General features: G+C 43.1%; 1 protein-coding gene, 10 non-coding genes and 1 pseudogene across 11 annotated transcripts; 9 read left to right on the forward strand and 3 right to left on the reverse strand.

Moving 5' to 3' along the window:
• Positions 1-14315: 14315 nt before the first annotated feature.
• trnar-ucu (transfer RNA arginine (anticodon UCU)) lies at positions 14316-14408 on the forward strand. Its single transcript has 2 exons — positions 14316-14352; positions 14373-14408. It is a non-coding gene; the product is annotated as a tRNA-Arg (tRNA).
• Positions 14409-30085: 15677 nt separating this feature from the next.
• Positions 30086-30194, reverse strand: LOC148811908 (5S ribosomal RNA; annotated as a pseudogene).
• Positions 30195-48849: 18655 nt separating this feature from the next.
• Positions 48850-48943, forward strand: trnav-uac (transfer RNA valine (anticodon UAC)). The gene is made up of 2 exons: positions 48850-48887; positions 48908-48943. It is a non-coding gene; the product is annotated as a tRNA-Val (tRNA).
• A 3753-nt stretch (positions 48944-52696) lies between these two features.
• Positions 52697-53864, reverse strand: LOC148811910 (uncharacterized). Its single transcript, XM_088908706.1, has 2 exons — positions 53601-53864; positions 52697-53353 (listed from the first exon to the last, which is right to left on the reverse strand). The coding sequence occupies exons 1-2, from the start codon at positions 53862-53864 to the stop codon at positions 52697-52699; spliced, it is 921 nt and encodes a 306-aa protein (XP_088764832.1).
• Positions 53865-61088: 7224 nt separating this feature from the next.
• Positions 61089-61182, reverse strand: trnai-uau (transfer RNA isoleucine (anticodon UAU)). The gene is made up of 2 exons: positions 61145-61182; positions 61089-61124 (listed from the first exon to the last, which is right to left on the reverse strand). It is a non-coding gene; the product is annotated as a tRNA-Ile (tRNA).
• Positions 61183-66584: 5402 nt separating this feature from the next.
• trnaa-cgc (transfer RNA alanine (anticodon CGC)) lies at positions 66585-66656 on the forward strand. The gene has a single exon. It is a non-coding gene; the product is annotated as a tRNA-Ala (tRNA).
• Positions 66657-67972: 1316 nt separating this feature from the next.
• On the forward strand, positions 67973-68045 carry trnat-ugu (transfer RNA threonine (anticodon UGU)). The gene has a single exon. It is a non-coding gene; the product is annotated as a tRNA-Thr (tRNA).
• A 17191-nt stretch (positions 68046-85236) lies between these two features.
• trnal-aag (transfer RNA leucine (anticodon AAG)) lies at positions 85237-85318 on the forward strand. Its single transcript has one exon. It is a non-coding gene; the product is annotated as a tRNA-Leu (tRNA).
• A 5196-nt stretch (positions 85319-90514) lies between these two features.
• Positions 90515-90602, forward strand: trnay-gua (transfer RNA tyrosine (anticodon GUA)). The gene is given in 2 exon segments: positions 90515-90551; positions 90567-90602. It is a non-coding gene; the product is annotated as a tRNA-Tyr (tRNA).
• A 3570-nt stretch (positions 90603-94172) lies between these two features.
• On the forward strand, positions 94173-94254 carry trnal-uag (transfer RNA leucine (anticodon UAG)). The gene has a single exon. It is a non-coding gene; the product is annotated as a tRNA-Leu (tRNA).
• Positions 94255-97542: 3288 nt separating this feature from the next.
• On the forward strand, positions 97543-97615 carry trnak-uuu (transfer RNA lysine (anticodon UUU)). Its single transcript has one exon. It is a non-coding gene; the product is annotated as a tRNA-Lys (tRNA).
• A 33120-nt stretch (positions 97616-130735) lies between these two features.
• Positions 130736-130809, forward strand: trnat-agu (transfer RNA threonine (anticodon AGU)). The gene has a single exon. It is a non-coding gene; the product is annotated as a tRNA-Thr (tRNA).
• The last annotated feature ends 13370 nt before the right edge of the window (positions 130810-144179 follow it).

The raw sequence follows: 144179 nt of genomic DNA on the forward strand, positions 1-144179 counted from the left end.
TCCCAATAGCCTCTGAACACAACTATAAAGTTTACTTTTACAGCGGTAAATCTATTTGGTAATAAACAAACAAGCCAATAGCATAATACCTTAACGCCCTCGCCCAGTGGTGAGGAGGAAGCGCACCTAGGCGCTCATAGTACCGCAAAGCAGGCTGGGAGTTGTAGCCGGGGGGAGTCTGAGGGTCAGCAGGATGATATGTATCTGCATACGTAAATATTGTGATAGTAGTTTTAGTGTCCTGTATAGCTCTATAAGTGTATAGCCCGAAGTTAACGAGTTACCACCCTAACCACGTGTAAGTGTTCTGTCGGTCTCCTCATGTGTGTATAGCCTGTGTTTGGTTTTTGTGTGGTTTTGTTTGGAGAATAAAGCCGTCGCTTGGTTTACGATCATGTCTCCACTTGTCCTTTGTCCTGAGGGAACCTGAAAAATGTTACATTGGTGTCAGAAGCGGGCAGGATGGACAGACCATGGCAGACATTCACTGATTTTGTCAAGCGCCGGCTAACCCTAAAAGAGACTGAACCCACCGGCAGCGCACATACAGAGCCTGAGCAACTCCTGGGTGTGACAGGTGGCCACAGCCCTTACCAGGGCTACCCAGTAGTGGTCTCGCTGGTAGAATTGGGGCGACTGCCCACTACTCCTGCCCAGTGGATGCCCAAGAGAGAAGATGCCCTCCCTGCCGGAGTCGGCCAGCTATTCCCACACCCGCCAGCGCGGGTGCGACCCAGTCGCTACGACGGGGAAGCGCATGGGAAACCTACGAGGCGCAGTTCCAGCTCGCGGCCCGGACAAATGGCTGGAACCGGGCAGAGATGGCCGGCCACCTGGCAGCGGCGCTGGAAGGAGTGGCCTGCCAGGTTCTCCTGGATGTCCCAGAGGAGGACTAAGGTGAATACGCGGCGCTGGCAGCAGCTCTCCGGCTGGGCCCGGTCGCCACTGATGTCATGTTCCTCGCCCGCTGAGGATACCCGGTTTTCCCCCGGGAGGCGCAGCGGGAGATGGCTCTTCAGGCCTTTCTCAAGGCCCTCTTACCCGAGGAGCCGTGCCGAAACAGGGAAACAGGTGCTTGCCTTCCGTCTGGGTACAGCGACGGTGCGCCTGCTACCTTGCACCCATCCAGGAGGACTGCATCCTGGGGCTGGACCTGCTGCAGGGAGTGGGGACCGGTTTGGACTTGGGCCGGCAGGAGTTGGTGTGGCAGGAAGAGCGACTTCACCTGGTGGAGGGCAGGCCCGGCGAAGGCCGAGGGACGCGGGCTTGCCGGAGCCAGGGGAAAAAGAGGCCGTGGCGGTGGCAGTCGCCGGGGCGGACCGGGCCTGCGAGCCGGGGAGCGAGTGTGCCGGATCCTGTCCCTGAATCACCCGGGGGGTCTGACAAGGCGGCGGTGGCGGTGGCGGGGGCCGAGCATTGCGTGGAAGCGAAGCGCGCCATTGAGGACCTCTACCAGTGAAGCGACGAGGGCCTCGATTGGGACCAGCGGCAGCGGCTCCAGGAACTACTTGCCCAAAAAGAGGACCTCTTTGCGGCAAGGGATGAGGACTGCACCCGCGCCGCCCTGGTCCAACACGACATCAACACTGGCGACGCTAGGCCCATCTGCATCCCACCGGGACACATGGCTCATGCCAAGCATACTGCTCCGAAAAAAAGACGGCTCATGGAGGTTCTGCGTGAACTACCGCAAGCTGAATGAGGTCACCTGGAAAGATTCCTACCCCCTGCCGAGGATAGACGACGCCTTGGACTACATCACAGGGTCGACCTGCTTCAGCTCCTTTGACCTCCGCTGCAGCTACTGGCAGGTACCGCTCGCTCCCGATGCTCGACCAAAGACGGCCTTTTCCATCGGCCAGGGCCTCTGGCAGTTTACTGTCATGCCCTTTGGCCTGTGCAATGCCCTGGCGACTTTCGAGAGGCTGATGGAGAGGGTGCTGGCATTGGTCCCGCTGAACCAGTGTGTGCTGCATCTGGACGACCTGCTGGTTCCAGGCCTTGACGAACCTCCAGGCGGTGCTGGCCTGCATCTGCTGTGCTGTCCTGAGGCTCAACGCCCACAAGTGAGAGCTCCTGCTGCGGGAGGGGACCTTCCTGGGACATGTTGTTGGACCGCGAGGGGTGGCTACAGACCCAGGTAAGGTTGCTGCAGTGAGGGGATGGCCGACTCCCCGCTCCGTCGCAGAGCTGCATTCTGGGGTTGGCTTTGTATTATCGGAGGTTCGACCGGGACTTTGCCAGCATCTCTCCCCCACTGCACTGCCTCACCGACAAGGGCCGCCGTTTCAAATTGGACTCGGGCTGCGAGACGGCTTTCGGCCGGTTACGTGAAGCTCTGGTGGGGGCCCCCGTGCTAGACTACCCCGATCAGTGGTTACAGTATATCCTAGATACCGACGCGAGTGTCTCGGAGGTGGGCGTGGTGTTGGCGCAGGAGGGGCCAGATGGGGAGCGGGTAGTTGCCTACTACAGTCGGGCTTTGAATAAGGCTGAACGGAACTACTGCGTGACCTGTCGCGAGCTGCTGGCGGTGATGGTGGCGGTCCGCCACTTCAGGCCGTACCTGTTCAGGCCTCATCTGGCTGCTCTACTTTAAGGAGCCGGAGGGGCAGATGGTGTGATGGATAGAGGTCCTGCAGGAATACGACTTCACTGTCGTACACTGTGCGGGATCTCGCCATCTCAATGCTGACGCTCTCTCGTGGAGCCCCTATGAGGCCGCGGACTGCTGCTACTGCGCCCAGCGGGAGCAGTGTGAGGGGGCCGTCCGCACCGTGGCGGAGTCGAGTGCCGTGGCCACGGCCCTGGAGGGGCCGCTGGGGGTGGGTCTGTCAGACTTGGCGCAGCGACAGGCAGCTGATCCGGATGTGGGGCCGGTGCTCTGCTGGAGGGCAGCAGGAGCGCGGCCTATGCGAGAGGAGCCTGCCCCACACCCAAAGTCCGTCAAGGCCCTCTGCGCCCTGTGGGAGGCCTTGGAGGTAAAGGATGGGGTGCTGCGCCGGGGTTGGCGGGCAACCATCAGTGGCGAGTGGTGCCACAGTCGCTCCGCGGGGCTGTGCTCCAAGTGGTGCACGGCCAGAAGGAAACGTGGGGCATTTCGGCTGTAAAAAAAACTTCTTATTGGGGTCTTTGCCACCGGGACATGGAGCGGTATTGCCGAACGTGTGCGGTGCGCGTGGCCCAGAAGGGGCCCCCCTCCAACAACACCAGGTGGGGACTCCTATGGAGCAGGTGGGGGTTGACGTTTTGGGCCAGTTTCCGCGCACCGAGGCCAGAAACTGCTATGTCCTGGTGGCAGTGGACTATTTTACAAAGTGCCCGGAAGCCTATGCCCTCCCGGACCAGAGTGCCCCCACCGTGGCCGATGCACTACTGGAGGGGATGTTTGCCGGGCTAGGGGTGCCGGGGGAGTTACACAGTGACCAGGGGCGTAACTTCGAATCCCAGGTCTTCGCCAGTGTGTGCCAGCGCCTGGTGATCTCTAAGACGCGGACCACCCCGCTGCATCCCCAGAACGACAGGTTGGTGGAGCGGTTCAATCAGACTTCAATTGGTTTGAAGAGTTTTGCTGTGTTTTTGTGGGTAAGGTGAAGGACTTGAAGTCCATCGGGGTCTCCCCGCACAGGTTCAAGTCCTGCCAGCTACAACAATCTCCTTATGTCATCGTGTGCCTGCATAAAAATGGAAACGCACTACTCTACTTTTAAAACGCAAAATTGCTTGAAACCGCTGCCTTGGAAACAAATTCTTCAGCTTCCATGAATGACATTTCACAGCTGAAAGCAGATAAGGATGCTTTTAGTGTTCGTGTGTCTTGTGCCCTACTTCCAGCCTTTGAAAACCTAATTAGTAAAGCTGAAAGAACCGACTCCATGGGTGTTGGTCGTGCACAAGGAGGAGCTGTGACAATAGTAGACCAGGAGTGAGGATGGCGCAGATGGAAACTCGTTTTCATGTGCTCCTCTGGAAGGAATGAAAATAAAAGTTGAAACCCGAAACAGTAGTAGCCATAAGAGTAAATGCCTCCTAACAGCTAGCAAGCGCTCCTAGTTAGTGTCATGGTGTGTATCCCTGCCTGTCATATGGGAAACCGGGGTTTGATTACCGACGGGGAGACAGGTAGCATTTTTACAATCAGATTCCAATCTCTAATGCTGTGTGTGAGAGTTTACGTAACTTTCCTTTTCTCACATTTTCTGACGACTATTCCAAATGGGCGCCCTGTCAACTCCTAATACTTTTCAAAAACCTGCCTGCGTGTTTGATTATTTTTATTTTAAAAAAGTTCAATATTGATCATAACTAAAGAAATTAATGATCACGAACAAAAAAAAGGGCTGAAGATGCGAGTCACTCTTGAATTAGAGCTGGGTGACACGGGCTTCTGTTCTGATATGGTTGTACGAGAAGCAAGAGGAATCTCTTCTCTCCTATGGAGCATGAGCTGAATCAGGAGTGAGACATTTCGCGTGTTCGTGCATATGTCCACGCATTAACCTACATCGTAAAACTAAAACTAAATTAAAAACTAACATTAAGTTATCAGAGACATTAAATTATATACAAACAAGAGACAGGCAAAGTAATAATTCTACATTAAGTGTCCTAACTAATTGAAATGACCAAACTAATTGAAATGGTCTGATTCAGAGCCTCTGCAGTTCGTGCTAAGTAGAATGACACCAGTACTGAACCCTCAGCACCGTACTGAGCACAAGTTGAGCTGCTCTCCATCTTTGCTACCCACGGGATTTCATTCAAATGGAGCTCAGAGAAGGAGCTGATCTCCAGACAGTAGTGTTAAGCTGTCTGCAGTCTCATGCGAATTTCGACAATTTACCCAAAGTGTTTTCTATAGCTTTCAGGTGCGGTTAATTTATATAAAGGAAGGTAAATCGTTTTAACGCAACAAAAGCCAGGCAGGAGTCAAACATACAATTTCCTGATCTGAAGTCAGACGCGTTATCCATTATGCCATTGGTCTTACATCGCTCAATTGCACCATAGTGACCTCAGTGCCACTAATAGTAATACATACTGTATTTCTGATTGAGCGCTGAGTGCAAAGGTTGAATAAGCTTTGCTCCTGCCATCGATTCGGCGTGAAAAAACACAGCATTAAAGTTTCACAGACAAATGCAGCATGCCGACAAAACCAATTTTATAAACAACTACGGCACACTACGATTCGCACTGACTCTGAAAAATGATCACGGCAGATGTTGTTCCCTGCATAACGCTGAAGGGACCAAAGAGCATTGCTGTTGGGAAGACAAAATGAGGCTTTTTTCTGCCTTGATGTTAAGCTAACAAAGACTATCTTGAAACACCTAATTCAGTCTCTCAACAGACTGTCAAGCAAAGTTTTTACCCATTGAACTCGCAATAGAAGGATGGTCTTAACCCACAAACACTTAGCAGCAGCAAAATTCAAACCTACCCCTGCGAAGAAATTGGAGCACAAACCCAGCACCTTAGACCACCCAGCCACACTCCCAACACCTTACTTTTTTCAGAGGACGCCGGGTTCAGCTCTTGGTGTCCGACGCTTGAAAATGACAGCACCTTCGTTTTCCGAGATGTTTCCTATCACTTCTTTGTCAGCTCTGAATATAGTTCTTCTTTGGAGCAGGCTTCACACCTTTTATTTAATGTATAAAGGAGGGCGCATTCCTAAACGTGTAATTCCTGTTTTAGAAATGTTTTGGGCGGTGTGTTTTATATAGTATTCTGATTGTATTCAAAATAACAGTATTCTGATTGTATTCTGTAGACCTGTGTAGCAATCGTACTGGATGTGACATGGATTCTGAAATGTTTCTTGAAAAGGTATTTAGGGTTGCTTGAATCTATAACAAAAAAAGTGACCTGAAACTTCCTACAGATGCAGCCATTCAAAATGGGTGGGGTATTTTGCGGTATAAATTTTGAGCTTTTAGTTTTGAACTGTGTATTACAGCATGTTAATCATCAGTCATTAAAAATTTGGTATATTTTATGAAAGCAAGATTGCTCAGTTGGACAAAAGTACACAACCTACCTTTATCAGAAATATTTATGCATCAAAGCCTTTACCGAAGATATTACTAATAGTATTAATAATGAATGACTTTGGACAAGCTGTAAACTCAAAGTATAATTTCTTTAGCACATTTGTACAAGCACTTGGAATCTGTCCAAGCCCTACTTTGTCAGGCATTCTCTTTTACTGCAACGGACATAAAAACTCCCTTGCTTTTAACGGGGCGTTTCATAATTTCTAACTACGAAAATTATTTAAACTGCGGCACTTATCATTCAACCGGAGCTCAAAATATCACAAGGATCCTCAAGAGCACAGCAAAGACTGTATTAAAAGATACTTGTATCAGATACATGATAATCCAGGCTTTTTTATCAACGCTTTCTTTTCCGTATACCAGATATTATGGAACCACTTCAGAAGGATGTCAGCCAGCCAGATTCCAGGAATCGGTACTTTAAAGAAAAAATACACACCATTTCCATTTCTCCCTTAACATTTTAAGCATTGAAGTCTTTAACTAACATGTGAAATAGCATGTTAAAAAGTGGTAGTTTTAAGCTTTTCTGCTAATATAATATGGAATCGCGTATCTAAAGAAATTAATAACGATATGATTATATTCGTGTACTGCGACATTTCTTTGAAAAAATAGAATAGCAATATTATGGACAATTAATTGACTTTTATATTTCTAAATATCACAACATGATTGAATTTAAGTCATTTTAATAACAATGAACAGTCACCTATGCGTTACAATATAAACATTTATATTGATTTAAATCGCATTTTGATTTAAATCGCAAACACGTGTTTAAATATATGTGTTTTTTTGATTCACAATCAGACAAATGCAACATAAATTGATATATTTATCTTCTAAATATCTTAATAAACTTTCAGCATAGCTTTCTCCCCGTTTAGATTTATTTTTCTTGGGATCTTGGGATCAAACGTGGAAAGATTAGATTGTAATCGTTTTTATTTTTTAAATACATTTTAGAAAAGTGTAATCTATACTAAAAAGCTGTACACCACCTGCTATAAAGATACATATTGTAATACTTTCGGGCTCAGATAGGACGGACACAAGAACTCAGACTTGCGGAGTTAAATCTCAACAAAACCACAACAAATCTCAATATCTAGTATGAATTATTTGTAATACAAACCAAAAATAGCCCGCAAACTCACTCAAATTCCTCCAATTATCATAATCCCGCCCCTTATGCAAAACCAAACCCTCCTCCCATCCCAGTTTATCCTCTTTATCATAAACTAAATCCAGCTCAATTTTCAACATAAAGCATTACACAAAATCAATACCTCAACACTCTATACTCAACAACGATAATTCACAAACAACCAGAACATGTAACTCCACATTCCCAAATAGACCTAATTTCCATAGCCCCATCCCCTAATGCAAAACCAACATCCCTCCCCTGTTCTCTCTCTCCGCTGGCGTTTGTAATCGTTTTTATTTTTAAATAAATTTTAGCAAAGTCATGTATTTTTAAAATCTTAAGATTTCTATATTTATGTCTTTATTTAGTGGTTTCATTAGTGACAAAGGCTAAACTTTCTTGGAAAAATGTCTTTTATGTAAACCATGTTTGCTATTAATTCATTAAGGGCTAGAATATGTTCATTGTCTTCCAATGAAAGAAGGGTTCCTTTTGCCGTAGTCGGGTTGACATTAGAAGCTTGCCACGCCCGGACTGTTACACCAACGCATTAGCATGTTAAAGCGATTTCATTGAGGAGCCTAGCTTTCTTAACTAGTAAGTAATGTACTTTTGGAGGGGGGAGGTGTCTTTAGCTGGAAATCTTGCCCCCTTCTACTTTGAAAATACCTGTGAAACCAGTTTAATTCGTCACAGCCAACACTCCCGCAGAAAGGGGGGTTGTACTTGTTAATGTCTTAGCCGGAACACATCATTATATCTCATTTTGTATTTCTATAAAAAAATCGTTTGCCCAGCCTAACAGTATTGTTGTTATTGTTTTTATCCTGTAAAGCGCTTTGAGCAGCACAGCTTTCTCACCAGTTAGATTACTTTTTGATACCATCCTTACACAAAGCAGAAAATTCTTGTATTTTCCGATGACATACAAGTGGAAAGATTACAGATTTTAATCGTCTTTTTTCTGAACCAGGGAAAATCTGATCATGTTTCTCTATAACAATAATAAAAAACTTTATTTTACATATCACCTTTAAAAGTGGCATCTCAAAGCAATACAGTAGATGTAAACCACAGATTACAAAGTAAATACCCAGACAAGCGCAAACGCGTTTTTAATAAAATGCTTTTATTCATTCAGCAGAGAGAGCGTAAAACCTGGGCATAACAGCTGTTCCTTTTTCTGATCACCCGCTCTCTGGATACACGTCTCACCTGTCCTGTTCTTTGTTTTCCTAATTTGCTGATTATGCCTTCTGCGATCCACTCCTGCCCTCACACCTAAAGAAGACTATTTTAAATTTATTTGCGTGGTCCATTGTGCAATTAACACTTGTATGTGCTGTCCTTAAGGTGATATCACATAAAGGTGATATGTAAAATAATGTTTTTTTTATTGTTATAGAGAAACATGATCAGATTTTCCCCGTATCAGAAAAAAAGATCTAAAGTATACTAGTTTGTCACTAGTATACTTTTAATACAGTCTTTGCTGTGCTCTTGAGGATCCTTGTGATATTTCGAGCTCTGGTTGAATGATAAGTGTAGCAGTTTAAATAATTTTCTTAGTTAGAAATTATGAAACGCTCTGTTAAAAGCAAGGGAGTTTTTATGTCCGTTACAGTAAAAGAAAATGCCTGACAAAGCAGGGCTTGGACAGATTCCAAGTGCATTTTTGCAATTTACGTTGCATTGTGCTGCTGTAATACAGTTTAAAATAATTAAAAGTCTAAACAGTATCAGCTTTATTTATGGGTTGCAATTTTAAAAAAGTCAAAAACCGCACTCAAAATGCAATTTAGAGCTTTCTGGCAAGAGGAGACACCCAAATTAATAATGTAACATGCCACTGCATGAACAAGGTTATACTGCTATTTCCTTAGATACGCGATTAAAAAATATTTTTTATTACATTTTTAATAAAATGCTTTTGTTCACTCATAATCTGACAATTTCAGGAAGACTAAGGGAATTGTCATCTGTTGTGAAAGCTCTGTGAGCTCTGTGACTTTGAGACCACTTGTTATCCCAGGTTGTTTGAATTGCCACAATTCAAATAGAGAAAAAAGAGCTGACTGACAAGATTTAAGATGTGGCTGTCAATGTTGGATTAAAAAAAACACATTGCCCGACGTTAGTTGCATTGCTTGAAAAATAATTTTATTTCGAGAGACTGGATAAGTAATTCAAGTGTTTTTTTTTTAACTTCCTGAAAAACAAATGATAATTTAACTATATGTGCAAACGTTTTATGATATGTCGCTGTTGTGAATGTCTGTGGAGTGTATCTTATTTGCCTGTCTGTCCTGGCTGTGCTCTCTCGCTTGCTCGCCCTCCCCTTCTCTCTCTCTCTCAATTCAATTCAAGGTGCTTTATTAGCATGACAGATCGGTACAATCAGTGTTGGGTATTTACTTTGCTTTGAGATGCCACTTTTAAAGGTGATATATAAAATCAAGGCTTTAACTTGCTTTAACTCCGCAAGTCTGAGTTCTTGTGTCTGTCCTATCCGAACCCGAAAGTATTACAATATGTATCTTTATAGCAGGTGGTGTACAACTTTTTAGTATAGATTACACTTTTCTAAAATGTATTTAAAAAATAAAAACGATTACAATCTAATCTTTCCATGTTTGATCCCAAGATCCCAAGAAAAATACATCTAAACGGGGAGAAAGCTATGCTGAAAGTTTATTCAGATACTTAGAAGACAAAGATATCAATTTATGTTGCATTTGTCTGATTGTGAATCAAAAAACACATATATTTAAACCCGCGTTTGCGATTTAAATCAAAACGCGATTTAAATCAATATAAATGTTTATATTGTAACGCATAGGTGACTATGCATTGTTATAAAAATGACTTAAATTCGATCATGTTGTGATATTTAGAAATATACATTTGTTTGGTGCGAGTGAGGTTTTATTTAATCTCTGACCCAGGGAAATGTTTTATTTTTTCAAAGAAATGTTTGTTGAAAAAAAAGCCATGACTCCAGCAGGATTCAAACACACAGCATGTGTGGTAGGAGTCAGGAGCCTAACCCACAGTGCCACCAGCAAAGTCACATGCAAAGTGATGAAAAAGCACTACAGAAACATTATCAACAGACAATGTACAGCGTGTACTATTCTTGTGTTGCGGTACATGAATATAATTATATCGTTATTAATTTCTTTAGATACGCGATTCCATATTATATTCCCTTTTAATCAAATTCTAAAAGTATGCTTGTTGACTCCAGTATCACATTAGTTAAAGACTTTGAAGCTTAAAATGTTAAGGGAGAAATGGAATACTGGTGTGTATTTTTTATTTAAACTACAGAGACCAGCCATATATTGTATGTTTATGTTCCAAAATTAATATCGTTTATGGCCTTCACACGCGTTACAGTATGCTCCTATTCTTTTTATGCTCAGGTATTAAGATTTCCCTTCAGTGGTAAAATTCCATATGAATATTCAACGCTAAAACGGGCACAGTAAAGACATTTACTGTAAATCTTTCTACGACCGACCAACGGACCACGAGTGCCCCTGTCGGTCAACCAATCACGTACCGCGGTATTTTGCGTCATCGCGCGTCACAATGTGCGACGCCGTAGCCAATTACCTCCGGTACGTGTCTGTACCGCGCACTTTGAATGGCTGCATCTGTACCTTCCAATCACTGATGTCGCTCTCCCTAAACCTTAACGTGATGTTTTGCAGATGTGCAGTGTGCCTTTACTCCTGTATTAAAAACGACCTCTGTTGTCGGGCGGAGTTGAAGAAGAACTAACTGCACAGAAAAAGTATGTAACGATAAAATGTTTCTACACTTCAGTCCCTTTAAATCCCTGCTCACACACATTGGTGTGGGGAGCGGGCAGGTAGAGAGCTTTTCCAGAAACTCATGATGTTTCTCATGGGGTGTTACCTGCAGTAGTATCTCTCTCCACGCCTTTGGAAAGAAAAGAGTGGCTCCAGTGCAGGGTAAGGTCAGAACAGCTGGTCTGATTGTCTTAGAAAACAAGAAATTAAAATCAACAGGGAAATTGAACAATACAGAAATCAGCTCAGTATACAATAGGAAGCAAGCAAACAAAATGCACAGCAAAAATCGTAGTTGAGTAAATTGGTGTAAAAAAATATTTGTAAGCAAAGGAGAGCCCGTGCTGCGTGTGAAACACATCAATAGTTCAGCATTTCTGAAACATTTAATTGAATTGACAAAGAAATCCTCTCCTTAAACTTCAAAAAAGGATTATCTGTGGAGCCAGCAGGCGAAACACTGCAGTTGCCCGTTTCTCACAGGTGTTTGAAGTTGTGGATAACATTTAGTTAAACCTAATAACTGGTTGGGCCACCCTTAGAAGCAAAAACTGCAATCAATCGTTTGCGATAACTGGCAATGAGTCTTTTACAATGCTGTGGAGGAATTTTGGCCCACTCATCTTTGCAGAATTGTTGTAATTCAGCCACATTGGAGGGTTTTCGAGCCTTAACCGCTTTTTTAAGGTCATGCCACAACATCTCAATCGGATTCAGGTCAGGACTTTGACTAGGCCACTCCAAAGTCTTCATTTTGTTTTTCTTAAGCCATTCAGAGGTGGACTTGCTGGTGTGTTTTGAACTTAAACTTGAACTTTATTGCCATATGTAACCGGTACTGGTACAATGGAATTCTTACTTACAGAAAGTCTCTCGATTGTAAAACAAGTGTAAAAAACAAGACAAAGTGCAAACAGTGCATCAAGACAATGTACAAACAAACAATAGACAATGTGCAAGTAAACATGTAGATAGTTTGAATGTAAACAATACAGACGTGTAAACAATGACTGGAGATGTGCAATAGATAAGAAATCATAAAGAGGTAGATGGTGATGGTGTAGGTGTGGTCCGAGGGGGATGGCTAAATGTGTTCGCCAGTCTCACTGCTTGTGGATAGAAGGTATTGAAGAATCTAGTGGTAAGTGTCCGTATGCTCTTATATCTCTTGCCTGAGGGCAGTGGGGTGAAGAGCTCATGCCCGGGGTGGTGACTGTCCTCTGTGATGGCCAGAATTCTACCATGGCAGCGGTCCTCATAGAGCTGTTTAATCTCGGTGAGACCGCAGCCGATGATCTTCTGGGCCATATTGACCATTCTCTGTAGTGCCTTTCTTTCTCGCGAAGAGGTGTTACCATACCACACAGTGATCCCGTTGGTGAGGACGCTCTCGATGGTGCAGCGGTAGAAGTTCACGAAATAAAAGCGCTGCTGAGCCTTCTTCATGATAGAGTCAGTGTTCACAGTCCAGGTTAGATCTTTAATATGAATTCCCAAAAACCTAAAGCAGGTGACTGTTTCCACTTCCGTTCCATCAATACTGAGTGGGCTGTGAGTGTATGGCCTGTGTCTCCGAAAATCCACTATTAGCTCTTTCGTTTTCTTTATGTTCAAGTCCAGGTTATTGCTATGACACCACCTAAGCAGCTGTACAACTTCATCCCTGTAAGTGGACTTGTCATCATCACTGATCAGTCCTATTATAGTGGTGTCATCGGCAAACTTAATGATGCGGTTGTTGCTGTGTCTTGCTGTGCAGTCGTGAGTAAATAGGGAGTACAACCTTGGACTCAGACAGCAGCCTTTTGGGGTTCCAGTGCTCAGGGTGAGTGGTGTTGATGTTTTATTGCCTATCCGCACCACCTGTGGTCTCTCGATAAGAAAGTCCAGCAGCCAGTTGCAGACAGAGTTGTACAGACCTAATCCCCTGAGCTTTGTCACCAGTTGACTGGGTATGATGGAATTGAATGCTAAACTGTAGTCCACAAACAGCATTCTCACATACGAGTTCTTAGTGTCCAGGTGTTCCAAGGTTGTATGCAGAGCCAGGGAGACAGCATCATCCACTGATCTGTTGTTATGGTAGGTGAACTGCAAGGGGTCCAGGGACTCTGTGATGGAGGAGTTGATGTGTGACAACACCAGCTTCTCCAGGCATTTCATCACCACAGATGTTAATGCTACTGGGCGGTAATCATTCAGGCATGTCACTTTTGTCTTTTTGGGGGTTGGAACAATAGTGGTTTTTTTGAAGCAGGTGGGGACCATGGACTGTGACAGGGAGGAGTTAAAGATGTCCGTAAGCACTGTGGTCAGCTGGGCTGCACATGTCCTCAGGACGTGAGGTGGTATCCCATCAGGCCCTGCAGCCTTACGGATTTTCACCCTGCTCAGAGTCTTCTGCACGTCCTGCTCTGAGAGTTTCAGAACAAACTCGCCCTGCACACTTGCTGTCTTCTCAGCATTGCCCGTGTTCAGAGCATCAAAGCGGGCATAGAATTTGCCCACTTTGGATCATTGTCCTGCTGCAGAACCCAAGTGCACTTCAGCTTGAGGTCACGAACAGATGGCCGGACATTCTCCTTCAGGATTTTTTGGTAGACAGCAGAATTCATGGTTCCATTTACCACAGCAAGTCTTCCAGGTCCTGAAGCAGCAAAACAGCCCCAGACCATCACACTACCACCACCATATTTTACTGTTGGTATGATGTTCCTTTTCTGAAATGCTGTGTTACTTTTACGCCAGATGTAATGGGACACACCTTCCAAAGAGTTCAACTTTTGTCTCGTCAGTCCACAGAGTATTTTCCCAAAAGTCTTGGGGGTCATCAAGATGTTTTCTGGCTCATCAGTGGTTTTCGTCTTGGAATTCTGCCATGCAGGCCATTTTTGCCCAGTCTCTTTCTTATGGTGGAGTCATGAACACTGATCTTAACTGAGGCAAGTGAAGCCTGCAGTTCTTTGGATGTTGTTGTGGGGTTTTTTGTGACCTCTTGGATGAGTCGTCGCTGTGCTCTTGGGGTAATTTTGGTCTTTAGAAATGGCTTTATAAACTTTTCCAGACTGATAAATCTCAATCACTTTTTCACACAGGGCCATGTAGGTTTGGATTTTTTTTTCCCTTAATAATAAAAACCTTCATTTAAAAACTGCATTTTGTGTTTACTTGTGTTATCTTTGTCTAATATTTCAATTTGTTTGATGATCTGAAACTTTCAGTGTGACAAACATGCAAAAAAATAAGAAATCAGGAAGGGGGCAAACACTTTTTCACACAGCTGGCTTTGTGGCGCAATGGAGAGCGCGTTGGACTTCTAGGCCTTGATAGAATGAAATCATTCAAAGGTTGTGGGTTCGAGTCCCACCAGAGTCAGGTGTCATTTTTATTGAACCTTTCGAAATCCTCTAGGGATTGGTGTTGATCAAGTCAAATACAGGACTTCTTAAGAGTCCACAGTTGAAAATGAACCAGCAGCCACAAGAAAGAAATTAGCACTGGACTGTGATCACATCACTCCTGTCCTGGAGTCCTTGCACTGGCTTCCTGTCAACTTCAAAATCCTCAAGCTCACCTATAAGGCTCTCCATGGCTTAGCACCTCAGTACCTGTCTGGGTTATCGCCCTACTCCCCACCTGACAACCTCCGCTCTTCTAATTGTGTTTTCCTATCTGTCCCCCAGTCCATCTACACTCTATGGGTGACAGGGCCTTCTCGTGTTTTGCCCCAAAGCTCTGGATCTTTATCCCCAAGGATATCAGAGAGTCACCTTCTCTAAACTCCTTCAAATCCAGACTCAAAACCCTCTTCTTTAGAAGAGCCTTTAATGAACTATTCTTTACCCCTCTGTTCCTACTGTATTTAATACCACCATCTATTGTCTCCTCTAACTGTGTATTCTCATCCTGCTTATCTTGTGTATTTTTTTAACTTTATTGTTGTCATTCTGTAAAGTGCTTTGAAAAGCCACCTTTAAAGGCGCTATGTAATGTAAACATTATTATTATTAATAATGAACAGTGCATTTAACACTGAGCACATGCGGTCCTTCTTTGCAAAGGATTGCAAAGGTTGGGAATTAGCTTTTCACTCGTGTTGTTGAAGACCGTATCCTGGCTGTGTTGCAGGAAATGTCTAGATGCCATCACTGGATCAAGGAGAGGATCAGGGTTTTGGGAAGTCTTTTTGATGCCTGACACTGTGTGTTTCCTGGTTGTAACGGGTGTCATTCTGGACCTAAACAACAGAGAACACCATTGAAATCGCTGAACTGCCTAGCGGACACTTTGTCGCCTTCTTCTGACCTGTAATTCATGCGATTCTCTGAAAACATGGCACGTTGTATCTGTGCTACCTTTATGGAGGGTGACCACACTCATAAGGATCATAGATTCGATCACAAGCATCTAAAAACGAGAATGAGAAAACGACATCACGCTATAAGGCTGAATGGCACGAATTCTCCTGTTCCTTCTGCAGCAAATGTGAGTTTTTTTGCTTCTTAACACTGAGATAGTTGGAGATATTTGGCAGCTGTGGGATTCCAACTCAACCCTCAAAGAGACTGGAGCTTTAATCCAGCTCTAAATTAAAAACTGGGTGACTAGTAAGGGCTGGTAGGAGAGGAAAGGAATAAATGCTTCTTTTTTGGACAAATTTAATTTTTTAAATCTTAAATTAAATTAAATCTTTTTTTATTTTTTGGATAAAGTAGACTTTATCTACTAAAAGAAGGAAAGAAATATTTGATTATTATTTTTTCACCAGTTGTTTTGATCAAATTATTGTAACACGGTGCCATATTAAGGTATAATATGTACATGAACGTCGTGTCTGAGTCGATGATGGCAGCTGAGTATCGCTGGAGGACAGTTCATCTTGAGTGGGTAAGCCTGCATAATGAGGGAGAAGAGATCGGCCTCTCTGACACAGTGTCCAGTGACACTAACCTTCTGTCCTACTGTTCTCTGCTAATGTAGAGGGTGAATGTTTATTTAGGTGAATGTAAGGTTTCGTTCTTGTTTCCGAGCACTTTTTTTGTTGCTGAAAATTAATCTTTTAATTTTCATTTGAATGAATTCCGATATTGTCACCTAATTCTATACATTGTTTCATCAGACTAGAACATTTAGAGGAGCTCAATTGCCTTTATGAATTGCATAGTGATAGTATTTCTTTCCGTTTAAATACTTCAGTCAAAAATGTAGAGAAGGTGCTCCTGTTTTCACCATTATAAGAACTGTGATGCACCAGTAATATTTACTCGTACAAAAGGGCGGAGCAGTGTCTCTGTGGCTCAGGATCTGTGCCTGTGACTGGAAGGTTGCCAGTTTAAATCCTGCGGCCGGCAGAGAAATCCTACTCCGTTGGGCCCCTGAGCAACGCCCTTAACCCCAACTGCTCCAGGGGCGCCGTACAATGGCAGACCCTGCGCTCTGACCCCCAGCTTCGCTCCCTGTCTGTGTGTCTGTGTCTCCTTGGAGAAAAGCTGGGGTATGCGAAAAGACGAATTCCTAATGCAAGAAATTATATAGGGCTAATAAAGAAACATTAACATTACACGTACATTAAAAGCATTGTAATCATATTGTTCTGTTCTGTAACAATCTTGAGTGACACAAACCTTCTGTTTTACTGCACTACACTTCTCCAGAGGCCAGTTCAGCACACAAGGATCCTCAGTCAAACAAACACCGCAATCGCTTGATAAACGCCATTTCTCATCCTTTCTCTTAGTGTCGGTGCTACTATTGTATGCAAAGGAGGCAACTTGACAATGAAATCTTAAAGAGAGTCTTCATGAAGGTGTGCGTTGGCAAGCTCTCCACTGGCAATTGACTGGGCTTGTGAAGAAACCAATCTCATTCAACAACCATGCAAATTGCACAGCTTAAGGCACATGAAGCGAAATCTGTGAGCTGATTGACACAAAACAATGTCACTTCACATTATCTGCAAAGTTGTTTTGCTTGTCTGACCACCTCTTCCTACTTTACAGTGAGCACATATATTTCAGTTGCTTTCCCCCATGTGGAGATGTATCCATTGCCAAAACTGCTGTCTGATTATTTAAATTATCTGTAAAACTGTTACATGACTTAATCTAATTGTAAATTTATAAGACGGTCTATGAGACATTTGTGAGAGTAGCTGAATCCCAGGGCTGGTATGGAATCACACACAGAAGGGTCTTCTGTGTGATCTGAGTCCCACTGCTCAGAGCTACAGACTGGTCAAATGGTCACTATTGTAGACATGACCATCGGAACATCGGCTACAAATAATCAATATACTGATCATAGTGTCACTACTGGTGTTTATTACATAAATACTATATATAAATAATAAGATAATTCCACACTCATATGTGTTATAAAACATTTATAAACATTTTGGGAGGCTGACATACAGTAAAGAAAGTAATACTGAAGGGCTGGAAGTCCTGGAAAGCGTTAATAGAACCTCCTTGCTTTCGACCTGGAACAGAGCCCACAACTGACAGATCAGTGACCCCTGAGCCCAGTTCACAGAGTGGAGAATCAGGAGCTCTTTTATGTCTCTAAGAGGGCTGGGAGGAAGGATAAAAGGGGGAAATGTGACATGAGTCCAGGCTGTTCTGTCTGATATTGTTCATGTAGCAGCACTGATTGTCTGAATATCTTCTGGTTCTGGATTGTGAGGATAGAGAGCAGTACGGAGTTGAGATCCTGTCTGAGTGTGAGTCTGAGCTGGGAATCTGACTGAGAAGAGAATAATGATTTTTTATTCTGCCTGAGAATTTTCCTGAGAATTTTTCCTGAGAATTTTTCTTCTTTTCCAAGTGGTGTTACATCCCCTTCAGATACTCTACACAGACTGCCAGAGAGAAGAGGAGAGAGAGATGGACAGATAAGAGCACACACAGCAAGAGACACATACGTCTTGATTTACTTTGAAGCAAGTGTTCATTTCTTTTCTGGAACAAGTTGTTTCTGAACTTCAAGAAATTCATACAACTTCTGAAAGATAAAATACAAATCTTGCTTCTCAGGACAGAAGAAATGCTGCAAAAAAATGCCAGTGATTTGTGAAAAGCAACGGGAATGTGTTCCTGTGCAGCTGTTAAACAAAGGGCTGGTGGGTCAAACGCACTCAGGGATGTGCTTCAGACTGTGATGATGTAAACATAATCTCCGCTAAAAATTGAAGTGATTTCTTCGCAAACCCTCTTGAATGTCGCAGGAAATCTTCGTATTTTACTCGTGTGCAACTAAAACAAGTAAACAATTCAGTACCTAAGTCAATGTCCAAGAAAACCATCTTCACGTGTGGAATTTTTCTTTAACTGGCTGTTGGGAGAATTCATTTACACACCCGTTGTATCCTTAGCAAAAATATTTTAAAATTAGAACACAGATTTGTTGGAGAACTTGACAATCCCTGACAATCATTATTAAATGAGCATTATACAAATGTGCGTTGATATTTTTAATATGTACCTTAATTGGAATATATATACATACATAATTGCTTTGATATGGATGTTCATTTGAAGGAATTGAGGAAACTATGAAGGATCGCAGAACAACCAAAGATACATTTGGGCATCTGCTATTGGTAAAGATGAAAGAGTACCTTAAGTGTGAAGCTTTCATACACACGAGATAGAAAAACAGTTTTAATGCACTTCATTAAATTGATGGTGTGCTTATCAATCGTGCATAAAGTGTACATAGCAGAGGATGGTTTCGATCCATCGACCTCTGGGTTATGGGCCCAGCACGCGTCCGCTGGGCCACTCTGCTGACGGCTGTTATAGTGATTCAACACAACTGCTCTATCTTTGCTTTCTAAAAGTGCGCCCGAGATGAAAAGTCTAAACGGTAAACGCAGACGTCACTTTGAGTGCTTGGTCTTTCATAGCACAAATCATCACCCGCTGCTCTACATGGGTGTGTCTTCAATATCGTTGAGAACCAAACCTTCTGCTTTCCGAGGCAACTGATTCTTTCGTCGTTAATTCCCAAATCTTCAATGAGAATCAGTGAAACGAAAATCAAACACATGTACACACTCGTGTCCTAACCTGAAAGAAAAATCTACACCCACTTTATAATACTGAAAATTATTCAGGAAGTACAGCAATGTTCTAAAACCAGCGAATGCATCTGCATACATAAAATGTCAATTTTTCAAAAGTAAAATCTTCAGCTTTGAAAGATTACCATCCATATATTTTCGTTTTTCTCTTTTTTTACATAACACGCTTTCGAGAAACAAACTGTCTTTTAATTAAGGCTTCATTAGAAAATGTGTATCGTGGTTTGCCAAGTTAAAATCGGCACATCCCAGTGGGCAAAAGATGTAGAATATACGACTATTAAACGCATACCTTAGACGTGTAAATGTGCTCCGTAACTGGTCTAGAATGAAATTCTAATATACGTATATCATTATACGTCAATTAGACATCTATGATTATATGTTTATTATACATAAATGGTTGGAGTTCTATTATACGGATAAATTTAGAAGACTATTATACATATATAGTTAAAGGTCTATTATACATCAAAGAAAGATTTTTATAGGTGTAGAAACTAGTAAATAAAGCCAATGATTTATTTTAGAAATTTATTCTTAAAATATACAATTATTCACACCTGAAAAATATGTAGTTCAAATTATACATTATATACAATATTGTAATCAACAAATGTCTAACCATCATAAAAAAACACAACTAGTAAACTTCAGTTACAAATTCTAGTAACATGGCAATATATATATATAGTAATGACAAACACAAACTAATTACATGAACATGTATTTAACTCAAAACCACATTTCGATTCAAATATAAATTTTAAAATTTACAACTTCTTTATTTCCACGAAAATATTATTAATGTAGCACAAATGCTACTTTCTAATAAAGACAGAAAGAAACTGTTTGTTTTGTGTCTCATGGTGATCCTCCTCTCGATACTAATGAAATGTTTAATATGATCCCTCGAGAAAAAAAAAGGAGTCAATTTCCGCCTGGAATGATTGATGCCCCATCAAACATTTTGTAATATCCCTGGAAGTTTATACAGTAGAATCCTGGTTCGTGGCTTAAATTCAAGGTAAACAAGACTAAGGAAACGAGTTGGAAACTTAATGTCGAAGTGGCATTTAAATCACCCGGAACATTTCACTACATTGGGCAGTATGTGCCAGAAAGCCTACCGCCATCCCTTTGATAGCTCAGTTGGTCGAGTGGAGGAGTGTTGTAGAATCAGCAGGGTGTCCTTAGGTTTCTGGTTCGAAGGAAGGTGCTTTTTGTGTACTTTAATCAAAGAGTTAAAAAAGCGAATCTGTTTCATTCAGACATTGATCAAAAGCTCAATAAACGACGAAGTAGAGGTTCCTGTTCTGAATTCAGCCCACGTCTGATTGTCTTATTTTGGCCAAGATCTGAACTTTGAATTAAGGGACTACTCTGTCTGCTTTGTAATTCAAAAATACATACAAATGTCAAGTTTTTTGTAGATATAAAGGTGTTCTCTGTTTTCAAAGGATAGGTACTTAATTGGCATAATGATTTGGTATTGATTTTGTATCGTTGTATTATAAAGTTTGTGCTTTCTGTGTTTTTATCGTATTGTGAACTTATTTTTTAAACAAATGCTTACAAAGGCAAACACGGCACACATCTGTTTATACCAGTGATGCATTGTACATTTGTATTAAGTACAAGCTACTGTGCACTTCTGGGAGTATAACAGGTTCGATATAAAGTGGCAAAAATTTAAAAGGGGAAAATACCCCAGACTGCGTGTAAAGCCCTCGTTGTGACTGTTTTAGATTGAAATGGCGTACTGTGCACGAAATGTTGCAGAAACACAATCTGATATTTTGATAATTATTATTTTAATAATTTGATCAAATAGAGGCCCAGGATCCAAATCTTCAGTTCTGATTTTTTTAAGTGATACCTTTCCTTCCTGTCGTGGAAGTCACACGATGTGAGCAATTGTTTTTTTTACGTTACGATCCAAAGAGCCTCAGACGCACTGTAACCAAACCAGGATGGATTCTGCTGGGAGCCGGACTGAGCTCATTCTCACTCCCTGTGCTAAAAGCAGAATTAGCTCTTCCCCGAACATCGTCTACAGCTGCTGGACGGTGCTCTGAGTCTTACTGCTCCGGCAATTACTTTGACGAAAGACAGATCACTTGTGCGCTTTTAACCTTCTCGCAGCTACAGGCGAGACTGAAGCTGGAGATGTGAAGGCACCCGCTGGTACACATTCTCTAACTTTCACAATCGCGACAGACTTTGCTTTTTTAAAAAAAAGTAGATATAGCCCTGAAAAAAGCATTAGCTTTATCAGTTTTTACATTAATCTATTTTGAATCAAAGTTTGATATTTTTTTTATTTTTATTGCATTTTACATTACAATGATAATAATAATAATTATTATTATTACGTACACTTATATAGCGCTGTTCTGGATACTCCACTCAATGCGCTTTACAGGTAATGGGGACTCCCCTCCACCACCACCATTCTCCTGAATGATCACAGAGAGTCAGGACCTCGGTTTTACATCTCAGTCGAAGGACGGCACCTGTTTACAGTTTAGTGTCCCCGTCATTGTACTGGGGTATTAGGACCCGCATAGACCGCAGGGTGTGCGCCCAGCGACAGAAACCAGACGTGTGTCGGGCTCGGCTGCGAGCAGGACAATGACGTCACGGGGACAAAGTAGAGGAAATCAAAATGGTTCTATAAAAGACCTGTGTCAGCTGTTGGTTTGCAGTCTGGACTCTAAATCCTCCGATCCGATTTTAAATACCTGAGCTGCGGCTTCTTCCGAGTATTTATTCGTATACTTATTATGTGTAAGTGTATAGATGAAACCTTTCATATATTGTTCAGTTTAAATCAAAATGCTTTACTAATACAAGAGAGAAGTATAGTATGAAGGATGTGACAAATTTGTGATTTCTTGGAACAAAACGGTTTTTATTTGCATTCGAAATGAAGCGGAATTTTAGCGCGACACACAAACCCTTTGTCTTTTTTAGTTTTTAGAGTGAACAGACATAAATGTAGAAAACGTGTTTTTTTTTTAGTACTACAATAGCAGGGTCAGTGGCGTAATGAATAACGTGTCAGGCCTTGCGTCAGAAAATTATAAGTTGGACTGCCGCCTGGCTTGTTGCGTTTATACCACTTACGTTCTTTTATATAAATGAACTCCACCTGAAAGCTATAGAAAACACTTTGGGTAAGTTGTCTGCAGCCTCATGCGAATTTCGACAACTTACCCAAAACACTGGACTGTCTGGAGATCAGCTCCAGCTCTGAACTCAATTGCAATGAAAAACCATGCGTAACAAAACTGGAGAACAGCTGAACTTGTGCTCAGTTCGGTGATGAGGGTTCAGAACTGTCGTTGTTGTAATTAGCACGAACTGCACAGGCTCTAAATCAGACCATGTCAATTAGTCTGATCAGTGTAGGACACGTTAATGTAGAATTATTAATAGGTTTATTACCTTTATTACCTTTACCCACCTGAACTAATGTAGAATTATTACTTGGTCTGTCTCTTGTTTGTATATAAATGAATGTCTCTGACAACTTAATGTTAGTTTTATGATGTAGGTCAGGCGTTGACATATGCACGAGTATACGAAATGTCCCACTCCTGATTCAACTCATGTTCTATAGGAGATTGGTGATTCCTCCCGTTTCTCGTACAACCATATCAGAACAGAAGCCCTTGTCACCCAGCTGTGATTCAAGATCAACTCGCATCTTTATCCCTTTTTTGTTCGTGATCATTATTTTCTTTAGTTATGATCAATATTGAACTTTTTCTAAATGAAATGACAATAATCAAACATGCAGGCAGATTTTTGAAAAGTATTCGGAATTGACAGGGTACCCCTTTGGAGCAGTCGTCAGAAAATGTGAGAAAATGAAAGTTATGTAAGCTCTCACACAAAGCATTGAAGATTGGAATCTGAGTGTAAAAAAGCTACCCGTCTCCCAATGATAGGCAGGGATACACACCATGACTCGAATAGACTCAGCGAACTTTAACACCTATGATATTACGAGTGCTTTGCACGTGTTGAATTTCAAGAAGGAACTACTACAACAGTTGTGGACATAATTCAATACCACCGGCAAAGTCCAATGCCGGCAACTTCTGAGAAAATAATGTTCACTCATGGAATTTGGTCTTTGAATGGCTGGCGGGAAAATTCATTTATACTCCTGTTGCACCCTCAGCTGAAACATGTTAACATAACAACGCAGATTTGTTGGAGAACCTGACAAGAATTATTGGGTTAGCACTGTATGTATTCTTGTATATTTACTTTAATTTTAATATAAATGTAAACATGCATGCTGTATAATCTATTGTAATTTTAAAATATGTTAGCTGAGGATGCGAGGGGGGCTATTATACCTTGTGAAACACGCAAGGAACTGTAAAAAAGGCTGGTATTTGAATAAAATTATCAATCACAAGAAAACCACAATTTATGTGGTACTATCATCAATATCCTTCAAAATCTACGTTCAAATGAAGGATTTGAAGAAACTATGAAAAAAGCAATGGTAGTAGCAGAGGATTTTGATTTTTGCTCTTCAAGTCAGTAGATCACCATAGAGTTGCACCCCTACAAACAGCACAAAGGATGAAACCCACCTCCTTCATTATTGCTATGTTTGTGCCGGTAAAAGTAGCGTTTGTGCTATTGAAAGCATCTCGGAAGATGAAGATGCAGTCACTTCCACATGTCATGATATCATTAGATCCGACAACAAGAGCTGAAGCCCCCGGCATTTTCCAAGCCAGCAATGTGAGGAAGATGGGCATGGAGGAAAGTAGCGTGGCCGAGCAGTCTAAGGTGCTGGATTTAGGCTCCAGTCTCTCTGGGGGCATGGGTTCAAATCCCACCGCTGCCAAATGTTAGTGTTTTAAGACCTGCAATACGATCAGTAAAAACGCTTTTTGTTAGGCTGCGGGAGGTGTTTAGAGATAGACTTTCTAAAAGACAGGCTTAACATCAAGGCAGAAAAAATATTTTGTTTTCTCAACAGAAATTCTCTTTGGCACGTTCAGCTTTATGTAGGGAACAACATCTGCCGAGATCACTTTTGAGGCAGTGCACATGATAGTGTACCAGCAAGTACATTTAATATTGGCTGTGGTGGTGAGCTGCTTTTGTCTGTGAAACTTTTAATTCTTCATGCCAAATCGTTGGCAGGGGTAAAGCTTATTAAATCTTTGAACATAGCGCTCCATCAGAAATACTTTGTTCCTGATCAAAAGAGATCATGATCATCATGAATTCACAAACAGATGCAGCCATTCAAAATGCGCGGGCGATACCGCATTATTTTGCGGTACGCTGTACGCAGTCTACCGGTAAATAGCACGAGTTACCGTAAATTCTCCTATAATACGACAAGCAAAATAATAGTATCCGGAATTTCCGCAAGGTGGAGCTAATAACGCTCAACCTCTCATGTTTGAGCTGTGGCCATCAGTCTTTAACGAAGATATTACTAATAGTATTAATAATGAATGACCTTGGACAAGCTGTAAGTGTAAACTCAAAGTATTGCCCTGGTCAACATTCTTTTTTTCATTGACCGTCTTTGTAAAAGTAACACCACAGCATTTCGCAATCACGCATTTGTTTCCAATCATGCAAAGTACAGTAATTTTTGAGAATCGATTCACCATGCCTTTCACATGCTCATAAAAGAGATTGATTTAGGAACATAAACATATTACCGTATGAAAACTGTACTGTATACAATATGTATATGTATATTTAATGTCTTAACTGTGCCCGTTTAAGTATTGAATATTCATTTCTAATTTTACCACTGAAGGGAAATCTTAGTAGCTGAGCATAAAAAGAATAGGAGCATACTGCAACGCGTGTGAAGGCCATAAACGATATTAATTTTGGAACATAAACATACAGTATATGGCTGGTCTCGGTACTTTAAAGAAAATATACACGAAACATGGTTTCATTATGACCAGAATCGGTCTTGAGATATTTTTAACTTGATTTACAGTATTTGAGAGGTATGTCTTAACACCGATACTACAGTGCTTAAGTACTGCTCACGTTAATGTTTCTAGGTTTATATTATGCATTTCATACGGTCAAATTACTTTTGAGCAAGTAATAAGAAGCGCGAAACGGTATGCGTTTTAGTTTCGTTTTGTGCTGGGACCCGTGGATTGATTAGAGATATCAAGTACATACAAGTCATTTTTTAAATGTTGTAGTTTGTCTTGAAAAAATGTTACGAGTACATCATCTATCAACAATTACACAGGTTATGTTTCCATATTGCGGATTTTGGTTACGTAATATTATTTTCTAGATTTCATGTTGTGAATATATGATTTGGGCAAACAGAGCCGCAAAGAAGTACATTATGGGTTGTTGTTTTTTTTTTTTGCAGTTTTATCTAGAACAAGTGATGCTTAAACCTTTGTCTGATTCTTGTGAAACTATCCACACAACAGTTACAGTACCTAGGAGTTGACTTCAGTGATGTCACTGATGGGATGTTTCTAAAAATCCATCCTCTGTAAAACGTCTTCTCTAGTTGTCCTGCATATGTATTCGCTAATGAAGCTGTGTGTTCTGAGCCTGGATCTCTACATTTCTGTATGAACCAGCTTAGAGGGCTAAAGACAGCTTGCGTTTAAATTGAGTGTAAGGCAATTTATGCTTCTAAAGTCATGGTCAGCATTTATTATTGTACTGTGCTGCAAACTTGTTCTGTGCCTAGTCACATTATTTTATAGCGTTTTTATAGCGTTATCAAATCCGGTGGCACTGTGTGTCAGTTTCCTGACTCCCATGTCACATGGTCTGTGATTGAAACCTGTGAAACCAGTTTAATTCGTCACAGCCAGCACTCCAGCAGAGAGGGGGTTGTACTTGTAAAGTAGAAGCAGGCGAGATTTCCAGCAAAAGACACCTCCCCCTTCTTCAGGTGTGAGGGTCTTCTGCTCAGAATGAAACGCTAAAATGTAATGTAGGCTCTGAATGGGTTCAATTATGATTTGGGCTTGATTAAGGTCGCTGCCTTTCATCTAAAACCCTACTTGAATCCTTCTAAACTAAAAATCAGTGTTAGTGAGTTCTAAATAAAGAGGTATCCAGGTAACAGTGAAACGGGAGGATAGTCTGGGGAGATCGCCCGTTTTCCATGTAAATAGTTCCCTGGTTCCACACCCCTTGGTGTTTCTCTCGCTCTCTCTCGGGTCACCTGATCATTAGCTCGAAAGATTTCAGTGCTTTGTGTATATTCTAATGGTAGTGGGGGCAGGGTGTGTGGGAACAGGTTTGGTTGAAATTGCATTGGAGATCTATGATCTTCACACCTGAAACATTTTCTCTGAAAGCATTTTCTTCGCAGTTTAACCGATCTTGTTACAGCATGTTACAGTTTACTATTATTAACCATATTAATTTTAAGTGCTTAATGTAAAATCTTGTAAAAATATATTTTCATTGTTCAAATATACATTAAGTCTGACTATCATATAATAAGTTAAATACAAAACTAAAGAAAAAATAGGGTTAAATATAATTCAAAATATTTTGCTAACAATGTTAACTGTTTATGAATAATAAAATGTATTAACTAAGGAGTAGGATGGCACAGTTGTTAGTATGTTTTTTGTTTTGTTTCTTTTTCATAAATACAACAGTAGTACCTGATGTCTCAGTGGCTTTCAAAATTAAATTATGCATGCAAACCTGTGAACTAGAAAGATAACTAAGATATCCATCCTTTTATAATGGTGGCGAAGTGGTTAGCATTGCTATCTTGCAGCACTGGGGTCCTAGGTTCAATTCCTGCCATCCTGTGTGTGTGGGGTTTACATGTTCTCTTTGGGTTACATGGTTTTTCTCCATATGTGTGATATGACTCCCTCTCGCACTCCAAAACATACTGGTAAGTTAATTGGTTTATGGGAAAACTGGCCCTGGTGTGTGTGTGTTTGTCTGTCCTGTGATGGACTGGCGCTATGTCCAGGGTGTATTCTGCCTTGTGTCCGTTGCTTACTGGGATAGGCTCCAAATCCTCTGTACTGGATAAAGAGATTAGAAATGGATGGAAGTAAAGGCACTGTGTGGATGGAACTATACACAGTGTTAGAAACCCACTATGAAATGGCAGCATCTCACTGAGAATAAAATATCTTATAGTGCTGGCTTAAGGAAACAGCCTTTCCACCTCTCTTGCACATCAGTATCCATACCTAGTTATTTAAACAAATTGCCTCTAATTATAAACATCTTAATATGCTGGCTCTGTGGATCTGCATCAGCTATGTTTGCCCATTCCTTCAATTCATGTGCATCCAACACACAGTTCAATGCCAGCAACTACACATAATCTAAAATACAATCCTTATTTCAGTATCTATGTAAACATATAGTCTGTTAACTTCATCATCTTCATCAAAAGTATGCCTAACCCCATTAGGAAGTGTTCTTGTTATAAGTGTATTCCTCAGCTTTCCCCAAATTATCTTCTTCTTGCCAACATCTCTAGTCTTTTATCCTGCAATAACTCAGCCAACACTTAAATCTCCAAAAGCTGCTTGTGTTAATTTCTTTAAATCACAAATATCATGTGTAAATACTGGCCATGTAATACTCTGCATTGTGGAATAATAGTTTATTTTAAAGGGAACTAGAGAAACTAAGAACTAGAGAAATCAAGAAAGGCTTTTTTTCTAGAATTAATAAATGCACATCCTGTTCACTGGGGAAATTAAATCCACACTGAGCAATCTTCAGTATGTTCAGAATATGACAGCAAGAATCCTATCAGGGATGCATTACACCTGTTTTCAAGTCCTTGCACTGGTTACCTATCAGATTTCGAGTCAACTTCAAAATCCTTATCCTCCTTATATACTGTCCTACAACTGTTATTATTGATCACCGAATTATTGTACTTGACATGACTTCATTCAGCCTTTCCTGAACGTCTATGACAGGCAGAGAGAGTGCTGTTTCTGGTGCGATCTTTTGGAGCTGACATTTCACTGTTTTAAACGAACAAGAAATTAGATTGCTCATAAATCACTTATTCTATATAAACACAGCGTAATTGCCCTCCGAAAATCCTCTTTTTCTTGTTCGTTTTAGAGACCTTGATCGAAACTGATTTTAGATGTCAGAAAGGATTTATTTTCTCTGTATTTCCTACATTGCTTTGTCGAGATTTTAACTTTATATCTAACTTTATATCGAGGCTCAGATTTCAACTATAAATCGTACAGTAATTAATAGCAGTAAATACTGATGTTTTGCACCCTCTTACCACAAAAATATATGTTTTGTAGTTGGGATTAACTTTATTTCGTACGCGTAGCTACTCCGATTCGGACACCGAACAGTTAAAGATGGTGGCAAATCAGACACCCAGAGAGGGGGGGGGGGGCGTCTTCTCGCCTCCATAACTAAAATGCCAAATAGGAGTGGCTGAAGCGACATACACAGTCGTGTAACTGACAGTTTGAGGTAGCCTATCGTGTAAATTTCGCTTTGTTGCTGATAGGTTAAGCTTTCGAAACTCTGCCCCAAAGTCATGTGACTGATTTTTCGCCCTGTTTCGTTGGTTAAACGCAATGATCACAAGCACCACCATGGTAACTGGGATTTGTAGTTTTTAATTCCATTTGAATTATAACTGTACGTACTGTCTTCATATTTGGCCAGGGCCTTAAAGAGAAGGCGCGCCAAAAAATGTCGGTGCCGTCGTCTCCGCTTTAAAGGTACCCCCGTGCTGGAAGAATTTGACCTCAGAACGTTTGCCCAGCGTAGTTATAGTGGACATAAAAACAAGAGTTCGCTGGCATTATATCCTAGAAGACACAGACCGGCGCCAGACCGGTAAATGCTTGATGAACTAGGGATTGGACAGTTTCCAAGTGCTTGTACAATCGATGGAAATGTTCAAATAAATGTGCAAAAGAAATAAACAAAATAATCATTTATTTCTTTATCATATTGGCTAGCTAATGTCCTCTCTTTGCTAGTTAGTGGCTGTGTTTCTGTGTTGGGTAGCAACGGGTGACTGTTCTCAGGCGGAAGATGTAAACAGCTTAATTTTCGTGTTAAATAATTTTAAAAAATTAAAATGCATTCTATACAGCAATCACATATTTGGGTACCGTTTCATAAAACTTTCATGCTTAAAATGTTTAGGGAGAAATGGAAGACTGGTGTGTATTTTTTCCTTAAACTATCAAGACCAGCCATACACAGTACAGTTTATGTACATACAGTAATGTTTATGTTCCTAAATTAATATCGTTCATGACCTTCAGATGCGTTATGCTCCTCTTCTTTTTATGCTCAGCTACTAAAATTTCCCTTTAGTGGTAAAATTCCATATAAATATTCAAAACTAAGCGGATTGAAACGTGCACAGTAAAGACATTAAATGATTAAATCTTTTCACTACCAACCAATGCACCACGAGTGCCCCTGTCGGTCATTTTGGCCAGCCAATCACTTACCGCGGTGCCCTACGGTGCCCTGCGGGTTGGTTACTGTACCGCGGGTTTTTAACGCTCATTTTGAATGGCTGCATCTGTATTTCACTTCAGCCTTTCACTCTTGCTTCCTTCCAATGAGGACGGAGCTGCGGGAGAAAGGGCGCTATAGAGGATCGCTGTGGAGAGCTGCTGCTGTGCTTTGACATCTGAGCTCTGTGGAAAACGATCTCAATACAACTCTGAAAAATGCGACTCCCCGAACGCCAGCCGAACAAGTCTCCACAGCCGAAGCGCTGTGTCTCTTTTCAGCTGGCGATAAACCTTTCCTCGATCCTTTGCGGACTTGTAAAACTGTTCATGATCAGAATAAAAAACGCTCACGCTAATACACAAGCACCCGTGTCTCGCCAAAGCTGACAAATAAACAGACGGACAAGCCGCACTGCACGTGTGAACAGGGGAATGAGCGAGCGAGCGGGGATAGGGCGCCTCCTGCGCTTAGAAGGTTACAGCACCTGGTATTCCCAGGAGGTCTCCCATAAAAGTACTAACCAGGCCCATCCCTGTTTAGCTTCCGAGATCAGGCGTGCTCAAGGAGGTGTGGCTGTAAGCGAGAGCGAGGCTCGCTGGCACCCTTCTTATAGAGAGGACAGCTCCGTCACCTCTTTTACGACACTGCTTTTTTCCCTTGCGTTTTTCTCTACTTCCCACGTTCTCTCTCTTCACTGCCTTCGTCCCCGCTCTATTTCACTTCAGCCTTTCACTCTTGCTTCCTTCCAATGAGGACGGAGCTGCGGGAGAAAGGGCGCTATAGAGGATCGCTGTGGAGAGCTGCTGCTGTGCTTTGACATCTGAGCTCTGTGGAAAACGATCTCAATACAATTCTGAAAAACGCGACTCCCCGAACGCCAGCCAAACAAGTCTTGAAGTGGAAATCTAATAAGTAAATTGATTCTTAAAATGTAGAGAGCTTTGCAAAAAAATATACTGGGGCTTTTAGATAATATATTTCAAGGATGTAATTGCTGTGCTACAGTACGTGCAGAATTTTAGAAGACAGTGCGTCAACAAAGTACACTGTTTAGGTTACTTTAGAAGACAATGTACCAAAACAATATATGCTGTCTGGGTCGTTAGAATTAGCTGAAAGTAACTGATAAGCTTTGAGTAACATATCTAGTGCTTCTTCTTTCGCTTTTTGATGTAATCTGTTTTCTCTTAGGGAAAGGGGAAGTTTTAGAAGGGACAAAGCGCTGAGCTTTTTTACAGCGCAACGTCTTATAAAAACCCTGTACTGCTTGTAACAAATTGAGTCTCTGGTTGCACTTTGCGAAGTGGCAGCAGGGCTCCCAATATTGCAATATTGAAATAAAGACCTTACTCAGGTGAGAACTCTCTCTTGTGGCTTCCTTGATAGTTATATTTCCATGACACCGGTTTTAATGTCTGTAGATTGTATCTTATTTTTATTTTTTGTTTTGTTTCATGTTCATATTATGTGTTTTCACCCAGTTGACTCCAGTTAATAACAGTTCACCCAGTTAATAGCCACTTTTTATGCGCGAAAAACGGGTGATCTTTCTATCTCGTGATCAGCTTAGTATCTTTCTGTAAGTTTTTTTCTTCTTAACTAAACGTTTAAAATACATGAATTTCATAAAGACAACACACGTTTCGAACAGAAAAAAAATCATATTCTGTTCTCTTCCTGGTATGTATAACAGATCAGCAGGTCTTATTTTCCCAATTGCTTTTTTCCACTGTATTTATCATATTGGCTAGCCAATGTCCTCTCTTAGCTAGGTAATGTTACTTGTGGATGTGCTTCTGCGTTGCGTAGAAGCACATGTATCCATAGAAAGTGTATTATACTACTATTTGAGCTACAGTACATAAAAATAATTATATCGTTATTAATTTCTTTAGGTACGTGATTCCATATTATATTCCCTATTAATCAAATTCTAAAAGTATGCTTTTGTTTACTCCGATAACGAGCACATTCACAGAAAATGTTAATGTCTTATGACTTTTCACAAAGTATATAAACTAAATATGGTCAGAAGGAGCATGTAAAAACGTTTCCGAAACGTGGTAAAATCTTACTACATGTAAGACTTTGATGCTTAAAATGTTTAGGAAGAAAGTGGAATACTGGTGTGTATTTTTTCTTTAAACTACCAATATCAGCCATATACAGTTTACACTATATGTTTATGTTCCTAAATTAATATAGTTTATGGTGGTGTATCGTGGTTGTAGAGGTTTGATGGGTTTACTGAGACAATTATTAATTGTAGCAGTAATCACGAGGTTGTTCGTTGTGGCTTTTAGAAAATCAATCGTCAGAACAACTAACAACGCACACACACGGGTTCAACACACGAGATACATTTATTCATATAAATTGTGCACCAAACATATACTAGTCTGCCTGGATACGAGCGGCAGACCTTACTGTGAGGGTTATCAATATACAAGGTATATAATCTCGAAGAGATGCCAACACAAAGAGATACACAACAGAGAATATATGTCAATATATATCGTTCGGTTACCAAATCGCTAATCAGTGTTATTACCCACTGTTACTCTAAACTCGGAAGTAAATACATTACTCATGAATTAAATTGATAACAACTTGTGTTGAGGTACAATTGAATTCTCGAGACACAATGTAGAACATGGGGTTTACTTATCCACTGTGTATGGATTTGGAATTTCCCGGCACGAACACCAAACCAGCTGACAGGCTCTGTTGCAGCCTCTGTTCCAGAGGTTGTCCAATGGGCGTTGTCCCGGCGTCCTCTGGCTACCGGCCGAGCAGTTGAGGTACAGCTCGGATTAGGACGGGCGGAGGAATCTGACTGCGGCGCGCAGGGCAGTCGTTGCTCCGAGGAGATCTACCAGCAGTCCAGCTGGCTAGTAGAAAGTCTCTATGCACAGAGTGTGACCGCGAGTCCTCACAAGTCACTCTTTTGCCCGGGAAGAAGCTGATTTGTTCCCGGGCCAGCGCTGCTTCTGAATAAGCTATTCAGGTTGTCGACGAGGGTCCAACTGTAGGCTGCCGTTGATCAAGCGTAGCATTCACGTTGGTAGAATTCTGAGTACGTACGGGATCCTCGGCCTTGCGCTTAGAACAAAGTCCAAGTCCCTTTGCAGACAACAGCAGTTCTCACATGATTGTCTCTGAGGATGCGCGAAAATGGCCAAGGAGAGCCCCGATCTGAGCTTGCGCTCCCTTTTTGACCAAGACACAGATGTGTGCTGATTGGTTGAGAGTTTGGCGGGTATTGGAGACCCACATGGTATTACCACGCCTTGCCAGTCCCTGATTGGTTGATCAAGGTGAGATATGAGTCACTTACTCTTGACACTTAGGAATGCAGTCCAGATGTCCATTTGGCACTCCCTAGACAGATAGGCGCCAATGGATGACCATTGATCATGATAGCCAGGCTTAGCTAAGTGCATCCCCATCTGGGAGCTGTCCCTTATCAAAAGAAAACATCTTAAATCAGCCTGCATGAATACTTTCTCTGTGGCTGCACCACAGAGATGGAGGGTGAGATGGGGCCTCATTTAGGACAGCATACCACCGCTTAATTCTGTCTTATTAACAAGCATTGCCGCTACAACGGCATCTCTCCTGTCAAACTTCCTCCTGACGTGTTTGACAGGATCTGGGCCGTGGTGAACAGTGGGAGCGAGCCTTCCCTGCGGCGGAGCGTGTAAACTTTCTCCCCGCGCTGCAGGAGTTGTGTGCGCTGCAGCGGTGCCGAGAGAACAGCACAGAAGGTAGCAGGCTCTGGAGAGCGGGTAAGAGACGGAGCCTTGTGGGCAGGCGAGCAGGCCCGTTTTTTGGAAATTGCTGAAAAGGCTCCGGTGTTTGTTCGGTGTGTGGCAGGCGCACGGCGCGAGCTTGCGTAGCGATCTGCCGGTCTGGTGTTATGCAAATGAGGCCGAATTGCGTCCCGGGACATGCTGCGAATGGGCATTGGCGACTGCAGATGTGTAGGAAACGGCGCGCTCGTTTTCTCGTTTTGCCCACCCTTTTGAGTGTTAGTGTGGCGTGTGAGTGTGCGAAAGAGTGGGCCCAGCAGGAGGCGGTGTTGTGCGGGGCGAGGAGCTGGCCTAGGCTGCGCGCTTTGTGCTGTGGGTGCGGGCCGCTTGCAGGGGTTTGTACAGCTCATACTTACCTGGCAGGGGAGATACCTTGATCAGCCTGTAGGTGGAGTAGTTGGATTGTTTTCTTGTTTTGTGAAAGTAGTGTTTGTTTTGTAGTTCATGAAATTGCAACTTTTGGATCCTGTAAGAATGCTGTGCGTTTTGAGCTTTTGGATGATCTCTTCATGGATCGTATGCAGTTCAGCAGAAAAGTGTTGCAGAAGGAACTTGGCTTTGAACCTCGGCACTTGGATTTCATCTTTGCTCTCCCAGGTCAGAAAGCATTTGAGGTTGTTTTTGCTACCTATTCTCTGTTTGAACAATGTGTGGATGTGTTTGAGGCAAAAAGAGGGAAAGTTCCTGCCCTTGAGAAGATCAACTTGCAGTCTCTGACACAGAGAGAGAGGAAAACGGTGCATGTTGTTATGTTCTCGGAACTGGCAAAGACGGAGGACATTCACACCTGGCTTAACCAGTACTGCACCGTCCACCATGGAACTGAGGTTAGAGATGTTGACTGTATAAAAACGGGAGCAAGGAAATTCAAGGTTCGCTTGCTACCGGACAATGTAAATGGAGGCTTAAGGCACCTGCCCTCTACAATCCGGCTGGGCGCCTGCAATGGCTATGTTTTTTATGTGGGACAACCAAAGGTGTGTCGGCGCTGTGGTGCTGTGGGACACCTGGCATTGTCCTGCACTGTGAAATGCTGCAAGACCTGTGGCAAACAGGGACATTTAGCCTCTGACTGTTCAATGCTGCCAAAGTGCAATTTATGTGGCTCGGAAGGACACGTTTTTAAGAACTGCCCTCACGCCTACGCCAATAAACTCAAAATGAGAAAGGATGAGGCAGTGCTTGTTTCAGCCAAACCGGCCCGAAAATCCAAAGCAAACAACAAGTCAAACAAAGAACCCTTGTTGGACAAAGACTCTCAGCCTCCAGCCAGGATCAGTCCTGCTGTGGCTCCGGGGCCGGTGGAAGAGAGATCCACTACGCCCCCACAACCGCAGACTGCACCAGACAAGCACGAGGGTTTGAAAACCCCCGAGAACAGCGAGGACCCCTCCCCCACTCCTGCTCCTCAGAACGAGGGCCAGTGTGGGGTCCCCCAGTGGAGCGGGTCCAGCGAGGATACCCAGGATTCAGCGGAGCTGCTTTTCTCAGACTCTGCAAGTCCTACAGATGTCCTCCTCTCCTCCATCCAGTCCATCACGGAGGATCTGCAGCAGCTGGTGGGTGAGAGGGAAGAGGAGACTGGTGCATCGGCTGCACCCCTTTCCCCTCAGTGCTCCCAGGAGCTGGACTTGAGGAAAAGGAAAAATGACTCTGTTTTCTCCCCGAGCGAGGAGGAAGGAGAGCATGGCGATGGGAACAGCTGGAACCCCTCCACCCCTCCCTCTACCCCCTTCCTTGAAATAGACTCCGTGAACGCTTTTACTGCTGCCACCCTGATGAAGGCTCATTCAGAGGATGGCTGGCAGGAAATTGGTAAGAAGAAAAAGAAAAAGAAGAAGGTAACAGGTGAGACAGAAGAGAAATGTGTTTTGTAAAGACTGGTTCCACTTTCTTATGTAATATGGCTCTAAACATAATTTCTCTTAACACCAGAGGTATCAATGAGAGAGTTAAATGCCAGTCTGTCTTTGATTACCTCCAGCAGAGAGAGGGAGATGTGTTGATGTTGCAGGAGTGTGCTTTAGCCTATCAAGAGAGGTATAAAAGCTTTGAAGATAGGTGGGATAAAGGGCCTTCTGTTTGGTCAGGGGACAATAACAACAGAGCCTCTGGCGTTGCCATTCTTTTCAAAGGATGGGCATTCAAATTGAAAAGTATTCAGAGGGTCATAGATGGCAGGTTGCTGTGTGTGGATGTGGAATGGGGGACCGTTAACCTGCAGCTAATCAATGTGTATTGTCCTGCTGACGTGGGAGGAAGGGTGGAGCTACTCAAGGCACTCTCCCCCCTATTGTTATGTAGCACAGACGTGATAGTGGGAGGGGATTTTAATTGTATCTTAGAGCACACAGACAGGCAGTCTAGCTCTCCGATAAAATTGGATTCCAGCTCACTGGCCCTGCAAAACTTAGTTCAAGACTTTAAACTCTCAGACACATATAGATGTATATATCCCACAACAGCAGGATATACATGGTCAGGGAGGAATAGCAGCTCCAGAATTGACTATTGCTTTGTCTCAGAGAGAGTGAAAGTTGTTGGGGTCACTCTTCAGCCTGTCTTCTTCTCAGATCATCAGGCTTTAGGGTGTAGAGTGGAACTCCAGGGCGGGACTGTCTTTGGCCCAGGCCTCTGGAAACTCAACACAAAGCTGCTAGAGAACGAGGGGGTAGTATCCCGCTACAAGGAGAAACTATCACAGTGGCTGTCCTTGCAGTGTCTGTACGGGTCAGTAGGAGAGTGGTGGGAGGAGGTGAAGGTGAGGACAAAGGCCTTTTTCATGGCTGAGGGAAGGAAGGCTGCTGCCAGACGGAGAGGAGTGCTAGCCAGGAAACAGAGGCAGCTGCAGCGTCTCTACACGATGCTGCACAGTGGCTTCGATGTGCTCGAGGATATCACCCTTTTAAAAAAGGACATCCGGAGCATAGCCGAAGAAAGTAGTCGAGGAGTGCTGTTAAGAAGCAGAGTGCAGTTCTTGGAAGAAAATGAGAAGTGTACTCGCTTCTTTTTCAGGAAAGTGGTAGGCTCCAAGTTTGTCATGGAAAGTGTAGTTGATGAGGAGGGACGAGAGAGAACAGAGCCGAGTGCTATCCTCTCCTGCACCGAGGCCTTCTACTCAAGACTGTACAGCTCTACAGAGGTAAAGGATGAAGAAATTCATTTTTTTACCTCAAAGCTAGAAAACGTTTTGAGTGAAGAAGATAGGGAAGTACTTGAGAGGGATTTGACAGTAGAAGAGCTGAGACAGGCTATGGAGAGCTTACAGAAGGGGAAAACTCCGGGTGCTGACGGGCTCCCTAAAGAATTTTATTGCACCTTTTGGGATCTGCTTCAGGATCCGCTACTGCTCCTATTCGAGGAAAGCTATAAGACAGAATTGCTGCCTGACTCCTTAAGAGAAGGCACTATCTCTCTCTTGTTTAAGAAAGGAGCAAAGAATGACATAAAGAACTGGAGACCCCTCAGCCTGTTAGGCGTGGACACTAAGATCCTGTTCAAAGCCCTTTTCCTGCGCCTACAAAATGTAGTGGCCTCACTGGTAGGGAAAGAACAGACTTGTGGGATAGCAGGACGCCTGATGAGCGACAACCTGGCCTTGTTGAGGGATGTCTGTCTGTACTCAGAGGATCGCTCCCTCCCTCTGTGCATTTTAGGTGTAGACCTAGAAAAGGCCTTTGACCGCCTAAACCGGCAGTACTTAACATCGGTACTTGAGCACATGAAGTTTGGCCCCATCATGAGAAAGTGGATTAACCTGCTGTACACAGGTAGCAACAGCAGAGTAATGGTTAATGGCAATAGATCACGCCCTTTTGAAGTCTGTTCAGGGGTGAGGCAGGGCTGCCCATTATCCCCCTTGTTATTCGTTTTGGCTATGGAGCCCTTAGCCTGTGCCTTGCGCAAGGATCAGGTCATTAATGGGATACCAGTGCCTGGAATTGGGGGAGGAGAGGTAAAGACATCTCTATACATGGATGACGTCACCCTCCTCCTCTCTGACAATGCCTCAATTAGCAGAGCTCTGCAGTGCTGTGATCGTTTCTCTTTGGCTTCCTCTGCAAAAATTAACAAATCTAAGAGAGAGATTTTTTATCAGAGCTGGAGGGAGCCAAAAGAAGGACATGATCTCAGGCTGCAAGAGAAGAGAATTAAGGTCCTGGGGGTGTATTTTGGAGAAGAGATGGGAACAGTAAATTGGCAGAACAAATTGCCAATCTTAAACAAAAAACTGATGCAATGGAAGGACCGAGACCTCACCATGACAGGGAAGGTGCTGGTCATCAAAACCGAGCTCTTGCCTGTCTTGAATTTTCTGGCTTCTACCTAAGGCTCCCAATCCCACACCGTGTTGCGGCGGTGCTGAGGAGATTGATGTTTCAATTTCTATGGGGTGGGAAGCAGGAAAGACTCAGAAGGGAAATAATGTACAGGCCGCTACCCTCAGGGGGGAAGTCTGTCCCAGATATTGCTACGAAGCTGCTGTGCATTTTCCTGGCCTCTGTGCTGAGAGGCTTTGCAAAAGCACCTGCAGCGCGTACCTGGACTTATTTTTCCAGGCTCTGGGTAGGTAGGGAGGTGTTCAGAGTGTGGGGTGTCAGACCCAAGCTGGATGTCCCACTCTCTGACACATGCCCTGCAATTTATGGGACAGTTAAAAGTTTTCTAAGATCTCACCCAATTGGCCATATTCCCCTCCGAGATGTCAGCGTCCAAAAACTGGAAGATTTCGTTGCACCCCAGAACAATAGGCAGACCCCTGTGGGCATTTTAACATCAGCCCAAACAAGGAAGGTGTGGAAACACACATCCTCTAAGTTTCTGTGCAACATTCACAGAGATTTAGCCTGGAGTGTCGTCCACCAGTGCTTACCGGTACGAACTTTCTTGTACCGCAGGGGCCTCACCCCCAGCCCTCGCTGCGTTAGGGTGGGCTGCGGCGAGGAGGAGACTGTGACCCATCTCCTGTGGTCCTGCTTTTTTGCTAAGGCCTTCTGGGCACAGTTTGAAGATTGGTTGCAAGCTCTCTCGCCCCAATTTACCCTGACCGCTGCTTTCGTCATATACGGCATCTCTCCTGTCAAACTTCCTCCTGACGTGTTTGACAGGATCTGGGCCGTGGTGAACAGTGGGAAAGACGCCCTGTGGAGAGTGAGGAACATGGGGCTGTTCAAAGGCATCGAGGTCCCAGTCAAGGCAGCAGGTAGCCTGGCCCTGTTCATCACCCGAGAGAACTATTACCTCAGAGATCTGTGGAGAGAAGGGAGGGAGGAAGCAGAAAATCTGTGGGAAATAGAGGGCATAGAAACTGTGAAAAACATTATCATGTTTAAGTAAAGAATGTGATTTGCACCAGAAAAAAAGAAATTGTTGCTATGTAACTGGTACCGTGTCAAAATGTAATGAGATGTGATCATATATACTGTTTTAAGTATGTATATTAATGTAAAGCTTTCTAATTTGTGATGTAATGTATTTTTTTGTGAAAAGAAAATAAAGTTCTTAAAAATCGTTTCTTAATCGCGTCTCCACTCGTCCTTCATTCTGAAAAGAACCTGCAAACGCTACAATATCTATAACACACGTGAAGAGTGAATCTGAATTAATCAGAATGCCTCGCTGCACCAGAATTGTTATTTACGTATTTTAAAAATACATCTGGTACATCTGAAGACAGAATAAAACCCAGAACTGTAAAAGGACGACAGACCATTAAACTGCAAAGGAACAAGTAATAGATTTATTCCATGCTGAAAAAATAATTGCAGAATAATTTTAGTTTCGGTGGTCTTTCTGATGTATGAGTTTGGAAAACCGTCTTTGAGAACACAACATTCGGTGCTCGGTACCATCGAGGTGTAAGAGGGTCAAGGATGAGTGGGAAACTTTGTTAATAAGGAGACAAACACCGCCCAACATGGGACTCAAACCCACGACCCTGGGCTTAAGAATCTCATGCTCTACTGACTGAGCTAGCCAGGCACCAGTGTTCTCATAGACGGTTTTCCAAACTCATACATCAGAAAGACCACCGAAACTAAAATTATTCTGCAGCTAGGGTCACACATTCTCCCTTCCCTTAACGACAGACTACTGTTCTTTTAAATTTTCTCCATTCATTGGAAGTTTCATTTCACACCTCTCTGCACCCATTCTGACTTTAAACCTCTTGTTTGGCCTCTCTTTCTGTCCCCTGCTCCCGCCTCTCACTCCTCCTCCCTCCCAACCTTTGTTCTCCCGCTACTTTACCTTTGCCTACTGCCCTGTCTCTCTCACACCTGAAGAAGGCTCCACGGCCAAAACGTTGTGTTCTCTTTCTTCTTTTTTTTCAGCATGGAATAAACCTATTACTTGTTCCTTTGCAGCCTACGCATGCTGACGCAGCTACCCACCTGAACTAAGACCATTAAACTGTCTGGTGATATTGCTGCACGGGGCGCAAGATCACAATAGAACACGTTATTGTAAAAAAATGTTAACATTCGTGAATTAGTATTTTTTTTAATTATACCAAATGTTCGTTAAATAATGAATGATGTTTTTCAGACCGTAAACACTATTATATGAAAAAAAAATATTTACTATATATCCATTTAACTTGCTTTTTAAAAAAAAACATTACAATACGGTAGATAAAAATTGTTGTTAAGCGCTCTTGTATTAAATATACTCTACCAGCCTTTTAAGTCATGTGTCAGAAATAAAGTGTATAAAATTCGCTAAATCAAACAAAACACAAACGCTACGAAAAAGAAAAAAATGCATTTATCCTGCAATTTTATCTCGTTGAAACGTTTTTTTTTTCTCTGTGGCACTAACGGGCTAACGGTTAGGATTCCTGGTTTCCTGATTACATAGAAATGTGTCTCTCTTGCCTTACGATGTCCAAATGATCAGTTCAGTGTAGAAAAGAGCAACGTAAAACCCCGTCAGGTGTGCGAAACGTATAAATGAAAGAGATCGCTTTATTTCTGCCCGCTTTCTCACTGAAGCCCTTTGGTGTGTTAATAGAAGGTTATAACCGCTACACTGCGCAATGTGGGGAGTGGTGACTTGCAAGCAGAGTTGACCTTTGAGAATAGACTCGTCTCGGGAATATATTTCCACATTTTGAAGAGATTTTCTCCATTTCTGTAGCCTGATTTCCACTATTGCTAGAGAGCTGTAGAATCTGGAATCACCTATCTGGGAACAGTGTGTAGATGACAGGTTTGTGACTTTCTCATGAGCACGGTATATGAATCCATCAGATTAAAGACACTGTGAGCATTTGAATAAAATAAACGATAGTTTGTCCCAGCTCGCCGCGATGGTGTAGTAGTCAGTACTTTGTGCTGTGATCGCAATACCCGCGCTTTGAATCCGGGTGACAGCAGCCCAAGACAAGAGAGTTTCCTTCGTCTATGTTATTTCAGTGAAGGGGGGCATGCGTGTACAGCGAACGATTACGAGTTGATGTGTTGCCCCATTTAAGCAATGTGAACCAACACTGTTTTACAAAGGAGCACGGTCTGATCTTATAGTTGATAATCTGGAGACCAGACCGACCTCTTCTCTGACGAGAAGAAAAGGTCAGGAGCCGCAGTATTTAATGTAAATAGATTTCATTTTTTTTCTGTGGTGCAACTAGTACCAAACACTTAATCTTGGGGTTGTGAATTCGAGCTCCACGCTGGTAAGAAATCATATAGGTTATGATAAATTTACTTTTTTAAAATAAAAAGTCATATTATAAAACTTTCCCGATACCAGTTTGCAAGTGACATGTTCTTTATAAAAATAATCTTTAGTATGGGATCAATAACCGCGCCAGAACAAATATCGGAAAGAAATCGCCTGTCACTAAGGAATTTAAGTGAAGTAGAGACATAATCAGAAAACCTACATATAGGAAATGTTAGTTACTGTGTATGTGCTTTAGCGTTTTCTTTTATATACCGAAAAAAAGTTCAAGGCGTTCTAGTCGCTGTACTCTTCGTAGATAATGTCAACGAAATCACAATACAGTACAGGACACGCAGTGAGGAGCTCACGCAACGAATAGTCTTGAACATGCCAAGCGTAAAGACACACTGCACATCTGCGAAACATCACATCCTAGTTTAGTTACAGTGAGATTATAGACTGGAAGCTAGGAAGTCTCAGATCACTTTTTTATTAAATGTTCAAGCAAACCCAAATACCTTTGCAAGAAACATTTCAGAATCCCAGTCAAATCCAGTATGATTGCTGGATCCCTCGAATTCGACAATATCACAGATCTGCAGTCCACGTTGTGCAAGACATACCGCCCAGAGCATTTCTAAGACAGGAAATACATTTTCGTTACGAAAAGAGATATACTGTACGTAGAGTGAAATGGTCTGGTACGAGTCCTAAGTTTGAATAGTTCAAAATAGACAAAAAAGGGTAATTACAGACTCTTTTGAAATCTAAGAACATTAAAGCTGTGCGGACCTTATCTTGATTTACCTAGTTTAATCGTTTTCAGAAAGTGTAATTGTATTATTTTATGTACCCTTGACGATTCTACTGATGTTATAAGTGCTCTTGTTTATATTGAATCTATTTTGTTGTTCAAATAAAAAGTAAAAAAAACATTCCGGATGCGTCTGCTGTAAAAATAAAATGACATCAAAGGCGTTGTACATACAGATGCAGCCATTCAAAATGGGTGAGGTATTTCGCGGCATACCGGTTCACGTGTGTCACGTGACTAACTATCCGGCGTCGCCTTGTAAAACCGCCAGGGGGATCTTAACCTCTCATGTACAGCATTTGAGCCTTTAATTTTGAACTGTGTATTACAGCATGTTAATCATCAGTCATTAAAATGTTGGTATATTTTATGAAAGCAAGATTGCTCAGTTGGACAAAAGTACACAACCTACCTTTATCAGAAATATTTATGCATCAAAGCCTTTACTGAAGATATTACTAATAGTATTAATAATGGATGACTTTGGACAAGCTGTATACTCAAAGTATAATTTCTTTAGCACATTTGTACAAGCACTTGGAATCTGTCCAAGCCATACTTTGTCAGGCATTTTGTTTTACTTCAACAGGCATAAAAACTTCCTTGCTTTTAACAGGGCGTTTCATAATTTCTAACTATGAAAATTATTTAAAATGCGACACCTATCATGAAAAGAAAAAAATACACACCAGTATTCCATTTCTCCCTAAACATTGTAAGCTTCGAAGTCTTTAACTAACGTGATACCGGAGTCAACAAGCATACTTTTAGAATTTGATTAAAAGGGAATATAATATGGAATCGCGTATCTCAAGAATTTAATAACGGTATGATTATATCCGTGTACTGCGGCAGGGCTGTGTAGGGCTGTTTCGCCTGCCTGCTTATGCGAGCTGTCTTGTAGCCTACTGGTCTAGGTGCGTGACTACCAACTGGCAGGTTGTGTGTTTGAATCCAGCTAGTGCTGGACCTTTCAGTTTTATTTATTTATTTTTTAATCGCGTAACATAAACATATTACCGTATGCAAACTGTACTGTATACAATATGTATATGTATATTTAATGTCTTAACTGTGCCCGTTTAAGTATTGAATATTCATATCTAATTTTACCACTGAGGGGAAATCTTAACATAAACATACAGTATATGGCTGGTCTCGATACTTTAAAGAAAAAAATACACACCAGTATTCCATTTCTCCCTAAACATTGTAAGCTTCGAATGAAACCACTAAATAAAGACATAAATATAGAAATCTTAAGATTTGTTTTATTTAATGTTGGTAGCAGGATGAACTGTCAGAGTGTATATTTTGTCGCAAAGTTGCTACAAGATGTTAACAGTGAAAAAGGTATTTAGAAATGAGTTATTTCAAGATGAAAAAGAAAACATACATGAAACATGGTTTCATTATGACCAGAATCGGTCTTGAGATATTTTTAACTTGATTTACAGTATTTGAGAGGTATGTCTTAACACCGATACTACAGTGCTTAAGTACTGCTCACGTATATGTTTCTAGGTTTATATTATGCATTTCATACGGTCAAATTACTTTTGAGCAACTAATAAGAAGCGCGAAACGGTATGCGTTTTAGTTTCGTTTTGTGCTGGAACCCGTGGATTGATTAGAGATATCAAGTACATACAAGTCATTTTTTAAATGTTGTAGTTCGTCTTGAAAAAATGTTACGAGTACATCATCTATCAACAATTACACAGGTTCTGTTTCCATATTGCGGATTTTGGTTAGGTACAGTATTATCAAATCCAGTGGCGCTGTGTGTTACTTTACTGAGTCCCATGTCACATGGTCTGTGATTGAAACCTGTAAAACCGGTTTAATTCGTCACAGCCAGCACTCTTCAGGTGTGAGGGTCTTCTGCTCAGAATGAAACGCTAAAATGTTTGTGTATATTCTAATGGTAGTGGGGGCAGGGTGTGTGGGAACAGGTTTGGTTGAAATTGCATTGGAGATCTATGTTCTTCACACCTGAAACATTTTCTCTGAAAGGATTTTCTTCGCAGTTTAACCGATCTTGTTACAGCATGTTACAGTTTACTATTATTAACCATATTAATTTTAAGTGCTTAATGTAAAATCTTGTAAAAATATATTTTCATTGTTCAAATATACATTAATATACATTAAGTCTGACTATCATATAATAAGTTAAATACAAAACTAAAGAAAAAATAGGGTTAAATATAATTCAAAATATTTTGCTAACAATGTTAACTGTTTATGAATAATAAAATGTATTAACTAAGGAGTAGGATGGCACAGTTGTTAGTATGTTTTTTGTTTTGTTTCTTTTTCATAAATACAACAGTAGTACCTGATGTCTCAGTGGCTTTCAAAATTAAATTATGCATGCAAACCTGTGAACTAGAAAGATAACTAAGATTTTAATACTAATTAAATGACCGCGGGCACTTTCCACCCCCTCTACATTCTCAGAGTAGAACAGACTAACCTTCTAATGAAAGACGGTCCACCCCCCACGGACAGGAAAAGTGCCCACAGGCACTTAAACTTAATATGGTCAGTAACAGTAAACAGTAACATGGTAAGAAGGAGCACGTACAAACGTTTTCGAAATAACCACATGTAAGACTCTGATGCTTAAAATTTTTAGGGAGAAAGTGGAATACTGGTGTGTATTTTTTCTTTAAACTACCAATACCAGCCATATACAGTCTGTAACGTAGGGATTTCTATATGTCTTTATTTAGTGTTTACATTAGTGACAAAGGCTAAACTTTTAGCTTCAGTAACGTGTACATATCTCCCCTTTTTATAAAACGACTTGGTTGAAAACTGTTCCAGAGCCACTGTTGTTTCATCAGTGAAAAGTACATAATGAAATGCCTCTCCCTGTTCAATCCACTGGAAAAAAGAAAAGGAGCATAAAGCTTCTGATGGTCATAAACGATATTCATTTAGGAGCAGCATCAGAGGTATGTTTTTAACTGCACTGCATTGGAGAGAATACCATAGTGTGTTTTTTTTTTTTACTCCCTGGCGGAAACTGGCTTCCAGAAGAATCAGTATGGCTCAGAGATTAAATAAAACTTCACAGACATTAACGAAGAGCATAACGCGTGTACTGTATACACTGGAAGTACAACCCAACTCTCTGCAGGAGTGCTGGCTGTGACGAATTGAACCGGTTTCAGGGGTATTTTCAAAGTAGGAGGCGGGATTTCCAGCGAAAGACACCCCCCCCCCCCCCCCTCAAAAACCCAGTAAATACAGTACTTACTAGTTAAAGGCTAGGCTCCCGACTACGGCGAAAGGAACCCTTCTTTCATTAGAAGACAATGAACATATTTTAGCCCTGAATGAATTAATAGCAAACATGGTTTACATAAAAGACATTTTTCCAAGAAAGTTTAGCCTTTGTCACTAATGAAACCACTAAAAAAAGACATAAATATAAAAATCTTAAGATTTTTAAAATACATGACTTTGCTAAAATTTATTTGAAAATAAAAACAATTACAACCGCCAGGGGAGAGAGAGAACAGGGGAGGGATGTTGGTTTTGCATAAGGGGCGGGGTTATGGAAATTAGGTCTGTTTGGGAATGTGTAGTTACATGTTCTGGCTGTTTGTGAATTATCGTTGTTGAGTATGGAGTGTTGAGGTATTGATTTTGTGTAATGCTTTATGTTGAAAATTGAGGTGGATTTTGTTTATGATAAACAGGATAAACTGGGATGGGAGGAAGGTTTGGTTTTGCATAAGGGGCGGGGTTATGATAATTGGAGGACTTTGCGAGAGTAAAATGGTTTGATTATTTGATTTTGTATTGTGGTTGTTATCTATGTTTTTGGTTGGTATTATGTTTATATGGTTGTTTTTGTTGGTTGGTTGTTATTATGGTTATTAATAATACGATCTATAGTTGAAATCTGAGCCTAAATAAAAAGAAAAAGCAAGTGATTAGGTTTATGAGCAATCTAATTACTTATTCGTTTAAAAAGCTATATAAAATAAAGTTTATTATTAATTTGCTGGACAGAGCGGTGAACATTATTATGCATAAGACAAAGATAACGACCCTGATCAGTTTAGAAATCTGTGTACGCTGTAAGGTTTTTACTTCTTAAACTTTTAAAATACACGTTTTGAATAGAAAGAAATCCTCTTCCTGGTACAGTATGTATAGCAAACCAGCACGTCTTTTTTCTCCAATCAGAGGGGTGTCAGATGGTGTCAGCCAATCACCATTCTGCGTTGGGTAGCAACGGGTGACTGTTCTCAGGCGGAAGATGTAAACAGCTTAATGTTCGTGTTAAATAATTTTTTTAAATTAAAATTCATTCTATACAGCAATCGCATATTTGGGTACCGTTTCATAAAACTTTCATGCTTAAAATGTTTAGGGAGAAATGGAAGACTGGTGTGTATTTTTTTCTTTAAACTACCAAGACCAGCCATACACAGTACAGTTTACATACATACAGTAATGTTTATGTTCCTAAATTAATATCGACCTTCAGATGCGTTATGCTCCTCTTCTTTTTATGGTCAGCTACTAAAATTTCCCTTTAGTGGTAAAATCCATATAAATATTCAAAACTAAGCGGATTAAAATGTGCACAGTAAAGACATTAAATGATTAAATCTTTGCACTACCAACCAATGCACCACGAGTGCCCCTGTCGGTCATTTTGGCCAGCCAATCACTTGCCCTGCGGTACCCTCCAGTGCCCCGCGGTGGCTTGTGGGTAGGTTACTGTACCGCGGGTTTTTACCGCGCATTTTGAATGGCTGCATCTGTAGAGTTCTGAAGCCTGTTCCACAGAAGAACTAGCTCAGATGAAAAGTTAGATATTCTACTGACAGGGCTATTCCCGTCAATTCAGTTTCTTTCTGAAACAACGTTTTTCAAGAAAAACTTACACTTTGCAAAATTTGAAATAAAATACTTGCTTAAAAGTGCAGATTATTTTTTTCCCAAAAACTGTAAAAGGAGAAAACCGACCCGTTGGAGTCTCTGTCTTACCATTGCTCAGTGCGGTCAGGTCGGGACTAAAATTATAGTGTGCTGGTTCAAGGACATCTAGGCACGACTTTCTCACTGTTCCATTGTGAACATCATCTAGAGAAAAAGTGGCATGTAATGTTTAATACATTATTGACCTTATTAATAATTTGAGGGAATATAAATGCTTTGCATGTATCGAATTACAGCACGTAACAACTGAGTACCTGAGTCGATATCACCGGGCAATTTCCAATAACGACCAACATCAGAAACTTCAAGAAAAATAAGATTCCATATCTTGGAATGTAGGGCGGGAGAATTCATTTATACTCCTGTTGCATCTTGAGCTAAACTTTTTTTTTTTAAATATGACGCAGATTTGCTCAAGATACTTGTAATCGCCTTAAAGAGAGTTTTCATGAAAACGTACATCGGCTAGCTCTCCACTGTTAATTGACAGAACTTTTGAAGAAACTGTTCTTATATAAGCAACAGACAAATTACACATCTTAATGAACATGAAGGGAAATCTATGGAAGCCCGTTTCCGCCAGGGAGTAAAAAAAACGCGCTATGGTATCTCATTGTATGTCCTTTTTTACTTAAAAAAAGGTCTACTTTAGCTCAGCTGGCAAGACCTGGGTTCGAGCCAATGCAGTGAGGCACGAACTAGGGTGGGAGCTGCGAGGGCACAAGCCCTAGAACCCGAATCCGTTACAATAACAAAAGGACAGACATTGAAATATGGGCTATTTCGAAGTCCCAAATGTGAGATATAAAGTCGGAATTCTGAGTTGCTAAGTCGGATTTCTGAGATACCATAGCGGTTTTTTTTTACTCCCTGGCGGAAACGGGCTTCCATAGAAATCCGGGTTGTGAATAACAACTGTCACTACACACGATTGAGTTCTTGAAGCTGGCACCTAAGACCACTCAGCCATCCTGTCAAGCAGTGGAGGATACACGTTACTTTGGCAAAGGATTATTAATTACTTTTCTTTTCTTAATATTACAGAGATTTCTACATTGCAAGACAATTGACAATTTAGATAAAGGTATGTTGTGGTAAGCAAACCAGGCACGGACAGGGTTTGAACCCGCGCTCTTCGGCTTACGAGACCGACTCCCTACCACTTGGCCACCGCACCCACAGTTTGCTTTCTTTCCCATCAAGGCTAATACATTTTGAAAATAAATTAAAAAAATCTTTGTGCCGAATTGCAATGCAGGAGAAGTAAAACAAATATGATTATGATGTTCAGTAATTGTTCACTTAGTGAAATACTCACTTTTTTGGCCCACTGAATATAGTTCTTCTGTGGAGCTGGCTTCAGACTCTGCTTATACCGCCCGTCAAATAAAATAGATATTTTATTTTTACAGGAAGACGCATTCCGAAATGTATCTCTGCAGTTTTAGAAAAGTTTTGAATGGCATATTTTATACAACGCACAAACCGTATTCTAATTGCAGACTGCAGATCTGTGCAGCAATTGTACTACATTTCACTGTGATTCTGAAATACTTCTAGCAAACATATTTAGGTTTCCTTGAACTTTTAATAAAAAATGACTTTGCTTTCAATCTCTGATGTCACTGTAAACCCGGACGTGATGTTCCGCAGATGTGCAGTGTGCCTTCTTTCTTATTCAAGTTTACTGGATTTTTTAAATGAAAATACAAACACGACAGTTTCAGACACATGAAGACTCATAAATGTCACTACAAATGACAAATTTGTAGTGTAAATCCGCCAGGCTGATTTACGTGTCTGACCATCTCTCTCCTCCCTCTTTTGCAGTGAGCACTATTTTTTCATTTTCTTCCCTTGTAGTTTCCTCGCTCTTTTACTGTCCCTTTCTCCCACGGAGAGACGGAAAACATGCCGAAATCGTTTTCACCCTGTGTTTGTGCAACATCAGTGTGTGAAGGGAAAGTAGTCTACGTGGCTCCAGTGGTGCAATTGGTCAGCGCGCGGTACTTACACAGCAGTGCACAGCGGAGTCATGCCGAGGTTGTGAGTTTGAGCTTCACCTGGAGCAGTGTAGCCTGTCTTTAGCTACTGAAAGCAACTGTCCACTTTAGATACTGCTACTTATAGGTCGTCCTTAACACCTTATCTAACGGGATTGTAGCCTGTTAGGTATTTGCTGGAGATCCGATCTAAATTAACATCAAAGAAACAGATAAAGGTTTATTCCACGTCACACCCAAAGAAGGGTCCATGTTGTGTTATCTTCTCTTTTCAGCATGGAATAAACCTATACTTTTTCCTTTGCAGCTGACGCACGTCACTACTTAAATTCCCATCAGCTGTGGACCCCCAGCTGATCTGTACACAGATAGATAGAGGAGAGGTCTACTGGGACTAAGGAAGCCAAAGTATGGGGTACCAAAGACTTGAAAAAGCTCTCACATTAGATTCTGTGTTTTTCGTTGTTTCCCAGATTTTTTTTAATGTTCTTTTTGTTTTCCCTTAAGTATTTTTTTATTTTATTTTCTGTAGTCGTTAGACTACTACAGTGATTTACCAAGGTTCCCGGAAGGCTTCTCGCATTGTGGTTGTTGTGTTTTTGGGTTACAAGTATTTTTGTTTCTATTGAAAGGACCCCACGCATTACTGTGGGACTTGTTAACTTAAGTTCTTACATTGTACCTGAAATTACCACATGAACTACTACTCTGTTTTTCCTTTTTTTAATAAAGGCACAAATGCTGTTTTTTTTTCTTGTGGCTGATTGGCAATGACCCTACAACAGGTCATTGCTACGAACCTGGCTGCTGAAATTTGTCAGTAGCTCTGTACTAAACCTGTTCTCAATTGCAACAAACCTAAAATAACATCTGCTGCCCATTAGATCTTACTGATGTAGGAGACTAACTTAAACCACCTCTTCACAGGGTTTAAGTAGCTCAGTAGTGGAACAGTTGATCGCTTTTGAACTGTTCTGAATGTAGTGGAAATAATATGGTCACAAAGTAACGAACATACAGTATTCACCACTCGCTTGAAATATTTAGCTAAAATTGTTTTCTAGACACCACAACTATTCACAATGAATTTGATCAATACATGTCTTTATTAAAAAAAGTGTAATTTATTAATAATTAAGATTAATCCAAACCTTTATTAGTAGCTGTATTACCGGTTAATCTGATGAGAATTCAGAACACGAGTCTCTCGCTCAGTAAACACGCTTTATCGTTTACTGAGCTTTCGATGAACGTCTAAGTGAAAGACAAATTCACTCTTTTCACTTTTTGTTTAAAGAACACTTTTATCACATGTTCTGCACTCCCGATGGTGTTTAACGGTGCTCTTTCTACACGCCTGATTTGAGCGTCTTTACAGAGAGCCGATTTGGAAGCCTCACATATGCAAATGGTGACACTTTATTTTCGCTCCACATAAGAAACTCATAAATCTTTGAATGATTTCCTCTTCGCCTGCAGCACTAGCATTTGTCTACAGTTTGTGGCATCTTTTCAACACAATAAATTTCACCATGGACTGAAAGATCAAATGGTTTTGGCAAAAGATAAGGAGATCTCCTGGCCTGTAAGGGATCAAACCCACAACCGTGGAGTTATTAGAATGACAATCGATCCAACTGAGCTACCTGACCACATACACGTGAGGCTCTCTGTGCAGCATAAAATTTAATTTAGAGAATTATTTTTCCCTCTGAATTTAAACCCTCACAATTATGTGTACTGGCTTTCTGGAAGTGGTGGATATAATGAAGAAGAGATCAGCCTCTGTGATGCAATATCAAGTGACACTGACCTTCGTTATACTGTTCCCTGCTGCATTTTAACCTACTGGGGAAATATTGGTATCCATGCATGAAAGATTTCCTCCTTGTCAAATTATTTTCAAGCACATTTTTGTTGTTGAAAATAAACCTTGTGGATTTACATGTTGTGTCCCTCTTCTGTTAGTGTCACCCAAATTGATACATTGTGCTCTGGCGATTCTTCAGATCATACCATTTTGTACAATACTGTATCAGTATTGTAGAACTCATCTCATTAAAGAAAATAAGGCTTTTTTTTGTATATTTTATTATAATTGTATTTATATGTGGAAATATGTTATTTTAATATCGACGTAAATTTGAAAAATTATCCCCCCCCCCCCTAAAAGCAGGTAGCCTAACATTTTCAGCTGACAAAAAATTATATGAATTTTTAAAGATCCAGACTGAAAGTTTATAAAATATTGTTTTACACTATATGCTGCTGTTCTGGAAGTATTCTTATTTTACAGGTGCAACTGTGGCTAACATTGCTGCCACGCAGTGCTGGAGCTCTGTATTTATTTCCTGACCTGTTGTTCTATCTGAGTGGAGTTTGTATGTTCTCCCCATGTTTGTTTGGAGTTTCTGCCAGGTGCTGCAGTTTCCTCCCACAGTCCAAAAACATTGTGATATCATTTTAGGAAGTGAATTTCATGATCGTAAGTTGTCTAATGTCATTTTGTCACACCTGTCAAAGTGTGAATTGTTTGAACTTTCATCTTTCCTGTCATTTGAACCCAAATGCCTTTGTAACAATCTGTAGTTAATATTTCTGCAGTTTTAAGTGAGGTAGCGATGCTGTATATTTCAACGAGCCGTCCCTTCTTGCAGGACAAGGACCCTTAATTTCTCTTGATTTGTAGGGAAATGTAAATAACAGTCAGGATGTCTCATGTTGTGTCTGGATTTGTCCACAGTGGCTTTTCTCCTCTGTGTGGTCCAATGTATACATATTACTAACAAACATTTAAGTTTCCCTTTCCATTGGGGTTGATATTTTCATTGTGAGTTGCCAAGAGCTCCTTCATTTTTAATTGATAGTTTTAATATAATAAATTAGACATTATAAGCACATAAAATGGTTCTAAAAAGTTTATTGCAAAAAAACTTCAATAAAAGTAATAAAAAATCTTTCCCATCAAAAGTGTTACATTCAGAATTTACATCAAGGAATGGTTTAATTTCTTATTTCTGAAACATCAAATTGTAGAAAGAAGAAAGAAGTGGGATGTTCAAGCCTCCCTTTTGTAAAACACAAGCTGCAGATACAGACATTGAGGAGAGTGTGGAGTGAAGTGGACTCAGGTCACAGTGTCACTGTGGAAACAGTGGAGTGAAGTGGACTCAGGTCACAGTGTCAGTGTGGATCCCATCCCTGAACAACCTCACCCACACTGAGTCCCCTGTCTGTAGTCCCCTTTACCTGAAGTGGGGTCTCCCTCAATGTCCCCTGGATCTCTGTATCCAGAGGGCGTTTCATCAGAGAGGAGTCTCCCTGTGAACAGACGAGCAGGTCAGTAATGGCTCTGACACAGATTGGCCTGTCAGATACCTCTTCTCTCCCAGTCAGTATTTATTTGCTGGTGTGAAATTAGGTTGAAACTAATGACAAAGGTTAGTCCAGGTTGGTAAAGGGTGTACTCCTGCATCTTATTTATAATAACTCACCTGACAGCGTCTGGACTCTGGGGCACACTATTTTTCCAAAACTCTCCAGCTCTCCATCTTCTCCTTCAATTGTTGCTTCTCCAAAACTCTCCTCCTTTCCTCCTCCTTCTTCAGCTGTTTCTTTACCTCCTTTTCACAAACTCTCCTCCTCTCCGTCTCCTCTTTTGCTTGTTTCTTCTCCTGCTTCTCCAACAGTTTCCTCCTCTCCTTCTTCTCCTTTGCCTGTTGCCTCTCCTCCTCTTCCCAAAATCTCCTTCTCTCCTTTTCCTCCTTTGCTCGTTTCTTATTCTCCTCCTTCAGCTGATTCCCCCTCTACTCCTCCTGAGCTCACCTCCATTCCTCCTTCTCCTTCTGCCTCCTCTCCTCCTCCTGCTGCAGGCGTTTCTCCAGCCCCCGAGCGTAGGCCTTCCACCTCTTCTGCTCCTTCTTCTCCCATCTCACCTCCTGCTTCTGCTGCTCCCTCCTGTTCTCCTCCGCCTCCTGGGCACGTCTCCGCTCCTCCTTGTTCATGGTCCTCCTAATTGCATCTGCTGCCTTGGTGCGTCTCCTCTCCTGCTTCTCCTCAGTCTTCCTCCTCTGCTCCTCCTTCTTCTCCCGTCTCCTCTTCTCCTTCTCCAGCATCTGCCTCCTGTCCTCTCCCTCCTTCTCCCATTTTCTCTCCTGTTTTTCAAACACCTTCCTCCTCTTCTCCTCCACCTTCATCCTCTCCTCCTCCAGCTTCCTCCTCTCCTTCTCCTCCTGCAGCTCCTGTCTCCGATCCATCAACCACCCTTCCTGCTTCTGCCTCCTCTCCTTATCCCGCTCCTGTGTGTTCAGGGACCGGTGCCTCCCAACCCGGACATTCCTGACTTTCTCCACTGGTGCCGCTGTCCTTTTGCCCTCTTGCGGCTCCTTCCATCTCTTCAGCTCTGTAGTGTTGCTCTTATCCTCATCGACCTCGGAACAGCACAGCATCTTGGTGAAGGAATGGGAGGAGCTGACCTGCTTTGAGAGAGAGGAGTTAATATAGACATACTGACTGGACACTCCAGTACATTAACACTGCACTGAGAGAGAGAGGATAATACAGACACACTGACTGGACACTCCAGTACATGAACACTGCACTGAGAGAGAGAGGGGTTAATACAGACACACTGACTGGACACTCCAGTACATGAACATTGCACTGAGAGAGAGGGGTTAATACAGACACACTGACTGGACACCACAGTAAAGGTTCACTCCTCACCTCTCCTAGAACCTCTCCTAGGTGTCTCAGCACCTGTGTTCTGACTTTCAGCAACTCTGGAGGCCTCTCTTCAGGACTTGGACCTTCCTGACTCTCCTGATTCCTCTGCCTCGTCTTCTTCTTTTTCTTAGTCTTCTTCACCTCAGTCTTCTCCTGGGAGGTGATGGGAGGGAGGCGAGGGAGGGGTCTGGGGACAGGCAGCTGGGTGGACAGTGGGGCAGTGACCTGGGGCAGGTCAGTGTCAGGATTAGAAGAGGTGGACATGTTGTCCTCTTCATCTTTTTCAGGGCTGACTTGGAAAGCACGCCTCTTTACACTTGGACACTGAAGACAGACACAGGTCTTTTGGTGTTGGGGTCAGTTCTTCTTATTCTTAATATACCCTCAGTACATGCATTGTGACTGTAATAAGAGTCTGCACAGTTGACTCTACACAAGGACAGAGGGGGCAGCATGGAGCAGTCGGCAGGGAGTTTAATGAGCTCAGCGGCGTCACAGGTGAGTGTAGAGGGAGGGCCCAGGGGCACTAATACTTAGGTCCAGGAAAGGAAGGGGTGGACAGCTGGTTCTCTTTGAAAGCCTATTCCACCTGGATAATGGGCTGTGGAGGCTGAAGACACACAGCAGACCTTGGTAATGGAGACACCCTTCACTTCTAATTCTATAAGGTCCACATGTACTGAGTTTCACCAGGTGAGTCTGCACAGTTTGTCCAATAAGATCCTGGACAAGTGTGTCTATACAGTTTTTTAAGTGTTTGTACAGGGGTGAGTCTATACAGTGTGTTTAATAAGAGTCTAAACAGGTCTGTTTATATAGTGAGTCCTAATAAAAGCCTGTACAGTCTATACAGTCTATACAGTGTGTCCTATAAGAGTCTGTACATGTGAGTCTGTACAGTGTGTCCAATTAGAGTCCATACAGGTGAGTCTATACAGTGTGTCCAATAAGAGTCTGTACAGTTAACTCCACACAAGGACAGAGGTTCTGTTCGCTTCTCACCTGTCTCGGAAGCTCAGGAGCTCTGACACTCCTTAGAGGAGGGAACTTAATGGGGGCAGCATGGCACAGTCAACAGGGGTTTCTCTGAGCTCAGCAGGGTCACAGGTGATCGAAGAGGGAGGGCCCAGGGGCGCCAAGATCCAGGAGAGGGAGGGATGGACAGCTTGTTTTCTTCAACAGCCTCGCCCACCTGGATCGTGCGTCTCCTGGGCTGTGGAGACTGAAGACACACAGAAGACCTTTCTGTTCCTGCCGAGTCCCACAACAGGTCAAACTGTCCTAAGACTACTACAAAGAGAAAAAATAAACCTGCTATTCACAGACCTCAGCTACAGGGACTCCCAGGTACTTCTGCAGGATGAGGTCGACGTCAATGTCGGCTGCAACCTGGTGGAAGCACTTGCTCACCTCGGAGAACTCACACCTGACCTTCGTGTTTTCAAAGTAGGACTTCAGTGTCTCCACCGCCTCTTCGTAGTTGTCCTGCTTCATGATTCCTGTGCCCTGGAAGGGAAAATCCTAGGAAAATGGGGAGAGAGAATCAGGCAAGATGTCCTGACCATGTCTGCAGTCGTCAAACCAAACCTCCATTATATGAGCTTGTGTTGTCTGTTGTCTTCACTGTTTTAATTTTGGGATTTGGTAAAATTTCTTATCATATCCTCTGTGAAACTTCACTAACTCAGTACCAACTCCTGTACCAGAGAGAGAGAACAAAGACAGTGAATCATCATCATACCTCCACAGCGCCAGACAGGAGATGCAGCCTAGGGGTGGAACTGTGGTATCTCTAAAGCCAAAAGAGAGGGGGAGGGGGGGTCACCCCACTGTTAATAGAGCCAATAGAGAGATGGGGTGTCACCCCGCTGTTGCCATCGATGACCAAGAGTCTCACCACCCACTCTATGATGTCCCCTAGTGTTGATCTGTAAGTGGTGTGTCTTTCAGTCACCACTTGAAATAACAGCAGGCTGGAGTCCCAGCCCAGCTCCTGTATCTCTCCCCTTGGATCTGGGAGATTTCCAGGTTGAGTGGGGTGATGCAGATATCTTGGAAAGCTGAGGGGTCAGGAGAGTCACCCCAGCCCCTGTACCGCCCCAATACCACAGTGCAAGCTGGACAAGGGGGAGGGGTTTCTGGGACTCACCAATCCCACATATGCTGCCTCTGATCCAAACTTGGCCAGGACCTCATCGTACAACTCCAGGCAGTCCAGCTGGATGGAAGACATCGCATTCTGAGCCCAGGTCCGCACCCGGCTCTCCTCAACCTAGAGCAGCCCCTCCAGTTCGACCCACAGGCCCTCGCCGAGCCATCACAGGGCAGCCGGGGCCTTACCTACACTCTTACCTACAGTTACACTATAACTAACACTTACACAAATACTGCCAATATTACAACAGTAACATTGCAATTAAGGCTTACGGTATCATTATTACTAACAATAACACAAACTTAGTTGTACACTAATAATACCAATAATAACAGTAATACTATCAAAAGAACTAACATGACAATGAGTATTAATATTCTGACACTAACACTATGATTATCACTAATATTAACATGAATACTAACATTAAAACTAAAATTAAAAGTAGCTCTATCATCACTAATTCTCACATGAATACTAGTATTCAGTAGTGCTATCATCATTAATACTCACATAGACACACAGACACTACACATACTCATGGACACACACCCACACACATCAAACACTCACAAACACCCACACACCCACAGACACCACATACACTAATAGTGATAAAAACACAGCACTCAAAGATTTCTGTTCGTTGGTCTGGACTCTAGAAAGTTATAAAGTGCTCTAGAAATTTGCAAGCGACTCTGGACCTCAACACCTGTTGATGGGTCACTTCTGTCAGACACAGCATTGGAGCCCAAGCCCACCTACACACACACTGACAGATATACACCCACACATTCACACACATTATGACATACTGACAGACACACAACCACACACTCACACACATTCACACAAACACTACACACACTCACAGATACAAACTCACAGACACACATTCACAGATGCACACAAAGACACAACACACACTCACAGGCACCACGCACATTTATACACACAATCAGACACTCACACACATACAGTACTCGCAAACATTCACAGACACACACATACACACTGATAGACAACATACACTTGCAGACACACACCCACACACTAACAGACACACACCTGCACAATGACAAACACCACACACTCACAAACACCACAAACTCACAGACACACTCTACAAACACTTATAATAACAGTAATGCTATCACTAAAACTAACACTACTGCTACTGTTAATACTGTAACAGTAACTCTATAATTAAATTTTATATTAACATTAATATGACCATATTATCATTATGATAAACTAAAATTATCAGTAGTGCTATCATCATTAATACTCACATGAACACTAGCATTAGTATTAAAACTACCAGTTGTACTCTCACTAATATTCACATAAATACACTGGCATTAGTATTAGTTGCTGTCCGTGACGTCACACCACACTTTGTGACGAAGGCGAGACACCTAGCCAGGCACAGTGACCTGCCGCGTGTCGCCATGGTTACCATACTTATGATTTGTAAACAAATGGAAAATGCATTTAAACTGTTACTTACACAAATTTATTAACTTTGAATATAATTTTCTAGCTCTAGGATACAATTCCTAAATAATAATTTGAACAAATCATTCTTTAATTTCAGATTGAACATTATTAACACTAAACGCATGTTAATTAATAGATATTGACTCTTTTCTAGATTTTAAAATGGGTCAAGAACGGGAAAAGAATCAGTGCTCACCAATCGGTGAACTTAATCGATTATTCTACGTTTTTTTAGTTGAATTAATTGCTTGTCGATAGATAAGTGATCAATAACTCTCCTCCGTGCGCTCTGTGCGTCTCCCGCGGTCTCGATCTCTGATTCCGGCGCTCTGCCTGGTGTCTGTGACATCACAGCGCTCTTTCTGACAGAGCAGAACTGGAGGAGACTTCTGTCCGGAGCCCGGGGGGCTTTTCTTACAGATATAACATCTCCAAAAACAACACACACCGGGCTATTAAGAGAAGCGATTCATAACAGCAGGAGAAGGAGAATGACAAACCGAGAAATGAAATTCATTAAACACTAACAGAAAAAAAATGTTTACTTCACAGAATAATGCGTTATAAAGCATACTCCTGTGGAGCAGAAGAGAAAGAGAAGGAGTACAGGTCTCTATAATAAGTGCTTTTAAGCGTTTTACACGAATCTCCATAGAATAGAAGCCAGGAGGATCAGACTCCTGAAGAGCAGCTCTTGGTTTTATTTTCACTCGATCTCTCAGTTCCTCAGCCAGTTTGATTATTTAATTAACTATATAACTGTTATCAGACTCTGTTTAACTGTATATTTATAAGACTCCCCATGAGAGACGTGTGGGAGACGCTGAATCCCAGGGCTGGTGTGGAATCACACACAGACAGGTCTTCTGTGTGATCTGAGTCCCACTGCTCAGAGCTACAAACTTGTCAACTAGTCACTATTGTAGACACGACCATCAGTCTGCTGCTGCTGATAATCATATTACACTTATAAGAGTGGCAATACTGCTGTTCATTAAATAAGTAAAAATAATAATAAGAGATAATCACATATTGCTCAATTGTCAGTCAAACACTTCTGACAGATAGGTTTATTCCATGCTGAAAAAAAAAGAAGAAAGAGAACACAAGGTTTTGGCTGTGGAGCCTTCTTCAGGTGTGAGAGAGACAGGGCAGTAGGCAAAGGTAAAGTAGCGGGAGAACAAAGGCTGGGAGAGAGGAGGAGTGAGAGGCAGGAGCAGGGGACAGAAAGAGAGGCCAATCAAGAGGTGTGAAGTCAGAATAGATGTAGAGAGGTGTGACAGAAAGAGGGTCTTGGAACAGCTGTGAAGAGACAGAATGGTGGTTTAGTGAGAGAAGCTGGCAAGTGGCCCAGGGAGGAAGAGATTTAATCTGTTTCTCTACTGTGCATGTTTAAATCCACTTAATATTGAATATTAATATGGAATTTTACAACTAAGGCTAAATTTTGGAAGCTGAAACAGAAGTACTGTATAGTACAATTTTGTTTTGATTTGAACCGATGTTTGCACCACAATAATCCATTCGTCGTCGAAAGAAGCAAAGGCAGATGTGTTTTGAATCTCACGATGATCCTGTTCTCAATCCAAAACAAAGGTTTAATGTGATCCCACTAGAAAAAGAGTTAATTTCTATCTCTAATGATGTCCCTCAAACATTTTGTAATATCTCTGGGAGTGTATGCAGTAGAAGCCTGGTTAACTGCTTAAATTCAAACTAAACAGGACTATGGGAATGAGATTTGATTTCGAACTGGGATTTAAATAAATAGGAACGCTGCACTACATTCTGCTTTATGTAAGACAAAAGGTGGGCTTCCTGTGTTTTCGATAACTCAGTTGTAAGAGCGGAGGAATATAGTGGAAACAGCTGGGAACTCTTTGTTCTCTGGTTTGAATCTGGCTGGAAGAAAGGTATTTTTTATGTTCTTTAATCAAAAAGTGAACATTTTTCATTTACTTAGTTGTCCAGCAAAAGCTGAGTAAACGGTGAAGCAGAGCCTCTTGTTCTGAATTCTTCTAACATTTTCTAGGCTTGTAGACTCCTCACTCTTCCTTAAACAAAGTGCCGCAGATAAAGATACAGTACTTGTCGGGAGTTTAGTTCAGTGGTAGAGCACATACAGTACAGTACCTCGCATGTATGTGGCTGTTTTCAATCGCTGGCGTCTTCACTCTGGATTTCTTCCTAAGCGCGATATCTTTCCTTACTTGTGTGTGAATTTCAGTGCGACACATAAACCCTTTGTCTGTTTTATAAATATTCTATTTTAAATCAGTTAAAACAAAAAAAGTACTAATTACATACACGTAGAAAACATTAAAAATTTAATTTGAAAATGTGGGCAATGTATTACAAGTTGTGGAGCTGAGCTCACAGTAGAGCAGTTGATATCGTTAAACCACGTTGTTTTTAAATGACGCTACTAAGCACTGGCACGGTGTTTGTGCAGTCCTACCCAAGCTTTCTATCGACTGGATGAGTCTCCTGTTCCATCTCCAATTCTTTTCGCACATTTCACCTGTTTCACCACCGTTAAAATTAGACTATAGCCACTAATACCAGAATACTGTTCTGAAAGACTGTCTTAAATAATAATGTTGAAAAGGGTAATGATAAGAGTTTTTTTCATTAAGGTAACCATACATTTGCCTGTGTAGTACAACTTATTATCTGTATCCGCAAATCCCCAATATTAATGCTGTCTCCTGAGAAACACAAGTGTAGAGTCAAATCATATTAAATAATACAACAAATCTATTCATATGTATTTGTATATGTATTTCCTTCATTTCAGTTCTGTCCCCGGGATACCTGAAAATTCATTATAGTATAATAAAGTCTGTGCATGCATTACCTGTAATACAGCTACTAATACAGATAACATTAAACTTCATTATTAAGATATTACACTTTTATTAATAAAATATGTATCGATAAAATTCCTTGTGAATAATTGTAGTGTCTGGAAAGCAATTGTTCATTACTTAATGACGATATTATTTCCACTACATTCAGGACAGTTCCAATGTGATCTATTGTTCCACTTAGTCTGCTTAGTCTCCTACTTTAGTAATGTCTAATGGGCAGCAGCTGTTATTTTAGGTTTGTTGCAATTGAGAACAGGTTTGCTACAGAGCTTCTGACAAATTTCAGCAGCCAGTGTGTTGCAACTGACCCGTTGTAGCTACCAATCAGCAGCAAGGAGAAAAAAAACATTATTTTGCTTTTTTTTTTAAAAAAAAAAGGAAAACCGAGTAGTAGTTTATGTGGTAATTTCAGGTACAATGTATGAACTAAAGTTAACTAGTCCCACAGTAATGTGTGGGATCCTATCAACAGAAAAAAAAAAGTTGTAACCCGAAAACACAACAAACACAAAATGAGAAGTCTCCCGGGAACCTAGGTAAATCCCTGTAGTAGTCTAGCAACTATAAAAAAACAACCAAACGCAACAACTTTAAAAGAAAAAGAACATTAAAAACAAATCTGGGGAACAACAAAAACACAGAATCTAATGCGAGAGCTTTATCAAGTCTTCAGTGCTCCTCTTGTCTCAGTATACCTCTCATATATTTGTGTACAGGTCAACTGGAGGTACACAGCTTATAGTAATTTAAGTAGGGACCTGCGTCAGCCTGCGTGGGCTGCAAATGGAAAAGTATAGGTTTATTCCATGCTGAAAATAGAAGTAAACACAACGTTTCAGCTGTGGAGCCTTCTTTGATTGTGACTCGAAATAAACCTTTACTTGTTCGTTTGATGTTAATTTATCTCCATCAAATACCTAAGAGTATCTAAACTCAACAGTTGCTCTCAGTAGCTAAAGACACTGCTCCAGGTGAGGCTCGAACTCACAACCTCGGCATGACTCCGCTATGCACTGCTGTATAAGTACCGCGCGCTGACCGATTGCGCCACTGGAGCTGTGCATGTCGTGCTCCTCATACAGACTGACGCTGCAGAAACACAGGGTGAAAACGGTTTCGGTTGTGGATCCATCTCCACATGGGGAAAAGGAACAGTAAAATAGCAAGGAAAATACAAGAAAAGAAACTGAAAGAATTGTGCTAACAGCAAAGGGGGATTCAACTAAAACTGTGCAGTTTGTATTTTCGTTGTAGATAGGTTTCTTCAGACGTCCAGTAAAGTGACAATAATGGAGAACTAGCTGACGCACCCCGTCGTGAAGACCCTCTGTAAGGTGATTACAAGTTTCAATTTCAAGTCGCCTCCTTTACACGCAATTGCAGCCCAGAAACTGAAAGAAAGCATGAGAAATGGCTTCAATTTCAATGTGAAGCGCAGTACAGGCTCGATGGCTTCACATCTCCCAACAATCAAATAAAATTGCAGTAAAGCGATCTAAATGTGACTCTGAAGTACTGGGAAAGATGATTATTTTGAGTGTGCCTCCCAGGGTCTGCTACGAGGCTGAAGTTGGCTTCTTATTCGCCAGCTTCTTATGCGTGTTTTTCGTTCCACCTTAAATGGTGCTGCTGTGATGTTATGTCGCCTTTCGCCTGTAGATGGCTCTCTTCGATCAGTACTAATCCGGCTGGAATACTGTAGACATCTTCACTGAACGGGAATATCCAAATAAATAGCGACTGTCCAAATGATATTTTTGTATGGAATATATTTCAGAAAATCGCAAACCAATTTTAAAAACTCACACAACACAGACTTACACTGGGAAAAGGTGAATGCACTTTCTGCTTATTGCTACGGCCTTCCCCCCGATTATGAAAATGTCTCACAGTTCTGACACCGACGTGTGAAAGACAATGTAACAGACTATCAAAATCCTGAAGTACAAGAAATTTAAATGCACCAGTTTTTTAAATATGACCCTCTGATCATGGCATGTTGGAATACATTTCGAAAAAGTATGGCACCAATTGCACGAATTGCAATGGCACAAATTGTTGAGAATATCACTGACCTTGCCCATATTTGCAGGGGATACGAATGTTTTGCACATGCTGCACATGTCTAAGTCAATATCACCGGGAATGTCCAATAATGACGAACATCAGTAGCTTCAAGGAAACTTAGACTCGCACATGGAGTTTTATCTTCGAATGGAGGTTGGGAGAATTCATTTATACTCTCGTTGCTCATTAGCTAAACTATTTAAAAAATATGACACAGATTTGTTCGAGAAACTTGTAATCGCCTTAAAGAGAGTCTTCTTGAAGATGTGCACCAGCTAGCTCTCCACTGTCAATTGACAGGACTTTAGAAGAAACTGTTCTCATACAACCAACATACAAATTACACATCTTAAGGAACAAATCCGTGTACTAAATAACATAAAACTGTCGCTGCAAATTATCACCAAGCTATTTTATGTGTCTGACCACCTCTTTGCTACTTTGCAGCGAGCACAAATCTTTCTGTTTCTTCATCGCTATTTTACTGTCTCTTTCCCCCATGTGTAGATGGATCCACAGCTGAAACTTTAGGTCAGTTCCTGTTACTCTGTCCGATTGAAAGTGCTGTATTAAAGGCACCCATCTCTGCAGGAAAGTTATTGCTGCTCTCAACACAATATACTGCAGCCAAATGTGATAGCGATACTGTCACTGCCTGTGGGCCACGTGTTCCTGCTGTCAACCTATTATGTCATGTTCATCCACACCCAGAAACATTACTGCTGTAGAACAAGAGTTATATAATGTAGGCGCAGTCCATAGAGCATGAATCTCTTAATCTCAGAACTGTGGGTTCAGCCCCCACATTAGGTCCCTCTGTGTCAATTTGATCCCCCCAATCCTCCTAGCATGACCTGATGGCATAACAGTGATACCCAGTACCCAGCGTAATTCAGCTTTCTTTCCACTTGATTCAGATTTTGATCTGAAATCATTGGCCGAACAAGAGTTTGTCTAAATCGAGGGAGATCTGCTCACAAGCAAGTATTAAACACTTCAGCATTTTCTGTTCGAATACCACACTTTGTCAAAACACTGCAGCTTCTTAAGCTAATAAGTAACGGTTTTTGAGCGCGCCTTGTATTGTTAATGCTTATATTAAGAAAGCATAAATTCACATAATGGAATTTGGACTGAACAAAGTAGTCCAGCCCCTTTACAACATTACATACCCACTGATTAAAGCTTAAAACTACAGCAGCAGGAGTAACAATAATGGCAACAACATGTTTGGAGTTCGGCATTTCATTTATTCTGCGGAAACATCGTATCGGAATGAACTGCCCGAGATAAAAGAGTAATTGCGGCTTCAGATCGTTTTTACAGAGCATTGCGTTGTTCTGTTCATGCTGACTACACGCTTTAAATTTGTCATTTACTGCAGGCGTTGCTTTTCCAGGTTTTTCTGAAATTCCTCGCATTTGAGCCAGCACTAAAACATTTCATTCCCGTCGCTGAATACATCGTGGAAACGGTATTTGCAACGGAATGCTGTCACACATGAAACCTTTTCGTTATTCAGTTCTGAAGTTTGAAAATGAAAATACATTTCACATTCACGTGTTTACGAAGCTTTTTTCTGTCCGTTATGTTTTTGCTAAGCAGTTTCTCCGTTTTCCTCGTACTGTGATTGTCAGCGAGCACAACAAGACTAAAACAGTGTAAAGGCAGGTAAAAAAGACAGGGTAAAACGCGAGTGGGATTTGAACCCGTGCCTCTATTTGGAAAGCGAAACACAAAGCTTAAAAGACACGAAGCCGTGAATTTGCTGTTTTAAACCGCTCGACTATCCTGAAGAATTAGGTGCTGATTGCACCAGTTGCATCCGATTTTCCGTAACTTTAGGACGATTGATACGACTGGACGAACACAATTTGTGGCGTTTAGCATGACATGGAAAACGGTACCGGAGCATTCGGGTCCGGACTACCAGACTCGGAAACAGTTTTTACCCCCGCACTATTAAACTATTAAACTCCCAGCCTCTCTCACTCTCTCCTCACCTCTCACCTATGATCTGAACCTCACAGTGCCTTCTTTCTTACCAAAAACCCAAACACACATTGAAAATCTACCTCTACCATACATGTCAAAAGCTCACTCCCCATCATTTCTATCCCTTTATTTCATTCTTTTGATGCATGTTTTTGCACATAACCTGTTACCTTTTTGTTGTTTTGCACACTGCCTGTTGTTGTTTTTTGCACATCGGCTGTTGTCTCTGTCTTTCTTTTGTTATACAATTGTATTGTTGTGTTTTTTTCTTATTTCCGAGAGCTAACTACAGTAAATTGCATTTCGTTATACCATATACCTGTGTATGAGTATAATGACAATAAACTTGGACTTGAACTTGACAGTCTTGCAGGCAGTATCTTATCGTTTACTCGTTTAAAAAAACACGGTCTTCTCGTTCCTAAGTCAGATTTTTAGTGCTTTCGAACGTTACTTCCAACCTGGACTGACAGCTCACCCGATCTGTTTGTGATCAGACCATGGAGTGGGGGGTTGTACCAAGCGCACGTTCCTTCCCAATGCTGAGGCGATCATTCGGAAGATGGGTGTGAAGAGAGACAAGCTTTGTCGACTAAAACGCAAGGCAGGATATGCACGAATACTAATCACTGGTGACAGTTATGTTCTCTGACTATTGAAACGCCTACATTGTGAGTGTTTTTGAAGACTTTGAAACAGAAACAGGTGGGGGTTTGAAGCCACGATTTTCGATTTACAAGACCGACGCCTTACCACTTGGCCACTGCACCTTTGAGCAAATATGGGAATAATGTTGTTAAAATTATTTTTTTTCTGAATCTGGTTTACATCGCCTGGAGGTAGCAACAACAATAAAAGGGATACTTAACAAGGAGATACGCTGTAGCAGTGCGACTCCAACAGATGCTCCGGAAGAGGCTGGAGAGCACTCGGCCGCATTACTATCAACAGCGGCTCTTCAGCTCTTGTTGTTTGACTTAGTGGTTTTGTAAGGCGTGGAAACGACCGCAACTTCGTTTTCTGAGATGCTTTCTCTCACGTGGTGAAATCTCGACCTCTTTGGCATCTCTGGCTATAGTTCTTCTGTAGAGCACCTCTGCTTATAGTGCCCTTGAAGTCATTTTATTTTTACAGGAAGACGCATTCCCTAACGATCTCTCCTGTTTTAGAAATGCTTCATAAGGCGTGTTTGATTCAACGGACAAATACTTCTTGAAAAGGTATTCAGATTTTCTTGAACCTATAATAAAAACACATACCTGAAACTCCTAGGTTCCAATCTCTGATTTTGCTGTCCTTAAACTCGGACGTAATGTTCTGCAGACGTGCAGTGTCCCTTTACTCTCGTTGTTTTCAAAACAACCTCCGTTGTCGGGCGCAGTTAAAGTGGAACTGGCCTTACTGCACAGGAAAGTACGGAATGATAAAATGTTTCTACGGCTCAAAATGTCCCCTTAGACCCTCGTCATGTCTCTGTGAGGAACGGGTAGGTAGAGAGGTTTAACAGATGCTCATGATGTTTCACACGGGGTGTTACCTGTTGTAGTGTTTCAAAAGATGTGTTAGCGGACCACAGATTATCTTGAAAAGATTTGGGTTTGCACTGGCTGGGATTCAAACCTGACTCAATTATTTGGAAGGCGCCTGTACCACCAACGCACTTCCGAGAAGCACCTGCAAATTATCACAATCCTCTCTCTCACCTACAAAGTTATGGAGACACAGACGTCCAATGAAAGCTCAAGGCTCCACTCAAGGCTTTATTCACTCAAGCCTCCACTCTTTTGTTGTGATGTCATTTTAATTAATATTAGCTTTGATAAGGTGTCATTTTTGCCTCTTAAAGGTAAAGTCTGCTCCTTTCTTCCTGGTATAGAAAGAACGTGTTCCATCTTTGTTTAAAAACACCACTAAAAGTAAATTATTCAGCTCTACCGACTGTGTGCATTTACAAGACATCCCAAAAGGACATATTAAATAAGAACACGATCCTTCCTGTTACCATTCCTGTGGTTGGGGCGTCGTTTCACCCTTTTACGTTAAATCATCAGCACTGCTGTTTTTCTATGCATAGTTTAATCAAGAGCACTTAAAAGATGCAAAAAGCTTTCAAATAAAATAGAATTGAAAGACAGTCGAGTAAGGAGGTAGAAAAAAAGCACTCCCCCGTCTGGGAATCAACCACCGTCGCCCATGTAACTGGATGCAAAAATAACAGATTAATTTGTGCACAGTCTCTTGAAGCTTCGATGCAATTATTTTTCCTTCCTTATTTTTTCATTCCTATGAATTTACTCTGTAGTAGAAGAAACACGAAAGTGGGAAACTGCAGGCAGTCTTCATGAGTTGTGCGATCAGTGAGCATTTGGACAAGTCTGTTCCGTAAACTTTGTCAGAGGGGATGTAGCTCAGTGGTAGAGTGCATGCTTCGCATGTATGAGGTCCCTTGTTCAATCCCTGGCATCTCCAGGTGCTTTATATTACAGTACTCACATCACAATCTTCTGGTGAGTGAGAACTCTTTGCTTGGGTTCAGAGAGAGCCAGGTTTACACAATTAAATGCAGGCACACTCGACGTGCTGCAGAGTTGCGCTGCTGTTTTAAATGTACCTCTTTTAGTTCTGTTAAATCCTAAATTATTTGAACTAATAATTTAGTTCAAATTCAGAAAATCCTGAGATTGCTTCACACTTGTCGTGGCTGTTGCAGAAAACACCTGTTGAATCTCACCCGGGATTTCTTGAGAGATCATTCAGCGAGCGAATCCTCCTGAACTCCGCACTAAACTGAAAGCTTCACGAACTCCTCACTGCGTGTCCTGTACTGTTACAAGTGCTGTCGTGTAGATGTGAAGCACAGCCATAAACACACTTTGAACTTTTTCCGTTTGTTAAGGAAAATGCAAAAGAGCATGACAAGTATTGTACGTATAAAATATCCATGGCACAACTGGAGAAAGTACTGAAGGACTACACATCGACTTTTGATGATTACAAGAGATTCAAGAAACACAACCGTCCGCACCTGGGTTTGGATCCTGAACGCTAGAGTTAAAAGAACATAAGCGACGGATATGACCTATAAAATCTCTGAATTGTCTTATAGTTTATGAAATAAAACAATTTCTTAATAAATTCTAACTGTTGATAGACGATTTATAGAATTTTAACAAAATCACAATTACAAACTTTTTCGGTTAAACTGTTATTCACTTACTCTAACGTAAATAAACGTTAGTGTCTTCCGGTGTGTGAGCCAATTTCTCCAAAAAATATTTGTTAGTCTGTCGGGAGGCTGTGCAAGGTGTTAAGAAATAGAATTTCGAAAAGACAGGCTCCCTAAGCTAAACATCAAGGCTGTTTTCTCTACAGAAATGCTCTTTAAATTTCAGCACTGTTGCAACTCCCTTTATAAAGGGTGTGCACACGTATACAACCAAGGCATTGAAATATATTTTTTTTAATTATTGTTCCAAAAAACGTTCCATTTGTTTTCTTTTTAATGTTGTTGATTAAAAGATTTTATTAAATGAGAAAAAAATCTGAATGTGAAAAAAGGTCAAAATGCTATTGAAAAAAATCAGTAATGTGAGGAAAGATGGATTGTGGGAGCCCCTTAACTACCCATGTCATGCTGTATTTCTCACTCATTCTACTGGGAGTGGTGCCGTCGCTTCTGGATAAAGTCTGTCAGTGGTCATTGCAGACGGCTCCGGTATGACTGCTCTTCGGAACAAGAGACACGTGACTTGCGAGGATCCCGACAGTGTCGACTTTCTTTCAGAGCCCGGATAGTTCAGTCGGTAGAGCATCAGACTTGTAATCTGAGGGCCCAGGGTTCAAGTCCCTGTTCGGGCGGTTGTACTGTTCTTAAGTCTATTGTGAATGTCATTCTAAATAGTCTTTTATCTTTCACTCTTCTAGCTGTACTGTGGTTATTTTAAATGTCCATTACTTGTATTTACAGTAGTGTATTTAGTGTTTCATTTCACAAACCGAAAATGTTGAAGTAGATCTTGTCACTCTACTCCATGTAATCATCTAAATTAAATCACAGTAGAGTACAGAACACGCAGTGAGGAGCTCACACAGTGAGTACTCTCGAATACGACAAGAGGAAAGGCACACTGCACATCTGCAGAACATCACGTCTGAGTTTACAGTGACAGCAGAGGTTGGAAGCGAAGTAGTTTTTATTACTCGCTCGCTGAACGATCTCTCAAGAAACCTCGGTTGAGATTAAACGGGTGTCTAATAACCACGTTCAAAAAGGTGAATATAAGTTTTTTTTAACTAGGTAGCCTTAATGGCAACACGGTGTGAGTAGATCTTAAAGCAGCTGCAGACAGAGTACCCGTAATGGCAAAACAGTGCTTTGACTTCGGCTTTTCTTATTTCTTCTGCAGAACCTGTGGAATCGGAATATACTGATCCGCATAAGAAGTTTGGTTTCTGATCATTTTTATTGAGCGCTGCTCTAAGTACCACAGGCAAGATGGCTGGTGGTCTTAGGCGTTGCGTTCAGGTCGCAGTTAACCCTGGAGACATTTGTTAAAATCTCACTTCTAATAAAGAGGTCTTTCTCGTTAGAGTAGAAACGATAGAAGCCTTAAGCGGGAAAAAAACCACAACATCTCGCATTTCACGTGTTTAATGTTAACTGTCTCAGTGGTTGCCTCGGTGATTGATGGCTCTTCTTCCTCGCAGGTTGACGGCAAACTTCTTCAGAGAGGGAGTTTCCCACGCACGGCTTTTCTTTATCAAGAGTTGAGACAACAGAAACAGACTTCCAACTGACATGAATTAATTCTTGAGCGTTTATGACCGTCTTTAAAAGCTGAGAGCAGGTGAAAAAGTCTTTTGAAATGAGGCAATGACTGCTGACAGTAAACAGAGCTGACGCTCAGCTGCAGACAAGCGCTCCTCGTTAGTATAGTGCTGAGTACCCCCGCTTGTTGCGCGGGAGACTGGGGTACGTTTTCTGTGACAGGGCGCTGGTTTAATTTTTTAACAACCTGAGTTCACTTAAAACGTGTGTACTGTGTCCTACGTTTCGGACTTGTTACTGCGGTAGAATATGGAGATCATCTCCAGCTTTGAGCTCAACTGCAACAAGAAGTCATGCTAAATGTAGTATAGTGAGTAGACATCGCGAGACAACAGAACGAGAGTAGAAGGCAGGAATATAAAGTGTAAGGGCGTGATCTGTGTAGTTAACAAAATAGTTAAAATAATATAAAAACTTTTCTAAATTTACATACACAACATTTATGGCGACCAGAGATGAGTGCTTGACGAAGTCAAAGCGAGCAGAACACTGCAGATTTTAGTTCTCTTGCTGGTAGAAACGAACTTCTGAATTTTCGGACTTTTCGTTTAGCTTGCCCATTGGAAGATATGGCCGCCGCGCCGAGAAGCTTTGCTTATGCCCGGCTTTTTCCACCGCTTCTACTGAACCTCGGAGCTCCGGATTTGTATACGGAATACAAGATATGGATGGAGTCGTACAGATTTTTTTTTAAATAGCCAGTGGATCTACAGAAGCTCGGGATGCCGTGAGACGTGCTACATTACTGCACTGTATCGGGGCTTCCGTGCAGCGGATTTTCGCCAACCTCCCTGGAGAAAAAGGTACATATGAACAGACTGTAGCTGCCTTAGACGCTTACTTTACACCGCGGAGAAATGTGGTTTTGGAACGGCGGCATAAATTTAGGCAGAGAACTTAGTCTCAGGACGAATCTGTTGATGCTTTTGTGACTGCACTAAGAGAACTGGCTAAATCTTGTGACTTTGGAGTATTGGAAACTGACATGTTAAGAGATCAACTTGTGGAAAAATGTGCACATAATAGACTATAAATTGCTGCAGGAGGAAGGGCTGACTTTAGAAAGAGCTCTTACAGTCGCTAGAATTCATGAAGCAGCTCAAGCAGAATCAAGAATGCTTTCTGACCACAGTGACAAAGTGACACCGAACGGGGCGCTCGCTCAAACTTTACAAACAAAAGCCCAACAGCAGGACGCAGTCATGCAAGAGATATTGAAGAACAGGGGACGGCTGACATTACATGTTACAGGTGCGGACTAACAATGCACAAAGCAGATGAATGCGGAGCGTGAACAGCAAGATGTCTACACTGTAAGAAAACAGGACATTATGCACACGTCTGCAGAACATCACGTCCGAGTTTAAGGACAGCAACATCAGAGATTGGAAGCTAGGGAGTTTCAGGTCTGTGTTTTTATTATAGGTTCAAGAAAGTCTGAATACCTTTGCAAGAAGTATTTCAGAATCCCACTCAAATCCAGTACGAATGCCGTATAAATCTGCATTGTACAATTAGTATACTGTTTGTCCTGAATCAAACACTCCTTATGAAGCATTTCTAAAACAGGAGAGATCGTTAGGGTATGCGTCTTCCTGTAAAAATAAAATGACTTCAAGAGCACTATAAGCAGAGGTGTGAAAGCCTGCTCTACAGAAGAACTATAGCCAGAGATGCCAAAGAGGTCGAGATTTTACCACGTGAGAGAAAGCATCTCAGAAAACGAAGTTGCGGTCGTTTTCACGCGTTATAAAACCACTAGGTCAAACAACAAGAGCTGAAGAGCCGCTGTTGAGAGTAACGCGGCCGAGGACTCTAAGGAGCTTGCTTAAACCTCCAGTCTCTTCAGGAGCATCTGTTGTAGTCGCACTGCTACAGCGTATCTCCTTGTTAAGTATCCCTTTTATTGTTGTTGCTGCCTCCAGGCGATGTAAACCAGATTCAGAAAAAAATAATTTGAACAACGTTATTCCCATGTTTACTTTAAGGCGCAGTGGCCAAGTGGCTGTTTCATTTGTCTCCGCTTTCCTTTAGTTTCAAAGTCTTCAAAAAACTCGCAATGTAGGAGTCTCAATAGTAAGAGAACATAACTGTCGCCAGTGATTAGTATTCTTGCATATCCTGCCTTGTTTTTTAGTCGACAAAGCTTGTCTCTCTTCACACCCATCTTCCGAATGATCGCCTCAGCATTAGGAAGGAACGTGTGCTTGGTACAACCCCCCACTCCATGGTCTGATCACAAACAGATCGGGTGAGCTGTCAGTCCAGGTTGGAAGTAACGTTCGAAAGCACAAAAATTCTGACTAAGATACGAGAAGACCGTGTTTTTTTAAACGAGTAAACGATAAAATAATATACTGCCTGCAAGACTATGTCAAGTTCAAGTTCAAGTTTATTGTCATTATACTCATACACAGGTATATGGTATAACGAAATGCTATTTAGCTAGCTCTCGGACATAAGTAGTACAAAGAAAAAAACACAACAACAATACAATTGTATAACAAAAGAAAGACAGAGACAACAGCCGATGTGCAAAAAACAACAACAGGCAGTGTGCAAAACAACAAAAAGGTAACAGGTTATGTGCAAAAACATGCATCAAAAGAATGAAATAAAGGGATAGAAATGATGGGGAGTGAGGTTTTGACATGTATGGTAGAGGTAGATTTTCAATGTGTGTTTGGGTTTTTGGTAAGAAAGAAGGCACTGTGAGGTTCAGATCATAGGTGAGAGGTGAGGTGAGAGTGAGAGACTGGGAGTTTAATAGTTTGATAGTGCGGGGGTAAAAACTGTTTCTGAGTCTGGTAGTCTGGACACGAATGCTCCGGTACCGTTTTCCATGTCATGCTAAACGCCACAAATTGTGTTCGTCCAGTCGTATCAATCGTCCTAAAGTTACGGAAAACCGGATGCAACTGGTGCAATCAGCACATATTCTGTCAGGATAGTCGAGCGGTTTAAAACAGCAAATTCACAGCTTCGTGTCTTTTAAGCTTTGTGTTTCGCTCTCAAATAGAGGCACGGGTTCAAATCCCACTCCCGACAATCAGGCGTTTTACCCTGTCTTTTTTACCTGCCTTTACACTGTTTCAGTCTTGTTGTGCTCGCTGACAATCACAGTATGAGGAAAACGTAGAAACTGCTTAGCAAAAACATAACGGACAGAAAAAAGTTTTGTTAACACGTGAATGTGATTAGCAGCAGTAAGGTATGCATTCAAATGTTTAAGGCTTATTTATAACAGCAGCAGAAGAAAGGTGCAGCACAATGCAATTTGTGAGAATTCGCGGGTTTTTATGCTGCTTGGACTTCTTTCAAGTCTATGAAGTGACCCCCGTTTTATTTTCATTTTCAAACTTCAGAACCGAATAACAAAGAGGTTTTATGTGTGACAGCATTCCGTTGCAAATACCGTTTCCACGATGTATTCAGCGACGGGAATGAAATATTTTATTGCTGGCTCAAATGCGAGGAATTTCAGAAAAACCTGGAAAAGCAACGCTTGCAGTAAATGACTACTTTTAAGCGTGTAGTCAGCATGAACAGAACAACGCAATGCTCTGTAAAAACGATCTGAAGCCGCAATTACTCTTTTATCTCGGGCAGTTCATTCCGATACGATGTTTCCGCAGAATAAATGAAATGCCGAACTTGCCAAGCAAGTTTAATACTTGCTTGTGAGCCCTAGATAAATTGGCTGCTGCAATTTCAGCAAGCGGGGTTCTGCTCAGCTGCCTGTAGTACACATTGCTGATTCCTTTTGTGAGGGCACGGGCAATCTTTCAACGATAAGGCTGACGTGCCTGTCGAAATTGTGTTTCCCTTTCACTGTGTTGTATTTGCCCTACTAGTACAACATCAATTGTGATGTCATCATTGCCCATTGGTTTGTCTTGTTGTCATTGTGTATGTTACATTACAGGAACTGAAAGTACTGAACTGAAGGTACTGAAGGTAGGAACTGAAAGTACAGACTGCTTTAATTATAAGAAAGTTTTTTTTCTGCTGTTCTCTTTCCTGATGTATTGGTATTTGAAGGCTATTGGGCAGCAAGGATTTATCTTCCTGAACTCTCTATATAAGATATGGGTCCATGATCATCTTAGTTTAGATGTACCTTTTAAAGGTGGTATTATTCTCCATTGTTCAGCCTTCAGACATACTTGGAAAGTTTTAGGCACAGACATAATCTTTCTTAATCCCCTTTTATCCTGAGGTGACGTCCCAGACGAGCTTGCCCCCTGGGAATATTCACTGTGCTCTTCAGGATTTTTTTCTGATTCTTCACAGATTTTTTCTCCTTCAAACATGTCACCACTGTCTGTGCTGCCGTGTGCAGCCCATGCATCTTCTGTATCTCCTGATGAACTTCTGAGCTCTGTGTTGCCTTCCAAACTATGTCTCTCACTTTGACTTGAAATATGGACTATAGATTGTATACTGTCATCTGGTTTTGAATCTTTACCAATACTCACCTCCTTCTGCGCCCTAAGCACTTGGATTCTTACTTTTTTTCTATCTTCATGCCAAATCACTGATAACCATTTCGTGTTGCTGGAGCAATCCTCTCCAAGGACTCTGTTTGACAGTGTTGACCACATATTGTCATGCCACCTAATTTTTTTTTCTAGCTTAAAAAACTTCAGAAATTCTTTGATCTCATTCCCTACTCCACCAGCCACAGGTCTGGCCTCCTACTTCTCTGTCCTCCTTTAACATGTGGCATTGCCAAAAATCTGAAAAATAGGGAACACATCTGAATGAAGTGGAAACATAATTGAAATTCAACTCCCAATGGATGTTAATAGTGAAGGAGTGCAACAGATGTACAAATCCATTCAATGTTTTTATTTCTGTGTTTAATTTTTGAGGGACCCTATATTTTGATATAGCATCAATCACAAAACAGCATTCTGTCAATGTCAAGACCACCAGCCAACTGGTGGAGATCAACATGTGTTAATCCACCAGCACATTCTCTACTGTGCGGCAAGCAGCACTGTTTTAACCATTCAAACCCGCTTCCCGCTACTCGGTATTGAGTCTTCTCTTTGAGAGCTCTACCTCGCGTTTACTCTGAATCTCGCTTACTGGTTATGGACTCTCTTTTGCCTCTCGACCTTGGACCTCGCCTGACGTTCTGGATTGTTCGCCTGTCTCAATAACTACTTACATCAGCACAGGATCTGCATACCTTTTCACTGAGGATTTCTGACAGTCACAGCCACATAAAAAACTAGAAAAGAAGTATGTGTTTCTTAAAAAAAAATACCCCCAAAATTGTTTTTGTTTTTTTTAAAGTCAACATATCTGGGTTGTGTTTGCAAGATTTTTAAAAATTGCAAAGTTTGTGTGGGTATGATTGTAAAAAATCAAATCATAACTGAAGAAAGCTCCATGGTCAAAACATTGTGTTTTCTTCTTCTCTTTTCAGCATGGAATAAACCTATTACTTGTTCCTTGGAGATTACCATGTGCCAATAAGATATGATCACTGTATTGACCATATACAATTTCTTGCATTAGGAATTCCTATTTTGCATACCCCAGCTTGCTCTCCTTGAGACACACATACAGGGAGAGAAGCTGGGGGTCAGAGCACAGGGTCAGCCATTTATACGGCACCCCTGGAGCAGTTGGGGTTAAGGGCCTTGTTCAGGAGCCCAATGGAGTAGGTGTCAGCCCTGTCCCGTCCCTAGTTTCCGGTCTGCTGTCCTTCCGGTCTTTCTCTTTCCCTTGGGCTATATATTTCCGGGTCTTGCACTCTGTCCTCACTCAGCATTGACGTTCGGATGTCCTGAGACCCGCCTAGCACCAGGGCGCCCCACGTCCGCTCCCTGAGGGCATAGGTTTCTATACGGCATTCCTGAACTCTTTGCACTAATGAGCCCGGGCCTTTTTCCCGTCTTGCCACTACGCATATGGGTCTTTTTCCGCTCTCCTGCTCCCCACGGTGAGTCCCTTTGGACGTCCGTGACAGTAGGATTCCTCTGCCGACCGTGGGATGTAAACCAGCAACCTTCCAGCCACAGGTGCAGATCCTTAGCCACAGAGCCACCGCTCTGCCAAATGTGCCAATTCTTTAAAGGAAGTCCAAAAAATGCTAATTTATTTTTAAAAATAGTTGCTGTAAATAACATCAGTGGCTATTGAAGAGTACATACAAGCACAGAGACAAGTTAATAAACTTGGAATGACTACTTACAGCTCTGGAAAGACCGAAGATATTGTTTCCGGTTGTTTAGGAACAAGTAATAGGTTTATTCCATGCTGAAAAAAAAAGAAGAGAGAAAACAATGTTTCGGCTGTGGAGCCTTCTTCAGGTGTGAGAGAGAGAAGGCAGTAGGCAAGGGTAATGTAGTGGGAGAACAAAGGCTGGGAGGGAGGAGGAGTGAGAGATGGGAGCAGGGGACAGAAAGAGAGGGCAATCAAGAGGTGTGAAGTCAGAATAGGTGTTGAGAGGTGTGAAATACAACTTCCAATGAATGGAGAAAATTTAGTAGAATAGTAGTCTGTTGTTTAGAGAAGGGGGAAGGTGTGATCCTAGCTGCAGGATAAGTTTGGTTTCGGTAGTCTTTCTAATGTATGAGTTCAGAAAACCATCTCTGAGAACACAGACGGAGAGATTAGAGTGGTCATGGCCATCAGAGGTGAAATGAGAAACAATGGTTTTTGGAGAGATCTTCAATCTTCACAGCCCTGACATGTTCTCTGAAGCGGTCTCCAAGTCTCCTTCCTGTTTCTCCAATATAGAGAGAAACTGGGCATTTACTGCAAGAGATACAGTAAATAAGGTTGCTGGAGGTACAAGATGCCATCTGGGTGATCCAGAATTGTCCTGAGGGGCCTTGAATGAGTGTGGTGTTGGATGTGTACTTGCAGGCGATACAGCGAGCTCTGTTGCAGGGGAAAGTACCTGGTGTGGATGGTTGCTGAGAGCGGTCAAGGGAGCTGTGAACACGAAGGTTGCGCAGATTAGGTGATTGGCGATATGAGATGATGGGGCGGTCAGAAAAGAGGGCCCCAATGGAGGGATCATCCTGTAGGATGGAAAAGTTGTCGTTAACAGTCCTGGGGATAGGAAGTGTGTTAGGGAAGCACCAAAGGAATGCGGTTGTTATGGTGGGAGTTCCTGATTGGGTTGATGGTCCGAGGGGTGTTTTTGGCTCGGGCAAAGGCCCTGTCAATAACACTGCTGGGGTATCCTCTGTTGATGAAAAAGGAGTAGATTTTGAGGGTTTGATTCTGGAAGTCGATGTCGTTGCTGCATATTTGTTGTAGCCGAAGGAACTGTGAAAAAGGGAGAGAATTTTTAGTATGTTTGGGGTGAAAACAAGAGATAGCTGTGTGAATCCGTGGGTTTGTAATAAACAGACGTGGAGAGTCTGGGGTAGTTGATGGAGAAGTTGATGTCCAGAAACGGAAGAGTAGTGGAAGATATGTTTACCATATATTTGAGGGACAGGTGGAAGTTGGTGAAATGGTGCAGGAAGCACTTAAGCTGATCGTTGGAGCATGTGGCGGCACTGACGCAGTCATCAATATATCGCTTGTAGAGGTCAGGGACATAGCCAGTGTAGGAAGCGAAGAAGCGTTCTTCTACCCAGCCAACAAAGATATTGGCATAGCTGGGTCCCATTCTGGTGCCCATGGCAACTCCACTCACCTGTTGGTAAAAAAGATTATTGAAGGAGAATGCGTTCAGTCTGAGAACCAGTGTTTCTGGTTGTTGTCCTTTAATTGATCTGGCACCGAAACATTAATCCTAAACAGTCAAACAAGTCCATGTGATGAAAACCCTTATGCTCTTTAATGTTTTTTTATGCACTAATTTCCCCCCCTCCCACTCATCAGCTTTTGGATGAGAGATTCTGACCACTGTATAAGATCAGAAGCAGTAGAAGAAACGGGCTGCTTTTCTGCTTATTTAACACACTCCTAATGCAAACAACACATTACGGGTACAACGGAAAGGTTGCACCAAATGGGATCAAGAATTTAAAACATGTTCAGGGTACAGGAAAGTTGAATGGTATTCGTGAAACAAATAATGTTTCAAAAAACTTTGCCAAAACTCACAACCCATTTAACATTCATCAGACAGGTTGAATCAGTTGGACATCTCTTGGGTTCAAAATCCACTCAACGGCTGTATAATGCAAGCTCAAGACTCAAAGGAACAGTAGTGAACTACAGTTCTTAAAATAATAAACAGCCATTTGATCTTGTGAATGATCTATCATACACCCTTGAAATGTTACAGATTTGGAAGTTTGCACAGCTTGTAGTCTTTCTAACTCCATGAGACACACAGACAGGGAGAGAAGCTGGGGGTCAGAGCGCAGGGTCAGCCACTGTGCTCTTGTGCCAAACAGGTCATACAAAGACCGCCATTCCTTATATCTTTCCCTGAACCTGTGCGTCACTTCCTCACCTTCCAGAAGCAAAATATCGAGCTTCCACACACCTTTCCCCACAGTAACAGCTGTTGGAACAGAAATTGTACATGACAGTAGACAATGGTCAGAGAAAAAAAAACAGGGGTTAGGCCTGCGGTCGTGCAAGTAAAATCACGTATCAAAACAAAATGCGTGAGGCTTGGGTCCCATTAGACTAGTCCCATGTGAAACCTGCCCTCCCCTGACTATGAAGTTTGAAGCCATCTTTCAGCTTAAAATCTTTACATAATGTTTGCAATAATATTGATGATTTATCAAATTGGACCCGCCTCTCGCCCCTCATTCTGCCTTCTCTTTCTAAAAGAGAATTCAAATCCCCAGCTAAAACCACTGGTTCCCATCCCAATCAATATACTCAGTTCCTGAATTAGGACATATCTGTCATGTGAGCAACTCAGACAATATATATTTAAGAGTTTAAATTAGACATTCATGAAACCCAGATACACCACCAGTGCTCTCCCTGGTTTCATTACAAGGTGCTGACGTACCTCTACCATCTTATTTTTAATTAGAACAGCTATACCGTCAGATTTATTTTCTTTGGACCCACTCCAGATTGATGGGCCCAATGTCCACAGTTCATCCATATCCTTATAGCAGTTTTTAAAGGGTAACCCACACTCCTGTAACAACACAATATCAGCATTTACCTTCCTCACAAATGATAGTATAGTCCTTGCCCTTAACTTGGAGCGAATGCTTCTCACATTTATTGACACAATATTAAGAGCCATACTTAAAGTAGGACCAGGGGAGACTAAAAGCTCTGGCTACAATCATTCAGTAGGTGACACCTACCCAACAGGCCTCCCCTTTTGCTTTAATTGTCTCCTCCTCCACCACCCCCACAATCCATAGGATATTTCACCACCTGCCCTCCTTGAGTCTTTGGTTCTAAAGCTTGGTCAGTAAGATCACATATATTAGAGACATCTAAACCCATGGGAGAACCTACCTGAGGACTCGGAAAATGATCTTCCCTCACTCTTCTACTCGGAGTTCAATCATTTTCTAAATCCAATGTCTCTTTTAGACTGCACCCTCTGTTCTGTACATTTCATTTGAGCACTTTCAGTCTCCACAGGTGGCAGGCTATTGGAAGAGCAATGGTCTTCCCAGTTTTGTTCTATTTGCAAAGGAATTTGGACAGTCTTTAAACACATGACCTTCACACTCACAGAGATTACATTTCCTCGCGCTTGTACATTCAGTATATGCATGTCCAATTTCCTTGCACTTACCACACACCACCTTTGTACAGGCATCCACAAAGTGACCCAGCTCCCCACATCTCCTGCACGGTTTTGGCTGCCCTTGGTAGAACACAAGGCCTCTATTTTCACCTAATTCAATCAAAGAAGGAATGTGTTTAAATCCACCATAACCATTTTTTGTCTTCATGCAATGAAACAGGTACTCTCCATGCACAGTTCCAGATGCCATCATCATCCAAGACTTTCTGAAGCTCACCTTTCACTAAACAATACTTAGACAACCATGTCACAACATCTTCCTTCATCACCATCTCATTAAACATGCGAACAATCACAGTCCTATTAATTAATAATAATTGCTTACACTTATACAGTGCTTTTCTGGACACTCCACTCAAAGCGCTTTACAGGTAATGGGGACTCCCCTCCACTACCACCAATGTGCAGCATCCACCTGGATGATGCGACGGCAGCCATAGTGCGCCAGAACGCTCACCACACATCAGCTATCAGTGGGGAGGAAAGCAGAGTAATGTAGCCAATTCATAGGGGGGGTTATTAGGAGGCCATGATTGGTGAGGGCCAATTGGAAATTTGGCCAGGACACCGGGGTTACACCCCTACTCTTTTCGAGAAACGCCCTGGGATTTTTAATGACCACAGAGAGTCAGGACCTCGGTTTTACATCTCATCCGAAGGACGGCGCCTGTTTACAGTCCAGTGTCCCCGTCACTATACTGGGGCATTAGGACCCACACAGACCACAGGGTGAGTGCCCCCTGCTGGCCCCACTAACACCTCTTCCAGCAGCAACCTTGGTTTTTCCCAGGAGGTCTCCAATCCAGGTACTGACCAGGCTCACACCACATTAGAAAGATCCATCAGCTTCTGCCATTCAAACATTCTAATCAGGCCCACATCTTTTTTTCTACTCTATTTTTATCCAAAATTGTTCCAGTAACTTCGCCGATTGAAACTAATGTCAAAACCAATTCCCTTCAGCAAAGTGATTAAGCATTTGACATCTAATGCCTTAATCCTTTCTGTAACACCTTCCTTGAAAAGTCCAACCGTGAAATATCACCCGAGTGAGCCGAACCCTCACCACCCTTATACACCAAAAGTGAGCAAAAGTAACGGTGCATGCCGACCCTACAGGCCGCCATGGCCGTTACAAATGTGTCAAAAGCAAACTAAACCTAAACCGAAACCTCTGCTGTGCACCAAACCCACCAAAACCCTATTCCCTTAATCTTACACTTATACAAAAACTCCACTCTCGACTTCTGGGTTTAACCCTTTACATCTCGAACACTGGTTAGAGACTCAGTGTGTCCCAGGCTCAGCGGTTATATAGGACAGGACTCGGCGAGCTGCAGGTGAAACTCGTTGTTCTGTGCTCCCCGTGCGGAATGCGCGTCTCCTCCCTCCAGACTCATCAAACCGCCTTCATACTGTACAGCGGGAAAAAAAAACTCCCTTTACTGTCTTCATACAGTACATCCCTCTTAAATCCCAGAAACACAGAAACTCCAGGGTGTTTCTGTGAGTCAGTACTGGGTTTCTCTGTTCGAGGTTACAAGCAGAAACAATAAAAGCGCTGAAAGCAGGAAGTTATTTCTCCTCGTAGGGATAAATGTGTAAAAATAAATGTTCTGATTCCTAAAACCTAATAAAATCCATGTAAGTCTCCTTTTCATCCCCAATGCATATAACTGAATAGAAACCAGTCAAGTTCAGCTACTTTTCTGATGTATATGAATACACTAGTTCTGGTGCAGCTCTTACAACAAAGATACTTAAGAACTTTTTTTTCATACGAGCTCTTGCCTTTTTTAAATTGAATATTTTTTCATTTCAGTAAATCACACGAAACACCAGCAACACTCATTGTAAGCATCTGACCAATCACATTCCTGAATTTTAAACCCATTTAGTATTTATTTTTAACTTGTTTTATTTATTTTTTTAAATTTTAAAACCTGTTTTAAGTATTCTTGCCATTTTTAGCATATTGTAAGTGGATTTTTTCAAATATTTTATTTTTTAAATCATATCAACCCATTGTAAGTTCCCATTGATAATTCCTGAGCTTTATAACTGTGTATTATTTCTTTTTACCTTTTTTAATTTTTTTATTATTTTACAGAGCTTTTTAATATATTAGAACATTTTAGTGTCATTTTAAAATAGGACTATCAATGCTCCTGACTTTTAAACCTGTATTTATTCTGACATTATTCTCTCCACCTGCAGATGAGGGAGGTATTTGATTTTAAATTTGTTGATTTGGGGGGAAAATGTACATTCATTTCCTTGTATGTATCACCAGTGGGAAACTTTTTTTGGATGAATTGCAATCTTTACTTCAAGGCCTTCAGGCTGATATAGAAATGATGGGAGATTTAAATGACACATTTGATAAATCAGACAGGAACAGCATAACATCTAAAATGGCAGAACCCTCTAAAGTACTGAAAAAATTCCGGCACATTCATAATAAATACAATTTATTTAATTTAAAGCATAAAATTTGCTTTAAAAAGAAAACCACAATTTGTACGATATCATATTTCAATATCGACATTCAGATGAAGAATTTGAGGATTTGAATATCATTGAAAAGTACATCGATTTTGGGACAATGTTTGCATCTGAATAATCCTTCCTCCTGGAGAGAAGGAAAAAAAAGTTTTGAGTCTCAGTCTTCAGGATCCCCCCCAAAAAACGTGCAAATTTGTTTCTGATGTATTTTGGATAAAGATATAACTCTCATAGAAGATACATTTTATCAGTTGAATGCAGTCGATACTTTCGACTTTTTATATGATGATAGGACCTACTGTACATTTAGGGCTCAGTACTGATAACACTGCTGCTATTGATGGAGTAGAAATAAGTGATGTACTGGCAGTTTTTTTTCTGAGGCAAGAGGTCCTAGAACACCTCCTATAAAAATGTTAAGATTCAGAGCAAGAAATATTTTTCCACCTCACCTAATGCTATTGCATTAACGAGGCTGAAGTTGGCTTCTTATTCGCCAGCTGCTGCTTTGTGTTTTTCGTTCCATCTTAAATGCTGCTGCTGTGATGTTATGTCGTCTTTCGCCTGTAGATGGCTCATTTTTAAATGAGTCATTTAAATAGTCATTTTTAAAAATACTTATCCGGATGTATTACTGTACATTTCCTCAGTAAAGGGGAATATGTAAGTAGACACTGTCCAAATTGCATTTTTGTATGAAGCACATTTCAGAAACACAACTCACAATAAAACAAACTGGCATGTTATACCATGAGTAAATAAGACAAAGGCAAAATGTAAATTCACTGGCACTTTCTGCATATTTTCCAGGACCTTGCCTTCTGATCATAAAAAGTCTCAAACTCTTGCATTTTACAAGAAATTTTAATATAGCAGTTTTAAATGGGACATTTAGAACATGGCATATGAGACTATATGGTTAACTGAGGATGAGCAGAGGGTGATCGAACCTACCTCCTGGTTATAAAAATGTCTAAAAATTCTGACACAGATGTGAGAGACACAATGGAAAAGACTATCAAAATCCTGAACTTCAGAACATTGTACTGTACCGTTTTTTAAATACGACCCTCTGAACATGGCATGAGAGAATACATTGTCAAATGGTAAATGCAATGTTTGCTATATTGCTAGGGCCCTCCCTCCTGATTTTAAAATCGTCTCATATTTCTGACATCAAGGTGTGAGACACAATATAACAGACTGTCAAAATCCTGAACTTCAGGACATTTTATGATACCATTTTAAAAATATGACCCTCTGAGCATGGCATGTGAGAAAATGGCATGTGAGAATGCATTGGGAAAAGATGAATGCAATTTCTGCTGAATTGCTATGGCCCTCCCTCCTGATTACAAACTCGTCTCTCAATTCTGACACTGAGGTGTGAGACACAATGTAACAGACACTATTAAATTGTGAAGTACAAGAGATTATACTGTTACATTTTTTTTTAATATTGACCCTCTGGCATGTGAGGACTAAAAATAGCACACATTCTGCCAATTTACTTTGTCCCTCCTACCTCGTTACCAAAACATCTTAGTATACCGACACTAAGGTAAATATCTCTAAATCCAGAAGTTAAGTTGTCAAAGTATATCGGAGTCAACCGATACTGATCAGGTTCTGCTGATGCTGAGCCCGCAGCCTTCACCATAAGGTCCAATTCCCCAAGCCTGCTGACCTTATATGTCCATCCCTTTGCAGTATAGAATGAAAAAAACTCCAATAGATATCGGCCACTGTTGGCGATTTTCCTTTAAGATGGAGTGTATCACTTTCACTGAGACCGAGAAGTGTTAAGCTGTACATGAGTCTTTGTGGCTCGGTTGTTAACCAAAAGGGTGGTGGTTTGAGACCTCCCTGGGACGCTATGAGCCTTTTAATGAACACACCCTCTTCACTTCATTTCTCCATGGCCGGTCTTGTACCGCAATCAAATACAGAGCCCGTAGGGGGCAGTAAGCCCGCATATATAGCTCACTGTGTATATAATGAAGAAGCGGAGGTTAGTTTCTCATCTGCATGTTGCAGAGCCTTACACAACTCATACCAACAGTTGGGGTTTGATCCCTGCACGGGCTATTAGTTGAAAGACCATTGTAAATGACGTGTAACAGATTTATCCAGCTGGCTTTTATGTTTCATACTAAATTGCTATCTTGAAACCAAAATAATTAGAAATATGGGACACAACCGTTGTTCCCCATGAAGGAAAGCTGTTTTACACTGACGTCACTCCTTTTTATTTAATCCAGATTCTAAAAACAACTCCGACCTATCAAAGGAAAATGTTACACAAAAGTTGGAAAGCACACTCTGAATCCATCTGTATATTTGATTTCCGCAATCCGTTCAAGGCTGCCTATGTTAATCGTAAGTGTATAGATGAAACATTTAATATATTGTTCAGTTTAAATCAAAATGCTTTACTACTACAAGAGAGAAGTATAGTATGGAGGATGCGACAAATGTGTGATTTCTTGGAAGAAAACTACTTTTCTTTGCGTTCGAAATTAATTCGAAACAATTGACACACAAACCCTTTGTCTTTTTTAAAGAGATTATATCTTTAAACAGACAAATGTATAAAATGTGTTTTTTTTTACCTAGAGATTTTGGACAGGGGCGATGTATTACTAGTAGAGGCTGCTGACTAACACTGTACTGTCTGGAGATCAGCTCCATTTGCAATAAAAAAACGTGCGTAACAAAGCTGGAGAGCAGCTGAACTTGTGCTCAGTAGTCAGTATGGTGCTGAGGGTTCAATACTGTCGTTGTTGTATTAGCACGAGCTGCACAGGCTCTGAATCAGACCATTTCAATTAGTCTGATCAGTGCAGGACAAGTTAATGTAGAATTATTGCTTTGTCTGTCTCTTGTTTGTATATAAATGGATGTCTCTGATAACTTAATGTTAGTTTTTATTTTAGTTTTACGATGTAGGTCATGCGTTGATATATGACATGTCTCATTCCTGATTCAGCTCATGTTCCATAGGAGAGAAGAGATTCCTCCTGTTTCTCGTACAACCATATCAGAACAGAAGCCCATGTCACCCAGCTCTGATTCAAGATCGAGTTGCATCTTCAACATTTTGTTTTTGTTTCTGATCATAATTTTCTTTAGTTATGATCGATATTGAACTTTTTCTAAGTAAAACAAAACTAATCAAACATGCAGGCAGATTTTTGAAAAGTATTAGGAGTTGACAGGGTGCTCCTTCGGAATAGTCGTCAGAAAATGTGAGAAAAGGAAAGTTACGTAAACTCTCACACACAGCATTAAAGACTGGAATCTGGTCATAAAAAAAACTAGCTGTCTCCCCGTCGGTAATCAAACCCCGGTTTCCCGCGTGACAGGCAGGGACACAAACAACTTTACTAACTAGGAGCGCTTGCTAGCTATTAGGAGGCATTTACTCTTAAATATGTTACTGTTTTGGGTTTCGACTTTAATTTTCCCGATACCAGTTTTTTTACAAAAGTAAAGGCACACGGCACATGTGTGGCACATCACGTCTGAGTTTAGTGACAACTACCTCAGAGATTGTAAGCTGGGATGTTTCAGATCACTTTTTTTTAAAGGTTCAAGCAAACCCGAATACCTTTGTGTAATCGTTTTTCATAAAGTGTAATTGTATTATAGCATGTGCCCTTGATGGTTTTCTTGATACGTTATATGTGCTCTTGTTTGTATTGTATGTAGTTTTGTTGTTCAAATAAAACGTAAAAGACACAACTTTCCGGATGCGGCTGCTGTAAAAATAAAATGACATCAAGGGTGCTGTACGCAGAGGTCTGAAACCTGCTCCACAGAAGATCTTTATCCAGAGGTGTTAAAGAAGTCGAGATCTCGCCATGAGAGGGGAAGCATCTCAGAAAAAGCAGGTGCAGTCGGTTCCACGGTCATAACGCCACTAAGTCGGGCGACAAGAGCAAAACCCACCCGGCTTCCTCCGGGCAAGTAATGAGACAAAGAGACAGCGCACGGCGGGTAGTGTGGCCGAGTGGTCTAAGGTGCTGGATTAAGGCTCCAGTCTCTTCAGGGGTGTGGGTTCGAATCCCACCGCTGCCAGGTCCTTCTGTCAAAACCCCCTTTCAGCTGGCTTCAGACGAAAGGGAGGGAACTGCTTTTTGGCAGTCTCTCGAGAAACTAAGCAAAGTGTTTAAAGATACTTTCTCAGCTTGACATCAAGGCACAAAACAAAAACCTTCTTGCGTCCTCTAAACCCAAAAGCGCTTTGCCACTTTTTGCGTTATGCAGGGAACGACGTCTGCCCAGATCACTTTTGTGTCAATGCAAATCGTAGTGTGCCCTCCGTTTTAATGTTGGCTGTGCTGGCGTGCTGCTTCTGTCTGTGAAACTTGAATGTTCTGCTTCTTCACACCAAATCGTCGGCGGGGGTTGAGCTTGTTAAATCTTTGCGCATAGCGCTCCTTTGGAAGGACTTTGTCCAAGTTCAAAAGCGATCGTGGGATTTACTTCATGCGTGCAAAAAGCATGCCTCGCACGACACCTCTACATACCCGACCACCACTGCATCACACAGCTGCCAGCGCACCTCACCGTGCCACATAGCTGCAAGCGCACCTCACCGTGCCAGGCCACCACTGCGTCACACATATTTCAGCGCCATATATTTCATGGATATTATGGAATATAATGGATGGATATCTTAGTTATCTTTCTAGTTCACAGGTTTGCATGCATAATTTAATTTTGAAAGCCACTGAGACATCAGGTACTACTGTTGTATTTATGAAAAAGAAACAAAACAAAAAACATACTAACAACTGTGCCATCCTACTCCTTAGTTAATACATTTTATTATTCATCAACAGTTAACATTGTTAGCAAAATATTTTGAATTATATTTAACCCTATTTTTTCTTTAGTTTTGTATTTAACTTATTATATGATAGTCAGACTTAATGTATATTTGAACAATGAAAATATATTTTTACAAGATTTTACATTAAGCACTTAAAATTAATATGGTTAATAATAGTAAACTGTAACATGCTGTAACAAGATCGGTTAAACTGCGAAGAAAATGCTTTCAGAGAAAATGTTTCAGGTGTGAAGAACATAGATCTCCAATGCAATTTCAACCAAACCTGTTCCCACACACCCTGCCCCCACTACCATTAGAATATACACAAAGCACTCAAATCTTTCGAGCTAATGATCAGGTGACCCGAGAGAGAGCGAGAGAAACACCAAGGGGTGCGGAACCAGGGAACTATTTACATGGAAAACGGGCGATCTCCCCAGACTGTCCGCCCGTTTCACTGTTACCTGGATACCTCTTTATTTAGAACTCACAAACACTGATTTTTAGTTTAGAAGGATTCAAGTAGGGTTTTAGATGAAAGGCAGCGACCTTAATCAAGCCCAAATCACAATTGAACCCATTCAGAGCCTACATTACATTTTAGCGTTTCATTCTGAGCAGAAGACCCTCACACCTGAAGAAGGGGGAGGTGTTTTTCGCTGGAAATCTCGCCTGCTTCTACTTTACAACCGGAGTGCTGGCTGTGACGAATTAAACCGGTTTTACAAGTTTCAATCACAGACCATGTGACATGGGAGTCAGGAAACTCCACCGGATTTGATAACGCTATAAAAACGCTATAAAATAATGTGACTTGGCACAGAACAAGTTTACAGCACAGTTCAATAATAAATGCTGACCATGACTTTAGAAGCATAAATTGCCTTACACTCAATTTAAACACAAGCTGTCTTTAGCCCTCTAAGCTGGTTCATACAGAAATGTAGAGATCCAGGCTCAGAACACACAGCTTCATTAGCGAATACATATGCAGGACAACTAGAGAAGACGTTTTACAGAGGATGGATTTTTAGAAACATCCCATCAGTGACATCACTGAAGTCAACTCCTAGGTACTGTAACTGTCGTGTGGATAGTTTCACAAGAATCAGACAAAGGTTTAAGCATCGCTTGTTCTAGATAAAACTGCATAAAAAAAACAACAACCCATAATGTACTTCTTTGTGGCTCTGTTTGCCCAAATCATATTGTAACGCAACGGGGCTCAGGCGGGCGCCCTTGCCGCATCAGGTCGGCCCCATCCCGACTAGAGGCTCGAACCCGGGACTTCCGCGTCTCTCTGCAGCGACCTAGCCCCGTGAGCTAAAGAGAGATCTCTACGCAGCCCAGTAGCTATAGTCCTGCTATCACAGGGAAGGGCGGTGACGTCACCTGCTCTGGTACGCCGGCTCTTACACAGTACCTGTCGGCCGTAAGCGTTACACTCTCCCCCGCTTAAATCGCCGTCCCCGGCGAAGGGCTATCCCATCCCACTTCTGACACCAATGTAACGCAACGGGGGCTCAGGCGGGCACCCTTGCCGCATCAGGTCGGCCCCACACCGTCCGGGGCTCGAACCCGGGACCTTCCGCGTCTCTCTGCAGCGACCTAGCCCCGTGAGCTAAAGAGAGATCTCTACGCAGCCCAGTAGCTATAGTCCTGCTATCACAGGGAAGGGCGGTGACGTCACCTGCTCTGGTACGCCGGCTCTTACACAGTACCTGTCGGCCGTAAGCGTTACACTCTCCCCCGCTTAAATCGCCGTCCCCGGCGAAGGGCTATCCCATCCCACTCCTAACACCAATGTAACGCAACGGGGGCTCAGGCGGGCGCCCTTGCCGCATCAGGTCGGCCCCACACCGTCCGGGGCTCGAACCCGGGACTTCCGCGTCTCTCTGCAGCGACCTAGCCCCGTGAGCTAAAGAGAGATCTCTACGCAGCCCAGTAGCTATAGTCCTGCTATCACAGGGAAGGGCGGTGACGTCACCTGCTCTGGTACGCCGGCTCTTACACAGTACCTGTCGGCTGTAAGCGTTACACTCTCCCCCGCTTAAATCGCCGTCCCCGGCGAAGGGCTATCCCATCCCACTTCTGACACCAATGTAACGCAAGGGGGGCTCAGGCGGGCGCCCTTGCCGCATCAGGTCGGCCCCACACCGTCCGGGGCTCGAACCCGGGACTTCCGCGTCTCTCTGCAGCGACCTAGCCCCGTGAGCTAAAGAGAGATCTCTCTGCAGCCCAGTAGCTGTAATCCTGCTATCACAGGGAAGGGCGGTGACGTCACCTGCTCTGGTATGCCGGCTCTTACACAGTACCTGTCGGCCGTAAGCGTTACACTCTCCCCCGCTTAAATCGCCGTCCCCGGCGAAGGGCTATCCCATCCCACTTCTGACACCAATGTAACGCAAGGGGGGCTCAGGCGGGCGCCCTTGCCGCATCAGGTCGGCCCCACACCGTCCGGGGCTCGAACCCGGGACTTCCGCGTCTCTCTGCAGCGACCTAGCCCCGTGAGCTAAAGAGAGATCTCTCTGCAGCCCAGTAGCTGTAGTCCTGCTATCACAGGGAAGGGCGGTGACGTCACCTGCTCTGGTACGCCGGCTCTTACACAGTACCTGTCGGCCGTAAGCGTTACACTCTCCCCCGCTTAAATCGCCGTCCCCGGCGAAGGGCTATCCCATCCCACTTCTGACACCAATGTAACGCAAGGGGGGCTCAGGCGGGCGCCCTTGCCGCATCAGGTCGGCCCCACACCGTCCGGGGCTCGAACCCGGGACCTTCCGCGTCTCTCTGCAGCGACCTAGCCCCGTGAGCTAAAGAGAGATCTCTACGCAGCCCAGTAGCTATAGTCCTGCTATCACAGGGAAGGGCGGTGACGTCACCTGCTCTGGTACGCCGGCTCTTACACAGTACCTGTCGGTACTGTGTAAAGATCTCTCTTTAGCTCACGGGGCTAGGTCGCTGCAGAGAGACGCGGAAGTCCCGGGTTCGAGCCCCGGACGGTGTGGGGCCGACCTGATGCGGCAAGGGCGCCCGCCTGAGCCCCCCTTGCGTTACAATATATTCACAACGTGAAATCTAGAAAATAATATTACGTAACCAAAATCCGCAATATGGAAACAGAACCTGTGTAAGATCTCTCTTTAGCTCACGGGGATAGGTCGCTGCAGAGAGACGCGGAAGTCCCGGGTTCGAGCCCCGGACGGTGTGGGGCCGACCTGATGCGGCAAGGGCGCCCGCCTGAGCCCCCCTTGCGTTACAATATATTCACAACGTGAAATCTAGAAAATAATATTACGTAACCAAAATCCGCAATATGGAAACAGAACCTGTGTAATTGTTGATAGATGATGTACTCGTAACATTTTTTCAAGCCGAACTACAACATTTAAAAAATGACTTGTATGTACTTGATATCTCTAATCAATCCACGGGTCCCAGCACGAAACGAAACTAAAACGCATACCGTTTCGCGCTTCTTATTAGTTGCTCAAAAGTAATTTGACCTTATGAAATGCATAATATAAACCTAGAAACATATACGTGAGCAGTACTTAAGCACTGTAGTATCGGTGTTAAGACATACCTCTCAAATACTGTAAATCAAGTTAAAAATATCTCAAGACAGATTCTGGTCATAATGAAACCATGTTTCGTGTATGTTTTCTTTAAAGTACCGAGACCAGCCATATACTGTATGTTTATGTTCCAAAATTAATATCGTTTATGGCCTTCACACGCGTTGCAGTATGCTCCTATTCTTTTTATGCTCAGCTACTAAGATTTCCCTTCAGTGGTAAAATTAGATATGAATAGTCAATACTTAAACGGGCACAGTTAAGACATTAAATATACATATACATACTATATACAGTACAGTTTGCATACGGTAATATGTTTATGTTCCTAAATCAATCTCTTTTATGAGCATGTGAAAGGCATGGTGAATCACTGTACTTTGCATGATTGGAAACAAATGCGTGATTGCGAAATGCTGTGGTGTTACTTTTACAAAGATGGTCAATGAAAAAAAGAATGTTGACCAGGGCAATACTTTGAGTTTACACTTACAGCTTGTCCAAGGTCATTCATTATTAATACTATTAGTAATATCTTCGTTAAAGACTTTGATGGCCACAGCTCAAACATGAGAGGTTGAGCTTTATTAGCTCCACCTTGCGGAAATTCCGGATACTATTATTTTGCTTGTCGTATTATAGGAGAATTTACGGTAACTCGTGCTATTTACCGGTAGCTTGCGGTAGACTGCGTACAGCGTACCGCAAAATAATGCGGTATCGCCCGCGCATTTTGAATGGCTGCATCTGTAAACAATACTAAGGAAACGAGTTCGAAACTTGATGTCGAAATGGGATTTAAATCACCCAGAACATTTCACAACATTGGGCAGTATGTGCCAGAGAGTAATGTTTGACATTCCTTCGATAGCTCAGTTGGTAGAGCGGAGGACTGTAGAGGAATCAACGGGGAATCCTTAGGTCGCTGGTTCGATTCCGGCTCGAAGAAAGGTGCTTTTTGTGTACTTTAATCAAAGAGTTAAAAAAGCGAATCTGTTTCAATCAGACATTGATCAAAAGCTCAATAAACGACGAAGTAGAGGTTCCTGTTCCGAATTCAGCCTGTCTGATTGTCTTGTTTTGGCCAAGATCTGATCTTTGAATTAAGGGACTACACTGTCTGCTTTGTAAGTCAAAAATACATACAAATGTCAAGTTTTTTTGTAGATATAAAGGTGTTCTCTGTTTTCAAAGGATAGGTACTTAATTGGCATAATGATTTGGTATTGATTTTGTATCGTTGTATTATAAAGTTTTTGCTTTCTGTGTTTTGATCGTATTGTGAACTTATTTTTTAAACAAATGCTTACAAAGGCAAACACGGCTCACATCTGTTTATACCAGTGGTGAATTGTACATTTTTATTAAGTACAAGCTACTGTGCACTTCTGGGAGTATAACAGGTTCGATATAAAGTGGCAAAAATATAAAAGGGGAAAATACCCCACACTGCGTGTAAAGCCCTCGTTGTGACTGTTTTAGATTAAAATGGTGTACTGTGCACGAAATGTTGCAGAAACACAGTCTGATATTTTGATAATTATTATTTTAATAATTTTATAAGTATGAGACCCCGGATCCAAATCTTCAGTTCTGATTTTTTTAAAGTGATATCTTCTCTTCCTGTCGTGGAAGTCACACGATGTGAGCAATTGTTTTTTTTTTACGTTACGATCCAAAGAGCCTCAGACGCACTGTAACCAAACCAGGATGGATTCTGCTGGGAGCCGGACTGAGCTCATTCTCACTCCCTGTGCTAAAAACAGAATTAGCTCTTCCCCGAACATCGTCTACAGCTGCTGGATGGTGCTCTGCGTCTTACTGCTCCGGCAATTACTCTGACGAAAGACAGATCACTCGGGCGCTTTTAACCTTCTCGCAGCTACGGGCGAGACTGACGCTCGCGATATGAAGGCACCCGCTGGTACACCTTCTCTAACTTTCACAATCGCGACAGACTTCGCTTTTTAAAACAAAAGTGGATATAGCCCTGAAAAAAGCATTAGCTTTATCAGTTTTTACATTAATCTATTTTGAATCAAAGTTTGATATATTTTTTTATTTTTATTGCATTTTACATTATAATAATAATAATCATTATTGCTTACACTTATATAGCGCTGTTCTGGATATTCCACTCAATGCGCTTTACAGGTAATGGACTCCTCTCCACCACCACCATTCTCCTGAATGATCACAGAGAGTCAGGACCTCGGTTTTACGTCTCAGCCGAAGGACGGCACCTGTTTACAGTTTAGTGTTCCGTCATTGTACTGGGGTATTAGGACCCACATGGACCGCAGGGTGTGCGCCTAGCGACAAAAACCAGACGTGTGTCGGGCTCGGCTGCGAGCAGGACAATGACGCCACGGGGACAAAGGAGAGAAAATCAAAACGGTTCTATAAAAGACCTGTGTCAGCTGTCTTTTTGCAGTCTGGACTCTAAATCCTCCGATCCGATTTAAATCTCTCTAATACCTGAGCTGCGGCTTCTTCCGAGTATTTATTCGTATACTTATTATGTGTAAGTGTATAGATGAAACCTTTCATATATTGTTCAGTTTAAATCAAAATGCTTTACTAATACAAGAGAGAAGTATAGTATGAAGGATGTGACAAATTTAAGATTTGTTGGAACAAAACGGTTTTTATTTGCATTCGAAATGAAGCGGAATTTTAGCGCGACACACAAACCCTTTGTCTTTTTTAGAGAGTGATTTTTAAACAGACATAAATGTAGAAAACGTGTTTTTTTAGCACTACAGTAGCAGGGTCAGTGGCGTAATGACTAGCGCGTCAGGCCTCGCGTCAGAAAATTATAGGTTCTACTGCTGTCTGGCTTGTTGCGTTTATACCACTTACATTCTTTTATATAAATGAACTGCACCTGAAAGCTATAGAAAACACTTTGGGTAAGTTGTCTGCAACCTCATGCGAATTTCGACAACTTACCCAAAACACTGTACTGTCTGGAGATCAGCTCCAGCTCTGAACTGCAATGAAAAACCATGCCTAACAAAACTGGAGAACAGCTGAACTTGTGCTCAGTTCGGTGATGAGGGTTCAGAACTGTCGTTGTTGTAATTAGCACGAACTGCACAGGCTCTGAATCAGACCATGTCAATTAGTCTGATCAGTGTAGGACACGTTAATGTAGAATTATTAATAGGTTTGTTAGTTAGTTCAGGTTTACCCACCTGAACTAATGTAGAATTATTACTTGGTCTGTCTCTTGTTTGTATATAAATGAATGTCTCTGACAACTTAATGTTAGTTTTACGATGTAGGTCAGGCGTTGACATATGCACGAGTATACGAAATGTCTCATTCCTGATTCAACTCATGTTCTATAGGAGATAGGCGATTCCTCCTGTTTCTCGTACAACCATATCAGAACAGAAGCCCGTGTCACCCAGCAGTGATTCAAGATCGACTGGCATCTTTATCCCTTTTTTGTTCGTGATCATTATTTTCTTTAGTTATGATCAATATTGAACTTTTTCGAAATGAAGTGACAATAATCAAACATGCAGGCAGATTTTTGAAAAGTATTCAGAATTGACAGGGTGCCCCTTTGGAACAGTCGTCAGAAAATGTGAGAAAATGAAAGTTATGTAAGCTCTCACACAAAGCATTGAAGATTGGAATCTGAGTGTAAAAAAGCTACCCGTCTCCTAATGATAGGCAGAGATACACACCACGACTCGAATAGACTCAGCGAACTTTAACACCTATGATATTACGAGTGCTTTGCACGTGTCGAACTTCAAGAAGGAACTACTACAATAGTTGTGGACATAATTCAATACCACCGGCAAAGTCCAATGCCGGCAACGTCTGAGAAAATAATGTTCACTCATGGAATTTGGTCTTTGAATGGCTGGCGGGAAAATTCATTTATACTCCTGTTGCACCCTCGGCTGAAACATGTTAAAATAACAACGTAGATTTGTTGGAGAACCTGACAATAATTATTGGGTTAGCACTGTATGTGTTCTGGTATATTTACTTTAATTTTAATATAAATGTAAACATGCATGCTGTATAATCTATTGTAATTTTAAAATATGTTAGCTGAGGATGCGAGGGGGATATTATACCTTGTGAAACACGCAAGGAACTGTAAAAAAGGCTGGTATTTGAATAAAATTGGCGAGCACAAGAAAACCACAATTTATGTGGTATTATCATCAATATCCTTCAAAATCGACGTTCAAATGAAGGATCTGAGGAAACTATGAAAAAAGCAACACTAGTAGCAGAGGATTTTGAATTTTGCTTTTTAAGTCAGTAGATCACCGTAGAGTTGCGCCCCTACAAACAGCACAAAGGATGAATCCCACCTCCTTCATTATTGCTGTTTGTGCCGGTGAAAGTAGTGTTTGTGGTATTGAAAGCATCTCGGAAGATAAAGGTGCAGTCACTTCCACATGTCATGATATCATTAGATCCGACGACAAGAGCTGAAGCCCCCGGCATTTACCAAGCCAGCAATGTGAGGAAGTTGGGCAGGGAGGAAGGTAGCGTGGCCGAGTGGTCTAAGGTGCTGGATTTAGGCTCCAGTCTCTCTGGGGGCGTGGGTTCGAATCCCACCGCTGCCAAATGTTAGTGCTTTAAGACCTGCAATACGATCAGTAAAAGCGCTTCTTGTTAGGCTGCGGGAGGTGTTTAGAGATAGACTTTCTAAAATACAGGCTTAACATCAAGGTAGAAAGAATATTTTGTTTTCTCAACATAAATTATCTTTGTAATTATGTTCAGCTTTATGTAGGGAACAACATCTGCCGAGATCACTTTTGAGGCAGTGCACATGATAGTGTACCGGCAAGTACATTTAATATTGGCTGTGGTGGTGAGCTGCTTTTGTCTGTGAAACTTTTAATTCTTCACGCCGAATCATTGGCAGGGGTAAAGCTTATTAAATCTTCGAACATAGCGCTCCATCAGAAATACTTTGTTCGTGGTCAAAAGAGATCAGAGGATTAACTTCATGAATTCACATAGCATACCTTACAGGAAAGATTTAAAAGGGGAATTGATTGTGCTTCCTGATGTTGTTCCTGTGGTTTCTTTGGATACAATGGTGAATGTTCTTTGACGTTCTACTAGAGTATCCACTGGGTGGGCTTTATCAATCAGCTCGGATAGGTCATCAGTGCTCCGTCTCCGGAAAATAATCAGCACTGTCGTTTTTTCCTGTGCTGTCTTTTAAAACATATAAGATCACGAGTTTACAGATTTCTCCAAATAACAACTATACATTTTAACCCAGCGGTTAGCATTCCTTCAATCCAATAGTTTTACTCCGGGTAAAAAGCAGCGAAATATATAGAGAGATGATATTCAAATATTTCAACATTCTTATTGGATTACCTGTATGGATATATCGCTCAGAATTCCTAATATGATTTTGAGTTCAGTTTTGCTTTACTACTTTCAGAGTCTTTTATTGACCTCCTGAAGCAGAGAAGTGACATAATCACAAATGCGACCTACCTGTGCTGCTGTTTTTGGTTAATAATGATTATTGCGAGGAAAAAAAAAAACAGCTCCTTGCATTAAGAGCACGCTCGCTGGTTGTGTTTGGTATTTTCCGTAGTGCTCTTCCTCAGCTGCAAAGTTATTTGGCTAGCAAAGACCTCTGAGAAGGAGTCTGAATCCGTCAACAACACAGGAATTCTAAGATCGCACTGCCGTCTTGTGTACAGAGATCTGCTTTTTCCTTATTGAGTGTTTTGGTGTTTAAGAACACGTATCCTACCTTGAATGCTAGTTTCAAAAGATATGTTACCGGATCACAGATTTTCTTGAAAAGATTTGGGGATGCACTTGCCGGGATTCAAACCCGGCTCAATTATTTAGAAGGCACCTATAGCACCAACGCACTTCTGAGAAACACCGGTACATTTCCGCAATCCTCCCTCTCACCTACAAAGTTATGAAGAGACAGACGTCCAATGAAAACTAATTTGATTCACTCAAGGCTCCGCTCTTTTATTGTGATGTCATTTTAATTAATGTTAGCTATGATAAGGTGTCGTTTCTGTCTCTTAAAGTTTAAGTTTGCTCCTTTCTTCCTGGTTTAGAAATAATGTTCCATGATTGTTTACAAACACCACTATCAATTATTTGTCCAGCTCTAACGCCTGTGTGCGTTGACAAGGCATCTCCAAAGGACATATTAAATAACATGATCCTTCCTGTTACCATTCCTGTCGTTGGAGCGTTGTTTCGCCCTTTTTCGTTCTTCTACAATATTTGCAGACAGGGCTTTATCACTCGAGTTGTACAAAACAAGTCGGTCCATGAAAATCATCAGTACTGCTGTTGTTCTATGCGTAGTTAATTCAAGGTAGTCGAGTGAGGAGGTAAAAAAGCACTCCCCCGTCGATAAATCAATCATCGTCGCCCGTGTGACTGGATATAAAAATAACTGATTCATTTTTACCCAGTCTCTGGAAGTTTCGATGCGATTATTTTTCCTTCCTTATTTCTTCATTCCTATGAATTTACTCTGTAGTAAAGGAAACGCGAAAGCGGGAAACTGTAGGCATTCTTCGTGAGTGGTGGATTGTGTTCAGAGAGCATCAGCACATCTCTAAGTCAGTTCCATTGATAGGTCTGTTGAGGATTTAGCTCAGTGATAGAAGGCATGCTTTGCATGTATGAGATCCCGGTATCTTTAGGTGCTTTATATTACTGTGCTCACATCGCAATCTTCTGTTGAATGTGAACTCTTTGCTCGTGTTCATAGAGAGCCAGATTTACACAATTAAATTCAGGCACACTCGAAGTGCTATGGTGTTGCTCTGCTGTTTTAAATGTACCTCTAAAGCATTTAGCTCTGTTAACTACCAAATGATTTGAACTAATTTTATGTTATATTCAGGAAATCCAGAGGTCTTCAGACGTGTCGTGGCTGTTGAAGAAGACACCTTTAAAATCTCACCCAGGATTTCTTGAGAGATCATTCAGCGAGCGAGTCCTCCCTCTGGACTCCGCACTGAGCTGAAAGCTGCGCGAATTCCATTGTACAACTGAGAAAAAAACTGATGGACTAAACAATGACATTTGATGATTATAAGAAATTCAAGAAACACAACAGTCCGAACACAGGTTTGAATCCTGAACGCTTAATTTAAGAGACAAAGCGAAGGATACGACCTGTAAACTCTCTTCATGTCTTACAGTTTATGATATAAAAAAAATCTTACTTTCATAGTAATTTCTTGCTGCTGATAGACGATTTATTGAATTTTAACAAAATCACAATTACAAACATCTTGGGTTAAACAGTTATTCACATACACTAACGAAGAGAAACGTTAGTGCCTTCCGGTGTGTGAGACAATTTCTCAAAACAATATTTGTTAGTCTCTCGAGAGGCTGCGCAAGGTGTTTAGAGATAGAATTTCTAAAAGGCAGGCTCCCTGAGCTTAACATCAAGGCAGAGAAAATGTTTTGTTTTCTCTACAGAAATGCTCTTTAAATTTCAACATAGTTACAACTCCCTTTATAAAGGGTGTGCACACTTATAGAACCAAGGCATTGAAAGTTTTTTTTTAATTGTTGTTCCAAAAAATTTTCCATTTGTTTTCGTTCTTAATGTTGTTGATTAAAAGATCTTATTAAATGCGAAAAAATCTGAATGTGAAAAAAGGTCAAAATGCTATTGAAAAAATCAGTAATGTGAGGAAAGATTAATTGTGGGAGCCCCTTACCTCCCCATGTCATGCTGTATTTCTCACTCATTCTACTGGGTGAGGTGTCGTCGCTTCTGGATAAAGTCTGTCAGTGGTCATTCCAGACGGGTCAGGTATGACTGCGCTTCGGCACAAGAAGAGATATGTGACTTACGAGGATCCCGACAGTGTCGTTCGTTTTCCAGGGCCCGGATAGCTCAGTCGGTAGAGCATCAGACTTTTAATCTGAGGGTCCAGGGTTCAAGTCCCTGTTCGGGCGTTTATGTTTTCCTTAAGTGTATTGTGAATTTCATTATAAATCGTATTTTATCTTCCACTCTTCTAGCTGTACTGTTGATATTTTAAAAGTTCATCACTTGTATTTTCTTTAGTGTTTCCTTTCACAAACCGAAAATGTTCAAGACTATTTTGTCACCGCACTCCACGTAGATAATCACAGGAAAAGTAAAGGAAACGCAGTGAGGAGCTCACACAGCGAGTACTCTTGAATACAACAAGAGGAAAAGCACACTCTGCACATCTGTGGAACATCACGTCCGAGTTTACAGTGACAGCAGAGATTGAGCGAAGTAGTTTTTTATTACTGGCTCGCTGAACGATCTCTCAAGAAACCCCGGTGGAGATTCAACAGGTCTCTAATAATCACGTTCAAAAAGGTGACGATACATTTTTCTTTTAACTAAGTAGCCTTAATGGCAACACAGTGTTAGGAGTCCGGCTTTTCTTATTTCTTCTGCAGAACCAGCGGTATCGGAATATACTGATCCGCAAAATAAGCGCTTTCGTTTCTGATCGTTTTTATTGAGCGCTGCTCTAAACTTTACATTTGCTTGTGCTGGTTTTCCTCATGAAAAAAGAAATTTCTCTAGTTACATGATTCCATGATCAACGAGGAGAAAGAAATAAAATACATAATTCATTATAAGAACTAAAGGCAAGATGGCTGGTGGTCTAAGGCGTTCAGGTCGCAGTTTCCTCTGGAGACGTTTGTTCAAATCGTACTTCTAATAAGTACTCTTTTTCTCGTTAGAGTAGAAACGATAGAAGCCTTAAGTGGGAAAAAATCACAACATCTCGCATTTCACGTGTTTAATGTTAATTGTCTCAGTGGTTGCCTCGGTGATTGATGGCTCTTCTCTCTTGCAGGGTGACGGCAAACTTCTTTAGAGAGGGAGTCTCCCACGCACGGCTTTTCTTCGTCAAGAGCCGAGGCAACAGAGACAGACTTCAAACTGACATTAATTACTTCATGAGCGTTTATGACCATCTTTAAAAAGCTGAGAGAAGTCGAAAACGTCTTTGGAAAAGAGGAAATGTCTGCTGATAGTAAACTGAGCTCACCCTCAGCTGCGGACAAGCGCTCCTCGTTAGTACAGTGCTGAGTAACCTCGCTTGTCGCGCGAGAGACCGGGTTACGTTTCTGTGACAGGGCGCTGGTTAAATTTTTTAACAACCTGACTTCATTTAGAAAGTGTGTACTGTGTACTAAGTTTCGGACTAGTTAGTGCAGTAGAATATGGAGATCATCTCCAGCTCTGAGCTCAACTGCAACAAGCAGTCGTGCTGAGCAAAGTCAGAGCCCAGCTTAATGTGTGCTCAGTGTGGTGCTCAGGACACAGGGGTATTGTTGTGGTTATAATTAGCACAAACTGCACGGGCTCTGAATCAGAACATTTCAATTTATCTGATCAGTAAATTAAAATGCAGGACACATTAATATAGGATTATTACTGTGTCTCTGTCCTGTTCGTATATAACCCAATGTCCCTCACAGTTTAGAAGATACCAGTATGGACACCTAACTCGTAATTCAGTACTCATTGCAAATAGTCCCAAAACAAGCACATCCAACAGCTGCGGGGTTGAAGGTGAACATGTATCGTATTGTAATGGCTTCTATTTCCACTGATGAATGAGACAGTTTCATGAGGAGATCCTACGCACAATTAAGCAAACACATCGCTATTTCGGTCTGATGTAGAGGCTCCATTTGTGTCAGCAGTACTATAAATGTAAGTCTTATACACTTTCAGGGGCTGCATCTGTAGCGCTTCATCTAAGAGAACTGTTTTACTTTACCGCACGGTTACATTCACCCACCCAATTTATTCTCAGAATACCAAATGGCTCAATAACCCTGTTTTCCCCTGGGAACCACCAGTGTACCATCTCATTCCATTCAAAAATATAACAAATTTATTAAATTAATATATTCAATGAACTGTGTAACACAGAGCTGGAAAGGTGAAATCAGGATGGCTGAGCAATTGAGCAGCTGAAACTGTCGATCAGGATGGCTGAGTGGTTAAGGTGTCGAATTTACAGCCCACTAAGCAAATGTCTATGTGGGTTCAATCCCTGCTCCTGTAATTTGCTTTTGAAGTGACAGAACACTTTGAAGATTTTCACTCTATTAAAATATGTATTTACTAAATTTCAGTTCTCTTCACTCCCTGGGATAACTGAACTCTCACCATCGCATCCTGAAGGCTTTACATGCATTAGCTGTGATACAGCTCCTGATAAAGACAGAATGAAACTGTATCAATAATAAATGACATGTTTTAAATAAACGTTTATTGATAAACTTCATTATTAATAAAAGTGGTGTGACAGGAAAGCAAATAAAATATTACAATGATATTCCAAGCAACTGATGTGTGCCGGAGCCAAATGTCATCAACTGTGGGCTTTGTAAATTGTTTAAAAATTGTAAGTGAAGTTGAGATAATTAACAATTTGTTGATTCCTGCAGTTACAGATTAAAACGTGAGAAGAGTTTCTCTGGGTTTATCTCTGTCCGAGAGCCTGATGTGAATATGCTGAATGCAGTGTCTTTGATTTATGTACTCAAACAACCAAAGAATCCCATTCTCGTCATCCTATGGTTTGTCAAACATGATTTTTTCAAAGTGGGTGTGATTTCGTTTAGTCTTTCGCTCCTGTACTAGAGCAGTAATGTTTCTAGACGCGCATGAACATGGTATAATAGGCTGACAGCAGGAACACGTGGCCCACAAGCATTAACAGTATCAGAGGTGTCTGCAGAATGTTGGTTTGTGAGCAGCGATAAAATAAAATGCCGAGGAAGCAGGTGTGCCTGCATTAATAAAGCTCCATCGAGCAGAAAAAGTAACAGAAGAACCAATCTAAATCCAACAGCAAGTTTCTGCAGCTGAAATCACAGGCAAAACTGCCACTGGTGAGGCTTGAACTCACAACCTTGTCATGACTCCACTATGTACTGCACGCTGACCAAATGCACCACTGCAGCTGCACAATGTGTTTGTTACATGTCTTAGATGTATTTATTGGAAGGTTGCGGAAATCGTAAATCACTGATTTCATTATCTGCACGTTTAATATCTAGGAGAGAGAACTCCTTCAGGTTCTACAGCTCATAAGTGCACTTTAAGAAGTCTTTGCTTTTGTGAGATGGATCTCCGAGGTGCAGCTTTTTTCTTATTACTAAAGATACCTCTACATTGTAAACTATTTGAAGACCTAGAAAAAGGAACGTGGCGTTAGTTGAAATAAGCACTGAATGGGTTAAAACCCACGCTAAAGTGATGCCTTGTGGAGAATAAATCAACATACTTTATTCGCACAGGTCACTCTGCCATGGACAAGAACGATCAGCTACCACCACTATTATTATCATTATTATTATTATTCAACCATTTGGGGAACAATACAATTGAACAATCCCACTGTTCTTATGGCAAGAAAAATAACATGAGACCACTGTAAGAATGTTGTAATTGTTTGAACAATTGATTTCTATTTTTCCCTCTTATGGGCAACACTGTGGTATTTCTTTTTCTCTTCGTTGTTGTGCACGGGCTAGTTCTGCAGCGATATTTGCCACAGAAATTTCTGCGCAGCTCCGTATTAAATCTGTTCTCAACTACCAACGGACAGAAGACGACTCCAGTAGATAGCTGTGTAGTTGTGTAGGACCACACACGACACAGTGATAGTGGGGCTCTTAATGGACTGGTACACAGACCACACGAGAGGCAAGCAAAACGCTTTTAAAATTCCAAAGGCTCACCAATTCAGAGGAACAGCAATGAACTGAAAAGATCTGTTACAGACGTCTATGTTAATCTCTTTAGAGCTATAAATACCATTTGTTTAATTTATCTGTAGATTAACACTCCCAAGTAACAGCACCTTACAGTATATTAATGTTAATTCCGCTGGTGGACATTAGCTGGTGTTTTTTGTAACAATTTGCTTGCTCTGCTGTAAGGAATAATAATAACATCACTTTGTTAACCCTTTACAATTTATTGCATTAGGAATTATCTTTTTGCATACCCCAGCTTGCTCTCCATGAGACACACAGATAAGGAGAGAGCCTGGGGTCAGAGCACAGGGTCTGCCATTGTATGGTGCCCTGGAGCAGTTGGGGTTAAGGGCCTTGCTCAGGAGCCAAACGGAGTAGGATTCCTCTGCCGGCAGAGGGATTTGAACAAACAACCTTCCAGCCACAGGCACAGATCCTTAGCCACCCCAAGCATATAAAGTAAAGTAAAAAATATACAGTATATAAAGCACGCGAACTTAAATGTTCAAAGTTTTCAGGCTCTTTAGCATTTTCCTTCACACATGGAAAAAGTTCAATGTGTTCTTGTCACATTTCTACACGTAGATAACACAAGATAACACGTACACAAGAACGGATGTAACAGTACAGGACATACAGTGAGGAATTCGCACAGCTTTCAGCTCAGTGCGGAGTCCAGAGGGAGGACTCGCTCGCTGAACGATCTCTCAGGAAATCTCGGTTGAGATTCAACAGGTGCTTCTTCAACAGTTACGACAAGTCGGAAGACTCACTGAAGTCCGAAAAGATCAGCCTCTGTGATGCAGTGTCCAGTGACACTAACCGTCCTACTGTTCTCTGCTAATGTAGAGGGTGAATGTAAGGTTTCTTTCTTGTAAAATATTTTCGAGCGTATTTTTGCTGCTGAAAATTAATCTTGTGCATTTGAATGAATTCCGATATTGTCACCTAATTCTATACATTGTTTCATCAGACTAGAACATTTAGAGGAGCTCAACTGCATTAATTAATTGCATAGTGATAGTATTTCTTGCCGTTTAAATACGTCAGTCAAAAATGTAGAGAAGGTGCTCCTATTTTCACCATTATAAGAACTGTGATGCACCAGTATTATTTACTTTCATAAAAGTATTGTAATTGTATTGTTCTGTTCCGTTACAGTCTTGAGTGACACAAACCTTCTCTTTTACTGCACTACACAGTTCAGCACACAAGGATCCTCAGTCAAACAAACACTGCAATCACTTGATAAAAGCCATTTCTCATCCTTTCTCTTAGTGTTGGTGCTACTATTGTATGCAAAGGAGGCGACTTGACAATGAAAGGTGTGATCATCTTAAAGAGAGTCTTCATGAAGGTGTGCGTCGTCAAGCTCTCCACTGGCAATTGACCGGGCTTGTGAAGAAACCAATCTCATTCAACAATCATACAAATTGCACAGCTTAAGGCACATGAAGCGAAATCCATGGGCTAATTGACACAAAACAATGTCGCTTCACATTATCCGCAAAGCTGTTTTGCTTGTTGACCACCTCTTCCTACATTACAGTGAGCACATACTGTATATTTCAGTTCCTTCTCTTTTATTTTCCTTACTATTTGACTGTCCCTTTCCCCCATGTGGAGATGTATCCACAGCCAAAACCCTGTGTTTCGCCCTACGTTTGTGCCAGTTTTACAGTTGGTGTAGGAGCCTGCCTTACAGAGGTCCAGTGGCACAGTTGGTCAGTGTGTGGTATGCATGTAGCTGTGCACAGTGGAGTTATAATGAGGTTGTGTGTTCAAGCCTTCCCTGGAGCATTAAGTCTTTTGAACGTTTTCCACCCATAAAAAGTTCATTCGCCGTAGTAGTTTCACTGTGACTTTGCAGGTAAAATAATATTTTGTATGCGATAAATAACTGAACTAGAAAATATTGGAAAGAAATGGCTTGTCACACTATTCGCAGCAGGCACGCAGACAGAGAAATGTCATTAAAGAAAATTCATTAAAAAGAGGAGTGACATCATTGCAAAGGTGATATTTTCTGATGTCTGTTTTGGTTAATAATCATTTGCGTGGGAATTACTTCTGTCATTATTACTAATACTGATAAAAACAGAGACCTCACAGCTCTCTGGACATTGGCCTGGACTCTAGAAAGTCTTTTTATTTGCAAGCGGCTCTGGAACTCAACACCTGTTGATGGGTCACTTCTGTCAGACACATCAGTGGAACCCAAGCCCACCTACATACACATTCACACACACTGATAGATATACTGTACACCTACACTCTCACACACATTTACACTCACAGACACATCACACAATTATACACACAATAAGACACTCACACACTCACATATATACACTCACAGACTCACAAATACACAAATAGACACTATATACGCACATAGATACCGCATACACTCTTAGGTACAGATACACTATAACTAACACTAATGCAGGTACTGCTAATATTACAACAGTAACACTATCACCAAAACTTACACTATCATTGTTACTAACACTGACAAAAACTACTACTAGACTAATAATACTTATAATAACAGTAATACTCTCATGAAAACTAACATGATGATGATGAGTGTTAATACTCTGACACTAACACTATAAGTATCACTAATATTACATAAATACTAGCATTAAAACTAAAACTATCAATAATGCTATCATCATTAATATTCACATAGACACTACACACACTGACAGACATGCCCACACATACACTTACAAATATAAAACTACACACTGACAGACACCACACACTCACGGACACAAACCATACACACACATTCTCAGTCATGCATTCACAGAAACAAAGAGACACTACGCATACTCATAGACACCAAACACTCAGAGACCCCACACGCTCACATACTAACAGACACATACCCACACACTCACAGACACACAGCCCACACACACACAGACACCACACACTTCCAGACACGCACCCACACACGCACAGATACCACAAACACACTTATCTACAGATACACGATAACTAACACAAATATAAATACTACTAATACTTGAACAGTAACACTATAATTATAATTAATATTAACATGAATATGAACATTAAAACTAAAACAATCAGTAGTGCCACTGTCATTAATACTCACATGAACACTAGCATTAAAACTACCAGTTGTAATCTCACTAATATTAACATGAAGACACTGATATTAGTATTAGTTGCTACCCGTGACGTCACACCGCTCTCTGTGACAAATGCGAGACACTTATACGCGAGGAGTGACGGGGCGCCTGTTGCCGTGATTACCATTCTTATGATTTATAAACACTGGAAAAATGCATTTAAACTGTTACTTACATACATTTATGAACTTGAAATATCATTTTCTAGCTCTAGGATACAGTTACCTAAATAATAATATGAATAATCATTGTTTAATTTCGGATTGAACATTATTAACCCTAAACGCACTATGGTAATTGGTCGATACAGTCTTTATTAACTGTTTTCTAGATACTTAAACAGGGTCAAGAAATGAATCAGTACTCACCAATCGGTGAAGTTAATCGATTTTTCTACGGTTCTTCAGTTTAAATAATTGGTTGTCGATAGATAAGTGATCAATAACTCTTCTCCGTGCACTCCGTGCGCCTCCCGCGGTCTCTCTCTCTCTCTGATCCCGGCGCTCTGGCTGGTGTCTGTGACGTCACAGTGCTTATTCTGACAGAGCAGAGCGCGTCTCTGCTGCTTTTGAGTGTCTTTTTCATGAATGCCAGAGGAATTCGAAATGTTGCAAAAAGAAAAGCGTTTACTTCACAGATTAATGTGTTACAAAGTGTACCCGTGTGGAGCAGTAGAGAACGAGCATGAGTCCCTGAAATAAGCACTTTCAAGGGTTTTACACGAATCATCAGAGTATAGAAGCCAGGAGGATCAGACTCATGTTCCTGGAGGTTAAAACGTGTATCCTGGTTTTATTTCCACCCAGCTCTCAGCTCTATAGGTAGTCTGATGATTTAAATTAGCTGTATAACTGTTACAAGACTTTATCTAATTGTACATTTATAAGACTGCCTGTGAGACACTTCTGAGAGCAGCTGAATCCCAGGGCTGGTGTAGAATCACACACAGACAGGTCTTCTTCTGTGTGATCTGAGTCCCACTGCTCAGAGCTGCAGACTGGTCAACTGGTCACTATTATAGTCACGACCATCGGCCTTTGGCTACTAATAATCAATATACTGATCAGAGTGTCAATACTGGTGTTTATTACATAAATACAAAGATAATTCCACACTCACTTGTGTTATAAAACACTTAAAAAACATGTTTGAGCCTGATATACAGTAAAGAAAGTAATACCGAAGGGCTGGAAGTCCTGGAAAGGGTTAATAGAACCTTCTTGCTTCCAAACTGGAACAGAGCCCACAGCTGCCAGATCAGAGACCCCTGAGCCCAGTTCACAGAGAGGAGAACCAGGAGCTCTTTTATGTCTCTAAGAGGGCTGGGAGAAAGGATAAAAGGGGGAAATGTGACTTGAGTCCAGGCTGTTCTGTCTGATATTGTTCATGTAGCAGCACTGATTGTTTGAATATCTTCTGGTTCTGGATTGTGAGGATAGAGAGCAGTACGGCATTGAGCTTCTGTCTGAGTGTGAGTCTGAGCTGTGAATCTGACTGAGAAGAGAATAATGTTTTTTTTTTTATTCTGCCTCAAAATTTTTCTTCTTTGCCAAGTGGTGTTACATCCCCTTCAGATACTCTGCACAGACTGCTAGAGAGAAGAGGAGAGAGAGATGGACAGATTAGAGCACACGCAGCGAGAGAGATATACGTCTTGATTTACTTTGAAGCAAGTGTTAATTTCCTTTCTTGAACAAGTTGTTTCTGAACTTCAAGAAATTCATACAACTTCTGAAAGATAAAATACAAATCTTGCTTATCAGGACAGAAGAAATACCGCAAGAAAATGCCAGTGATTTTTCTCCTTTTAACGAAAAGTTGAGAAAAACAACGGCAGTGCATTTCCATCGGCTTGATTTAGCTTAATACATGTATTCACTCCCTTTTCTGTAGATTACAGCCTGCGAAAGATTAAATAAAGTTATTGGATATTCATGGTCAGTGCAGGAGAAATACTGCCGGCTGGCAGGAAAATGTCAGTATTTTATTTTCTTTAACTACAAACGTGTGAATGGTGAAAAGCAACGGGAGTGTGTCTCTGCAGCTGTTAAACATCGGGCTGGTGCTTCAAACCCACTCAGGGATGAGGGGATTGTTCCGCTGTAACCATAATCTCTGCTAAAACTTGATGGGATTTCCTCTTGAACTTTGCAGGAAATTTGCATTTTACTCGTGTGGAACTACAAGTAAACAATTAAGTACCTAAGTCAATGTCCAAGAAAAACATTTTCACGTGTGGAATTTTATCTTCAACTGGCTGTTGGGAGAATTCATTTATACACTCGTTGTATCCTTAGCAAAAATATTTTAAAATTAGAACACAGATTTGTTGGAGAACTTGACAATCCTTGACAATCATTATTAAATGAGCATTATACAAATGTGTGTTGATATTTTGTATATGTACCTTAATTGTAATAAATATAAACATAATTGCTTTGATATGGATGTTCATTTGAAGGATTTGAGGAAACTATCAAGGATCTCAGAACAACCAAAGATACATTTGGGCATCTGCTATTGGTAAAGATTAACAAATACAGTAAGTGTGAAGCTTGCACACACACAAGAGAAAAAATCAGTTTTAATTCACTTCATTAAACTGATGGTGTGCTGAACAATCGTGTGTAAAACGTGCATAGCAGAGGATGGTTTCAATCCATCAACCTTTAGGGTATGGGCCCAGCAGGCTTCCGCTGTGCCACTCTGCTAACAGATGATGTGGAGTGATTCAGCAAAAAAGTACGCCCGAGATGAAAAGTCTCAACGGTAACCGCAGACGTAACTTTGAGCACTTGGTTTTTTATAGTACAAATATCACATGCTGCTCTACATGGGCGTGTCTTCAAGATCATTGTGAACCAAAGCTTCTGCTTTCCGAGGCAACTGATTCTTTCGTCATTAATTCCCAAATCTTCAATGAGAATTAGTGAAATGAAAACCAAACACATGTACACACTCGCATCGTAGCATGACAGAAAAATGATGGAAGCATTTGAGAAATAACAAGAGTAGTCTGAACAGCTCCAGCCTATCAACTGCTTTACGAAGAGATCGCTCCTTCTACACCCAGTTTATAACACTGAAAATGATTCAGAAAGCACAGCAAAGATCTAAAACCAGTGAATGCCACTGCATACATAAAATGTCAATTTTTCAAAATTAAAATCTTCAGCTTTGAAGGATTGTCATTAATATATTTTCGTTTTTCTCTTTTTTACATAGCAAGCTTTCGAGAAATAAACTGTCTTGTAATTAAGGCTGCATTAGAAAATGTGTATCTAGCTTTGTTCAATTAAAATCGGGACATCCCAGTGGGCAAAAGATGTAGAATATACGTCTATTAAACTCATATATTAGACATATAAATGTGGTCCGTAATTCGTCTAGAATGAAATTCTAATATGCGTATATCATTATACGTCAATTAGATCTATGATTATATGTTCATTATACATATATGGTTGGAGTTCTATTATACGGATAACTTTAGAGGACTATTATACATATATGGTTAAAGCTCTATTATACATCAAAGATAGATGTTATAGGTGTAGAAACGAAAGAATCAAACCATTGATTTGTTTTAGAAATTTATTCTGAAAATATACAATTATTCACACCTTAAAAATATGTAGTTCATATTATACATTATATACAATATTGTAATAAACAAATTTAATCATCATAAAAAACACAACTAGTAAACTTCAGTTACAAATTCTAGTAACATGGCAATATATATATAGTAATGACAAACACAAACTAATTTCATGAACACGCTAATATTTAACTCAAACCCACACTTCGATTCAAATATAAATTTTAAAATTTACAACAATCAATATTTCTACAAAAATATTATTAATGTAGCACAAATGCTACTTTCTAATAAAGAGAAAGAAGCTGTTTGTTTTGTGTCTCATGGTGATCCTCCTCTCCATCCTAATGAAATGTTTAATATGATCCCTCGAGAAAAAAAAGGAGTCAATTTCCGCCTGGAATGATTGATGCCCCATCAAACATTTTGTAATATCCCTGGAAGTTTATACAGTAGAATACTGGTTCGTGGCTTAAGTTCAAGGTAAACAAGACTAAGGAAACGAGTTGGAAACTTGATGTCGAATTGGAATTTAAATCACCCATTTCACTACATTGGGCAGTATGTGCCAGAGAGCAACAGCTGATCTCCCTTCGATAGCTCAGTGGGTAGCGTTGCGGACTATAGTGGAAACAGTAGGGAATCCTTAGGTTGCTGGTTCGACTCCAGCTTGAAGGAAGGGGCTTTTTGTGTATTTTGATCAAAGATTTCAATAAACGACGAAGCAGAGGCTCTTGTTCCGAATTTAGCTCACGTCTGATTGTCTTGTTTTCGCCAATATCTGATCTTTGAATTCAGGGACTGCTCTGTCTGCTTTGTACAGTAATTCAAACGTAGATACAAATGTCACGTTTTTATTGTAGATATAAAGGTGTTCTCTGTTTTCAAAGGATAGGTACTTAATTGGCTTTTGGATTTGGTTTTGATTTTGTATCGATGTATTATTAAGTTTGTGCTTTTTGTGTTTTAACGTATTGTGAACTTATTTTTTAAACAAATGCTTACAAAGGCAAACAAGGCACACATACTGTATGTTTATACCAGCGGTGAACTTTTCAGTTTTGTTAAGTGCAAGCTACTACGCACTTTTAGGAGTATAACAGGTTCGATATAAAGTGGCAGAAATATAAAAGGGGGAAATTACCCATACTGCGTGTAAAGCCCTTGCTGTGTCTGTTGTTTTATTGTTAGATAAAAATTGTGTACTGTGCACGAAATGGTGCAGAAACACAATCCTTATTTCTTCATTCCCATGAATTAACTCTGTAGTAAAGAAATCGCAAGAGTGAGGAACTGCGGGCGTTCTTTGATTGTGGTGGATAGCTTGTGTGCAGGGAGTTTCTGCACGTCCTTAAGTCAGTTCCTCAGTCGTGTTTTGGCTTTTTTATGGCACTTTTTATGTCCAAGGAGCTCAATGTGCTTGACATCTCCCAAAGGGTGACAGACCTTTGGGTTATTTGCGAAACTGCTTTATTCCCCATTCTTTCTATACTCGTTGATAAGTAAACGAGAAATCCTGTAAGAGAAAAAAATGTGTTGTAGTTTATCGCGGAAACTAGCACCAGCAAATGTTGCGTTAAAAAATGGTTTAAAATGATAAGTGATCTAATTTAACGGAGCAAATGCTTTTTTTCTATTGGCATTGTAATCTCTTCTGAATGTTTGCGTAGATACTGTTACTGGTTCCAGTTTATGACTATAAAATGTCTTCTTTGTATCATTCTGTATTTATTTGTGAAAAGACAATTAAGTTCTTAACAAATTCCATATATTAAATTTCCGCAATCCATTTAGGCTTTAACAGACAACTGTGCGCTTTCACAGAAAGAGTAACAAGAAGACATGTAGACATGTAGGTTTCCATGTAGACCCAGATAAAGGAAGGTGGGGATGAATTAAGAAGGCACGGACGGGCCTTTTCATTAAAATGAAAATGCGACAGAATTTTGGGGTGTCCCTATACCAGAGATTACGGTAGGCTTCAGAATGGTGATTGGCTGACACCATCTGACACCCCTCTGACTGGGGAAAAAAAAACTTGCTGATCTGTTCTACATAACAGGAAGACGTGAGCATATGCTGCTTCTATTCGAAATGCGTATTTTAAAAGTTTAATTAGGAAGTAAAAACCTTTCAGCGTACACAGATTTCTAAGCTGATCAGGAGGAAGAAAAATGTTTCGCGCATAAAAAGTGGTTATTAACTATCGAAATCTGTTTTATTTATTTTATTTTTATTTAGATTAAGAGTTCCCGTCACCCCCATTTCCATTTAAATCGCAAACCCGTGTTTAATTAAATATTTTTATTGATTCACAATCTGGTGATGCAACGTAAATCGTTATCTTTGTCTTCTGCATAATAATGTTCACCTCTCTGTCCAGCAAATTAATAATAAACTTTATTTTCGTCGTCTCCGCTTTAAAGGTACCCCCGTAATATTGTATTTCATTGCACTTTGACAGATTGTCTTTAAATCAATTCTTGTCAGAATATCCCCACCTCCAAACATGAACAAAATTGCAACGATTTTATTAACTGGCTGTTTCAGTAACTTAAAGTATATATTTAAAGTAATAATTTAACAATATATGTAAATGTTTCAAGATATGTTTGTTGTGAATGTCTGTAGATTGTATCTTATTTTTAGTTTTTGTTTTGTTTCACATTAATTTTATAAAGGAATCTTGATTAAAATACTTTTATTTTTTCAGACAGAATTCACATTCGCTGCAGCAAAATGGCCTTGCAGATCAGATATCAAGGAATAAAACACTTATCGCGCCCGGCTCCTCAATGGAATCGCTTTAACATGCTAATACGTTGGTGTAACACTCTGTGTCTACAGTACATTGTAAACAAACCAGTTTCCCAGGTATTTTCAACCCCCAGCCACTGTTGTTTCATTGGTTGTTATCCTGTAAAGCACTTTGAGGAGCCACCTTTAAAGGCGCTATATAAAATAAAGTTTATTATTATTATTAATATTGATCATATTTTTCCTGCCAGAACTTGTAAATTGTTGTTGTTATTATTGTTGTTATCCTGTAAAGCGCTTTGAGAAGCATACTGTCCAGCTTGTCAGGTGCATTCTCTTGTAAAATAATAAGTAGAGCTTTGGGCTTGTTAGTGCTCCACTTACAGCAACCCAATGTAAATACATTTTGTCTCCAAATCCACCACCACTTGTATGAATCATAGCCCTGCCAAACGATGCAAATTCCACTGCAATGGTTGTGTGCAGGAATTATTCAGTATGGCATCTCCATGTTCAAGTAAACACTGTTCTGCGTGCAAATGCAAATGCATTTAAAAAAAGTTTTTTTTAAAATCCACCTTTAAAGGCACTATATAAAATAAAGTTTATTATTATTAATATTGATGATATTCTTCCTCCCAGGACTTGTAAAATTGTTGTTGTTATTGTTGTTATCCCGTAAAGCACTTTGAGAAGCATACTGTCCAGCATATTGTATTTCATTGCACTTTGACAGATCGTCTTATAATCACTTGTTGTTAGAATATCCCCCAAGAGGATATTCCCCCCAAGAGGATATAGAGGATATCCCCCAAGAGGTATCCAGGTAACAGTGAAACAGGCGTACAGTCTGGGGAGATTGCCCGTTTTCCATGTAAATAGTTCCCTGGTTCCGCACCCCTTGGTGTCTCTCTCTCTGTCCCTCTCTCTGTCTCTCTCTCGGGCCCGCACTCTTGGCAGGCTTGTCTTGTGTCTCTCTCTCATCTGGGTGCAGGAGTGCTGCTGGCGGGTGGTGACGGAGAAGAAATAAAGCGCAGTTTTTAACTCCACAGGTTTGAGTCTCTGTGTTCATCCTCAACGAACTCAAATTCATTACATTGGTGTCAGAAGCAGGAGGATGGACAGTGAACGGCTGATGATGTCGGACTCAGAGAAGTGCCGGTTCCCCCAGCAGCCGAGTGACCCCCTAAAGCGCCTTTGGGGGCGAGCAGCAGCCGCCAGGGGCCGGGACGACCCCTCAGCACTGCCAGTGGCCACAGCCCTTATCAGGGCTACCCCACGGTGACCTACTCAGCGGAAGGGGGGCCCTTTCATGGGTCACCTCAGGCCGTGTGACAGGAAGGAGACGCCAGACCAGCGGGGTCCAGCCCGCCACCCCTGCTCCAGCCTGCGCCAGTGAGACCGAACCGTTATAATGGGGAGATCCCATGGCTGATGTTTGAGGCCCAGTTCCAGATGGCAGACTGGGCAAACGGCTGGTCTCAGGTGAAGATGGTGGGCCACCTGGCCGCCGTCCTGGACTGGAAGGCCTGCTAGGCGTTGCTGGATGTACCCGGGGACCAGCGGTACAACTACGCGGCGTTGGCGTCGGCCATCCGGAGGCGTTTTGGCAGGAGAGGGGAGGCACTGGGACTGCTGTGGGCAAGGTTGGCCCAACGCTGCTGCCTAGCGGGAGAGCCGCTGGGTCCAGTCGCCGCAGACGTGGCCTACTTAGCCCGCCAGGGTTACCCTACTCTCCCGGAGGAGGCCCACCGGGAGATAGCGCTCCAGGCGTTCCTCTGGGCCCTGGCGCCGACTGAGGTGCAGCGCCACATGATGCTGGCCGCGTCGGTCCTCTTGGAGCAGGCCCTGGTTCTGTCTGAGCAGGCTGACGCTGTATTCGAGGAGACTGGTGGGCACCAACAGAGGGGCACACGGGGAATCAGATGGGGAGGAGGAGACCGTCAGCGCGGCGACTCCGGGGGAGCGACGACGGTGGGTCATCTGCCACCGCTGTGGGGAGAGGGGGCACATCGCCCGGGAGTGCCAGGCGCCGTAGCCCTGGGGACTCTGAAGGCCGTCGGGAAACGGGAGCGGGACGGCCTAAAGGGGGGAAGGCCGCCCTTGAGCAACCGGAAAGCCAGAAGGAGCGCTTCACCCTGCCTGCTTCACGCCCACAAGGACAAAGGCCAGGGCTCCCTCGCTGCTCCTTTGCTCTCTCTCTTTCCCTCCGTTTTTTCCCCTTTTCTCCTCTACAGATGGCAGACAAGAGGACACTGATCCGGTTCCACTGGACCAAGAAAACAGAGACGATGCCGACTGCAAAATCCTTTTTCATGACCTTCCTGCAAGGGATCTTGCAGTTGGTGGCCGGAGATCTCTACTGCCTCCAGGACAACAAGACAGAGAGATACATGGAGGCCTACATGGCCACGGACGCCTCGTATGAAAAGGCAACAAGACTGATCAGGGAAAAAGGTAAGCACCCCGGTTTCTCTGATTTCAGGCCGGAGCCTGAGGAAGACGAATCAGAGGACCATCACAGTTCACACATACAACCCCTACGTACCAACGGAATGGGTAACAGCGTACCTAGGGAGGTATGTAACTGTGGTGGGAAAACCGACAGAGATCAGGGACGACGGCGTCTGGTACAGCAAACGCCAGTACCGAGTCCTCCTGAAAGAGGACCCAGAGGGCGTTGACGGTTTCCAGCACCCCCCGGCTCGCTTCAACATCGGAGCCGACAGGGGGTACCTTTTCTACCCCAGGATGCCGGATTTCTGCAACAAGTGCAGACAGTCCGGCCACAAGGCAAACACGTGTGACATCGTCAGATGTCACAACTGCAACGAAGACGTTTTGCAGGTGGTGGAAGCCGGCCAGCAGAAACCGGTCTCCAGACAAAGGGAGAGAGGTGAGAACAAAGAACCCGCACCTCCCCCGCAGAGACCCCGAAACTGCCGAGGCCACACCCCCAGCCGCACCGGTGCCACAAGATGGCCGCCAGGAAGAAGGACGACCGGAGGAAGAGCCCTGGATAACTCCCAGCAAGAAGGGGAAGCGAAAGCGGGAGAAGAGAGCCAGGGCGGATCCACCTTCGGAAGGACAGAAAAAAAAGAGTGGTAAGGGAGAACCGTTTCCTCGTCCTAGAGGAAACGGAACTTTCTTCCCTCGAGGCCCAGGAACAACCGGAGGAGGCGGCCCAGGAAATGGAAACCCTCCCCCCCGAGGCCCAAGGACGACAGGAAGTAACAACCCAGGAAACGGAACCCCCCTCCCCCGAGTCCCACGGACAACAGGAGGAGGCAGCCCAGGAAGAGGTAACCCCCTCCCCCGAGGCCCAGGGGCAACAGGAAGAGGCAGCACAGGAAGTCGGAACCCCCTCCCCCGAGGCCCAGGAACAACAGGAAGAGGCAGCCCAGGAATTGGAGCCCCCCTCCCCCGAGGCCCAGGAGCAACTGGAGGTCCCCGAAACTCCCGGAGAAAGGGAAGAAAGGAGTCTTCCCGAAGCGGTGGTGGAGAGTATCCTCGAGGAAGACGAGGATTACTTCAAAGCCGCCCTGGAGCCCGGACTGATGGTAGGGCTGGACCTGTCCAGCATGTTTACTTTTCAGTCCCCAGCGAGACCTGGAGGGAGCCCAGCATATTCCCCCCAGGACCCGAACGAGAGGAGTTACATCTAGGCTAAACAGTGCCCAGATGTAGACTCCCAAGTTCCAACTGTAAGCACAGAGAGGAGGTTTAACTTTCACTAGTTTAATCATGACTGTGAAACTAACCTTCCTAACAACTAACGTGAGAGGGCTGAGAGACCCGGTGAAAAGACGGGGAGTCTTTCATGATCTGGCCTCAAAGTCTTTCTCAGTTTGTTTCTTACAGGAGGTCCACCTGAAGGATGAAAGTGACAAGCTGACATTCACCAGGGAATGGACGAAGGGAGAATCATGCTGGAGCATAGGAGGGGTCCACTCTTCCGGAGTGGGAATCCTCCTCGGAAACCCAGAGATGACGCTGGTTTCCTCCTTCTCGGTGGTGCAGAGCCGGGTCCTGGTCGCAGACATCGACTGGAGGGGGCAGAAGTTGAGAGCAATTAACGTCTATGCTCCTACCGAACCCTCTATCCGGAAGGAAGTGTTTGCTGACCTGGCCAGCTGCTGCACCACCAACAGACAGATGGTGCTCGGCGGGGACTTCAACGTCGACCGGGAGAAGGGGAGCGACGCTAGCTCGGCAGAGCTGGAGTCGCTACTCAAGCAGTTCTCCCTGGTAGATGGCTTCAGACGGTGCCACCCTAACGACGCCGGAACGACTTGGAAAAACTCCCGGGGAGTGTGCAGCCGCCTGGACTACATCTTCCTGCACACGACCTGCTCCCTGGAGTCGGCGACGGTGTCCCCGGCGTGGTATTCCGACCACGAGCGTTTGACGGTGGTGGCTAACACCAGCCTGCCGGCATTCGGTCGTGGGTACTGGAAGCTGAACCGAGAGATACTGGAGGAAGACGACTTCAGGGCACTGTTCCGGAAAGACTACGTGAGCTGGGTCGATCTGAGAGACGGCTACAGCTCCGTGGTGGAATGGTGGGAGTCGGTGAAGGACAGGACCCGAACCCTGGCGCAGACGTACTGCAGACGGAAGGCGGCCAGGGAGAGGAAGGAAGCTGCACGACTCCAGAGGCAACTCGAGGAGGAGTACAGCTCGGCTAACGGGGGAGGAGCCTTCAATTCAGCCCGGGCACGGGACCTGAAGGAGAGGCTCCGCAAACTGCACACCGAGAAAGCCAAGGCTTTCCTGGTCAAGGCACAAAGGGAGCATTATGAAAATAATGAAACCTGTTCCTCCTATTTCTTCAATCAGGTCCGAGGAGCCCAGAAAAAGAGGGTGATCCACAGCCTGAGACGGGGAGACGGAGAGGAAGTGCTGGACGAGAACGACAAAGTAAAAGCGGCCACCGCTTTCTACACGGAGCTCTTTTCAGAAAAGCAGACGGAGGTGGAGGCAGGCGATGCTTATCTGGAGGGGCTGAAGGCACAAGTACCGGAGGAGGTGAGGGAGGACTTGGAGGGTCCGATCACGGCCGAGGAGCTGAAGGCGGCACTCTTGTCCATGGAGAATGGCAAGGTGCCGGGGCCGGACGGACTCCCCAAGGAATTCTACACCTGCTTCTGGGACACCCTGGCGGCAGATCTGGTGGAAGTGGCGCAGGAGATCTTCCGCCGGGGGAAACTCGGAGACACCATGAGGGAGGGCATCATCTCCCTGCTCTTCAAGGGAGGAGACGCCGCCGACCTCAAAAACTGGAGGCCGATCACGATGCTCTGCGTGGACGTAAAGATCCTGTCCAAGCTCCTGACCGGCAGACTGAGAACCGCCCTCCCCCACATCATCCACAGCGACCAGACGTGCGGGGTGGAGGGGCGATCCGTCAGTTGGAACCTCCAGCTGACCAGAGACGCCATCGCCTGGGCCGAGGACCGGAACATGCCCATGATGGTGGTCAGCCTGGACCAGGAGAAAGCCTTCGACAGAGTGAACCACAGCTATCTGTTCAGGGTGCTGGAATGCTTCGGTTTCGGAGAGAGTTTCAGCCGCTGGATTCAGATTCTGTACTCTGACGTGGGCAGCAGAGTGAACGTGAACGGAAACCTGGGGGATTTCATTCCCCAGGAATCCGGAGTACGACAGGGCTGCCCCCTTTCACCCCTTCTCTATGTTCTCTTCACAGAGCCCTTAGCAGAGGCGGTGAGACGGGAAACTGTCATCGACGGCCTGGAGATACCGGGAGGCGTGGGGGAAACCCTGAAGATCTCCCAGTATGCCGACGACACGACGCTGTTCCTGAGGTCGGACAGGGGGTTGAGGAGGGCCCTGCAGGTCATGGAGCAATACTCCAGAGCCTTGGGGTCGAAGCTCAACCGCCGAAAGAGCAAACTGAAGTTCTTCGGGCCCTGGAAGCACAGGACGACGGCGCCGGAGGGTCTCGAGCTCTGCACGGAGCCCCTCAGAATACTGGGGGTTTCCTTCCAGAGCCAGGACAACGAGACCAACAACTGGACCGAGAGGATCGCCAAGGTGAACGCGAAGCTGGGTCTGTGGAAAACGCGGTCGCTGTCCTACACAGGGAAAGTGATGGTGTTGAAAGCAGACGTCCTGCCGGCTTTGGTTTACCTGGCGGTGGTGTACCCGCTGCCGGCCAGACTCAGACGAGCGCTGCAAGGGATGATCTTCGGCTTCGTCTGGGGCGGCAAGTACGAGTACATCACGAGAAACCGGATGTGTCAGCCGGTCGAGGAAGGGGGTCGAGATGTCCCACATTTCCCCCTGAAACTCGACTGCATCTTTTTCTGCAACCTCTGTCGGGCGCTGCGGGAGCCCATCGGCCACAAGTACCAGTACTTTGTCAGGCTGTGGCTCTCCGTCCCGATGAGGCACTTGGTCCAGTGGTCAAACACTGGGCCCAAGGCAGAGAGGCGACCGAAGTTCTACACCCACGCTGTCAAGTGGAGCAGGAGGTACGAGGCCACGAGACAGCCAGAGCTCTGCACCAACCACAGAGCTCTGTACAAAGAGGTGAGGGGGCATCTGGTCGCCGACGAAAGGCTGCAAGTTCCCAGACAAGTCTGGGAAAGGACGCAGCCTAAAGAACTGGACAATCAACTGAAGGACCTCAACTGGATGGCCGTACACAAGAGACTGGCCACCAGAGAGGTCCTCTACAGACACTCGCTCACCAGGAACCCGCATTGCCCCCGGGACACGTGTTTCATCGAGGAGACTCAGGAGCACGTGTTCTGGAGCTGCCCCTTCGCCAAGGCGGTGTGGGGCAGAATGGACAACACCATGCAACTCCTGGAGACAGGTGCGGTGCTCAGTTACCAGTACATCCTGCTGGGGCTGGCACCTACCAGATTGGACAAGGGGACGCAGTTCCTGATGTGGCTGCTGCTGTCCCTCACAAAGAAAGGCCTGTGGGACGCGAGGAACAATCTCATCCGGCACAACATCGAGTGGGGAGCGAGGGAGCTGGAGGAGAGGATCCTGGCGGACCTCAGGAGGAGGATGAAGCGCGACGTTGCCAAATGGGGTTTCCCCATGGCAAAGGAGCACTGGAAAGGACTATGGACCCTGTACAGGGATTAATGGTTAACAGCAAGTGATAGGGTTTGGAGGGACTCTCATAATAGCGCAAATCCGCCCACACTTGCAATGATTGATAACGGACAATCACTGCTGTTCCGCCGTTGTTTTTATTACATGGAGTGTTAATGTGTGAGATGTTTTCTTTTGAGATGTTTTTTTCTGATTAAAGTATATTTTATAAGAAAAAAAAATATGTATTTATTTAGTGGTTTCATTAGTGACAAAGGCTAAACTTTCTTGGAAAAATGTATTTTATGTAAACCATGTTTGCTATTAATTCATTTAGGGCTAGAATATGTTCATTGTCTTCCAATGAAAGAAGGGTTCCTTTCGCCGTAGTCGGGAGACATTAGAAGCTTGCTGTTACACCAAGCATTAGCCTGTTAAAGCGATTTCATTGAGGAGCCTAGCTTTCTTAACTAGTAAGTACTGTACTTACTGGGTTTTGGAGGGGGGAGGTGTCTTTCACTGGAAATCTTGCCCCCTTCTACTTTGAAAATACCTTTGAAACCGGTTTAATTAGTCACAGCCAGCACTCCCGCAGAGAGGGGGGGTTGTATTTGCAGTGCATCGGTATAGATGGGAAAGCCAGAGCCGACCGCTACGCCGCCCCCGTGTTATGCTCTTTGTTAATGTCAAAGCCGGAACACATCATTATATCTCATTTTGTATTTCTTTAAAAAAAAAAATCGTTTGCCCAGCCTAACAGTATTGTTGTTATTGTTTTTATCCTGTAAAGCACTTTGAGGAGCCACCTTTAAAGGCGCCATATACAATAAAGTTCATTATTATTACTATTGTTAATTTGCTGGACAGAGAGGTGAACATTATTACGCAGAAGACAAAGATAGCGATTTACGTTGCATTGTGCATTGTGCTGCTGTAATACAGTTTTAAATACTTAAAAGTCTAAACAGTATCAGCTTTATTAATGTGTTTTAAATAAAGGCGATTTAAACGCGATTTAAATCAATATAAATGTTTTGTAATGCATAGGTGACTATTCATTGTTATTAAAATGACTTAAATTCGATCATGTTGTGATATTTAGAAATATAAATTTGTTTGGTGCGAGTGAAGTTTTATTTAATCTCTGACCCAGGGAAACTTTTTATTTTTTCAAAGAAATGTTTGTTAAAAAAAAAGCCATGGCTCCAGCTAGATTCAAACACCCAACGTGTGAGGTGGGAGGCAGGAGCCTAACCCACAGTGCCATGTAAGGAGTGTTGCAAAAGCCCTACAAACAATATCAACAGACATCATACAGCGTGTACAATTCCTGTGTTGCGGTACATGAATATAATTATAACGTTATTAATTTCTTTAGATACACGATTCCATACTATATTCCCTTTTAATCAAATTCTAAAAGTATGTTTGTTGACTCCGGTATCACGTTAGTTAAAGACTTCAATGCTTAAAATGTTTAGGGAGAAATGGAATACTGGTGTGTATGTTTTCTTTAAAGTACCGAGACCAGCCATATACTGTATGTTTATGTTCCAAAATTAATATCGTTTTTGGCCTTCACACGCGTTAAAGTATGCTTCCATTCTTTATATGCTAAGCTACTAAGATTTCCCTTCAGTGGTAAAATTCCATATAAATATTCAATACTAAAACGTGCACAGTAAAGACATTTATATCTTTCTACGACCGACCAACACACCACGAGTGCCCCTGTCGGTCAACCAATCACGTACCGCGGTATTTTGCGTCATCGCGCGTCACAAAGCGCGAGGCCGTAGCCAATTACCTCTGGTACGTCTCTGTGCCGCGCACTTTGAATGGCTGCATCTGTAAGACTGCTAAATAGCCAACCTGCAGCTCCTTCAGCAAATCACCTGTAATGGCTACATGGACACACAGTTTTCACTGTATTCAGCATAACTGCAATACATGTATATATTGCATACACCATGGACACATAACAGCTCTACTCATATTGAGTTTTATTCAATTTCAAAAATGTAACCTCAATTTTGTGATTTTTGTGATTTTTGTGTTTTTGTGATTCTTGTGATTCTTGTGATTTTTGTGAGTTCGGAGAAAAAGACATTTCATTGCCAGAAACTACTGCTACACGCTGTATTGTTGTGCATTTGATTAATAAACTTTGATTTGATTTGAACATAAACACAGAATCTAATGCGAGAACTTTTTCACGTCTTCGGTACCCCAGGTACCCCATCGTGCTCCCTTAGTCCCAGTAGACCTCTCGTATAAGAAGATATCTCTCATCTATCTGTGTACAGATCAGCAGGGGATCCACAGCTGATGGGAAATTAAGTAGTGACCTGTGTCAGCATGCATGAGCTGCAAAGGAAAAAGTACAGGAAGTACAGAAAAGTTTATTCCATGCTGAAAAGAGAAAGAAACATGACGTGGACCCTTCTTCAAGTGTGACATGGAATAAACCCTTTACTTGTTCCTTTGATGTTAATTTAGACCAGATCTCCAGCAAATACCTAACAGACTACAATCCCACTGCATAAGGTGTTAAGGACAACCTATACATAGCAGCATCTAAACTGGTTGCTTTCAGAAGCTAAAGACCAGCGCAGGCTGACGTTGCACAAACACAGGGTGAAACAGGGTTTCGGCATGTTTTCTGTCTCCCCCTGGGAGGGAAGGGACAGTAAAATAGCAAGGAAAACACAAGGGAAGAAAATGAAAAAACAGTGCTCACTGCAAAACAAAAAGTAAAAGAACATTAAAAGCATATCTGGGGAACAACAAAAACACAGAATCTAACTGCGAGAGCCTTTTCACGTTTTCGGTACTCCATCGTGCTCCTCCCGTCTACGAAGATATCTCTCATCTATCTGTGTACAGGCCAGCTGGGGGTCCACAGCTGATGGTAATTTAAGTAAGTAGCTGTGTCAGCATGCATGGGCTGCAAAGGAACGAGTAAAGGGTTATTCCATGCTGAAAAACGTTTTGGCAGTGGAGTCTTCTTTGGGTGTGGTACAGAGTAAACCTTTACTTGTTTCATTCATGTTAATTTAGACCTGATCTCCAGCAAATACCTAAGAGCACCTAAACTAAAAAGTTGCTTTCAGTAGCTAAAGAAACAGGCGACACTGCTCCAGGTAAAACTCAAACTCACAACCTCAGCATGACTCCACTGTGCGCTGCTGTATAAATACCACACGGTGACTGATTGCGCCACTGAAGCTGCACGATTGACTTTGCCTGCACAAACTGACGTTGCACAAACACAGGGTGAAACAGGGTTTCGGCATGTTTTCCGTCTCTGCGTGGGAGAAAGGGACAGTAAAAGAGCAAGGAAAATACAAGGGAAGAAAATGAAAAAAATAGTGCTCACTGCAAAGGAGGGAGGAGATCTCGGGTTTTGGCATTTTGTTTCATCGCGCCCTTTGTTCCTCTCTCCAGCGTCCCCTGCCTAAAGTGACGCTTCCCTTTCTCAGCCCAAAACACAAGCGAGACACCAGCAGCAGACCTTGCAGGTTTCCGTAGTGTAGCGGTTATCACGTTTGCCTCATCTTGCACGCTTCTGTACTTCACAGAGGTCTTGAGCCACCGGTCAATGTATTTCCGGTGCCTTCATGCACTCTTGTACCAAACGCGCGTTCCTTCTGTACGCGTAGCCGATCATTTGCAATTGGGCTGTGCCGACAGACCAAGACAAGCTCTGTCGGCTCAAAAGCAGCGCAGCACCTGCGAGAACAACAGAAAGATTAGCATCCAGCGGGGGCCTCTTAGTGAGCCGAAAATCTCATCAAGAATCGGCTCCAGCAACAGGGCTGGGCGCATTGTTCCATTCTCCGACCACTCTCGGTGTAAACAAGTCCCTCCTGGTCTCTGCTTGAAATGCACTTTCCTGCGTTTGCTTTGGTGTAACTGGCTTCCCCTGCATGGACGAATGTGAAGAAGATCCTTAGTAAGTCATTGAAGAAAACCGAGAAGAGGTCGGAGTGGCCTCTGTCGTTCATCAACGATCCAGTCAGGCAGTACTTCTCTGTAAAGCGCCGTTCGTTCACATCGATTAGCTTTTTTTTGCCTTCATTTGTGCAAGTAGTAAAAGCAGACGCCCCTATTCTGCCGTGACCCGGTTGCGGCCACAACGCAAAGTACTGACCACTATACGATCACGGCGAGTTACCGAGACACACGTGGCAGGGCGGAAAAGGCTCTGCTCTCTTCGTGTGACATAATTCGGAAAAGTCCTGACGTTGCATTTCAACTGAGCCCCAGTATACATCGACCCTTCGACACTCTAAGTGACAACTCTCTTGCGTGTTTTCTCATATTTATGTAGTTTGCTTGCATGATGCCCTGAAGAGCAGGATTCCTGGTTTTCACCCCGGCGGCCCTGGTTTGACTCCCGGTATGGGAGCGTGTCAGTTTTGCCTTCTGCTTTCCAAAAGATCAGCACGTGTACGAAGGAGCCGCATTAAAACCACTCGAACGTGCAAAATGTGCGAGAAGAGGGGGCGCTTGTTTCCAACCGAAGACTTCTCGCGTGTGAGACGAACTGATCATTGCTGCAGCTCGGAAAGCTGCAGGAGGTGGGAGGGTGACTCTGGTAGACAGGGCTGACCTTCGGCAATAGGATTTATACTCTCCAAGATGATATTTGCACTTTCTGGAGAGGCGATTTTCTCCACTTCAGTAGCCCGATTTCGTTGATTGTGTGGAGAGGGCTGTAGAATGTGGCGCCGCCTTTCCTGCTCTGTCCATGACAGGCGTGCTGGTCTCTGGAGAGAGATCACGGTCCATCAGCGCACTCCAATAAAGGCACTGGAAGCAGCTGAATCGCATCGGCGAAGCTCAGCGCTGGGCCGCTGGGCATGATTTCCCACCGTTTCCATAGTGTAGTGATTATCACGTTCGCCTCACACACGAAAGGTCCCCGGTTCGAAACCGGGAGAAAACAGACCGGCGCCTTTTGTCTCCACGCACACTGTTTGGGGATTCGCCTAGCGCTGTGATCGAACAGACCCACTCACCTCTTAGTGTGGCGGGATCTGCACAATGCATGTCGCAGCGCTTCCTGCTTTCATCTCAATGCGCGTCCTGATGTACCCCGGTCTCCCCCGTGACAGGTGGGGATACTCACCACTATACTAACGAGGAAGACATCGCTCTCTCCGACCCCCTGCATCGTGTCCCGACCCACCGTGCTGGAAGCCAACACGTGCTGTGATTCCTTTACAGAGCAGAAATGACAACTGAGGAGCCGAGAGAGGCGGGGAATCAAACCCCAGTCTCCCGCTTGACAGGCAGGGATACTTGCCACTATACTAATGTAGAATTTTGGCATTTAAGGGGACAATTATTAATTGTAGCCGTAAATCACGAAATTGATTCTTTTAATGGCAGAATCCAACCATGCGATATAACTCAAACAACGCACACACACAGGTACTAATACACGAGGATACATTTATTAATGCATAAAATATGCATGTAAACCTAACAGATCTTATCGTGATGGTTTTCAGAATACAAAAGATATATATTCATTCAGTTACAAAGAGTTACATATATCAAGAGGACATACGTTCAGTATATCATTCATTTAGACCGTTTCGTAATTGAACTTGGTTACAACTTCTACATTAGATACTCAAAACAAGTACATAACTCTTAGGAATAAAATTGATATCAACTGGTTGGGATAACAATTGAATTCTTGAGCTGTAATGCATTGAAGTTGAATACTCATCCAATCTCTGGGGATTCAGATCTCCTGCGGGCTCTCTGGCTCCGTGCCAGGCTGTGCTGTGCTGCTTGCGACGGTGCGCTGCTAATGCTCACTGACCGGCTAGTTAGTGTTGGCCTTAACTAGCAAAGTTTGTGCACAGGAGAAGAGATGACTGTGGGTCCCAGCAAGTCATGAAGCGCTAGTTCTGAATAGTGATTCAGCTGTCCACAGTTCCGACCTGTTCACGAGGCTTGCTGCTGATGCTAACCTCGGGTGGATCCTTTGGTTACTCTCTGTCAACCTCCGCTCTCGACTCTGAGAACAGAGGAAAGTTCTGGCACTTGGACACACTGGCCGTTCCGTGGTTGTCCAGGCTGAGTCTCAGGATGGTCACGAGGCGCGCTGCGAGAATGTCCTGCCCGTGGGAGCCTTCTGCTCCTGGGCCGTCCTGCCCTGGAATTCTCCTTAGAAAAGTCTTTAGAATAGTCTTGGAGCTCTGTGTTGCCTGTTTTTACCTGGAGGAACTTCAGCTCATTCATTGGCTGAAAGTTCCATGGGCATCAGAATCCCACGTGGGTTACTCGGCCTTACCAGTCCCTGATTGGTTGATCAAGGTGAGATATGAGTCACTTACTCCTGACACCTAGGAATGTAGTACAGATGTCCATCTGGCACTCCCTAGACAGGTAGGCGCCAATGGATGACCATTGATCATGATAGCCAGGCTTAGCTAAGTGCATCCCCCTTTGGGAGCTGTCCCTTATCAAAAGAAAACATCTTTAAATAAGCCTGCATGAATAGCTTCTCTGTGGCTGCACCACACAGATGAAGAGAGAGATGGGGCCTCATTTGGGAAAGCACAGCAACACTTAATTCTGTCTTATTAATAAGCATTGCCGCTACATATCCCCCCTTTTTGAAGGTCACGAGGTCCTGAGGGTTGTTGCCTTCAAAACAAAACAGAGTTAAGTGATGTCCCTTGTCATTAGAACATTAACCTTAAATGTCCACATTACTCCTCGAGAATTCATACCGGAACCAGCATTGGGAACAAACAGGATGAATAACATCTGGAGTATGTATAAACACGGTAGGAGACATCATCTCAGTCTAGGCATTACACATCAGGAAGTTCACTGTCAATATCTGATACCTCTGTAGGCAGATATTTGGGAAGAAGTAACTTCCTTGCTTTTGACATGCTACCTTTGACTCATTCATGCTACCCGGCGTACATCTTGATGTAAGAGTACAGCATTCAAAGTACACTGTCAGTCATGACCCAGCTACCCCGCAGTAGTGTTACAATAACAACAGTTCCTGTTCCCAGCCCCGCTGATAAACCACGACACCTGTGTTGGGCACCTGCCAGGGTGGGTTGGAGGTTTGTTCCATTAAAGCAAACTAACTACCTGTACCTCTTCAGGGCGTAGTGTTTCTTGGATTTCTATCCAATTCAATAGTGTGGCACCTGAAGGCATCCACAACCTCCAGTTTGGTCTTATGTTGTCTGGTTCCAGACCGTACAGTGTTAAGTTACCATGCTGTACTATGGCCTCCTCGGGAACTTGCAGGAAACTGTTGGTTAGGTAGCTGCATTGTTGTAGCTGTATCATGCCTGTCACAAGTCATAGTGACAGTTAAATGTGGTGTGCTGACCAGCCATTTACTTCCCACCTGCTCTTCATGGGGTTCATTAACCTACCTCTGCTCGTTAGTAGCTTTACACCCTTTATTGGTGAATCATTTAGACACAGCCAATGGATAGCTTTGGTAGCCATACCCATCTCAAGATTTGGAACCGAATTCAATCTTGGATTGCCTTCTGGGTGAGCTCTGAGCGATGGGGTGGTTAATGTCACATACTCCTCTACTGAGAAGAGTGGAATCAAGTGGGTTGGGAATTGTGCCATGGCTAGACTGGCTACAGTGGCACTGAACTCCCTTAACAGGTCTTGTGTCAACATTCTGGCCTGTTGCACACAAGCATAAACCCACTGTATAACACTGGCAATCATGTCCACTGGTTGGGGGATAAGGTTTAACCCTGTTGCATAGGAAATTGCCTGTAGGGTTTTCCCTATGCTTTCCAACTTTTGCTGCTGTTGATACAGTCTGTCACTACCCTCTGGCATCTCTGACACCTGCCTTCTTGGGGCAGTCAGGGTGAGAGTGCCAGTAGCAAACAAACCTACCAGAAATAGCAAATGCACAACAGTGGCGGCAGCAATCACGCCTCCCAAAAGTCTTTTAGGGTGGCTGATCCCTGTCATCTCCTTCTGAGTGACTGTTGCCTTTCTAAGCTGGCGCAGCGTGTACATGGTGTCTTTCTCAGTATGCCATGTGGCATCTTGGGCACCAACATCCTGGAAATCTGGGGAGATCTGACGCAGCTGTTGATGCTCCTCCTCCATTTCCAGGGCATCTGCTTTTTCGATTTGTTCATGCCTGTGCTCTAGGAACCCTGCAGGGGGCGGTGCAGCGGTGGAGCATGCCTGACCCCCGGCTCAGTGGTCATCTGGAGCACCTGAGTGATCTGGGATTGTTACCCCGTGTCTCACTGTTCAGGTCCACCCTGCACACTTCCTGATTGAGGAATCCCTCTATCGGCATGTTTACAATCGTTCTCTGGGCGTGGGTGTAGGACACGTGCTCGCTCCCCCCTTCCCTCGCTAGGGGTTCAGGGAGCTGCCCCAGCACTGGGATAGCCAGTTCACAGTCTTCAAACTCGTTATCACCCACCAGGCCCATGTCAGTGCGGGCGGGGATTCTGACACCCCTCTTTGCCGTGTTCTGCACTAACAGGCGGGTGGCTTGACCATCCAGCTCCAGTCTGGCTGAACCACTGTTGGTCAGACTCAGACTGACAGACTGAGCTGGTGGCTGTAAGAAAACCGGCTCGGGTTTCATTCCCTGTCCCTTCTGGGGGACTGGGTGTGTTGGCAACCCTGCCGTTGAGGCAGGAACAATCAGGTCAGTCTCACTCACTACCTGGTAGTTGTGAGAAATAATGTTACCTGACTGCAGGTTCCCTGGGTCACAGCAGAGGGAATCGGCAGCTGGGATCAGGTGTGTCCACAGCGCAGTAATCCCAGTGTCCAGCTGGGCTCTCTGTCTAACCTGTGAATGTTGCACCGGGGGCACCTGGTGGTGGCCCTGTGACAGCTGCTCAAGCAGATCCTCACAAATAGAGGACCTCCTAGGGCTAAGGGTGAGGGCTACATCACCAACCTGCTCTCCTGCCATCTGGATCCCTTCCACCACTGCAGGGTGGTGGTCCTGACCCCTCTTGGGTGCCAGGGTGCACAGGGAAAGCTCCTTTTCATCACCAGGTGGGGAGATCTGCTCCTCTTTAGGGATGTAAAAGGGGTGTGCTTTACCTGGTGGATCAGGCGGCTGCTGGGAGCACTGCTCCTGTGACATGGACGCTGTTGGGACCTTGGCCAGGGCATGACTTCCCTGTATATCCGGGGAACAAGAAAATATTTGTATTTCTTGTCCAGAGGGAACAGAAGGAATCTCCGCCTGGGCTTCTGTGTTCGGTGGGCACTGTGTGAGCACAGTCTGCCTCTTGGACCCCCTTTCCTTCTGTACAGAAGGCTTAGGAGCCTTAACCTGTTTCCACACTTTGCCTTTCTGGTGATCCACCAAAGGTTCCACTCTGAGTCGCATGCCCTTTTCTTTTTCAACCCGTTTGAGCTTGCCGTGTGACATCAAACACCTTTCAACCTCAGTGTCAATCAGTGTCTCACTGGGTAAGACATCTCCCATGGCAGCCTTGAGGTAAAAGCTTCCTGCTTTTCCTCTCTGTTTTACTGCTTGCTCTGTGACTTCAGGGGTGGAGTCAGCACTCGCTTGGGAGTGGCTGACCTCATCCAGGCAGGAACCCTTCCGCTCAATCAGATAGACTGAGGGAGGGAGAGGGGGCGGGTCTCCGCCTCCTCCAGTGGAGAGTATTAGCTCATTCACGCTTCCGGCAGCCTTGAGGAGCAGTTGTCCCTGTCCTGATAAAGCTTGTTCAATCCTGGCCAGGTGGGCGGCTACTGAATCCTTTTGTTCAGCCTTTTCTAGCCCTTTCCCTCCCCCGGTGTTCTCATGGCACTTAGGACGCTGGGTGCGGTCCTGTGTGCCTGCTTTGGAACGGGGCTTAGCCAGCTCAGGAGCCTGTGCTCCATCGAGCAGGAGGGAGTTAACCCTGCTGGCTCTGACGGCGAATACAGTCGCTTTAACAGCTTTTTGCTCAGAGCGACTTTGGACATTATACTCCCAGGCTTTCTGCGCGAATCTCCTAATATCAGTCATTTTCATGGTCTGTGCATCTGTATGCATTAAGATCATCTTTCTGACTGACGGGTGGAGATTCGCAATGAATAAACCCTTGAAATGTGTGTTTTAGCAACCATCGTTAAACTAGTACGAAATCACAGTTTTACCACAAAAAACCACAAGATCAAGTATGCAATCAACCCGGTAGATCGCAAAAGATCACAAAACATTCAACCACTGCTTAAAGAGCAAGGGGAACTTTTTGTCTTTCGGCTTTCAGCACACTGTATTGTCGTGTATGAAACCCGCAGCGTTTTATATGAATTATTCCGCTTGGTTGACTCATTTCAGTCTTGCCACGCCCACCCAGGGACGCCAAATTAAATGTAGTGTGCTCTCTGAAGGCACCAGTTCTGTAGGGTTTTGGCATTTACTGGGACAATTATTAATTGTAGCAGTAAATCACAAAAAGATTCTTTTAATGGCTTTAGAATCCAACCATGCGATATAACTCAAACAACGCACACACACAGGTACAAATACACGAGGATACATTTATTAATACATAGAATATGCATGTAAACCTAACAGATCTTATCGAGAGGGTTAACAGAATATAGAAGGTATATATTCAATCAGTTACGAAGAGTTACATATATCAAGAGGACATACGTTCAGTATATCATTCAATTAGACCGTTTCGTAAATGAACTTGGTTATAACTTCTACATTGGATACTCAAAACAAGTACATAACTCTTAGGAATTAAATTGATATCAATCGGTTGGGATAACAATTGAATTCTCGAGCTGTAATGCATTGAAGTTGAATACTCATCCAATCTCTGGGGATTCAGATCTCCTGCGGGCTCTCTGGCTCCGTACCAGGCTGTGCTGTGCGGCTTGCGACGGTGCGCTGCTGATGCTCACTGACTGGCTAGTTAGTGTTGGCTTTAACTAGCAAAGTTTGTGCACAGGAGAAAAGATGACTGTGGGTCCCAGCAAGTCAGGAAGAGGACCAGTTCGTTCCTGATGAAGCGCTAGTTCTGAATAGTGATTCAGCTGTCCACAGTTCCGACCTGTTCACGAGGCTTACTGCTGATGCTATCCTCAGGTGGATCCTCTGGTTACTCTCTGGCAACCTCCGCTCTAGACTCTTAGAACAAAGGAAAGTTCTGGCACTCGGACACACTGGCCGTTCCGTGGTTGTCCGGGCTGAGTCTCAGGATGGTCAGGAGGCGCGCTGCGAGAATGTCCTTCCCTTGGGAGCCTTCTGCTCCTGGGCCGTCCTGCCCTGGAATTCTCCTTTGAATTGTCCGAAAAAGTTCACAGAATTCTCGCAGGCCCTCTGTGTTGCCTGTTGTTACCTGGAGGAACTTCAACTCGTTCATTGGCTGAAAGTTCCATGGGCATCAGAGTCCCACGTGGGTTACTCGGCCCTACCAGTCCCTGATTGGTTGATCAAGGTGAGATATGAGTCACTTACTCCTGACACTTAGGAGTGCAGTCCAGATGTCCTTCTGGCACTCCCTAGACAGATAGGCGCCAATGGTTGACCATTGATCATGATAGCCAGGCTTAGCTAAGTGCATCCCCCTTTGGGAGCTGTCCCTTATCAAAAGAAAACATCTTTAAATCAGCCTGCATGAATAGTTTCTCTGTGGCTGCACCACAGAGATGAACAGAGAGATGAGGCCTCATTTGGGAAAGCACCGCAACACTTAATTCTGTCTTATTAACAAGCATTGCCGCTACATGGGTTTGCTTGAACCTTTGATAAAAAAAGTGATCTGATCTGAAACTACCCAGCTTACAATCTCTGAGGTAGTTGTTACTAAATACATGTGCCGTGTGCCTTTACTTTTGTAAAAAACTGGTATCGGGAAAAGTTTCTTAATATTTCTTTTGATTAGCATGCAAGAAAATGTGATCATTACCTATGGAATTTCCCGCCAGCGAGGAGCTTGAATTCACAACCTTGAGATTCAGTGTTCAAGAGTCACAGAAGAGGTCGGCCTGGTCTTCAGTTTGCCAACGATAAGCTCCGGCAGTGCTCCTCTGTAAAGCAGATTGTTCGGATGGGTTATGTGGGACGGCACTTCGATACTAAGATCGTTTGCAGCACACGCATGGTTTCCCCCCTTCACGCAAGAAACATAGACGAAGGAAGCTCTCTTGTCTTGGGCTGCTGACTCCCGGATTTTAAGCGCTCTGGGTGCCAGCTAAGTCTCTAACAACCACACTATAAAGACAGAAATTACACTTTGCTCACGTCACGCATGGAATGGCGAGGCTACTTGTTCCAATATTATCTAGTCACACCTCATATGGTGCCGATTCCTGGTTTTCATTTAAGAAAGAGCACTGCAAACACCGTAAACAGTGCAAAACATGTGATGAAAGAAGTCTTTTCCCCCCTTTGTCTAAAGCAGAACACAGCGGAGTCATGCCGAGGGTTGTGAGATCAAGATTTCAGTGGAGCACTGTCGTCTACGTCTTTAGCTACATGAGTTGGACATCCTCTTGTACACGGAAAACAGATTGAGATCCTCTGACATGAAAAGTGCCAGATAAAAGCCATTTCTCATCCTTTCTCTTAGTGGTGGAGCTATCGTATGTAAATGTGGCAACTTGCAAGGCGAGCAGGCTCGGTGCACACCGAACGCAGATGTCTCAGAGCAGTTGAGATGTGTCCAAGTGGCTGTCAAAGGACGGCCCTTTGCCGGCGCCGTGGCTTAGTTGGCTAAAGCGCCTGTCTAGTAAACAGGAGATCCTGGGTCCGATTCCCAGCGGTGCCTTTCTTCCTGTCTTACTGTACAGAATTTATCCTTACGGGCAAATCCCATGCCTTTTAATTCAGGTGAATGCAAGTGTTCGTTTCCTTTCTGGAACAACTTGTTTTGAAAGAAATCTATACAGCTTGCGAAAGATGAAACACAAATCTTGCTTATCAGTGAAGAAGAGGTACTCCCAGCAGGCCAGCTAATACCAGCAGTGTTTTTTTTTCACCCTAACCCAGAGAATGGAGAAAAGCGAGGCGCCTGTGGCTCTGCAGTGTAATCAGTTCGCGAGTTCGGCGTTTAGCTGAAAGAGTGGTAAATGCAGCTCGCCCCAGCCCGTCCTTATTCTTTTAAAGAGGATAAAAAATTAACTTCGCCGCCATTACTACCAGCTTTAAAAGACTGCTACGGGCACGGAAAAAAACACACTACAGATGACTTTTCTGGAACCGAAGCAGAGATTCCTTTTCGAACCAACTGATGAAGCTCAGCCAGTGAATACTGTTAACAGAATGTGAAAGCACGATCAACTTTCTAACTGCAACCACAGGAAAAACAGCAAGAAGCAGGCTCCATTCCCCATTTAAATCTGTCGTGCGAGGGATGCTTCTTGAACGCATGAAGTAAATGCCACGATCGCTTTTGAACTTGGACAAAGTACTTCCAAAGGAGCGCTATGCGCAAAGATTTAACAAGCTCAACCCCCGCCAACGATTCGGAGTGAAGAAGCAGAACATTCAAGTTTTACAGACAGAAGCGGCACACCAGCACAGCCAACATTAAAACGGAGGGCACACTACGATTTGCATTGACACAAAAGTGATCTGGGCAGACGTCGTTCCCTGCATAACGCAAAAAGTGGCAAAGCGCTTTTGGGGTGAGAGGACGCAAGAAGGTTTTTGTTTTGTGCCTTGATGTCAAGCTGAGAAAGTATCTTTAAACACTTTGCTTAGTTTCTCGAGAGACTGCCAAAAGGCAGTTCCCTCCCTTTCATCTGAAGTCAGCTGAAAGGAGGTGGCGACAGAAGCACCTGGCAGCGGTGGGATTCGAACCCACGACCCCGAAGAGTCTGGAGCCTTCATCCAGCGCCTTAGACCGCTCGGCCACGCTACCCGCTGTGCGTTGTCTCTTTGTCTCGTTACTTGCTCGGAGGAGGTCGGGTGGGTTTTGCTCTTGTCACCCGACTTAGTGGCGTTATGACCGTGGAACCGACTGCACCTGCTTTTTCTGAGATGCTTCCCCTCTCATGGCGAGATCTCGACTTCTTTAACACCTCTGGATAAAGATCTTCTGTGGAGCAGGTTTCAGACCTCTGCGTACAGCACCCTTGATGTCATTTTATCTTTACAGCAGCCGCATCCGGAAAGTTGTGTCTTTTACGTTTTATTTGAACAACAAAACTACATACAATACAAACAAGAGCACATATAACGTATCAAGAACATCGTCAGGGGCACATGCTATAATACAATTACACTTTATGAAAAACGATTACACAAGGTAAATAAAGATAAGGTCCGCACAGCTTGTTCTTACATTTCGAAAGAGTCCGTAAATACCCCTTTACGTCTATTTTGAACTGTTCAAACGTAGGACTCTTCCCAGACCATTTCACTTTATACCACATTCCTAAACGAGGATGCATCTCCTGTTTTAGAACTATTTTGGCCATGTGGCTTATACAACACACCCACAGTATTCTAATGGTGGACTGCAGATCTGTGCTATAGTTCAGTCGAATTCGAAGGATCCAGCAATCGTACTGGATTTGACTGGGATTCTGAAATGTCTCTTGCAAAAGTATTCGGGTTTGCTTGAACCTTTGATAAAAAAAAGTGATCTAATCTGAAACTACCCAGCTTACAATCTCTGAGGTAGTTGTCACTAAACTCGGACGTGATGTGGCACACATGTGCCGTGTGCCTTTACTTTTGTTAAAAGCTGGTATCGGGAAAATTAAAGTCAAATCCCAAAACAGTAACATATTTAAGAGTAAATGCCTCCTAATAGCTAGCAAGCGCTCCTAGTTAGTAACGTTGTTTGTGTCCCTGCCTGTCACGTGGGAAACCGGGGTTTGATTACCGACGGGGAGACAGCTAGTTTTTTTATGATCAGATTCCAATCTTTAATGCTGTGTGTGAGAACTTACGTAACTTTCCTTTTCTCACATTTTCTGACGACTATTCCGAAGGAGCGCCCTGTCAACTCCTAATACTTTTCAAAAATCTGCCTGCATGTTTGATTATTTTTGTTTTATTTAGAAAAAGTTCAATATTGATCATAACTAAAGAAATTTATGATCAGAAACAAAAACAAAATGTTGAAGATGCAACTCGATCTTGAATCAGAGCTGGGTGACATGGGCTTCTGTTCTGATATGGTTGTACGGGAAATAGGAGGAATCTCTTCTCTCCTATGGAGCATGAGCTGAATCAGGAATGAGACATGTCATATATCAACGCATGACCTACATCGTAAAACTAAAACTAAATTAAAAACTAACATTAAGTTATCAGAGACATTCATTTATATACAAACAAGAGACAGACAAAGCAATAATTCTACATTAACTTGTCCTGCACTAATCAGACTAATTGAAATGGTCTGATTCACAGCCTGTGCAGCTCGTGCTAATACAGCAATGCCAGTATTGAACCCTCAGCACCATACTGACTACTGAGCACAAGTTCAGCTGCTCTCCAGCTTTGTTACGGACGTTTTTTTATTGCAAATGGAGCTGATCTCCAGACAGTACAGTATTAATTAGTCAGCAGCCTCTACTAGTAATACATCGCCCCTGTCCAAAATCTCTAGGTAAAAAAAAAACACATTTTATACATTTGTCTGTTTAAAGATATAATCTCTTTAAAAAAGACAAAGGGTTTGTGTGTCAATTGTTTCGATTAATTTCGAACGCAAAGAAAAGTAGTTTTATTCCAAGAAATCACACATTTGTCGCATCCTCCATACTATACTTCTCTCTTGTAGTAGTAAAGCATTTTGATTTAAACTGAACAATATATTAAATGTTTCTTCTATACACTTACGATTAACATAGGCAGCCTTGAACGGATTGCGGAAATCAAATATACATCTGGATTCAGAGTGTGCTTTCCAACTTTTGTGTAACATTTTCCTTTGATAGGGCGGAGTTGTTTTTAAAATCTGGTTTAAAAAAAAGGAGTGACGTCAGTGTAAAACAGCTTTCCTTCATGGGGAACAACAGTTGTGTTCCATATTTCTAATTATTTTGGTTTCAAGATAGCAATTTAGTATGAAACATAAAAGCCAGCTGGATAAATCTGTTACACGTCATTTACAATGGTCTTTCAACTAATAACCCGTGCAGGGATCAAACCCCAACTGTTGGTACGAGTTGCGTAAGGCTCTTCAACATGCAGATGAGAAACTAACCTCCGCTTCTTCATTATATACACAGTGAGCTATATATGCGGGCTTACTGCCCCCTACGGGCTCTGTATTTGATTGCGGTACAAGACCGGACATGGAGAAATGAAGTGAAGAGGGTGTGTTCATTAAAAGGCTCATAGCGTCCCTGGGAGGTCTCAAACCACCACCCTTTTGGTTTACAACCGAGCCACAAAGACTCATGTACAGCTTAACACTTCTTGGTCTCAGTGAAAGTGATACACTCCATCTTAAAGGAAAATCGCCAACAGTGGCCGATATCTATTGGAGTTTTTTTCATTCTATACTGCAATTTCTGAAGGGTACCCTGTGAAAATACGAATTTTGACGAGAAGGGATGGACATATAAGGTCAGCAGGCTTGGGGAATTGGACCTTATGGTGAAGGCTGCAGGCTCAGCATCAGCAGAACCTGATCAGTATCGGTTGACTCCTATATACTTTGACAACTTAACTTCTGGATTTAGAGACATTTACCTTAGTGTCGGTATACTAAGATGTTTTGGTAACGAGGAAAGAGGGACAAAGCAAATTGGCAGAATGTGTGCTATTTTGTTGTCTACAAGTCCTCATATGCCAGAGGGTCAATATTAAAAAAAACGTAACAGTATAATCTCTTGTACTTCACAATTTAATAGTGTCTGTTACATTGTGTCTCACACCTCAGTGTCAGAATTGTGAGACGAGTTTGTAATCAGGAGGGAGGGCCATAGCAATTCAGCAGAAATTGCATTCACCTTTTCCCAATGCATTCTCACATGCCATTTTCTCACATGCCATGCTCAGAGGGTCATATTTTTCAAATGGTATCATAAAATGTCCTGAAGTTCAGGATTTTGACAGTCTGTTATATTGTGTCTCACACCTTGATGTCAGAAATATGAGACGATTTTAAAATCAGGAGGGAGGGCCCTAGCAATTTAGCAAACATTGCATTTACCATTTGACAATGTATTCTCTCATGCCATGTTCAGAGGGTCGTATTTAAAAAACGGTACAGTACAATGTCCTGAAGTTCAGGATTTTGATAGTCTTTTCTATTGTCTCTCACACATCTGTGTCAGAATTTTTAGACATTTTTATAACCAGGAGGTAGGTTCGATCACCCTCTGCTCATCCTCAGTTAACCATATAGTCTCATATGCCATGTTTTAAATGTCCCATTTAAAACTGCTATATTAAAATTTCTTGCAAATGCAAGAGTTTGAGACTTTTTATGATCAGAAGGCAAGGTCGTGGAAAATATGCAGAAAGTGCCAGTGAATTTACGTTTTGCCTTTGTCTTATTTACTCGTGGTATAACATGCCAGTTTGTTTTATTGTGAGTTGTGTTTCTGAAATGTGTTTCATACAAAAATGCAATTTGGACAGTCTCTACTTACATAATCCCCTTTACTGAGGAAATGTACAGTAATACATCCGGATAAGTATTTTTAAAAATGACTGTAGAGAGCCATCTACAGGCGAAATACGACATAACATCACAGCAGCAGCATTTAAGATGGAACGAAAAACGCAAAGCAGCAGCTGGCGAATAAGAAGCCAACTTCAGCCTCGTTAATGCAATAGCATTAGGTGAGGTGGAAAAATATTTCTTGCTCTGAATCTTAACATTTTTATAGGAGGTGTTCTAGGACTTCTTGCCTCAGAAAAAAAAAAACTGCCAGTACATCAGTTATTTCTACTCCATCAATAGCAGCAGTGTTATCAGTACTGAGCCCTAAATGTAGGTCCTATCATCACATAAAAAGTCGAAAGTATCGACTGCATTCAACTGATAAAATGTATCTTCTATGAGAGTTATATCTTTATCCAAAATATATCGGAAACAAATTTGCACGTTTTTTGGGGGGGATCCTGAAGACTGAGACTCCTCGAGTTGCCTCTGGAGTCGTGCAGCTTCCTTCCTCTCCCTGGCCGCCTTCCGTCTGCAGTACGTCTGCGCCAGGGTTCGGGTCCTGTCCTTCACCGACTCCCACCACTGGAGGGTACCCGCCACCCCCGGCGCAGCACCCCGTCCTTTACCTCCAAGGCCTCCCACAGGGTGCAGAGGGCCTTGACGGACTTTGGGTGCGGGGCGAGCTCCTCTCGCGTAGGCCGCACTCCTGCTGCCCTCCAGCGGAGCACCGGCCCCACGTCAGGATCAGCTGCCTGACGCTGCGCCAGGTCTGGCAGGCCCACCCCCAGCGGCCCCTCCCGGGCCGTGGCCGCGGTGCTCACCCCCGCCACGGGGCGGACAGCCTCCTCACGCTGCTCCCGCCGGGCGCAGTGGTGGCAGTCCGCGGCCTCGCAGGGGCGCCGCGAGAGAGCATCAGCATTGAGATGGCGAGACCCCGCACGGTGCACGACAGTGAAGTCGTACTCCTGCAGGATCTCTATCCATCGCGCCATCTGCCCCTCCGGCTCCTTAAAGTGGAGCAGCCAGGTGAGGGACGCATGGTCGGTCCTCAGCCGGAACCGGGTCCCGAACAGGTACGGCCTGAAGTGGTGGACCGTCGCCATCACCGCTAGCAGCTCGCGACGGGTCACGCAGTAGTTCCGCTCAGGCCTAGTCAAAGCCCGACTATAGTATGCCACTACGCGCTCCCCATCCGGCCCCTCCTGCGCCAACACCGCGCCCACCCCCGAGTCACTCGCGTCGGTGTCGAGAACATACGGCAACCGCGGGTCGGGGTAGGCCAGCACGGGGGCCCCCACCAGAGCTTCACGCAACCGGCCGAAGGCAGTCTCACAGCCCGAGTCCCAGTCAAAACGGCGGCCCTTGTCGGTGAGGCGGTGCAGCGGGGCAGCGATGCTGGCAAAGTCCCGGACGAACCTCCGGTAGTACGAGGCCAACCCCAGAAAGCTGCGGAGCTCCGCGACGGTGCGTGGAGTCGGCCAGCCCCTCACTGCGGCGACCTTACCTGGGTCCGTAGCCACCCCTCGCGGTCCAACAACATGTCCCAGGAAGGTCACCTCCCGCCGCAGGAGCTCGCACTTGCGGGGGTTGAGCCTCAGGCCAGCACGGCGGATGCAGGCCAGCACCGCCTGGAGGTTCGTCAAGGCCTGATCGAAACTCCGGGCATGGACCAGCAGATCGTCCAGATACAACACACACTGGTTCCGCGGGACCGATGCCAGCACCCTCTCCATCAGCCTCTCGAACGTCGCCGGGGCATTGCACAGGCCAAAAGGCATGACAGTAAACTGCCAGAGGCCCTGGCCGATAGAAAAGGCCGTCTTCGGGCGAGCATCGGGAGCAAGCGGTACCTGCCAGTAGCCGCAGCGGAGGTCCAGGGAGCTGAACCAGGTCGACCCGGTGATGTAGTCTAGGGCGTCATCTATCCTCGGCAGGGGGTAGGAATCTTTCCGGGTGACCTCGTTCAGCTTGCGGTAGTTGACGCAGAACCTCCACGAGCCGTCTTTTTTTTTTACCAGTACGGCTGGCGCCGACCACGGGCTCGTGGAGGGCTCAATCACCCCCGCTGCGGCCATCTCCCGGATCTTTTCCTCGGCGGCGGTCCGCTTGGTGTGAATCATGCGTCCCGGTGGGATGCGGATGGGCCGAGCGTCGCCGGTGTTGATCTCGTGTTGGACCAGGGCAGTGCGGGTGCAGTCCTCATCTCTCGCCGCAAAGAGGTCTTCGTTCTGGGCGAGTAGCTCCTGGAGCCGCTGCCGCTGGTCCTGATCGAGGCCCTCGCAGCTCCGCTGGAAGAGGTCCTCCACGGCGTGCCTCGCTTCCACGCAACGCTCGGCCCCCGCCGCCGCCGCCTTGTCTGGCCCCTCGGCTGACTCGGGAGCAGGATCCGGCACGCTCGCTCCCCGGCTCACAGGCCTGGTCTGCCCCGGCGACTGACGCCGCCGCCGCCGCCGCTGCCTCTTGTTCCCCCGGCTCCGGCAAGCCCGCGTCCCTCGGCCTTCGCCGGGCCTGCCCTCCACCAGGTGCAGTCTCCCCCCCTGCCACACCAACTCCTGCCGGTCCAAGTCCAAACTGGCCCCCACTCGCTGCAGCAGGTCCAGCCCCAGAATGCAGTCCTCCTGGATGGGTGCGAGGTAGCAGGGGTGGCGCACCGTCGCTGCACCCAGACGGAAGGCAAGCACCTGTTTCCCCCGGACTGCAGCGAGCTGTCCCGTCACGGTCCTTAGCCGCAGGCTGGAGGCCTCCCATCCTGGTGGGTTGGTGCCCTTGGTGTCGGGGAGGACGCCCGGCCGGAGTAGGGTCACCGAAGAACCGGTGTCGAGTAGGGCCAGGCAGGGTTAGTCCTCGATTCGGCATTGGAGGTACAGGCCTCGGCTACAGCCGACTCGCCCCACGGTGGCGTGAGGGGCGCCGGTTTTTGCAGCGCTCTCCGGAGCGGGGGTTGAGGTGTTCAAGGGCGGCCTTCCCCGCGCTGAGCCGCCCCGTTCCCGTTTCCCGACGCCGATCGGGGAGGGCGAGGCTCGGGTGCCTGGCAGAACCGGGCTCGGTGTCCTCTCTTCCCGCAGCGGTTGCAAATCAGCGTGCGGGGCTGTTCCGCGGGGGTCGCTGCCCGGGCTGGCTCCTCTTCCCCCTCGCTGGATTCCTCCGTCGCCGTCTCGGTCAGCCGGCAGGGCGCACTGCGTCTGGCGGCGCTTCCAGCCACCCCGAACACCGCCTCAGCCCGTGTAGCAAGGGTCAAGGCCTGCTCCAGCGATGTTGGCGCGGCCAGCTGCACGTGGCGCCGCAGCTCCTCGGGCGAGAGGGCCTTGAGAAAGGCCTGGAGAGCCATCTCCCGCTGCGCCTCCCGGGGGAAAGTTGGGTATCCTCGGCGGGCGAGGAACATGACATCCGCGGCGACCGGGCCCAGTCGCTCTCCTGGTCGGCGCCGCCGCAGGGCCAGCCTCTCCCGCATCAAGTCCGGCGCCTCCTCTACACCGAAGCGCAGCTGGAGGGCTGCCGCCAATGCCGCGTAGTCGCCTCTGTCTTCCTCCGGGACGTCCAGGAGCACCTGGCAGGCCGCTCCTTCCAGCGCCGCCGCCAGGTGGCCGGCCATCTCCGCCCGGCTCCAGCCATTCGTCCGGGCCGCGAGCTGGAACTGCGCCTCAAAGGTTTCCCACGGCGCTTCCCCATCGTAGCGACCTGGTCGCACCCGCGCCGATGGGTGTGGGAATCGCTGATCGGCTCCGGCAGGGAGGGCATCTTCTCTCCGGGGCAGCCGCCCCAATTCTACTGGCGGGGCCACTACTGGGTAGCCCTGGTAAGGGCTGTGGCCACCTGTCGCACCCAGGAGTTGCTCAGGCTCCCTATGCGTGCCGCCGATGGGTTCTGCGTCTGTCAGCGTCAGCCGGCGCTTAACAGAGTCGGGTAATGTCTGCCACGAGTTGCTCATTCATCCCACTTCTGACACCAATGTAGCGTTGCAGGTTCTTTTCAGAACTAAAGAACAGTGGAGACGCGATTAACCAGCCAAAACACTGATTTTATTTGACAACCACACCAAAACCAAACACAGGGTCTACACACACATGAGGAGACTGACGGAACACGTACACATATTTAGGGTGGTCATTACCTAACAACACACCACACTTTTACAGGACTACACAGGGCACTAGAATTACTAGGACATTATTTACACAGGTAGGGTCAGCCGCTGGTCATCGTGCTGACCCTCATACTCTCCCCGGCTACCACTCCCAGCATGCCCGGCGGTACTACGAGCGCCTAGGGGCGCTTCCTCCTCACCACCAGGCGAGGGCGTTACACGAGAGTAGGAGAGGAGGGGACTAGTTCAGGAGCACAACCGGCCCTCTCCTGCACATTCTCCCACCAGGGTCTGTTGTAACCCAGTGTGAAATTCAGCTCCTTGCAGTTCAGCTTTTGATCACTCAGCTGCTTTGCCCTGGGAATTTGGGGCAAATAAAGGAGATAGCAACCAGACTAGAGGGAGAGTTTTTATTCCTAAGGGATGACTTGTTTTACAACAGCAGACAACTTAAAGAAACAAAAACCTCTGATCTGCTGCTCCAGGTTGGTTCCACTGGGAACAAGTGTGGCCACGAGCTCATGAACAGTAATTAGGGGTTGTTTCCACAAGGGGGGCTGGAGTAAGTAAGATGTCAAGGGCAATAAAACTCATTAGACCTAATTGACCAGTTAAAGTGAGTTGTTCTGCTTTCTGCACAGAAACCAGTGCTCTCTTCTCAATGTGTGGGTGAGTCTGTCAGTGATATAACAGCTAGGCAGGACTGCCACTGTGGTCTATTTCATCACCTGTGACCCCATCTTCCAAAGACAACAGTCCAATCTAGCATAGAGTGTCCCGGACTGCTCCGTCAGTGACAGTGAGAGGTTTATCTTGTCTCTTGTTCTGCCAGAATGTAACAAAGAGTGACCCCTTAATGGAGGAAACTTTAGCTTTTGTAGGTAATTATACCACTTGACAATGTTACAGGTGTTGGGGGGGGGGGGGAACCCCTAGTGATCCCACAGTCTCACATAGACAATGGCCAGTCTACACAAACCTCCAGTCAACACAGCCCTGACCCCTGTTATGTCACCCAGGTCTACACTGTGAGACAATGATTATTTAGGAAAATTGTACGGAATGCATTCCAAAGCAGTCAATGGAAGTATGGAATTAAAATAGTCAAGTCTTGATAAATAGAGTATATTATCTATTTATTATACCTTTACATTGTGACAAAAACAAATTTCAAGTCCATTATGAGTACACACAGCATATTAAAGATGGGTCTCTGCACTGTAAAGGAATCTCAGTTCACTTATAAAAACTTTAGCTAATAAACCTGAAATGTCATTTCTTTTACTGCTTGTTCTTTAAGGTACTAACTCATTGACATTACGTAGATTAAAATAAGACTATTCACAAAGAAAAAGCATTTATCACAAATGTATCATGCCAAATAAACTCTAGTAATCAAGAGCAATTAAGAAAAGGAAACAAAACCATCTTTTGAGGATGCCAGATAGAAATGTAAACACACACTCACACGTGGGGCCAATCTTACCAGAAATCAATTAACCCACCAATGATCTTGGACTGATGTCTGAAAACCAGAGCAAACAGTACAATATTAAGGTACTAAAGCTATTAGTAGAACAGATCTAGCTTCTCAACATAATACTTATGTCTGAACTTCATTGAATAGTGACACTTCAATCTTTCATATTCAATATTTTTCACAAAATCAACAGCTGAGAACAGATCGCCATATACCTTTATCCAGTGGTTTTCAGAGCAGAGACATCCGTGTGGGCAAGAGTTCTTTCTCTGAGGTCCACTGCACGTCAGCTAGCCACGTTCTGGCTGGGTCGTGTGTACTCCTGGGAACGTCGCCTGTAATGAATATTGGGGACTTTGTACAAATTAATAATGTGAGCATGTTAATATGATTTGTGTTGAAGCCAAACATAGACAATCACTGTTAAAACTTGAATTCAACCTCCAGTGTCTGCTTTTGAAATGCTGATCATCACCCGTCTTCTGGCTTCTAGATGCACGTGTTAATGGATATTTCTTGTCTTCTTTTTTTTCCCCCCATATGCTCTTCTCTGTATCATTAAGTACTTCTGGGTCATTTCATGTACCTTGTGGCACCTTGGCTGGTGGTGAATGGCAGGCAGCTGCTCTAAAAATAACATGCCTATTAATATGATGTTGAAGACAAAACCAAAACAATACAACTTTGTTTTGCACTTTAAAATTTATCACAAGCTTGTCATATTTACAGTCATCAACTGATTTAGGCTGCTGTTCCTGTGAAAAATGTCCTTTGTTTAAGAAAGATTCAATTTAAAATCTTTAGGTTTTAAATATAAACCACTGGCGATATGGTAATCACTTTTACAACTTTTAAGAAGTTGCAAGATAACTCTACAACTATGTTGTCCTTAACCTATTCAGAAACTACCACTAATATTGTAAGAAATTGTTCTCTAGACTCTAGATCTTGTGGGCTCTGTTCTCGATGAATTGGAAAGGTGTCGTTCATGAAGTCCAGTACTCTGTCGATCTCTCTCTTACCAAGAGACTACCCATCTAACGCTGCAGGAAACTCCAGTGCCTGGTCTGGGAATGCTGTGCTATTCAGATTCTGTCAATAAATTTCAAGAATGGTTCACCTTTTTGTTTACACTGTGGCATTTCTTTGCAGTAACAATTGAGTGGGATAGTTATCTGCCTTCTATACTCTTCTGAAAATCATGTATCTTTTTAGCAGTCCCATATCCCTTCCTTATATCCTTGCTGATGAGAATGAGAAATGCTATTTTCAAGACATTAACACGAATATAAATTTTACATTAATTCCAAGGTACAAGAAAATGAATATCTTCAAAATATGCACTTTAATATACTTACTTAGTTTCTTTTTTGGAAATGGTCAGTGAACCAACCACTCCAGAGCTTGTCCTTCAACCTTGAAATGATTTCCTGGAAATGCTGTAATCACAGAGGAGCTCTTCTCCCCTCAACAATGTCCCTTTTTGTCACAGAAAGAATTATGACAGGCTGTTCGTTGATTATAAATGACTTTCTTACAGCCCTTACATTGTCTTTTCTCTTTGATGGATTTATCCATCTTCCGATTTGCCTCCTTATCCGGGAGGCAGGCTCAGTGTTTTTCACGAGCATCAATGCACAGTTTTTGTGCAGGTTCATCTGAAAAGAAAAGACATCTCATGTCTCCCTCTGTCATCTGTGAGCTTCAGCAGTTGTCTTTGTGATGACCTTGCCATTGTGATCACACACCACCTCTCCCTTCTGGAAACACCTGGAAGTCACAAACTTCTTCCCCTTCACAGGATCGTCAGTGATGCTCAGGCGTTCCCAGATTTGATACTCTATCAACTTTTTAATTTGCATGTCATTTGGTGGCAGTCCTGTGTTGGGCTTCCACTTCTCAAGCACTTCAGACACTGTTGATACATTGGCTGACCAGTCCATCTTCTCCATCTCCTTTCACAGCTGCTGACCTGGGCATTACAGCACAGTTTAGTGAAGTAAAGATGAAACGGCTGATAAAACACAAATAAAATGCAATTAAGGTACATTCCAGATTTTCTTAAATACTGTACATGATTGGAGCTATGCTGGTGGAGGTCTTTTGTTCGGTATTAACATGGATTTTAATTGGCTTCTATGAAAATTGGCCATGGTGTGAGTGAGTCCTGTGATGGACTGGTGTCACATTATGGGTGATACAGTACTTTGCATCCACTGCTTGCCAGGATGGTTCCAGTTCTACCACAACCCTGAATTGAGTGGATGGGTATATCAATGTAGCCATCAACTTGCATGTTCCTCTTCTTCACTCAATGCAAAGGAAGCCAGCTGTTGTTTGAGGTTTTGTGCTCTTTAACAGGAATTATGACCATTTTTGTGCCCACTTGTTGAAACAACACTTTCTTTGCACCCATTCCTCAACATGTAATAGCGAGAAAATAAAAATGAATACACCAAACTGTAAAAATCCCATATATGTAATTTCTTACTTTTGTTGTATGAAAGTATTCTTACTGTCATGTTCTTTACCACCCCTGGGTGCTACAGGTGCTTCAGCTGGAGAAAGACCTGCAGGTAATACAGTACAAGAAGCTGCTCAGGCAAGGTGATGTCTTGCCCAGTCTGTGCAACACATCTCTCTTTGCAACACTTTGCAACACCTTCCAGCAATCCTTCGTACTTGGTTCTGGACTCTGCAACTGTCTATATCTGTGGGAGAAATTAATACTCATCAACTTTTTTTGTATTCAGATTAAAAGTACAACTGAAAGAAGTTTTAAAATGAAAATGACCTATTTTTAGTAATCTCTTGGCAACATTCTTACTGTTCTTCTTCTGAATATCCTTTAGGATACTTTGGAAGTTGATGATGAGGTTAGCCAGGCTGGGATCCTCTACTTTCACACTGATATCATTTAGGATGTAGCCCGGAAAATGGTTTATGTTCTTAATATAATTAGCAATGATTTGGTGAGACAGTCCAGTGGTCTTCATT

The sequence above is a fragment of the Atractosteus spatula genome, assembly GCF_055471065.1.
Source record: "Atractosteus spatula isolate fAtrSpa1 chromosome 10 unlocalized genomic scaffold, fAtrSpa1.hap1 SUPER_10_unloc_6, whole genome shotgun sequence".
NCBI classification, from domain to species: Eukaryota; Metazoa; Chordata; class Actinopteri; order Semionotiformes; family Lepisosteidae; genus Atractosteus; species Atractosteus spatula.

Bases quoted from the DNA above. Each gene is read 5' to 3' on its own strand.
- LOC148811910 (XM_088908706.1), bottom strand. From the start codon at position 53,864: ATGTCCACCTCTTCTAATCCTGACACTGACCTGCCCCAGGTCACTGCC. The intron at 53,354-53,600 runs GTGAGGAGTGAA...TCTCTCTCAAAG, and splicing joins TAGGAGAGGTTCTAGGAGAG to CAGGTCAGCTCCTCCCATTC.